Source organism: Mesoplodon densirostris, chromosome 16, assembly GCF_025265405.1.
Source record: "Mesoplodon densirostris isolate mMesDen1 chromosome 16, mMesDen1 primary haplotype, whole genome shotgun sequence".
NCBI classification, from domain to species: domain Eukaryota; kingdom Metazoa; phylum Chordata; class Mammalia; order Artiodactyla; family Ziphiidae; genus Mesoplodon; species Mesoplodon densirostris.
Window position 1 is genome coordinate 5,671,763 of NC_082676.1, and position 140,643 is coordinate 5,812,405.

General features: G+C 54.4%; 3 protein-coding genes across 4 annotated transcripts in view; 2 read left to right on the plus strand and 1 right to left on the minus strand.

Moving 5' to 3' along the window:
• Positions 1 to 21,991: 21,991 nt before the first annotated feature.
• On the plus strand, positions 21,992 to 80,913 carry PMEPA1 (prostate transmembrane protein, androgen induced 1). Of its 2 annotated transcripts, none has more exons than XM_060120640.1 (4): positions 21,992 to 22,181; positions 71,529 to 71,683; positions 76,215 to 76,268; positions 76,725 to 80,913. In XM_060120640.1, the coding sequence occupies exons 2-4, from the start codon at positions 71,573 to 71,575 to the stop codon at positions 77,271 to 77,273; spliced, it is 714 nt and encodes a 237-aa protein (XP_059976623.1). In that variant the 5' UTR covers positions 21,992 to 22,181; positions 71,529 to 71,572; the 3' UTR covers positions 77,274 to 80,913. The 2 variants fall into 2 exon arrangements, with proteins under 2 accessions (XP_059976623.1, XP_059976622.1); XM_060120639.1 differs by lacking the exon at positions 21,992 to 22,181 and adding an exon at positions 22,618 to 23,156.
• Positions 80,914 to 93,963: 13,050 nt separating this feature from the next.
• ZBP1 (Z-DNA binding protein 1) lies at positions 93,964 to 103,685 on the plus strand. The gene is given in 10 exon segments (XM_060078440.1): positions 93,964 to 93,997; positions 96,303 to 96,512; positions 97,097 to 97,159; positions 97,572 to 97,745; positions 98,927 to 99,088; positions 100,251 to 100,454; positions 101,507 to 101,540; positions 101,767 to 101,945; positions 103,533 to 103,666; positions 103,668 to 103,685. Coding segments are annotated over 10 exon segments (1,212 nt in total).
• A 34,452-nt stretch (positions 103,686 to 138,137) lies between these two features.
• The window catches only part of PCK1 (phosphoenolpyruvate carboxykinase 1), a 4,773-nt gene continuing 2,267 nt past the window's right edge, over positions 138,138 to 140,643 (minus strand). The window contains exons 6-10 of the mRNA XM_060077918.1: positions 140,429 to 140,591; positions 139,590 to 139,814; positions 139,365 to 139,496; positions 138,893 to 138,988; positions 138,138 to 138,594 (exon numbers count right to left, since the gene is read on the minus strand). Of these exons, the coding sequence (XP_059933901.1) occupies positions 138,140 to 138,594; positions 138,893 to 138,988; positions 139,365 to 139,496; positions 139,590 to 139,814; positions 140,429 to 140,591 (1,071 nt within the window). The 3' untranslated portion in view covers positions 138,138 to 138,139. The remainder of the gene's footprint in view (positions 138,595 to 138,892; positions 138,989 to 139,364; positions 139,497 to 139,589; positions 139,815 to 140,428; positions 140,592 to 140,643) is intronic.

Here is a 140,643-nt window from a genome sequence, read left to right on the forward strand (position 1 = left end):
AGGTAGGGACCAGTGTCATCTGCACTGTTAGCTTAGGGGGCAGAGGTCCCGAGAGGGGATGGCAGAATACACTTGGTCTTGCCCCCAAATGTATTCGGATCCCTGTATAACTTATTTTAATTTTTTTTAAACTGGTTGCTAAAATGTACATATCAGGACATTTCCCATAAAGATCAGGACTTGGGCTTCTCTCGAGTATTCAGACAGGACTCGTTAAGGGCACAGACTCGGGCAGAGGACCATCTGTGCTGGAAGCCCAGCCCTGTGAACTTGGACAAGCCACTTATCTCCTTGTGCTTTGGTTTCCTCTGAGTTCAAACAGTGATGCGAAGAGCACGGGTTCCCTCCTTCCTCTTGCTCCAGAACATGCCTCTCTAGTTTCTCAAACTCACCAAGGTCTTGTCCTTAACGGGCCAGACTGTTCCTTGCACCCCAGCCTCTTTCCAAAAAGAGCTGCTTCACGTCTGGTCTTTCTGGCCTCAGCACAGAGGCCTCAACCCCAAGGAAGCCCTCCCAGACCTGCAAATCCAAAGCAGGCCCCTCCCCTCCCCCCATTCCCTTCTCATCTCCCCAGGAGTGCCAGGATCTGCCATCACTTGGTGTCACTTGCTTGTTTGTTCCTTTGCTGTCTGTCTCCTCCCACCTCCATCACCCCCTAGCCACTCAGCACTCAGCCCCCGTAAAAAGGCAGAGTCGGAATTTGATCCCAGGCTCCTCTGACCACAGGGGTTCTTCCCTCTAACCCTCGCGCCCCCTCCAGCATTGTGATAAGAGATCCTCCGTGGTGGACATCGAGGCTCCAGAACCACACCACTGCTGAGTCTTGAGTCCCCCTCTCTGTCGTTCATCTTCCTCAACTGTAAATGGGAAACAGTGCCCAGCTCCCGGGCTCGTCTGGGCATTAGATGAGTCTGTAAGGGTTAGAACAGTGCCCTGTGTGGGGTATACACACAGTGTGAGCCATCACTATGTCATCATGATTCTCCACTTCTCAGCAGGTACCAAGGTCCCCAGAATCCCTTCCCACTAGCAAATCCAAGCTGTCCTGGCTTCCCCGAGGGGCCAGCCAACAGCAGTCCTAAGCACTTTCCAACTCATGGACCCCTCCCAGCAGCTCCAGGAGGTGCATTCAGTTCTAATTCCCATTTTACAGATGAGGAGACAGAGGCACCGAGAGGTTAAGGAACGTGTCCCAGATAAAACGGTTGGTGAAGGGAAGAGCCCAGATTCGCCCTCATGCTCCACTGATGGGAATTTATCCCAAGGCAAAAATCAGACAGTTACACAGAGGAGGATGCTCAGGGGTGCTCTCTGCAGCATCACGTACACTGTAATGAAAAACCAGAAACAACCTAAATGTCCATCCACCGGGGATTGCTCAAATCACAAATACTACACCCAAACCCGGATGTTCTGCCACCATGAAAGATGATGAGAAATCTATGTTCATTAGCATGGAAAGCTGTGACAGCTAAGTAGAAAAAAGCAAGCCACTCAACAGCACTCGTAGTGCAAGTCTATTTTTGCTTCAATATGTATTTAAATATATATATTAAATACATATATATCCCCATGTGTGCAAATATGCATAGAAATGAGATTGGAAGAAAATGCATCAAAATGTTAGAAGTAGTGTTTGTTTCTGGGCAGTAAGATTTTGGAATCTTTCCACTTTCTTTCTCCTTATAATTTTCTGTTTTCTCTATTTTTTGCCATGAGCATGTATTGCTTTTATAATTGGGGGCGGGTGGAGATGCAAAAACCGATTTAGCTCTTTTCATTTTGAAAAGTGTACAACTTGCTTTCTGTACTTCAAGATAAATCGTGGGCACCTCTCTAGACCCACAGATAGGAATCAAAGCCTTCTCTATGATCGCTGCCCTTGCTCTAGAGTCTGGAGGGACCACACGTATTCAACCATTCCCCCAGTGACACACAAGGGTGTGGGGTGTCACCCCTGTGATCACCTCATGGCACACGGCAAAGCTGACGGCGTGTCACTCCCACGCTTACATTATGCTGTAAGGACCGTCTTGCTGCCAGACTCCCTCTGGACGCTTGGCTTCCTCACTGCCTTTGAAGAAGCAAATGGCCGTGAGTCCTACAGCCACAAGGGAATCAATTCCACCAATAGCCTGAGGGAGTGTGGAAGCTGATTCTTTTCCAGCCTCACACCCTGACTTCAGGTGAGACCACAGCCCCAGTTAGTACCTTGATCTCAGCCAGATGAGATCCTGAAGCAGAGGCCAGCTAAGCCATGCCTGGTGTCCTGACCCACAGCAACCGTGAGATGATGAATGTGGATTGTTTTTTTAAGTATAGTTGATTTACAGTATTATATGAGTTTCAGGTGTACAGCACTGTGATTCAGTATTTTTACAGATTATACTCCACCAAAAGTTATTTCAAGCTAATGGCGGTCATTCCCTGTACTCTACAATATATCCTTGTTAGTTATCTATTTTATACATTACAGAGTGAATGTGGATTGTTTTACACTGTGAAGTTTATGGTGATTTCTTATGCAGTAATAGAGAACTAAAACATACTCGGTAATTCATTCACCCAACTCAGCTTTGCTAGATAGGGGCGTCTGATTTAGGAAATAAAATACATGATGCCCAGTCAAGTTTGGATTTCAGTGGAACAATGAATTTTGTAGTATAAGTATGTCCTCTGTAATATTTGGGGCATATTTATACTAATAAATTATTCATTGTTGAACGGAAATGTGAATTTACTGGATGTCCTTTCTTTTACCTGGTGCCCCTCCCGCGGACGTCATCGGTAGAGAGCTGGGCATATACCCGTACCTTCTGCTGGAAAGGCCTGCACAGCAAACCCAGGGACACCCTGCAAACAACCCTACAAGACCAGATAGGTGAAGACAAGGACCTAACCCCAAGTTCCTCTTTCGTAACCCCAGATGTTCTGCACCAAATCTCTGTCCCTAAATTGAAGTGCCCCACCCTGCATTTCAGCTCTCCTGGGTCAGAACACAGCCAGGACCCACCTCCAGGACTCCTGGCCCCAACAGCAAGGGTCGGTCCCTTCACACGTGATGCTCTCCCGTCCAGTGGAGACAGCCCACCCTCCGCATAGCATAGCCCAGGGTCTGCGACTCTTGGCACCAAGCTACAAAGGTAAGTAAGATATAGCCTCATCCCTCAAGTGGGTCATGGCCTAAGAGGCAGAGAGAAAGAGAGAAAAAAAGGGGGGAGGGAGGGAGGGAGGGAGGAAAGAGATTCAAACGTGCAAAACTGTCCGTAGATGCATTATTCATTATGGCCAAATACTGGAAACAGCTCCCGCGGGCCTCGCAAGAGAAGGGATAAACACACATCGGAGGGCTACTCAGCAACAGAAGAACAAACTGCCGACACAAGACAAGGACGACGTTTCAATCATAATGTTGAGTGAAGAAGCCAGATACACAGAAAAGAACATCTTGTATGATCCATTCACATGAAGCTCCAGAACCATCAGCTTAATCTATGTGTTAGAAACAGGCTGGGGGCCCCCTTTGATGGGAGGCAGGGACTCGAACGGGCACGGGGTTTCCGAGCTGCTGCTCTTGTCCTGCTTCTCTATCTGCATGTTAGTTGCAAGGGCGTGTCCACCATGAAAATTCACCCATCTGGTCACACAGGATTTGTGCACTTTTCTGTATGTATATTATACGTCAGTAAATAATCTCATTGTAAAAAAGAGGTAGGTTGATAGGCAGGTGAATGGAGCTGGGGTCTATCCACACAACGGAATACTACACAAAGATAAAAAGCAATGAACTATTGCTACACACTGCGACATGCCCAAATCTCAGGCTAATTATGTTGAGTGAAAAAAGCCAGACCCAAAAAAGCACATACTGTATGATTCCATTTATATAAAACTCTAGAAAATGCAAAGTAATCTATGGTGATAGAAGCAGATCAGTGGCTGCTTTGTGGGAGGGGGCGAGAGAGATGGCCGGGGGCACAGGGAAACTTCTGGGTAGTGACAGAGATGCTCGGTATCGTGATTGCGAGGATGGTTTCGTGGGTGTGTCCCTAGGTCAAAACTGGTCAACTCGCACATTTCAAATACGTGTAGTTTATTGTTTGTCAACAATGCCTCAATAAAGTTATTGTTTAAAACAGAGGTAACCCCCCAGGATCTGCCAATGGATGGGACGTGGGGGGCAAGGGAGAGAAGGGAGGTGTCAGAGGGATCCCAGACTCATGGATCAAGGAATGGGGAAGAGGTGGTGCGCCCCCCAGGACAGAGAGTTTTCTGGCCCCAAATGTCAATAGTGATAACACTGATATATCCTAGTCTAGAGGTAGACCTGCAGGGGTTGAAATTCTGGATCTGCCGCTGTGGGGTGAGAAGACCCCACAGCAGCAGAGGGAGACCTAGGCCAGCTTACGCCTCCCTTGGGAAGCTCACAAACGAGGAAGAGAGAGCACCAGCCCCCCCCCCACCCCAAAAGAACAGGCACATTGTCACATGCCCTGAACGCGTGTGTCTGACGGTCGAGTTTGTCAGGAGGATGTGTAAAATGATACACAGGGGTCTAAAAATAAATAAATAACTGGAGAGGCCCGAATTAGCCGTCTGATGGTTTTAGCATGGAGATTTGGTACAGCTTGCTCCAAGCATCCTGGTTTCCCTGGATACGTTGGCCACGCATTAGCTGTCTCAGGCCCAAAATAAAAGAATTGCAAGAAAGAAGCCACGGGACATTGTCGCTGCCACTGCTGCTGTCAGGATCGCTCGTCATTTTAAAAACCAGACACCCCAGGCTCCTGGGACAGACGAGTGCCTCACTCTCTCTTCATCCTGACGGCAGGACAGTGCAGTGCCTGACGAGGTGGACCCTGGAGCCAGACTGGTCTGAATTCAAATCCTGACCCTAGGACAGCTTGTAAACGTATCATTTGACCTCCCCCAGCCTCTGAGAAGTTGCCTTCTCTGTTCAGCAAAAGGGAAGATGTTCCCATCTCATAAGGCGGTCCGGGGTGTTGGCACAGAATGAGGCCCTAAATCTAGAAGCCACTTTCATCACTTCCAGAATAGCCGGCACAGGCGGCCAGCATGCAGCACGCGGAGAGGGGCCACCATTAGATGTGCTCTTGGCCAGCCGAGGAGGCGCATCCCTGAGCCGGCATCCCCCGGTGCCCACCCTGGCTGGAGCCCAGGGAGATGGCCCTCAGACAGGCCTGCCCTGCCCCCTGCCCCAGGGCTCAGGCTCTCCCTGGGGAGCTGGCCCTGGTCTTGCCTCGGCGTTCTGATTCTCTATGCATGTTCTGCGCTGTATCGACAGCAAAAAAGAGGAGTGGTAATTAACGGCCAGCACCTAAAGCAGTGCTCTCGGCCCTGGCTGCCCATCAGAACCCTCTGGGAGCTCTTAAACATCCCTATGCCCAGGCCACTCCCTGGACCAGTCGGGATCTGAGGCTGGGCCCTGGGCCTCAGCGTTATTAAAGTTCCCCCGGTGTTCAGTGGAAGTTGAGACCCAATGTCTAGACCAGGGGTCGGCAAACTTTTTTCTTAAAGGACCAGAGAGTAAATGTATTAGGTAGTGCAGGCCCTGAGGTTTGTCGCAACTACTTACCCCTGTCCTTGTAGCAGGAAAGCTGCCACAGATGACTTGTAAACGATGGGCATGTCTGTGTTCCAATAAAACTTTATCGATGGACACAGAGGCTTGAATTTCATAGAGTTTTCATGTGTCATAGAATATTTCTCTTTTTGTCTTTTAACCTTTTAAAAATGTAAATACCACTCTCAGCTCAAATACAGGCGGCAATCTGGATTTGGCCACGGGCTGTGTAGTTTGCCGCCCTGGTCTAGAGGAACCACAGTGAATTTTTAACTTGCGTTATTTCATTGAGCGTCTACGATGCGTCAGGCACTGGCATACACAGCCAGACTCTGGGATACAGCGAGAAACACAACAAAGTCTCTTATTTACAAATCAGGGGCACAGAGGGGACCACATTTTCACCTCTTAACGCCCCTAGGAGGGGAGGCCCCGCAGCTGCCAATCGAACTAGACCAGAACTCGGATTCTGTGAATTGACACCAGAAGCTGCCCTCCTCCTCCTCAGTGAGGGGCCCGTGTGCCCCCTGACCCCTGTGTGCCCCCGACCCCTGTGCAGGGTGCCAGGAAGGGCCACACAGGAAATGCGGTCCACTCCTTCCCCCCAGGGGAGGGGAACCAGCACTGAATCTCAGCCTCACACCTCTATATCCCAGGGAATCATTTTTATTTTCCCACCCATTTTACAGATGAGCTAACTGAGCCCAGAGAGGTGAAGCAATTTGCCCCAGGACCTTAGCCAGTTGGGTCCAGCTCTCAGGAAACCAGCCCCACGGAGGGGGTTGAGGTGATCCAGTTTCAGACAAGTGAAGCTGTGATAAGACCCAGGCACCCAGCAAGCTGCCCCCACCCCGGGGCTGGACTGACCACTTCAACCCCTCCCCATGGCTTCCCCCAGCCTGGTATTTCCCCAGAGCCCACCATGGTGCTCTGAATAAGAATAAATATTCTTATTTATTTCCAGCATGGGGACATTTCACCCAGTTATGCACATATATTGATATGTTTTTAAGGGGTTTTGTTTGTTTTTTAAACTGGAAATGTAAGCTCTCTCCTTCCACGTTTATCCCCACAGTCTCCACCCCACAGGCCTCCTTTAGGACAAACATACTTGCTTCTCCCCTCCCTCTGAGTTCCTCTTCCATGGGTCAATTTCAGCATCTCTAAACCTACCCTCAGGCACTTGGATCCTGAAATTGCACTAGCGTGAAGCCAGGAAATGGGATTTTTCCAAGCTCACCTCATCCCAGCTTCTCCATAACTCGCCAGGGTGGGTCCTTGCAATATCCCGTGCTCCTGATGAGGCCAAGAAAGGTGGGAAAGGTGTTTCTGGGCTAATGGGTGGCAGAGCCGTGTGGATCCACCCAGACCTGGGTACTTGGGTGGGGTGACCTGGAGAGGTGGGCTCCCCCATGGGCAGAACTCATGGGCTGGTATACTTTTTTAAAGGGCATGTGAGGAGACCACCATAGGTTAGTACCTTTTATTGTTTATTTATTTATTTGGGTGCAGGATCTTAGTTCCCCGACCAGGGATCAAACCCATACCCCTGCAATTGTAGTGCAGAGTCTTAACCAATGGACTGCCAGGGAAGTCCCTGCTTAGTAATTTTTAAATTGCCAACAAAGAACATTTTGCAAGTTACTTTCTGCGGTCAACATCATCTCATCGGAGAAAGAACTCTTTAATATCAACAAAATGGAAAGCAGACTTATCTCTGCAAAAAGTTCATACATCTCCCTGTTGGTCTCATTTCACAGTGGCCTGATGGAAATGTCATCCCAGACCAGAAGCAGTCCCTAGCCCTGAGAGGGACCACACTGGACAAATTCATTCCTCTGAGCCTCAGTTCTCTCATCTGCAAAATGGAGATAAAAATAACCGCCGCCCAGGGCTGTTGAGCAAGCTGGCAGGCTTATCTCTAACAGCACCCTGCACCTTGTGCTGTGCTGCCCGCGGGAAACTGCTGGAAGGCTGTAGAAAGGAGCTGCAGGCGGCTCTTCACACAGGGCTCGGCTCAGAGCCAGGCTCGTCAGTGGCCGCTACCCTGGCTGGGGCTGCAGCATCGTGGGTGTCACTATCTCTGCTGGAGTTGTTGCTGCCTTCATCATCCTCCCCCCGAGCCCAGGCCTAGCTTCTAACTCCAAATCTGAGTCCTTCCATTCATCAGATCCCGTGTCTGTAAAATGGGGACCCTACAGAGGCCCACGTCGCAGGATTCTTGTAAGGATCTTGTGAACTAATGCAGGTAGAGACCTGAGAATGGTGCTTAGCACGTCGCAGGGACCCAGACTGAATTCACTGTCATTACTGCTGTGGCTGTAAGCCAGCCGCCCAATGGCAGACCCCATGCTCTTTCCACAACGCCATCTGCCCTCCTCTCTCCCTCCCTCCCGAGTCCATTTGACTAAAGATGTCAGGACCCAAAGGCCAGAGTGCCAGGCTGTCCTTGGCCATGAACCCAGGGGCATTGAGGGGCCCTGCAGGCAGACGTAGTGTGGCTTCTACACTGACCCACTGAGACCTTCCCCAGAAGGAACCAGACCCTCCAGGAAAAGGAAGCCTGGGCCACCTGTCCTTGCAGAACGCAAAAAAGTCCCCCAAATGTCAAACCAAGAAAGCAGTTTGGCTGTTGGTTGGCTCCTGAACTAACAGGTGAGGCTGGTCCCTGCCGGAGGGGCCCATGCGGCCCTGCTGACCTCAGATAGGTGTTTCCCATCCCCCCAATCAGGCTGCCTCGGTCGCTTTGAACCCTGATACCTCACGAAAGCAGCCAAAGCAAACGGCAGCCTAAACGGGGCACCTGATGACCCACCCCACAGGAGAACGCAGCAGGCTCGGACACCTCTGAGGCCAGTTTGCCTCCTGGGAAGAAGGCCTGAGTTCATCTGACACATGTTCATTCAGCAGCTTGGCTGAGCTTTCTCTGTGCCAGGCAGGAAGCTGGGGTCATGCAGCAAACAAGCCAGACAGGCCCCTGTCTTCGCAGCGCTTATAGTCTGTGAGGCAAAGACACGAACAGCAAACAAGTACACACATTCGTACTCAGGGGTTCTTGCTAGGGGTCCAGGGGAAAGAAACAGGGCGATGGGGTAGGACACAGCTGGAGGCCAGGGGGAGGCTTCCAAGAGGAGGTGACACTTGAGTTGAGCCCTGAACGACAAGACGGAACTGGCCGTGAGAAGACCATTCTCAGCAGAGGGAACAGCAAGAGCAAAGGCCCTGGGCTGGGATGGGTCGGGAGGTGTCATGTCCAAGGTCATGCAGCTTTGGATATGGAGCAAGAAGCAGTGGGAGGAAACCAGGCAGGGCAGGTGACGGGGCAGGTCACGGGCAGCTTGAGTGCCACAGGCAGGGATGTGAAAATACAAGAGGAAGCGTCCAAAGATTGCAGCTGCCCCTGCCAGGTGGCTCTCCTCAGCCAGGGCTCCTGAAGGCCCTGGCTGGCAGGAGGCCTCATCTGTCCCAGAGATTCAACCTAAGGTGGGAGAAATGTGACCATCTCATCCAGGCGCAACGCGTTTGGAATCGGATTGCTTTGTCAGGCTTTGGGTGAGGAGAGAAGGGGTAAGAGTTGAAATCTGGTCCAGAATGGGCATTTGTGGTTTTGCCTGTTTCCCTGACAACATCTGCTCTCAGAGGCATGAGCAGAGTCAGGGGACTCAGGTGTCCTTTCTGATCGCTGGACCACAGGCTGCATGAGGTCAGAGACTGCGTCTCTTCTGCTCCGAACCAAATCAGCAGAGGCCCGAACATGGATGAACGAATGAGATGAAGGAACAGGGAAATTCTGGTAGGTGTTTTGGCCGTACCTGAGTTCTTCGAAGCAAACTTACAGAGGCTTTCCTAGGGAGCCATCAACACGCCGTGGATTCGAGCACACCTTTTCCAGGAAAGGGAGCCCTGAATGAAACATGCCTATCCACTGCAACTTATGTTCCGTTTCAGAAACCGAGGACTGGACCTCCTGGAGAACAGGGTGGTACCGGGTTGAATGGCAGCCCCAAAATTCGTGTTCACCTGGTCTCAGATGGTCTCAGAATGTGACCATATTTGGAAATAAGGCTGTTTCAGATCTCATTGGCTAAGATGAGGTCCTACCAGATTAGGGTGGGCCCTAAATCCAATGACTGCTGTCCTTCTAAGAAGGACAGAAGAGATTGGCGTGACATCTATAAACCAAGGATGCCAAGGGTTGCCGGCAGCCACCGGAAGCTGGAAGAGAGGCCCCTCAGAGCCCCTAGAAGGAACCAACACTACTGACATCCTGGTTTTGGACTTCTGGCCTGAAAAACCATGAGAAAATAAATTTCGGTCGTTTGCAGCCCCAAAAAGACAAGGACCCTTTTGCGTCTCCCTTACCGTTGCCCACAGCGGCTGATGACTGGGGAGCCGTGTGGTCCAGACATTGGAAAAACAGCATTCCAGACCTTCCACATTCAGTTCCTGGGGCTGCCCAAACAAATTATCACAAACTTGGTAGCTTCAAACAACAGAAATTCTTACTCTCACAGTTCTGGAGGCCAGAAGTCTGCAATCAGTATCACAGGGTCGAAATCAAAGGGTCTCAGGGCCACGCTCCCTCCAGAGCCTCCCGGCAAATGCATTCCTGCCTCTTCCAGCTTCTGGTGGCTGTCGCTGTGCCATGGCTTGTGTCCGAATCACTCCCATCTCTGCCTCTGAGGTCACATGCCTTATCTGTGTGTATCAACTCTCCCTCTGCCTCTTGTGATACCTGTGATTGCCTTGGGCCCACCTGAATAACCCTGGCTCATCGCCCTATCTCAAGATCCTTAATTTCATCACATCTGCAAAGAGTGGATGGTCAAGTGACATGATTTTCAACAAGGTGCATGGCTGGCTTTCCTAATCAAATGACCGTCCTGGAATGCCCCCCAGTCACATTCTAGAACAGATCCGTGAAAGGCCCTTCCTCAAAGGCCCGGAAAAGAAAGTGATTCCCAGGAGCTGGCAAAGGTCCCCTCGGAATAAAGGTCACTTCCATTTTCCATCAGTAGACCCGACAGGCAGGCTGTGGTGATGCTCTCAGGCCAGGCTGGGAAAGTGGGGAGTGGGGAAAATGAGGCAAGCTAGGCCTGAGGTCCTCAGCCCCAGGACACAGCACCCACTCAGCTCCCACCCCGTATGGTCTGATCTTTTGATTTATCAGAAATGTAGATTTGTTACGGTGACATTTCCTCATTAAGTCAGCAACGAATTTTAAACATTTAAAGTGCTCTGTAGATCAAGCAAGACACATCCAGTGGGTGGCCAGTTCCCAACGTCTGCTGTTGACTGGGGTCTATCAGAACCCAGCCAGCATTTAGGAAGGTCTTCTCTGGAGCAGTGTGGGAGGAGGGTCCACAGCTGAGGCTCTGGGGACAGACGGACTCGGGTTCAAATCCATCCTTCACCAGCTGTGGAACCGCAGGCAAGCTACAACTTCCAAGCCTCAGTTTTCCTATCTGTAAAATGGGGTGATAAAATCAACCTGCCCGGGATTCGGATTGACATACACACACTACTATATATAAAATAGATAACTAATAAGGAACTACTGTATAGCACAGGAAACTCTATTCAATACTCTGTAATGGCCTATATGGGGAAAGAATCTAAAAAAAGAGTGGATATATGTATATGTACAACTGATTCACTTTGCTGTACAGCAGAAACACACACAACATTGTAAATCAACTATACTCCAATAAAATTTTTTTTAATTTAAAAAATAAAAATTAAAAAACAATAAAATCGACCTCCCTGGGAAGTTCACATTGAGATGCTCCAGGCCCCCAGCACAGGGCCTCCCATAGTGAATGTGCTATAAGGGCTGGGCGTTATTATTATTGTTGTGTTTCTGAGATGCATCCTTTTGCGTATTTTAATCATTCACACATTTGGCTGCAACCTACAATCACTGTGTACAGTTAACATCTGTTCTGCCCCCTCTTCTCCCTTCCAAAGATGTTCTTAAATAGATTGTGTGACTTTAAAAAGATCGGATACCTTCCTGCTCAAGGTGTGGAAATGAAGTGCACCATGATCACGTCGGGAGAGATCAAAGACTCGAGACCCAGTTGGGGAGGGAGGTGTCCAGGAGGAAGCCGGGGCTCTCCCTGCACTGAGGTCTGTCCTGTTCAGAGTTTCATCAGTCACTTAGATGAAGTCCACGCTTGTGAAATTTGCAAGTGACCCCAAGGGGGAGGGGGAGCTCCAGGGCTGGTGTGTGAAAGTCCAGGGTTCAAGGTCTCGCCAGCGGTTAGGAAGGAACAGCAGGTGTGAGCCGTGGCACTCGGCTTCCTTAGGTCAGTCCCAAAAGTCAAGAGTGACATCACCAGAATAGCTGCAATTAAAACAGTGGCAATGGTGAGTGTCGGTGAGGCTGTGAAAGACCAGCAAGGCTCACAGGATTGCTGGCAGGAGTGCACACTGGTACCGCCGCCTCTGGAGACTTTGGCAATATCCACTAAAGCCAAACACAGGCTGACCTCTGACCCAAAGCCCCACTCCTGGCAGTGACCCCAGGATAATGAGTGCACGTGCACGGTGAGCACGCCGAGATAGTTCCAGAATGCCCGCGGCAGCCCTGCCTGCAACGGCCAACAGCTGGAAACAACCAAAATGAACAGGAGGATCCACAGGAGAATCGTGGTGCATCACGACTGCTCTACAGAGCAACGCAAAGGAACAAACCACGAGTAGAGCGACGAGGATGAGGCTCCCAGAGTTAACAGTGAGGGAAAAGGTCAGACACAAACAGCACGTACTGTAGGATCCTGTTTGTATAATGTTCAAGAACAGGAGAAGCAAATCCGCAGTCAAAGAAGCTAGAATGATGGCTACCTGCAACTGGGTGTGGTGGGTAGTAACCGGGAAGGGACTGGAGGGAACTTTCTAGACTGGTGGGTGGTGGTTACATAGGTGTATACGACATAAAACGTCATCCAGCTATAGATTTTGGACCTGTGCACTTTACTCGAGATATATGTTCACACTGACAGACAAAAAGTCGAGTGCAGAGAGTGCCAGCGGCTGTAGGGCAGGCGGCAGGGTAGGATCTGTGAACCAGGACTCCCGAGGAGGTGTAGACCATGGAGCAGGTGCCTTTCCCTGGGCCCAGCTGGAAACCCTCCTCATTCCGTCCTGGTCCAGGCAGACCTCTTCCAGCAACATGCGGTTCTAGAGGTCATTACAGGGCCAAAGACCACCCATGGGAGCAGGGCCCATCCATGGGGCGTGACATGGGCAGTCACATGGGACTCTGCCCTCAGAAGGGGCTCTGAACTCTGCTGGCACCACCTTGACATTCTTACTAAGTTTTGAACCAGGAGCCCTACATTTTTCGTTTGCACTGGGCTCCACAAATTATGCAGCCGGTCTTGAACGGGAAGCTGTGATGTGTAGCTGGGTCCTCAGTTTCTGAAGGGCAATTCTATGGAAACAGAAGCACATTTCTGGTGGCAAGGGCATGAAGTTATGGAAGTTATAGAGCAACTGGACCTCAGCTTGATGTAAGGAAGAGCTTCCTGCCAGTGCCAGTGCCTCCCAAAGAAAGATCAGCAGCCCGTTTGATGAGTGCCTGTGTGCCAAGCATCTTCCCTGCATCATCTGACTCTTTGAAATAACCCTGAGAGGAGGGACTATCGTTATCCCCATTCTGCAGAGGAGGAAATGGAAGCAAGTTTTTATGGTCGAGCATCACTCAGCTGGTTAGCAGTGAAGCTGGGATTTGAATCCAGGTTTAAATGAGTCAGAGTTGGCATCCACCACCAGAGTTTTCAGATATTCCAGCGAGGGCTGCACAACATCAGGGACCAGTGGAGGGGCTTTCAGCTTTGGGAGGTGCAGGACTTCAGGGCTCAAGGTGGAGATTCTGGGATTTTAAATGCAGACAGGAGGCAAGGTAAAGAATGCCAGAGCACTCACCTGGGTGCCACCCCTGAGGAGGCTGGTCTTCAGGTGCCTGGCCCCACCTGGGGGCTTCCTTCATGGTTAAACCAGGGGACAGAGACACTCAGGTGCTGGCAGGGACACGTGAGTAAAGGTAGGCATGTGTGATACAATAGGGAGGGGTGGGGACTGTGGCGACTTATGCTAAAAAGTTTAGAAACATTGTAAACATTAGGCAGGCAAAACCTAAAACACTTCCGCAGGCTGCCCACAGGTCACCAGTTAGTGGTTGCTGGTTTAGACTGCCAGCCCCATGAGGGCAGGGATGGATCTGTCATGCCCATCAATGTACCCCTGGCCCAGCCCAGCACAGGGCCTGGCACGCCCCAGTGGCAGCCTCTCTGTTCACCCCTCTTTGACCTCGGCTACCCAGCAGAGCTGGGCAATGTGGTGGGTGGCAGGACCCCAGCTCACCTGGCTGTGCCACACCCACCTGATTCCTCCCTTTTCTCTGGATTCCCAGGAGCACAGGGCTGATTTACGAGAATTTTCTTAGAAAAGAAAAACAAGTACTGAATAAATATTGGGATAAGGCAGTGGTTAAGACCAAGACCTCTTGAATCTAACCCCACCACCTCCTAGCTACAGGATCTTGGAAGAGTTACCTGGCCTCCCTCTGCCTCGGTTTCCACATCTGTGAAATGGGAATAACAATGGTACTTAACCTGCTTGTTGTAACTCTTAAATTAGGGAAGACTTGAATCTTGTGACTATTAAGTTCGATATGTCATCCTGTGACTATTAAATGAGGTAATACATGGCAAGTGCCCAGAGCGCCTTGCACACAATAGGCGTTTAATCAATACTAGCTATTGTTCTTTATTGCACAAACAGCTACCATTTATCAAACCTACTACCTGGCAAGCCCTGCGCTAAAAATCGGTCTTTGAAAAAATTATTCCACAAGTACATGTTGAACATGAACTATGGGGCAGACCTTTCACAAGGCACACGGTATCCCCGTCACTTACTCCCCTGGGAAACTCACATCTTGGGAGAGGAGAAGAGTTAGCGCTAGAGAGCCCAGCAGGGTGGCGGTAACGGTAAGACACTTGCTGGTCGTTACACAGGAGCGTGGATTCTCAGGGTATCTCTCGTGGGTTCTACCTTATCCCACCAGGCCCTGCTTGGCACACAGTAGAGGCTAGCAAACATCAGTCCGATGAACGAATGCCACTGGATACTCACAAGACCCTATACGGTAGTACCTGCTGATACAAACAGGTGCGGTGAGGCTGATCACCTGGCCCCAGGACGCAGGAGGCGTGGAAGAGGGCACCCACGCACACCCTCCAGGGGTGGGGACTCTCTCCCCAAAGGCGCAGCCGCCGCTGCTGCCCCGCCCTTCCGCCACCATGTGGATTTAAAACCCACGCTGCCGCCGGGCTCCTGCCCCTCTTCTGCCATTGGGCGAAGCCGCCCGCACTTGTGTCCAATCGAATGGCTGCTCCCAGAATGCAAACTTGGGATTGGCTCGTCCGCTGTGTCATTTTGGGCTGCTTCTGACGTCAGTGGTGTCTGGCACCCCCGCCTCTTCCGCGTCTTGACTGGCGTTAAAGGAGCCGCAGGGGAGAAGACGCGAGAGTTGCTTCAGAGACACCTTTAAGTAGCCTTTAATTTTTTTTTTTTATTAACGTTCATTGTAAAAGCTACAACAAACAGTATAAGAGAAATATACGTTTCATTTAATCCATTACACAAAACTAACCACTGTTAACATTTTGGCAGTTATCGTTTCATTTTTTTTCTAATAATATAATTGTATTTGTACAAAATTCGGATCAGTTCTGAAGCCTATTTAAACTTTACTTCATGAAGGACTTCTCTCTGTATCGTCAAATAATCTTTGAAAACATGTTTTTAAATAGTTGCATTATCTTTGACCTTCTTTATTCAAGCAATCCCCTATATTTTTCTTAATTTCATTGAATTTTGCTTTTCCAAATGAAAATAAATATTCTTGTCCTTAAAAATCAGTTCTCTGATTATTTCCTTAAAATATGTTGTAGAAATGGAACCAGAGGGTGAGGACACTCGTCCTTTAAGGCACATTGCAAAATTGTCTTGCATTCATTCATTCAGCAGGTACATACCGAGCAATTATACCTGCCAGTTGCTGCTAGGAGCTGTGGATACAGCAAAGAAGGAGACGTGTAGCCCACGCCTCTTTCAAAAATGCTGCGCCAGTTTCATCACCTCTGAAGCCAGCTCTGTGTTCCCGAACCACTTATCTGATCCCAGGGCTCTCTGTGCAAAGAGGAAGAGGTTGTACCTCCAGCTCCAGCACAGGGACTGCAGACAGAAGGCAGAGAGCGTATGCTGGGTGCCACACCCCTGGGGGGTGGGTACTGCTGGGGTACCATGATGCCCCATTCCTCTGGACTCCAACAGTTCCTGTCTGGCGTTCTGGAGGCCCTGGGGACATCTGAGCATCTGTTCCTGGGACCAAACACGGGACACGCAGGGCACAGTCCAGCAAGAGACACTGAACAAAGCAACTCACAAATTTATTTAAAAATTACAATTTGGGCTAACTTCTCCAAAGGGAAGGAGGGGATTTCTCGGGTTCATTTGTGTTTTGTGTGGAACAGGGAGCTCCTGCAGCACAGAGCGTGCAGTAATAACCATAAGGAACTCTTTTCAAGAGCTTCTTCCTAGCCAGGCCCTATGCTACCTGCCTTACAGGAGTTTTCTTATTTAATCCTCCCAATAGCACTCTAAGTTCCTTGATGATCTCCATTTTAAAGATGATGAAACTGAGGCCGGGAGTCATTAAGTAACTTTCCCAATCAAGGCCATGCAGTTAGAAGTGGTGGCCTATACTTGTGTGACCCCAGGTTTTGGCATGCAGAATTCAGCGTTTGGGAAACGAATCACTGAACGATTGAGCCCCCAGAGGGTAAACTCTACAAAGGCAGAGCCTGGCTTGCCACGGCTGCAGTGTGGAACAGTCTCTGTGTGCCAGGTATGGTGCCCGTCACTGGCCCAGCCCAGCCAGGCGGACGCAGCCCTCCCTGCACCCTCTGCGACTAGCCTGGCCTGTACCCTCATACCCACCTCCTTCTTCACCAGCCCCCCTAATCCCAGCAGCAGAGTGCCACTGCCCAGGCTGGCACAAGTGCCTTTTATGCCACCAAGTGTCACAGTTTTACATTATTACTCACTTCTGACAACAGTAAAATGTATCGTTCATGAGAACAGAGACACAGAACATTTCTGCCCCAGTATTTCTGGTCCATGAAATCAGCTTCAATGACAAACAGTTCTTTCTGGACGTGTTTCAGACATGAGCTGAACATCTGGAATCTTCCAAACCCCTCTCAGGCTCAGCCTGTGGCAGGAAAGTCTGCATCCTAAGCTACTTAAGGTAACCGAAGACCCTGCAGGGGCTGCACCGGGAGTCAGGAGCACGGTGCTGGCTCAGCTTGGTCTTCCTCCAGCAGCTTGACCTTGGCCAAGGCACGTCCCTGCCTGGGCCTCAGTTTACCCATCTGTCAGAAGACAGGATTTAGCTGAAATGTTTCCTTCCGTCCTTTCCTTCGGTCCACCCCCTCATCTCCCTGCCTTGGTCTCAAAGCCCTGTCTTCTCTGTAGAAACCAGTTCCCTGATGGAAATGAGAAACTACACAGGAGAGAAGGAGGTGACTCCCTGGTGGCATCTGTGACCAGTTTAGCAGGGCTCCTTTGCTTGTTGCTGAGAGCTCAACCATGTGACATCTGTCCAGGAGCTAAGCTCCTGCATCAGCACCCCTCTCCACAGCACGAGCATGTCTCAGGATACAGCCCGCACACGTGCAACACATATATGCACACACACATATACACACTCCTCGCATCTTTACGGTTACGACTTCTGGATCTGGTTCTGGTACGAGGCAAGCACTTGTGCTTGGTAGGCACTGCCCAGGTCTCTGGCTTCTGGATACTTAGAAGCTGGTCATTAGGAGAGCACATGGAGACCGGAAGTGAAGCGAGTGAGCCAGCCAGGAAGACAGGACTGTCAGCCAGGCAGGAAGGTGGCCCCAAGTGTGACTTATCTGTGTACGTGTGCGAGTGCCACTCATTTACTCCACGGAGGTTTTGCCAAGTGCCCGCTGCATGCCAGGCTCTGCTCAATGCACTCACCAGGGATGCATGGGGGACAAGCCAGACTGTCCGGCCCCGTGGGGTTACCACTCAAGTGGAGACAGACGGTGAACACGCAAACACGTGTCTGATGCTTCTGGTCACTGTGTTGAGGCCTTGAAACGCTCTCCCCACCCCACCCTATGAAATCCTGTTCCTGCCCCGCTGAGCAGTAGAGGAGATGTGGCTTCCGTGAGGTGAGGCAGCTGCCGAGGTCATCTACGGGGCAGCAGGTGCCCGGAGATGCCCCTGCAGAGGTCAGCTGCTCTTGGTCTTCGAAGGCGAGGTTTTACAGACAGAAATCACCAAGCAGTTGGGCAAATGGTGGAGCTGGGGAAGCCTCTGTGGAGCCCAGGACCAGTGGGAAAGGCAAGGCGGATCCAGGCAGAGACAGCGAGGATGGTGCAGGGGAGCGGAAACACTGTTTGCTGAGGTCAGCCCACGGGCTCTGGGGCTCTGCATTCATATCCTGCTCCACCTCGTTCATGGGTTCCGGAGCCTCAGTGTCCCCATCTGTCCAATGGACACACTATCAGCTTGTATCTCACAGGGCTGACGTGGGGATCCAATGAGCTGAGCCCTGGTTCCCTACAGGATCCCGATGCATATTTGTTGAATGATTAAATGTACAAATATGAAGTGGCTAGAACAGGGCCTGGCACACAGGCAGTGTCCAATAAACATTAGCTCTTACTAGTGTTTAAAAGCAAAACAAGACAAAAAATAATAAAAGCACAAAGTCCAAAGATGCTAACTTGGGAAGATCAACAGGCCCATGAAAGCACCAGTAGCACTGGGGGCTGGAGGAGCTGGGGGAAAAAGTGACTCAGCGGAAGAGGTTTCCAAAAGTGGTGAGTCGGGAGAAGAAGTGGTTAAACCACTTCAGGCCACCAGAGACTGTTTCTGAAAAGGCAGCTGTGTCCCACAGGCCTGGGGATGGCATGAGGTGAGGGGGCAGGGCTGGACCTCACAGGCCGGGGTCTGCTTTGTCCCCACTGGCCGCTGTCAAAGCAGGCCCCAGCGAGCACAGTCAGGACACGGCCAGCCACCCTCGACCACAACCAAAACCCACGCTGGTTTCCCTGGTCCCTGACTGGCTGCCGACGAGGGCCTGGAACCTGAGCAGGACCGTCTGCAGGATTTGCAGGGCCCACTGTTCAAAAACTATTAATTATGAAGAATTTCAAGATGGTAACAATAGAACATCAAACCAAGCAAGGGGCCCTTTGGAGCCTGGGGCCCTGGCGTCTGCCTGGGCTGCACACCCGTGAAGCCAGCCAGCAGTGCAGCCCAGACGGCAGGCACTGGCAGGGGCAAGGCCTCATTACGGGGCTGGACCACAACGTTTCTATCTAAAGATCCCCCTGTGGCAGATCCAACCCCTGCTCGGGGCAGACAGCAGCATGTGCTGTCTGGAGGCCCAGAAAGGCCTGTGCCAGCGGTCGTCTGGGGACACACACCCATTTCACAATCCCACGACCTGTAACCGGGTTGGGAAATGTATTCCAAGTCCCAGATTTCCTCTAGTTCCTCTTCCACCAAGGGCTCTGGCCTGGCCATGTGCTGCCCCCAGCCTGGGGCTCCTTCCCTGCCGTCCCACCTCCCCAGAGGGGCCACCTGACCCCTTGGGCTCCAGCTGCATCCAGGCCGGGTCCCTTTGTTTCTTTCCAACTCTTGTCCCTCTGAAACCACCGCTTGGACTTACATGTTTACACATCTGTTGTCTGTCTCCCCCGCGAGAATCCAAGCCTCAGGAGGGCCCTAGGAAGATGCTCGGTAAATATGAGTTGAATGAAACACCACCTCCTCGGAGTGGGCTGCCCTGATCAGCAACCCGACCTCTAGCTCATCATTATCGTGTCTGAAGTAACCTAGTTTAGCTACGGGTCTTCGGGCCTGTCTCTAGTCTCTCCTGACTCCCACGATGTCACAGGAGGGTAGGGAGTTTGTTTTGGTTGCTGCCCTGTGTGTAGTACCCAGAACAGAGCCTGGCACTGAATAGAGGCACAACATTTACTGAGCGAAGGAAGGAAATGTCTTTCCCTGACTTTCGATCTCCTTCCCACGGACTCAGGCTGGCCCAGCAGAGGTGGGCCACCTCCCCGTACCCGCACTGCCAACAGAGTGAGCTCTCCCGTCTCAGCCCATATCACCCCTTCCCATGCCCAGCCTGACAGCGCGCTCTTACCCCCCATCACTGCGTTCCCAGCACCACAGAGGGTCATGCCTGGCACACATAGGGTTGCCAGATTTAGCGAATAAAAACACAAGACATCAAGCTAAAATTAAATTTCAGGTAAGCAACACATAAATTTCCAGTATAAGTATGTCTCAAATACCGCACAAGATACACTTATACTAAAAATTGTTCATGGTTTATCTGACATTCACATGTATCTGGCAGCCCTAGGCACACGTGAAGCCTCCCATGAGTGTGGGTAGTCAAGTGTATGCTTCTTCCAAAGCATCTTTGTCCTTTCCTGCTACCCACTCAGCCAGGGGCCCTGTCACTGTGGGAAGGCTTTCCAATTGTCAATATCCTCGTCTGCAAAAGTGAAAACAACATAATGCCAGAGCCTCCCGGCCGGGGTTCCATGAAGATTAAATAGCATAACTGCTAATATACATTCAGCCCTCTTCTTATGCACTTTCAAGGCACTGCCCCCCTCACCCCCTCACAATCACCCCAGGCAAAGTCACCTTTAGCATCCCCACTTTGAAGAGGAGGAAACGGAGGTCAGAGAAGTGAAGATGCTCAGCAAGGTCACATGACTGTGTCCCTCTCGTCCTTGGAGGTGCCGTTGCCACCACCATACTGAGACCCTGCCTTAGGCTTCCAGGCAGAACTAACTTTGGAGCCAGGACGGAGACCACTAACTAGTCCCAGGTGTCACCATCAAAACAGTGGGGTCACATTGTAGGTGCTCATTAAATGTGACCAGTGCTGTTGTTCCAGACAGATGAACCAGAGGTCAATGTAGTGGGTTTGTTTTTTAATCCGCTGAATTAACTGGTTACTTTTGCCTGCTGGCAGTTTAACCTGAATTGTGTAAAATGTTGCCTCATTTCCAAAACAATCAACGGTGTGTGATTCTTGCTGCCAGACAGGCCAGATCAGCTGCAAGAGAATTCAGGAGCGCAGGGGCTGCCCCTGGCCTCACTGAGTTCCTGGCACTCAGGGCTAGCTAGAGCTCAGTGAAAGTCTGTTGATTGAATGAATGAAGGAATGGCTGAAATGAAGGGCAAGGCTGGTGGTCTCCTTTGGGGAATGAGCGGGATTCAAGGTCATCCCCAGGCCCTGATAACAATTTCAGGGACCCCCAAGGCATGTTCATGACTCTCCAGCTTTTCCTCCAAGCTGCTGAGGTCAAATTGCAGCCAGACCTCCCCCGTTCCTTCCTGGGACCTGCTGGTGAGATCGACCCCTCCTTAAGGTAGGGGCTGAGACTGCCCAGCCCATGGCAGGGGTGCCCTCCACCGTAGGCCCTGAGCGCTTCCCCCCTTCCTGGCCCCTGGGCTTGGCTCCCTCACCAGTCAATCACTCCTGAGCTTGAACCCTCTAGAAAAAGTTTCTGGGCCTGCCCTCCTAAGAAAGCAAGAGGCATCACTGTGCTCCGTTGGGGAAGAGGCCTCACCACTTTTTGGGCTGGCGGCTTTCAGTGAGTTCTGCAAGATACAGCTCTGGTTCCAGTCTATTAAAAGGAAATGCCAATAACTTTTAAAACCTACCCCACCCGAATGCAAAAGTTGTCTTTGCTCATTAGGAAAACTCCAGGCATTACAGGGATATGTAGATATTTAAAGAACTAAAAATATTTGGGCGGGGGCCAGGGTGGGGAACTGACCGGGGTTCAGCTTAGACTCTTCCATTGTGTGACCCTAAGCAAGTGACCCCCTTGGCCACTTTCCGTGTCCGTAAAATGGGAATAATAATATTCCTGCCCCTCAGAGTAGGCGTCAGATTGCGTTCATGTTGGTAAGTTTCTGGCGCACGGTAAATAAGTACTTGTTAAATAAATGGAGACTTCGGGCAGGGTCTAGGAGAGGACACACCGAATTGCTGAGAGGATGTGGAGATGGGCCAGGGAGGGGGGCCTCTTACGTAATATTTTAATATCTTTTTAATTCCAGGAGAATGTGTTCTTGCAGCACTTCTGTAATTAAAACTTGAAATAAAAGTACACCCCCGCACTTCCTCCCCCGTCTTTAGAACTCCCGAGCCGTGCCCCTTCCCCGCCCCCCCCCCCCCCCCACCCAGCCGGTGGCCCCTGGGGCAGCAGACTGTTGGGTGTGGATTTGCTCCGGGCCCCGCCGGCTGGGAAGTTACGAGTCCCGGACACGTATTTACATGACAAGGGCTCCCGGGCGTTTCTCGGAGCCGTCCGGGGCGTGCCTACGCGAGTTCCAGTTTTCCCCAGTCTACCTCCTCTCGGTCGGGTTAAAGTGCGCGGGGGGCGCAGTGGGCTTGGGGCCTCCTGGGGCTGAAGATCTGGAGTCGGGGAGCTTACTGCGAAATCAGGTAATGGGTAACCTGGAGGGCTCCCCTCTTCCCGTAATTTCCCCTGCCCCGAGTCCCAGGGACATCGTGCTTCTCTGGGGGGTGGGGGGCAAGCTTCCCCCGCAAAGCCTCGGTCAAGGACCCCGGGGGACGGGTTGGGAGGAACGCACCCGCAATGGCTGGGACCCAATCCCGCTGCCCCGGGCCTGGTCTGTGCCGGGCAGAGCTTCCTAACTGACCCCCGTAGGGGAGGGGACGCTGCGCCCTTCCTTCGCCGCGCGGGTCCTGGGTCTACGCGGGCCGCCTTGCTCTGGCCCTTTAAGAGCCCGCCCCCTTCCCCGTCACCCCGCCCCGCGGCCCGGGGAAGGGGTGCGGGGGAACCTCGGCGGGGATTGGCGCAGCGCGCGCCCCCTCCCCGGCCCCCGCGCGGTGGGAACCGGCAGCCCCGTCTAGCGCTGACGTCAGACCGTCTGCCTGCCTCCGACCGCGGTCTCGGAGCGAAACCCGATCTCCTTGGACTTGAATGAGGAGGAGGCGGCGGCGGCGGCGGCGGAGGCGCTCGGCTGGGGGAAGCCAGCAGCGGAGGCTCAGCCCCGGCGGCAGCGCGCGCCCCGGCTGCCAGCCCATTTCCCGGACGCCACCCGCGGGCACTGCCGACGCCCCCGGGGCTGCGGAGGGGCAGCCGGGGGGCGCAGGGGAGCGCGGCCCCGAGCACTGAGTCCCGCGGCGCCCCGGGAACTTGGCGGCGCCCCGAGCCCGGCGAGCCGGGGCGCGCCTTCCCCGCCGCGCGCCTCCTGCATGCGGGGCCCGAGCGCCGGGCGCCGGCCGGAGCCCCCCCCGGCCGCCCCCGAGCCCCCTGCGCCCTGCGCCGCGCCGCCGCGCCGTCCATGCACCGCTTGATGGGGGTCAACAGCACCGCCGCAGCCGCCGCTGGGCAGCCCAATGTCTCCTGCACGTGCAACTGCAAACGCTCTTTGTTCCAGAGCATGGAGATCAGTGAGTGACCCCGCGCCCCCCTCCCCGGAAGCCCCGTCAGGCTCGGACCCCGAGTCGAGGCGCAAATGCGGGCGGGGGCCTGGGCCGTGCGCGCCCCCTCGGGCCGTGCGCCCCGCGCCCCGGCTGCGCCCGCCGCGCCCGGGGCGCGCCCTCCCGGCTCGCGGCAGCTGGCGGCCGTCCCGGCTTTGTCCCGCGGCGCTGCGAGCCTGGCACGGCCCCCGCTGCCCGCGCCCCGCCCGCCAGGACTCGGACCCGGGGCCGAGCTGCACAGAGGGCGGCGGGGCGCCCGGCGCGGGAGGGCTGGGGCTGGTGGATCCGTGAAGTTTCCATTTTATTTCCCTAAAGGGCAGTCGCGATGGAGCAATTAGGCCGGCTCTTTATCAACTTTGGCTTGGGGGCAGGGGGGTGTCAGGCGTGTGAGACACTGTCTGGCCTGCGCGGTGCCTGGGGCTCCGGGTGTGTGTGTGGAGTGTGCGTGGCTCTGTGGGTCTCGGTCTGTGTGAGTGGGTTTCCGTACGTCTGTGGAGTGTGCGTGTCTGGGTGTCTCGGTCTAGGTCTCGGCGTCCCTCTCTCTATGTCTGTGTGTCTGGCTCGCGGGCTGCCCCAGGAGTGTGTGTGCCCGAGTCTTCTTGGGTCTCTGGGTCTCTCTGTGTCCGGGTCTGGGTGCCTCGCTTGAGTGTGTGCATCTCTCTGGGGGTCTGGGGACCATTTGTGTCCAGGTGTCTGAATCCAGGGCTCAGCGCTGGCGGGTCTGGCGAACGTGGATCCTGAGTGTGTGTCATTGTGTGATTGTCTGTGTCCCCGACGCACCTATAAATAGCCTCTGTCTGGACAGCTTGGCTCAGTCTGGCTGGGACGGTGGTTACAAATGAGTCAAAGTTTGGGGCTGTCTGTGTTTGGGACTGCCTTGCTCTGAAAGGGGGAGGTGGACCAAGGGTGGGGAAGGGAGTGTTTGAAGCTTGGCGCTGACTCGCCCTATGCTCGGAGAAGTTGAGACAAATACGCCTGGACATCCGTCACACATAGCCCACCCAGGTGAACACTGGGATGGATGGGCATTTGACTGGCACCCCACAGGGGACTGACTGCCTTCTAGCCTATACCCCCTCCCCCAGCCCACCCTTTGGAGACCTCTTGTCTCTCGGAGCTTCAGTGTCCCCATGGTCTCCCCTAATCTCCCCAGGCGAGGGTGGCACACAGCCCTTCCCTGCTGGGGCCAGCCTTCTTCCATCTGGGACCAGGAGTCCAGAGGCAGCCGCCACCGAGCGAGGGCAGTCACTGGGTGACTCATAAGCCAGTTTCCGCAGGCGGCTGCCACAGTTTTCGACCCCATAGCCTGTACAGTGAGGCGCAAGGGGTAAAAATAACCCATGACCGGCCCTGCTGGGGCAGGCTGGCTGGCGTTGGTGGTGGGTCCTTCCATCTGCCGCTCCCCACTCCCTCCAGTCCTGGAATTGAAAGCCTTGCTCTCCCTCACCCCCACCCCCACCCCCCCCGCAGCTGCCTCTTGCCAGGCCAGCGAGATGCCAGGAGAACCTGCCCAGAGCCAGCGTTTGCGGAATTGAGTTGCATTAAACCAGATTGCTTCCCAAAGGCCCTTTGTGAACTCGGGAGGCTAATGAAATGCAGGAGGATATTATTAAAATATGTTCGCACATGTTTGGAGAGTCTCGCTGGTGCTAAGTGGATTGGTGCTCAAGTACTGTTGGTGCCTCATTCTCCCTCTCCTGTAAAACTGCCTTAGGGAACTCCCCGCACCCCGGTCCACATCGTCAGGTTGAACTTATCCATTATGAGGGCTGCGCGTGGCCGGACATTCTGCTCTTCTTTCTTTGTGTTCAGGACTTTTTAAAAAATTCATTTTTATTTCTGTGCCTTCTTGGGCTAATCAGCCCTGACAATATTTTGACCGACACCAAGAGGCCGTTAAGTCCGATGCCTGTTTTGACCGGTGTGCTTCAGCATCTGAGTGGGACCCTTGAGGTTATTAGTGCCTGGAACCCTGGCCTGCTCCAGCTGGCCCTGAGGTGGCCCATTAGTCATCATGCTCAGTGTATTTTTTACACACGGCCCTCTACTTCCTGGAAGAAAGCCCAGGGCAGGGAGGGAAGCGGTCTTTAAAGCGCAGGTATAATATAACAGTTTGTTGCGAGTGCTAATCAGATTTCCCGGAAACAGTCTGATGAGGACGCTTTAAAGGCCTGGAGTTTCTTTATACAAAAATAAGGAAGGAAGGAGGGAAGGGAAAATGGAAGGAAGAAAAGAAATGGGCAGTGGTCGCTGTGCATTTCTCATGATCTGAGCTGGGGGTTCCAGTAGAACATTAAAAGTTGGATTTGGAGTTGGTCTGCAGGGCAGTGTCCAGGTGGAGTTGGTCTGCAGGGCAGTGTCCAGGTGGCTCCTCTTTTAGAAAAGAAGAGATTGCCCTTGGTAGGTCCGTTAAGCCCCCTGGGCCTCAGTTTCCTCATCTGAAAAACGAGACCGTGATGGTTGAAATAAAAAACTCTACCGTCTTTCAAGACGAGACCTCTGCTCTCCAAAGCCTGGCTGGAGGCATCAGTGCCGGAAATGGCTTCCTGCCCCTCGAATAGTGCTGGGTCCTTGGTGTGGTCTTCAGTGGCCCCAAATATCAGACCTGGGTGGACCGTTGGCAAACTCGGGGTTCATACCCTCGATTTATAGATGAGGGCAAGTGGCAGTGGAAAGCCTTGTCCCAGGTCCCCAAGCGATGCTTGACTCAGACCCAGGGTTATTTCTCATGGAACGCACACACCATCTTGAAAATGGAACAGGGGCCCCAGAGTAGGTCCACCTTGAACTTGGGGGCCGGAGGAAATCAGCAACATCTCCTTTGCACCTGGAAGAATGGGAACTGGGTTGGCCCTGAGGAAGCCAGATACCTGGGATGGTCTTCACTTTGACAAGACACTGCCAAGACTCTCTAGGGGCCCCCATGTTTCCTGAGGGTCGAGGGGTGTGGGCTGCTGTCAGATGGGACTTTGCTGTTCTCAGAACTCACCCCACGGAAAAATACACCATTCTGGAAAAGAGCCAGGGTTCTGGGAATGGAAAACAACCAGCTCAAGTGACAGCCCACCGGAGATGACAGCCAGGGAGTTCGATGTGGCAACTTTTGAGGAAAGGATTCCTCTTGGCACACACATGTGCATTTTTCTTGGCATTCTTTGACCTCTTTTCAGTTCTGCTGCATCTCTTAGAAATTACCCCCTGTCTTTCTCCTCCAGCTTCTGCTTGAGACTTTTGGGGGCAGACAGATGCTAACCGTGCTTTCTGGACAGACCGAATTGTAGGGCCAGACAGCTGTTAGCTCCTGTGGCAGCATTTCTGGAGGGTCCTGGGAGGTGCCCCTGCCCTGGCTGCGCCCTGCACCTCTGCAGACACTGTCTATGGTGGTGGCTTTGTTTTTTAACACAACCGGAGCCATTGAGCCTCGGATTCCTCTTCTCCGACCTCTCCTCCGATTCCAAACAAATATCCCCACGCGCTAGAGACTCAGAAACTCATAGGAACCCAATTTTCTGGTGGTTTGTCTGGCACATGTGCTGTGCATGTGTAACACTGGAATCCAGGGTATGTCACCCTTGGCACTAGGACGCCTGGGCCAGATAAGTCCCTGTTGGGAGGGAAGGGAAGGTTGTCTTGTGTGTTGGCTATTTAGCAGCATCCCCGCCTCTACCCTCTAGGTGTCAGGAAGAGGATTGTACTCCCCCCAGCAAGTTGCAACAACCAAAAATGTCTCCAGACTTTGCCAGATGCCCTCTGAGGGGCACATTGTCCCTGGCTGAGAACTACCGTTTTAATCAGTTACTGGTTTTTCCAAGGGGGTGGGAGGGGGCGGGAGGGCAGATCTCAGTGGAGAGAAGACGATCCTCCGTTCCTTTCCAAAATCTGTCCCTGTAAACGCCCAAGGTGACACCTGCCACTCATCCACTTAGCCTTTATTGAGCGCCTCTTGTGTGCCACGCAGGGAGGATTGGGGCTCCTTCTTGATGAAATTTCCGGGTTTCGCCTTGGATTTGCATTTATTAGGAGGAAAGACTCGGGCACCCTTGAGAGCTGATATTTCAGGTTTCCGGTTAAACGATGGACATCCAGCCGGCACCAGCGTTTACCCCCGTGGACCCTCTCAGCTGGGACTTTTAACCCACATGTTTTCTGACTGTCCGGGTTTTAGGTTGAGGTGCCGTAGGAGGCTGAGTTTTGACTGGATCTCAGGTCAGGCCGTTGGCCACAGCTTCCCAGGAAGTCTGGGTTAAGCCAGCTACACCGCCCAGCACGTCTTGCGGGCAGGGGTGAGCTTAGTGTTTGTCAAGACACAGAATAACTAATGGCTTTTGTGCACACACGCATACACAGGCACACACATGCGTGTGCACACACACCCATGCCAACACACATGCACACGTATGGGCTCACACACTCAGCTGCTACCCCTTTCTACCTTTCCGGCCAGCTTCTCTCGAGGTTGGGAATGGTTACAGCTTCTTCTGGGCATGTGAGACAAATACAAAGGAAAAAAGTACGCACACACATACTCTCTCCCCTATAAGTTGTGCAAATGTATGCACTCTCCCTTTGAAAGAGAGGAAGGGAGATGGAGCTGTGTGTGAGGCTGCCTGGGAGAGGAGGCTGGCGGGGCGGGATGGCGGGGGCTGCTTACCTTGGGGACAGTGAGATGCACTTGAGCCCCAGTAACCCCAGAGCGGCCAGCTCAGGTGTGCCCAGGTACCACCTCCACGTACCTGCCCCACCTTGTCTCAGGGTTTTTAAACATCCATGGTTTGGTCAGTTGTTAAAACATAAGGAAGTGTTGGAGAGGAGGGCACGGGTTGGGGGCCCCAAGCCAGAGGGCCCGCGTGGCCTCGTCTCCAGGTGTCATCACCCAGAGAGAAGTTGGCAGGCAGCTGGGCACCTGGGGTCCCGCGCAGAGAGAAAGAGCTCTGACGCACTGAGTCTTGGAGACTGTACTCCTGCCAGCCTTGGGCTCTTGTATGGCACACGTGCTGTGGGGAGATCAAGGCCGAGGACACGTTCTGTGCTTTTTAAAAGGTGTCGCGTGCGTACCTGCGTGTGTGCGTGTGAAGATGCTTGGTTAGGGGTGGGGCTGGGCGCCACAGGCGCCACGTACCCCCTCCTCTTTGTGTGCCTGAGGAGCGGAGAGGACGTACCCCACTGCTCCGGGCCTTCCAGAGGCCAGCAGAGCATGGTTCAGGGTGGCAAACTCAGTGTCCTCTGTTTTGGAGGAGGGGGCGATGCAGAGAATGGTGGATGGAAGTCCTGCCTAAAGGGACCACTGCCACTGGGCTTGCCGTTGTCACGTGGGCCCTGTGAGGCCAGACCGCTCAGTTTCAGGGACCTGGACAGCTAGGTTTTGTTGTAGAACTCCTGGATTTTAAGTACTGGCAGTTCCTTCTTTTCTCACCTGCTCGCAGGTCCTCTCTCCCGAGGGCTGAAGTGGGTTAAGAGTGTGACCCAGGGCCAGAGGGATGGAAGCTCTTCCCCACTCCCAGACTTGCTGGCTGTGTCACCTTTCACTGTCACTTGGCCCACCTGTAGGACAGCAGCTCTGGTGTGCTGGGGTGTCGGGAGGATTCAAAGATGATTCTCGGGGAGTGTGGCCTGGTGTGTGCACGGCTCTGCGTTCATGGGAGTTGGTGGTGACAGTGGGGTGGACTAGGCCCAATGACCCACTTGTCCCGTCCCCTAGCGGTCACACTCTGGCACTCTGCCTGTTGAGAAGGACTTCAGAAGAGGGTTCCTCCACCCTGGGGCTGGGGTGCTGGCACTGGTTGGGGATGTTGGAACGAACAGGCCCATGTGGGTACCATGACCTTGAAAGTGGAGGTCATTGAATATTTGTGTGAGTTTCCTTGTCCCTGGCTGGCAAACCTCCAGCACATCCACCCTTGGCCCAGGAAGGCCCAGACATCTCTTAGGGTCCCCCGCTGGGTCACTGGAATCCAGAGCCTGCTTTGGAGGCAGAGACTGGGCTCTGGGGGTGGAGGGTATGTGGCCGTGAAGAAGTCAGCACCACCCTGACACCAGATACCCCACTGGGTCCATTCCTAAGACGGTTGGGAGCACACAGCCCAGAAACTCCGAATGGTTTGAGGCTCTCACTTTGAAAATTCATTTCCATTTTTAACACGTGAGGGTACAAGGGTGGAGGGTGAGCCATCAAAAAGAGACCCTCATCTTTTTTCCCCGGTGGGTTTCCCTTCTCCACCTCTGAGCACCCGCATCTTCGCTCCTGCCCTTCCACCTCCCCAGGTGGGCTGGACCCTCCATGAAGTCACGTCGACTTCACTTCCCTTTGGGTGGCACCACAAAGGCAAACCCTGACATCGCGGGGTCTTGCCAGGGCCTTGTCAGGCACTGGTAGAGGTGTCTGTCACCAAGCCGGGAAAGGTCCCAGAATGGCTTGCCGAGAGGAGCAGGGGCTTCAGCACCCTGGGGTGGGCTAAGAAAGGTTTGGGGCATCCCCAGGCTTTCCAGGAGCCACAGAACAGCTTCTGTCTTCTGTTTCCAGGGTGACTGCTGGGTTTTTGTTTCCACTGCCTTTCCTAGTTGGATATGAAGAGCTTATTATGTGCCAGGCACTAGTGACGCATTTTTCTCAATCTTCAAAACAACTCTGTGAGAGAGCTGTTGCTATCACCAATTTGCAGATGCAAAAACGGGATCAGAGAGGGCAAGACACTTGCTCCGGGTCACACAGCCAGGAACTGATGCTCTGTTGGGACTCACACCTCCGCTCCCTGACCCCACAGCCCATGCTCCCGTGATTTCTTCCCCATGACACCACACCGACTCCCATTCATCAGGGAAAAGCACTAACAACTCTCAGAGCATGCAGTCGGACAGCACACTGGCTGACTTTCAGTGGAAAGGTCTCCCCCAGACATGTGTCCCCGCATCAGGCTGTCTCTGTCTCCTGCTCCTTCCTGTACCCCCAAACCGCCACCATCCGATCCTGGGGCAGGGGCTTGCTAAGTGGCCCAGGGCTGTTCCTGGAGGGACCATAGCTTAGCTTTCCTAGGATTTCCAGGCCGTCCGGGGTCTGAGCACTGCCAGCCTTCTGGCCAGGGTGAGATGATGAAGATCTGGACTTCATGGGGGACCTACGAGGGGCAGAGCATCCCCCAGGGGCTGAGTAATTCAGCACTTCATCCTGCACCGAGGGTGCTGTTCCAAGTGCTGTTCTGGGCACCGCAGAACATCAGGGGACAACTACATAGATAAACCTACCCTCCGAGGGCTGCCGTTGTAGTAAGGACGGGGACAAGAAAGTGAGTTCATTTCGGGGAGGAGGGCGGAGAGGAAACCGAAACAGGGGCGACCTCAAAGCCTCTTTCGGGGAGGCCCCCGGGCTCCCAGACTGGTCATTGTGTTTGGGCTCCAAGAGCACCCTGTGGGTCTCTTTCCAGACCTATCACGTGGCATTGAATATTGTGTAATGAGTTGTGTCGTCTCTCTTCCCTCTGGTCGCTGAGAGGTTGGGGTCCATTTTGTTCATTATATCCCCGAGCCTGGTTGGTACCTTGTGTATGAGGGGCAAGGAAGTGGGCAGGGCGGGCCGGCAGGCTCCTAGAAGACTCCAGGCAGGACAGGAGGTGGTCAGGATATAGACTTGGAAAACCATCCTTTCGGGGGTCCCTCCTGAGCTTCCCCGCTTGCCCCTCTGCAAAACAGAGAGGACATTAACACCTGCTGCATAGCTTGTCAAGACAATTGCCCAGCAATGAAGAGCACCTCGGGCACAAAACATTTTGAATGCTCCAGTGCCCTTTCCACTGTTTGGGGCAGGAAGCTGTGCCTCAGCCTCCTCCCCACCTCCCCCTCGGCGGCAGGTACCGAAACCCACGCAGAAAGGGGTCTCTCAGTGTCACTTTAGTGCCACCAAGAGCTTAGAAATGACACAGGTGCATCGCCGGGCCCGCCCCTCGCCCCCAAAAGGGGGATTTCTAGGGCGATTCTTTTCTTCACACAGTTGTTTCAGACTTGGAGTGTTTTTTGATTGCTCTGTCCATTTGTCACCCCCAGTGGAGCTGGCGTCTGCTCGGATGTGACAGTGAGACCCACAGTTTGCAAGGAGTTAGGCAGCTACTGTGACTCACCTTCCGAGGTAACCAGGTGGTGATCGGATCTTCCTGACGTTCCGCAAAGTCTGATATGTATTTGTTTTTCACTGGAGTGGGAGGGGGGAGGAAGGGGGTGGTCACTTGGCTTAGAATCGGTGCCTCTGCAATGCACTTGTAGGATGTTGAAAGCATTGGGAAATGTGGAGTCTGATTTTCTTTACCTTCAGATGTATTTTAACTATAGTCATTTATTATTGCATTCGGTGGTTTTGGGAAGTGGTTCTCCTGGCAGAAAAGAGGATTTTAATTATTTGGTAACAAGTGTAAAATCCCAGGGGCTCTGGGATCTGAATGTTGGGTAAAGTTCGCTTCTGGCTTCCTTGAGTCACAGCTCTTAAAGTTACACTGCCCTCTGGAAACGTCTCCTGGTGCCCCACGCCTGGCACCAGCGCTGGGCTCCCCGGGGCTGGACAGATACAACTTAAACCACTGAATAGTCATATGAGTTCAGGACACCAACTTGCCTTTGATGTTTGGAGAAACGGTCCCATATCTTCTATCCCTAATATGGACTTCGGTGGTGATGGGGCTGGGGGCAGCTGTGCCAGGTTCTACTTAGGATGCGTACAACTTTTGCAGGATCTTGGCACAGAGTAGATGTTCAGTAAACAATGAAGCAGTGAGTGAAAGAGTGGATTTATGGTGTTCCTTCATCACCCCCGTGGCTGCTGGGAGCATGCACTGAGGTCCTGTAACTGCTGGCATTTGATCTGTCACCTTCTATCATCGCTGTCACGCTTCAGGGATAGGAGGGTCTCTGTAGGTCCTTAAGGTCTGCAGGAGCTGATGTTTCCATCCCTGGCTTTGCGGTTGCGGGCAAAAGTGACAGATCCAGCTGCGGATCTGTGTGGGTGTCAGTGGTTAAGAATACAGAAATATGTGCTTTAATATGTAAAACCACATATCATTGGGTATAAAAAATACATACATATATAGACTTATATTTATAATATAAAATATGCAGAATAGTTTAAGACGTGTGCATTCCACCCAAGGCTAGGAGACCTCTCTGAGGTCCCCCGACTGGAGGCCACAGCGGGAACCACATCCCCATCCCCCTGCAGGTGTGCTTTGCCCCGGGCTCCCCCAGGGAGGTGAAATCAGGGTTCCCAGGCTCTGTCCTCAGAAGCAATAGAAACGAGCAGCTCAGTCAGTTTTCCTGCACATTTTGGGCAAAGCAAACTGCCCTTTCCCAGAAGAGGTTTTCTCAGCCCCGCTGGTCTTGGGTACCTGGTTGCTGACTGCTCATCTGAAGTAGCTTCCGCAAGACGGCCCCACCACCCACCTTGCCTCGCTTTGCCCGAGAGGGTCCAGGCAGCTGCTGGTAAGTGGGGCTGCCCTAGAGCGTCAGCCAGGCGCGAGCTCAGTTTTGTTCTCGCTTATGTCACTTTGCCCACCAGGGTCAGACATTCCTGACGGGGATGCTTTCAGACTGTGCTAAAGCTGCCCTATAATGTTCAAATGCCTGGCCAGCAAGCGTCAACCCAAGCCCTGTGGGGTGATTCGTCCCAGAGGCCACATTTCCATTGGGGAGGCTCAGAATTTGCACGTGGCCGTAGCAAGCGCTGTTTCTTCATCTGCCTAAGCTTTATAGCAGGTAGAGTGGCTTTGCTCTGATATCCCCCCAGTGGACGTCAGTTGAGAGATGGTGGAAGAGTCTGGTGGTTGTAGGTAATGTATTTCAAAATCCCGATCACAGAAGGGAGAATCTGTGTGGCCTATTATGGTTGCTGCACTTCAGGAATAAAGTATAAAAGTCAATACCAAGACGTTTAGTAAAACTAAGTGCGTACATGCTTACTTCCTTTACATAGCTCACGTGGCTACACAGAAAGACTTCATCAAGGTCTTAAGTAACCCTCGAAAAGGACGTAGAAAGTGAAGGAGGCAGGGAGGGTCCCTTCAGCCTGGGGAGCCCTGCAGGAATTTGGTATCTGCCCTTGCCCCAGTGTGCGAATTCCCAAGTCTGAGAATTCAGGCTGAGGTCCTGTAGCTGGTCACGGGTCTGATTGCCTTCCTGAAAATAATTTAGTTGGTAATAATTCTGTAAACCTATGAATCAACTTTGCGCAAACACCCTGAGTAATTTCTTTGTTCTTTTCTTTCTACTTTGTCAATTGGTGTCTGTAGAAGCCAAAGGTTTGGTCCTGGGGACGGCATGATTCATTTATTGGTGTCTCTACTGCCCGGTTATTGTCCAGTCATTTCAGGACCCAGTCGCGGTGAGCCAGGAATGATTCATACGGGGCTGAGGTGAGCAGCCGATGGGGGTCACAGCCACAGGGGAAACAATTTTTTCTAATCTGTTTATGGTATGGGAGAAAGAGGTGGCTGTATCGACATGATGGAAAGGGTGTCAGTGACATCGGTGAGTCTAACCGATGAAATAACACCGACCAGCCCTTTGAACACCCCTCCATTTGCTGCTGTCGGTCGTCCTGATGGACCACAGCTAAATGCACTCCTGTCTCGGGTGTATCTCTCCTGTGTTTGTGGATCCCAATCTCTGAGCAGGCTGACATGTAGGGACACCCCCAGTCAAACCTAGAGCAGAGTTTCAACCCAAAAGCCACAAATGCAGAGAACATTGCCTTTTAAAAAAGTCTATCCACTAGGCTCACCACGGGATAGTTCAAATATCCAGGCTTAAGGGTCAGGGATCACTCCCGTCCCCTCTCATTTCTCTTAGATGTTTGCAGTTGTCAAGTCTCTGCATTAATCTGTAGTGTGTGGGGACTTACACGTGGAGCTGCTAATTTTGTCTAATTTTATTAGTTACTTTTCGCCCTAAATAAAATTGTCACCGTCCTCCCATCTAGAGGGTAATTAGAGTCGCCTGCTACATGGCGCAGAGGTGTAATTATGAGCCCAGCTTCCAATCATCCACATAAATCTAGGCCCTGCCTGCAAGTGCATAATCCAGAAGTTGCTTATGTTTAGTTAAGGAATATTTCTTCCTGTGGCCATTTCCCTTCTGAAGTCTCCTAGTCTGGTTGACTCTCCATCTGTGTGACTTACTCCACTGTATCCTGTCCTCCACATCACTGAATAAGGTCCTGGCTCAGGTATCTGTGGATCCCCAGCTCCTGTAACTCTTTAGTTAGAGGAGAATTTAGCTGGTACTTATGGAGCCACTTTGTGACTTTCAAAGTGTGGATCAGGGATGAGTGCGTGGCATTTGGGCCAGCACTCCCCTTGCTGCCCGTGACAGACATTGCTAATCGATCCCAGCATGGGACAGTGGCAAGGGCTGCAGAACTCCTGGAGGGGGAGGGACTGCTCCTGCATGCAGCCACCGGGACTCCCCATCTGCTCGTCATGTCACATGGAGGCCCTTGGGCTGCCTGACAAGTCGGGGACAAGTCCCTACTATGAGTTCTAAGGCTGTGCCACCACTCTGATATGACCCAGGCCCCAGCTTCAGCTGTCAGGCCTGGGTCCCTCCCAATCCTCTGGGCTCATTCACGGTGAGATCTGGAGTAAGCCCCCTACCCATGTTACTCTCAGCCCCCCATTATTACTTCATTTGTCTTTCTTTAAAATCGGGGTCACCAACTCAAATGTCACAGAAGCCTCCATTTTTACCTGGGATGCATGTTGCGGCGTTCTTTTGCAGTCTAGTGAGAATGAGCTCTGAACCCTCTCCTGGAATAGACCCAGGTGAGTGGGGGTGGGCTTCAGGAAGAAGAGGAAGAAAGGGGAGAAGCTGGGCCGTCAGTATTCGGGCAGTGAGCCCCCAGTGTCCAGCAACTTTGTCTGTTTCCTTGATGATTGCCTTAGTGGCATCGTGGCTTTTCGAACCCCGGCCATTCCTGCCAGCAGTCACAGACGCTCACCAAGCACCGTGTACGCCCTCGGGGCAACCCCGTTGGCACAGGAGGAAGCAGAGCTAAGGCACATGCCAGGGGGCGGAGATCACCAGCCAGCAGCAGAGCAGGATTTGAACTTGGGCTGCGGGACTCCGAAGTCTGTGCTTTGCCCGCCGTCCCCCTGGCTTCAGAACCGCCTGTCACCCGTGTAAGGCGTGGCCGACTCCAGGCCTCTCCGCCTTTGCCCTCGGGCTTTCGCAGCTGGGCCTGCGTCCTGTTCAGCCCTCCTGCACACGCTCCCCTTGGAATGGTCACCGGCGACGATCCCGAGGCTCCGTGCCAGGGAGAGCAGGAATCCGTCCCGTGTCGGGTTGCAGCCGACGGGAGAAAAGGGTCATGGTGACCTATGGGGCGCTGGGCAGGGCCTGGGCTCCCCAAGAGGGGTGCCTCGGGAGACGGCGCAAGGAGAGGGTCCAGAGAGCATTAGGACTGAGGTGCCTCTCCAGCCTCCTTCTCAACAGCCTTTCTCCATCCTGCTAGACATGGAAGCCCCGGGGGGTCTGCAACCCTGACCCTCAGGCGCACCCCAAGGCAGGAGTGGGGCTTCTTAAAGCTCCCCGGCTAATCCCAGGGTGCGGCTGGGGTTAAGCCCCGCTGGGCTGGCCCCCACCCCATGCCTACAGATGGAGAAACTGAGATTCAGTCGAGAGAAAGGAGGAAATCCGGGCCAGTTTTCAGCCTGAAGCCTTTCTGTGGCTAATCAGAGCGCTGCCACCAATAACGTCGTCATCGTAAGGACAGCAGGCCGACGGGACTCCGTGCGAGCCAGGCCGGAGCTCACGCTTGCACGCGTCACTGTGCGCTGGGCAGCAGGACCGTGGGGCCCGTGAGCCCTGGCGTCGGCCTCATCTTCCAGCGCCCGCCCTGTCCTTCCAGGCCATGTGCTCGAGTGGCCGAGCGACCCTTGAGGCCTCTGCCAGCTGCGGTGCAGGGGGATGGCCTGGGGTCTGGTGGGTGGAGTGGCCGCCTGGGGCCTGTAAGTTACCGTCCAGTTCAGGGAATGGTAGGGGCACCCGGTTTCACCAGGATCAGGCTGGGCACCCAGCGTCCTGGCTTCCTCTTCTGCTCGCTGTGGCTGCCGGACACGCCTTAAACCCACCCTTCAGCTTGAGCTGCCCCTACCTTTGCCTTCTGGGTTCTTGGCTACCAACGTGTGGCTTTCTGCTTCACCAGGGGTGGCACGTCTCTTCTTGAAGGGTATCTTTCCCAGGGGCTGGAAGGGAGAATCACACAGAGGCGGGAATAGGGCACCGGTGGGCTTGCAGTTGAAGGCGGCATGTTCCAGACACAAGATTTTCTCATCACTGAAGCCCCCGATGAGCCCTGCTCCTACCTCTCCCCCTACCATTTCTTTCCTTCCCCTCCCTTCTTAATTTTTTTTTTTTTTTTTTTTTTTGGCGGTACGCGGGCCTCACTGCTGCGGCCTCTCCCGATGCGGAGCACAGGCTCCGGACGTGCAGGCTCAGCGGCCATGGCTCACGGGCCCAGCCGCTCCGCGGCATGTGGGATCTTCCCGGACCGGGGCACGAACCCGTGTCCCCTGCATCGGCAGGCAGACTCTCAACCACTGCGCCACCAGGGAGGCCCCTCCCTTCTTAATTCTGTTCTCTGTAAAGAGGGCTTAATTGAACCCTGAGGCCCTTGTGAGAAGGAAGGCCTGGCAAAGGCCCAGTCAGACCCCACCAGCTGTCCCTTCCCCTCCCTTCAGTCGTTAAACTTCCTCCTGGAACCTGCACTTCCCCTGCTGTGATGTGTCTATTGAGGTATAATTCATAGACAGAAAGTGCACAGACGTCAGGGTGCACTGTGATGAGTTTTGGCACGTGTCTGTGCATGTTACCAGTGCCCAGATAGAGGCGAGGGACCTTCCGTCTCAGCACCCGGCCCGCGGCCCCTCCCAGGCTGTACCTGCCCCACCCTGCCCCTCACCGAGGCAGTCACTGCAGATTCAATCACAGAATCTCAGAGACTGAAATTTAATCTCAAATTTAATCTCAGAGATTAAATTTTCTGAGTGGAGAACTTTGCATAAATGGAGTCACGCTGTATGTTCACTCTTTTTTTTTTTTTTTTTTTTTTTGCGGTACGCGGGCCTCTCACTGTTGTGGCCTCTCCCGTTGCGGAGCACAGGCTCCAGACGCGCAGGCTCAGCAGCCATGGCTCATGGGCCCAGCTGCTCCGCGGCAATGTGGGATCTTCCCGGACCGGGGCACGAACCCGTGTCCCCTGCATCGGCAAGCGGACTCTCAACCACTGTGCCACTAGGGAAGCCCCTGTATGTTCACTCTTTTTGTTTGGCTTCTTTCACTCAGCCTCCTGACTTTGAGATCCATCCGTGTTGTGTGTCTCAGTAGTGATTCCTTTTTATTTCTGAGCGGCATTCAGTTGTGTGGATGAACCACAGGGCTGCCATTCAAACAGGGAAAAGCCCCGTAAAAGGGGCAAGTGGACCCAGAGGAATGACTATCTTAAGGGTGGAATTCCAGACGCCTTCGTGGGGAAGAGGTTTTATAACCTGAATCTGAGCCCCATAAACGGGCACTTGGGGCCTGGGCATCTGTCCAGCCCTAGCCAGGGAGACTCAGGGTGGTGGCAGAGGCTTTGGAAACTCAGCAGGCTACACCTCTGCCGCCACCTGGCACGGCCCCGCCAGCTACTGATGCCAGCCCGCCAGCCCGCCTCACCTGGCCCGCATTCCTTTGCAGGGAATGAGGATGTGGGTGACCCCAGACAGGTATGAATCATGTCTGGGGGAGGTGGTTACTTAAGCAGAGAGCACCCAGGCTGAGTTCCTGCCAGCTGACGGATGGCTTGGACCTCGGGATGGAGCTGTATGTCCTGGGGCTTGGGGCATGCCTCACTGGAGAGTGTGGAGCTGGCAGACGGGGTGTCCGACACGGGGACTCGAGCATTCCCTGAAGAAGAAAAGGATACCCACAGAGTGGCTTCAGAGGCAGAGTGCCAGTTCAGAATCGTGGCTACGTCACTTAGCAGCTTTGTGGCCGCCAGGCCTCAGTTCTTCGTCTGTAAAATGGAGATGTTAGTAAGTGTTCTGAATTTTGGGGGCTGTGTGTGAGAACACGTAGCTCACTCCAGGTATTTAGTGAATGCCAGGCACCGCGCTACATGCAGTTTTGCAGGAGCTGCCGTCACTAGATCTGTTTTTCAGACGGGCAGACTGAGGCTCAGAGGACAGAAGTCACTTGCCCAACGGCACCCGCAGACAATTGGCCGAGCTGGATCTGGAACCCCTTGACACCACTTGGGTCCTAACCACCTGACCTTGTAAGTTCAAAGAAATCGACAGACCCAAAGCAAACTGGCAGCCCATGAGAAAAGTTTAGATGGCATGTGGACGGGTATTTCATATTTAATAGTTATATTCTTAGGTTAATGTATGTTAAATGTAAATAAGGAAGAACGGAATAAGCAAATACAGCACATCATTGATTTCATGAGTATTGTTTAAAACAAGGCTAAGTAGTAAAACTGAGTCGATTGAATTTTTTTTTTTGCGGTACGCGGGCCTCTCACTGTTGTGGCCTCTCCCGTTGCGGAGCACAGGCTCCGGACGCACAGGCTCAGCGGCCATGGCTCATGGGCCTAGCTGCTCCGCGGCATGTGGGATCTTCCCGGACTGGGGCACGAACCTGTCCCCTGCATCGGCAGGTGGACTCTCAACCACTGCGCCACCAGGGAAGCCCTGAATATTTATTTTTTAAAAATATCAAGGAATTTAAATTCCTTTAACAGGGTATTTGGAAATGGCAAAGGTCAGGAAGGCTGGTTGATGTGATGTTTAAGATGCGCGCCCCAAGGAGTCCTCGGGGGTCTTTAATAAGCAATTACAGACTCACGGCACCTCCTGCAGAGTAGAAGCACTTTGCTCTTTGCCCCTCTAAGGTCACCCGGCCGTTTGAAGGTCAGGGTCAACTCAGTTCTAATGAGATCTAGGTCACGGGGTCGTGTCATGGGCGGGAACCCGAGGGGAAGGTTCATGGGTAGAGAGTTATGGATGGAAGGGAAACTCTCATCCTTCCCCCAGACAGACAGCTCCGAGCAGCTTCCGGCAGGTGACGGGCTCCAGCTTTATCCTCAGGAAGGTGCTAGTGGGGAGAAGCAAACCCATTGCCCCACCAGATCTCAGGGCCACCACGTGGTTTGCAAAGGAGTGGCCTGGGGCCGGGGTGTCCACAACCCACCCCGCACAGCTGTGTGTCATCCGGATCTCGGTGTGTGTTTGAATCAAGATTTCTATGTTCTTTCTTTGTAATGGGAAAAATCTCCTTAACTTAATTGCCCTACGCTGCCTGAAATGATTTGATGTTTTGCAGAATAGATCTGTGATTTATTACGTAGCCTCCTAATGCACATTTTTGGCTCTGGGGAGAGGGAGACACAGCGGGAAGAAAGGGAAGTGCAGGGCCCGGTGGGTCCAGCTCCGGCCGGGGCCTCGTGGCGGGTGTGGGTTCCTGATGGGCCCCTGCCATCTGCTGGACACTCTGCCCTCTGGCTGAGACGCCCCCAGCATCACCTGGTCACTGCTGGGACACGTCCCATCGTTCGGGGAAGTTCTGCCACCTGTCTGGCTTGGGGTTTGGCAGCGCTGTGCTTATTTATTTCTACTATTTTCCAAAGAGTTTGCATGTGGAAATCCCCTAGCGGTCCAGTGGTTAAGACTCCGCGCTTCCACTGCAGGAGGCGTGGGTTCCATCCCTGGTCGGGGAACCAAGATCCCACCTTGCCACGTGTTGCGCGGCCAAAAAAAAAGAAAAAAACCAATCAATCAATCAGTGTTAAAAAAAGAAAAAAAAACAGTTTGCATGTGACAGACGGTGGCGGGGGCTGTTTGAAGACCCCACGTGAGACTAGAATTGAGCCTCTTAGTGGTGTCAAGGCTCCCTGGGGGCCCGACCCCGTGAGGCTGCTGTAGCTGGGGTGTGAGCTAGGCTGCTTCCCAGAGAGCCCCTGACTCAGAGACCTTCCCGCACCCGGACCCCAGGTCTCAGATCCTGGGCCTGGGTCTGGTCCTAAAGAACTGAGAGGAAGGGGCAAGCAGGTGGCCCCTTGAACCCACTGACCCGACCCGTGGAGCAGCGGAGAGCACATGGCCCTGGTCCCTGCCCTCCCTGCTCATCTGGGGCCCGCCTCGTCCCTGACTACCTGTCTAGGAATTTTTATTGCAGCCCACAGAGGCATTGCAGCTTGGCTGGAATGTGAAAGATCCTGGCGTGCAGCGGGCGGGCATCTGTACGTCCTGGCCCCTGGGCGGGAACGCAGGGGCGGAGGCACCCGGCCCGCTCACAGGTGAGCACGGCCGGCGTGGTACCGCTGCTTCGGGCCCCATCTGGCCTTTGTGCTGCCTCTTTGGGCCCTGATTCCCTTCTGGGTAGATGTTGCTTTGACCATTTCCCCCGAGACCTCAAACCACAGCAAGGACTAAATCAACAGTTGATTATGACCAAGCGTGAAAGCGGGAAACTAGTGCTAAGAGTTACAGCACTTAGGCAGCCGCACTGTGTCCCCAGGAACGCGGCCCGGGACTCTCCCTGTGATGTGGGATCCTCCCGGCGCCCCTGGCAGGCAGGAAGACGATCATTAGTCCCCGTGTACAGACGCACAGGTGCTGAGGTCGAGAGGGCACCGGGCTTCGGGCTTGTGGCTGCTGAGGGGCAGGGCCGGGACCTGAACCCCAGCAGCCTGGCTTCAGCTCCGCTTATTTATCCGTGTGGGCTACGGACTCGGCCAAGGGACAGTTATGGCCCCTTGTGGATCTCATCAGCCTTGCCGGTCAGCACTAGGAAGGAGGGATGGTGGCTTGGGGTGCCCAGAGCTCGACCTTTTCCCTCCACCCTGGAGAGTGTCCAGGTGAGGCGGCAGTGGACAGAGGGGCCCCAGACTCCAGGCTTCCGCAGGCCACCCTGCCAGTGGGTGCCGGGCTAGCGGTGCCAGCCGGCGTGGGAGAGCCGTCCTGCGTCTGCTGCATCTGGCAGCCTCAGCCCTCGAGGAATTCCTCCTGCGGCCAGGAGTGGCCATGTCATGCCCTGCCGGCCACAAGCCAGGTGGAGCCCGGGCTTCTCTGAGCGAGCAGAGGAGGGGGCTTCTGGGGGGCAGGCCCAGGCCCTTTCTCCTGGCCGCCCCGTGGTTATCCACCGCGCCCCCATGATTCCACGGGCACATCGGATCTGCCCTGAAGCGGCAGCAGAGCAGCATTTGGAGTCCTCGGTGAGGCCAGGCCCAGCATGCAGGGAGTGAGTGGTCACTGAGGACCCAGACCCAAGGAGCGGAAGGCATGGGTCTGACCGCCGCAGCGTAGGAGAGGGTCCTCGGGGCAGCTCCCGCTCTCGGAGCTTCTGCTTCCTCCTCTGCTCAGTGGGGGTGGTGAGAGTCACCCACGTTATGGGGTCGTGGTGAGGATTACAGGAGAGAAGACATGCTTAGCCGAGCGATGGGCGCCTCGTAGATGCTTCGGAAATGCAGCCTCTTCTGTGGTTTAAGACGTGGCCAGTATTGAGGGAGAGATGGCTACACCAGCCCCAGGACCTGCCTGTGAGAAGGGAGGGGAGAGTGACGTGGAAGCCCTTGGCTCCGGTGGGGAAAGTTAGACAGGACCTTGAGGCATGAGTAGGAGTTCTACCCAGGGAGAGGTTTCTCCCGTGAGGTACCAGCCCCTCCCAGGCACACTCAGGGTTGTGTTCACCCCATTCGCCAGAGGAAGGAGAGGCACAGTTGTCCGCGGCCGTGCAGTCGGGGCGGCACCAGCGAGGTGAGTCTGGGCCCCTGTGTTGTATGTGTGTCAGGACAAAACCTAGACCAGGAGACGTGGACCTGGCCCCAGCTTGCTCTGCAGCCTCAGGCCGGTTTCTTCCCTGCTCTGGGAGGGTGGAGGGTGTGGGCATCTGCCCATCTCCACTCTGACCTTGTAGTTTTCCACAGCAGAGGAGTGATTTCTTTGGGGGGAAAGTTCGCCCTTCCCCCACCCCTGAGGGGCCAGGAGAGGAGTTCTGGGGGATGGGAGGAGCTGTTGCCTTAAGGGGGGCCTCTCCAGACCCTGCCCGTGGGCCTGCCAGCCTGGGCTCCCCCAGTACCTCCTTCACCTTCGCGCCTACCAGCCCAGAGACCCTTGATGACTCAGCCCTGCAGCACCGCTGGGGACCTTGACCCTCCTGAATCCGCCCCTTCCCCTACAGAGCCTGCCCAGGGCTCCTGACCGGTGCCCCACTCAGGGCATCTGTGGGGCATCCATCTGTGGATGCAAGAGCCCTTGGCCCATCCTAGGGGTGCTGGAAGGCTGGATGGGGTGGGTGTGTCATCTGTAATTTCGTGCTCATTTAGAAACCTTACGGATGGGTAGTTTGCCTGAATATTTCATTCCTTCATTCGTGAATTCATTTGACACATTTACTGAGCACCTACTATATGTTGGGCCTAAAGCTCTGGAAGTTCACAGCCATGAAAAAGGCAGACTCACTTGAGTGGGGCAGACAGGAAGTAAGGAAACCAATGCAAGTGTAACAAAGTCCCACAGGAAAAGGGAGAGGTGGGCCGGGGGGCCGGGACCGTCTTTCTCTGTTTCCTCTGCTTTTCCATCAGCCTTGTAAACTGGGGTTATCCCGTGGGACCAGTGCAGCCCGTTTTATCACATGCATTTGTTCTTAACTCAGATACGGAGCTGAAAAAGAGGAACTTTGCGACTTTCCCTCTGGGGCACTGATCCAGAAACCTGGGGTGGGCCAGGAATCAGCATTTTTATAGGTTTTCTTGTAGGAGATACAGATTCAAGAACGCAGAGTCCTGGATTCTTATCAGCTGGGGCCCCAGCAATGCTGGCATCCAGGGCCCATCCCCAGGGGTTCTAGTGGGTCAGGGCTGGCCTTGAAGCCTTTGTCCCCTCTCTGAGGTTTCCTAGAACAGATAGATGCCAGGCAGTGGAGTCACAGGGCTAACCTGTGTGCTTGTTTTTCAAGCTTCTGCTCGTATTTCCAGAAGGACCCCCTCGGAACGCCCAGAGCAATGTATACCAGCCCTAAAGAGATAATGCTGATTTCACAGTGAAAATAGCCTGGTTCTTCTGATAGAAAAACGTGATATGTGCTCCTTATTTAAGAAAAATTCGAAGAATTTGATAAATGACAAAGACAAAAGTGTAAATGCCCGCAGCCCCATCACGTGGAGATGAGTTTACTCCGCAGGTCTGTTTCCAGGCATCTGCACTGCAGGCTGATGAGGGCAGGTAGCAGTGGTTGGAGGGATGGGTGCAGCCCCCTCCCCCGCAGCGGTTTTTGCGAGGGGGAGGGAGACATCCCCTCCAGCTTGCCTATGCCTCGTCTCCCCCCTGAGACATGGGGTCTGAGGCCCGCCTGGGGACCTCCTGCTGATGCTGGCTGCCTGGACAGCAGCCTGCACCTTCACCTCTGTAAAATGGGCTGATGGCCATTGGAGAGGCCGGGCCAGTGCCCAGTGGACCTTAGCTGCTATGGGAGATGCAGCCTCTCACCTCTGGGGCTCACATCGGCCAAACAGTGCTGCTTCTGTATCCATTCGATATCGCAAAGCTCCTGAGTCAGACTTTGATTGAACTGAAGGTCCTTGCTGGTGAAACGTGGTCTGAAAAACCACAGATCTTATTCGAGCCTCTTTTTACAGACAAGGTGTCTCAGAGGCCCAGAGAGGGTGAGCAGGAACCTGGAGTCACACAGCCAGTGTTCACCACCCAGGTGTCCAGGAACACGTCCCCTCTCCTACTCGGAGCAAGGCCTTCCAGATGCCGGAAGGTGCCAGGGTCCCTGCTGGGGACTCTCCACCCTGGTCCCCTCAGCCCAGAATACACATGAAGCTTCTAAACGGATCATGATAAACAACTGACATTTATGGCCACGCCTGGATTCAGGCACTGCTCCGAGGCCTTCCTGTGAATTAGCTCCTTGAGTGAATTAATTTTTTAGTGACAGGCTAAGGAATTCCCTGCATTTAGTTTGGAGATGGCGTGTCCAGCCTTGGCAGCCACCCAGGCTGGATCCTCGGGGCTGGGCTCTGGCCACATCTCCGTCCCAGGAGGGACAGGCAGCGAACGTAGGGGACCCGAGAGGTGTCGGGCCCTCCCCACGCCCCAACCTTTCCGCCTGGGAGGCCAGGCCTCCGTCCTGGTCATACAATGCCCCCTTCTCACATTCAGACTGGCGGTCTAGACGCTCACGCTCCCTTTTGTTCTGGAGGGTCAGGGGTTGGGGAGAGGCCCCAGAGAGTGGGATTTGGGCCGAGGCAGGCAGGAAGAAATCTTCCCCGAAAGAAGAAAGGGGTGGGGGTGGGTGAAGAGACACCCATTTCAAAGGAGGCAGCCCATTGTCTCCCCTGCTCGGCCAGTGACCAGCCTCCCAGCAAAACATGCACCGATTTATAATGATGGGGGCAGCTCCCGGGAGAGACGCACCACGAAACCCGATGGAGCTACGCCCACTTGGGCCTGTGCGCCTGAAGCTGCCCAGTGGACGCTGTCTAAATAAAGCCCTGTGGCCCATGCCAGGAGATCTGGGCCAGGCTGCCAGCCAGATCCCAAGGGCAGTGCTTGGCCCGGCCTGAGCCCAAGAAACCCCGTGGGAAGAGACACAGCCATACCACATCCCCCAGCCTCCAGCCGCCACCTGCTCGGGGTGCTCCTGATGTCTGGGTGCTTCGTCAAGGGTGGGGCCGACCAAAACATCACTAAGATGGGAGCCCAAAGCCACCTTGTCCTGTGGCCTTTGGTGACAGGAAGCTCGTTGCCTGGGAGCTGGCACTGGCTGAGGAGAGATGCAGAACCTCCAGTTTGAAGCTCAGGTTCTAGGCCTGGTTCTTGGCTAGCAAAGTCTGTAACCACTTAGAGCCTCGGTTGCCTCATCTGTGAAATGGGGCCACACGTGAGATTGTCCGCATTCCCTGCCTGGCACCAAGTGAGTGCCATCCCTCTTGCTGTTGGTGATTGTGACATTGTTGGAATGAGCCCCCTCCCCTGGGGAATTCAGAGGCAGGAGGCAGCCTGGGCGGAGGCCATCGCAGTTAGGAAGAGAAGCATCTTCCAGTGGAGGATGGCACTGGGAGGTAGGGGCAACCGTGGAGGCCCGGGGCTGGGGTGGGGGCGACATGCCCAGGATGGGAGTCAGGCCAGTGGGGCTTGGCTCGGGCCAGGACTTAGTGCTGTGTGATGTCGCCAGTCGCTTGCCCTCTCTGAATGGTGTGTTCTCACCAGGAGTCCCCTCCCAGCTCTCCTGTGCTGGGGAGAAGCCCCCAGAATCGGGGTGCCACATGGCGCTCATCACCCACTCAGGCCACAGTACCTGTTGGCCCAGCCTTGGGGAAGGAGAAGCAGTATTTCATCTCAGAGATGAAGATTTCCTGCTGAAGCCAGAAAAAGTGTGCAGTGCCTTTGGGACCTTCAAAGCCGCCATGGTGGCTGGAGCTGATGGGTGAAGGGGGGGCCGTTAGAGCTGGGAGGATGGGGTCTGATCTCGCCTGGTTCCAGGGGAGTTTGGGTACTGGGGAGCCCTGCAAGGGTTTAGAGCAGGGGAGGGGGGCGGGTAACAGGGTCCAGTGGACGCCCATCTCCAGCTGCAGAGTGGAGAACGGGCTTGAGGCAGGTGGGGGGCAGCGAGGGGCGGTCCTGCCGAGGTCCATGATACCAGGGATGACGGTCGGACCGGGTGTAAAGAGAGGGAGGATGGGCTCAAGTTCATGGTGAAGACAGAGGTTACAGAAGGACCTGGACCACTAGGCTGACCTCAAGGTGCTCAGAGCTGAGGGCAAGACAGAGGGACACAGGACCCGGGATGGTCAGGGACAGAGGCTGTCCCTGAGCCTGGTGAGGAGAACTTGGTTTCCGCCCCTGGACACTTTTCCTCCACTGGTGGAGAGAGCTGCTCCAGCCTCTCAGGAGCCTTCTAGGAGGCCCTGGGGGTCTGAGATGAGTTTGGGAAAGCAGAACAGGGTGGAGAGAGGCAGGAAGAGTAGAAGCCCGTGTGGGCAAAGGTGTGGAGAGAGGCTGGACATCTCTGTGGGTGTTTGTGATGATCCTGGGGGCCCAGCCCATCAGTGGTCCTCCCAGCTGCCCTGGACCTGGTCCTGCAGGAGGTCTCCTAGTTCCTGCCCGTATTTTATCATTTCCTTTCAGGTCAAAGACTCCCCATGACTGTGTTTGGAAAAGAGTTGGCAGAAAAGATTTCACTTACTTCCTGGGACACTGGGGACAGGAGGCTCCCAGAGGCCTGCACTGGGCTTGGGGAATGTGCAGTCATTGATTAGTAATGTCTGCTGTGGTTGCCAGATGAGAGTGGCAGCAGGTGTGTGTAGGAGGGACGCACCAGTGCAGAAGTATCTGGGTTCTTTCAGGTCCTGGCTGGGTCACCTGGGCAAGTTGCATCCCCAGTGGCCCTGGCCTTGGGGTCCAGCTGTTAAAATGGCCGGGCTGACCCAGCCGGCCTCTGCCATCCTTCCAGAGCTTCAGCCCTGTCCCAGGCACAAGAGACCATGGGCTCCCATTTCCCATTGTCTCGGTTGAACCCCTTGACCAAAGGGAATACCGTTCTAAACCCTGGCGTCATATCCCCCGCGGCAGTGGATGTCTTGCAGAACCTCCACATCCGTGTGTCTGGGTGAAACCAGAGATTCTGCCTACAGACGGCGGAGCCTGTGGGCTGTTCACTGTGGGAGAAGCAGCCTCTGGAAAAGCAGTTATTAAAAATGAGTCTGGAAAGCAAAACCAAAAAAGGGAGGAAACACTCCATTCATTAGTCCTCTGACATATAGCCCACAATCAATCCCCCGTTTATTTGAGTGGGTCGGGGTCCCTGTAAGGACCAGCGTGGGAGGCTGCTGAGGCTTTATGGCATCGGCACGCTGACCCCCCCAGTGGACAGTGTGGACAGCTTTCATTGGTGAGCCTCCCAATCCTGGCGGTGTTTTGTTTATGGACCGTGTGCCTTGTGTCCTCACTTTCTCCTCCTCCCAGCGTGTGAAGGAGGCCGGTACCCACTTCACATGTGAGGGCAGCGAAGCCCGCACCTGGGACTGGGCCTGCAGGATGCTGGGCCAGTGGCGGGGGCATTTAATCCTCACCACAGCCCTTCTGGGCAGGTGGCCAGGACCCCGCTGCCCAGGTGGGGAAACAGGCTCAGAGAGGCAATCTGCTTTGGGCCATGTAGCCTGAAAGCGGTGGAGCTGGGGTTTGCTCTGTGTCCGTCTGGCTCCTGGGTCTGGACTCCGCACGTTTGAGAGAGGGCACAGAAACCCAGCGCCCTGGCAGAGAAGGCAGTGAGGGTGGATGGAAAGAATGACCCCGCGCTGGGCACCAGTGGGCACCAGGCCTTCCTCTAGAAGTTGGCAAATCTGAATTGAAGGGACCGGAGACCCCATGTCGGGGACCCTCCCCGTCTGGCCGCCCCAGGTCCTGCACACGCCCTGGGCTGGAGCCCACGAGCTTGGGTGCGGTTTCTCCTCCTTCTGACCTGACCTGGCCGAGTAGAGGCACATCCTCTGGTTTTGGGGGCGTTTGGGGTACACCGAACGCGTCCAAAGGAGGCACCCCTGAGGCCGGCCCACCCCCGACACCGTCGTTGCCTGGAAAGGGAGGACATTTTGCCTGTTTTGCCGCGACTCTACAACAGGGGCAAGGGCCGCTCCTGCAAAATGCACGGTTGGAGGTGACACCAAATTCCTCCTCCCCATTTATTCTCGGTGTCTCCCCCGACCCAGAGGCAGGTGGAGACAAGTTCTCATCCCACCCACAGTCCCCGCCCATGCTTTTTAATGTAACCCTGCCCAGCCTGGGTGTTAGCAACATTTTAGCAGCCGGCTTCTTAGAACAGGAAGAGCGAGAATTATGTGCCGGTGGGCCACGTACCATCCTCTTCTCCAGGCAACCTGGAGGGCGGCCCAATCACAGATCATGTGTTTTCTATTTCTCCGGGGCGGCCCAAGCCCCTCCCCGCCCCGTCCACCGGCAGACCCCCAAACAGACCATTAACTTAGCATTTTCATTGAAGTCCATCTGACAAATGGTTTCGACGGAGAAAGCAATACTGCGTCTTTAAATGGCGACTTTGTCAGCGCGTCTCTGGGCCGCCGTAAAAAGTCCTTTGTTATCTGTGTCTAGACAGCACGCCAGCGGGATATTTGGTCTGCGTGAGGGAGAGAGATCTGACAAGGTTGAATTCATTTACCGGCTTATTTAAAGCAGAATTTCCAAACACTTGCTCATAAACTGTTTTCGGCCCAGACTGCCCCGGCCTCCCCCTCGCCCACGCTGGCTCTTCTTGTTTTTATAATTTTTCGCCGGTTTGGGCAGTGAGCGGGTTGCAGCCGGTGCCCTGGCGAGGGGAGGTGAGGGGTGACGGGGGCTTGCGGCTTTTTTCTTTCTTTAATTGTCCTCTTTATGACTGTCTAGACGCCCTGCAGATGTACGTTCACAGGGAAATGGCTTTTCCCTCTGGTTACGGGACACTGAGTAGCAAGGTTGCAGAGCTCCCCGCCCCCCACCATCTGACTGCCCTCCCCCTGCCCAGAACCTTCTCCCGCCATCTTCCCTCCCTTAACTTAAGGCACTTCGCCTTCTGGCAGCGTCTTTGTGTTTATAACACATTTACTTGACTGTGCTAATTTTATACCGCCACCAAAAAAAAAGAGAGAAAGTGACATCCAGGTTTTCTCCTCTCGGAAGGGTGGGCCGAGACCCCTCCCATCCCTTCCCCCAACTTCCCCCTCTTCTTATCACTCTTCGGCATTCCTTCCCCCGCCCCCGGGGCATAGACTAACAAAAGGAAACATATAGGCATAGACTAATAAAACGAAACACCAGAAGTTAGCTTTTTAAGGATGAAAATATCAGGGCAACTTGAATGGGGTCCTAGGTTTTAGTTATTGGAAATAGACGCATTCATTAACCTCCTTTACATAGCGACTAGGTGATTGTTGCCTCAGTGAACAGCCTGTGCGGCCGGAGGGTCCCCGGCCCCCAGACACCCATCGCCAGCCCTGCAGGACCTGAACCTGCAAACAGGCGTCGTCCTGCCAGGACGCGAGAGTGGGTGCTCTGGGCAGTTTCCCGACCCTGCAGTGCAAGTTGGGCTTGGAGGCGGGGCGCGGGGGTTGGTCCTTCTCGAACTCCCCTCCCCTTGGGGGCAGCCGCGAGGCCCTGGCGTTAGGAAGTCCGAGTTGCGTTGCAGTCCAGCTATACGTTAGGCTTCGGCCCGGAGGGAAGCAGACACCAGACCTCCCGTCTGGAGCGGGGGAATGTAGGACGGAGACGGGGCTGCGCTGCCTCCCTGCCTGCGCCCCCCGCCAAACGCCACAGCGTGCCCCCCAAAAAACGATTGTCATCGCTGTTGGCCTGGCTGCACAGCCATAAATTTCCACCCTCCGCCCCGCGGTCATCAGTCGGCCCTCTGGGTTTTACATGGTAGGGGGCACAAAAGGTGGGGAGGGGGTGGAGGCGTCCGGCTGACCAGATGCCTCCTGGGATCCCTGAACTGCATCTCATTTCTGCCAGGCCAAGCAAGTCCAGCATATCCATCTACTTCCTTGAGTGGTGGGGGGACTGGACATTTCATCCGCAGGAGATGGGAGATAAAGTACTCAAAACACTCCGGGCTTCTCGGCCCGATCCTTTCATTTCTTCCCCCAAACAGACAAAACCCACAGGCAGAGGGGCCTGCAACACTGCTACTCCCATTGTACCCCGGCGCTGGTTTATTACCGGCTTTGTGCGGGCAGCTGAACGACGGGCGAAGGAGAACTGGAGTACTGGGGGCTTCCAAGCCTGTCCTGGTCATCACCTTAGCCTGAAATTCTGTTAAGTCCAGATCTATCAGTTCTGATTTGTGACTGAATTGTAATATTTTGAGTTCCACAGTCATTGGGGTCTCTCCCCGCTCCCACATTACTAGAACGTACGTCTTGAAGGAGAAAAGTCCAAAGTGAAGGTCAGGGACCTTTTATAAAACGAAAAGAGAGAGCCCAGGACAGCGTCGCCAGGTTTGTACTGCGTGCAGATGCACTGCTGACCCTGCTCCCTGCTCCAAGCTCCAGAGCAGGAATGGTCCTTAAGAAGGATGGGCTATTAAATATCCTCAGGCTGGCAGACGTGTCTGTGCTGTAATTGGGTCTGTCTTGGAGTAATTAAAGGAAAATGATTATATTAACCCAGTCACCAAGCCATCGTGGCATAGAGAAACGTGTGCCACCCGTATTGATGTTCACTCCAAAAATTGGCCTTTTTCAGCACATCAAAAATGCACTCTTGGCTTGAGTTTGGGGGGACTTTTTTTTTTTTTTTTTTGCATTTTTTTTTATACTTGATCATATGTCTCCTGGTCGTCTTTTTCCTTTTAAAGAGCAGCGGGATCCCCATTCCCTCTAATACAAGCAGCTTCAGTTCACACAGGGAGATGTGAGCTTTGAAAGCCGAGCTTAAGGATGTGCGTGGCACAGATGCCCCAAGAGCCTGCAGCTTGAGAGATGAGATTGAAAAGAGTCTCGTGTCTCAGTCTCAAATCTGGGAGGCCTGGCCTTGTTTTTTTCTTCTTGGGGAAGCTGCAGTTTCAAGACGGCCTTGGTGTGCTGCCTTATTTAGGAGGCGATTTGCTGCTCATTTGTCAGGCAAAACAGATGTGGTAGGGAGACAACATCTATTTTCATAATTCGAAACAAATCTGGTGGCCGCCTTCCTTTTCAGTGGGGCCTGCTCATCCAGAGGGCCCAACTCCCCGGCAGCATTTAGCAGAAATATTTATAGCTCATCAATTGAACCTTTCTTCTTCCAGGAGAAGTTGGTTTCTGCTGGCGACTGGGAACACTGACTCTTGCAGGCAGTGGGTGCTTGGCAGGGATTTTTTTTAATGGAGGATTGGGGGTGCCAGCCAGTCGGAGCAGCTGTGCTTCACCCCATCAGCGGGTCTTCTCAGAGTGGGCTGTTCGCTAAGGAGCCCTGCTTTCCTGTCACTGTTTGCACCTCTTTGTCAGGAGGGGCAGTTGGAGGCTGGTCTTGGGGGACCCCTCTGGGCAGGCAGCTGGCACCCCAGACACTCCAGGAAGACCCAGGACCTGGGCCTCTATCAGTGGGGAGTTCGTGCTTAGGTTTGCAGGGTAACTTGGGTGTCGTTTCCCCATTTTATGGATGAGAACACTGAGGCTCAGAGAGAAACAGCTTGCCCAAGATCATGTGATGCATTGATGGTGGCGCTGGTCTCCTGGCTCAGGGGCAGGGTACAGAAATGACCCAGTTTGTTCAAATTCTGCTCAAGCATTCATTCCCAACTGCAGCCTTCCGGGTACCATAACCCCCAGCTGAACATAACCCGGTGTCTGCGTACATGCAGTTTATGGAAGGAAAGAGGGTGGCCCCAGGGTTTGGGGAATTGGCCGTTGCGTGTTCATCCATCAGATGGTTGAGCTCCTACTGTGTGCCACTGAGGCAGCTGGTGAGGGACAGTGGTGACCAAAAAGGGTCTGTGCCAGTCCTCGCGGAGCTCAGGCGCTCACGGGGGAGCAGACGGTAGTTTCAGGCGCTGGTAATGCCAGGGTCACGTGACTGTGCCTGGGGGCGTGTGCTGGGCGGGCTGAGATTTGAGGGATGAGACCCAGCCAGCAATGGGAAGATGTGGGGGGGCTTCCCTGGTGGCGCAGTGGTTGAGAGTCCGCCTGCCGATGCAGGGGACACGGGTTCGTGCCCCGGTCCGGGAGGATCCCACATGCCGCGGAGCGGCTGGGCCCGTGAGCCATGGCCGCTGAGCCTGCGCGTCCGGAGCCTGTGCTCCGCAACGGGAGAGGCCACAACAGTGAGAGGCCCGCGTACCACAAAAAAAAAAAATGTGGGGTCTGCTGGCCGTGCCACCTGGTGGAGGGAGAGATGGGGTTCAGTCCCCTCGCCTGAAAAACGAGCGTTGACCAAAAAGTGGGGAAGTTTCTGATTCACCTGGGAGAGCCACAAATGATGCATTTCTGCAGGATGGTAACCACTGGGGACACCTGGACGAAGGTGTAGGCAGATCTCTCTATAGTATGTGAATCTATAGTTATCTCAGAATAAAAATTGTGTTCTAAAAAGCGGAAGATCTGGCAGGACCCCTTCCCTTCTCGTTGCTGGGACCACCCTGGTGCGGCGGGTCCCTTAGTATTCTTACCATTGTAGCCCAGGAAGAGAAAACGTGGATAGCTTCTCTCTCGTGCTCACCTGCAAACTGTCGGGTGGGGGCTCTGGGCAGCTTGCACACTGCCCCTTGTTGCCCTGGCAGAAAGGAGGCCCATGCAAGGGTCAGGGTGACTTCTGGGCCTCACACAGGCAGCTGGTTTGGAGGGCATGGTGGAACCCAGTGAGGCAGGCTTTCTCGTAACCACCAGAAGTGGAAACACACACATCGCTTGTCTGTCCTGCCGGCACCTGGGGCAGACATCATTAATCACTCACAGCACGCTTTGCTGTGGGCCTGGACACAGCCTTACCCCTTTCGGTGGTAGAACCTGGGGTGGATGAGTAGGGTCTCGAGGCCCAGGAGAACTGGTCGTGAAGGTGGCCATGCACAGGGCCATCTTCCCAGCCAGTCAGAGGGCCCCGCTTTGCATCTGGAGGCTACCCCCCAGGTCACCCGGGACATTGCAGCTACCTGTAAAGACTGAGTGAAGACACTGTGTTTCTTGGAGGCCCCTAAGCTTATGGTCTTTGTGTTTGGGCAAAAGGGCTCTCAGATAGTGACTGCTGTTTGCACGAAACTCAGAAGCCAGAAGTTGTCACAGAACCCTGTTTTTCCTGCAGATCGACATCCCGTTCCAGAAATCCCCTTTATCACTGGTCTGGGCCCCGCCCATGGTTGGTTCCTTCTCCTTCCTGCAGAGAAGGGCCTGTAAACAACGCAGGGGCTGCTTTCCCTCATTTTCACTCATTTACTCCTTTCACAAGCATTTATGAAGCACCTACTGTGTGCCTGGGACAGGAGATGCATCTGTGACCAGGGACCTGCTGCAGCGCCAACCTTCAGAAAGTTACGATCCAAGTGTTCAGTGAACAAGTGCTTTTCCCTCATTGTCTGCTTTCACATCAGAGGTTTAGACTGGGCTGTTGATCCTCTTTAAAACAGCCGTGTGTAACTTAAGTCCTCGCCGCTGTCTCCGGCCTGAGCCTAATGAGGACTCTCGTGTTGCCTGACTGCTGTTTCGGGAGCAGGTTTTATGTACCAGGCACCGTGCTTGACATATTACCTATCGTCCAGAGTTTCTCAACCTCGGCACGAGTGGCACTGGAGCAGGATGATCCCTTTCTGTGGGCGCTGTCCTGTGTGTTGTAGGATGTTTAGCTGCATCCCTGGTCCCTTTACCCACTAGATGCTAGCAGGACCCCCTTCCAGGTGGGACGACCACAATGTCCGCAGGCATTACCAGGTGTCCCCCGGTGGACAAAATCGTCCCCAGGGAGAACCGCTACCTGTACCCTCAGGGCCTGCCCTTGAGGAGGCCGTGTGAGTGTGGTCAGGCTGGCAGTCCGTCTCTTCATCTGTCGGATTAGGCGCTGACAGGACATCCTGTCAGTGGCTGGTTGGGAGCCTTGAACGATAGAATGCACTTAGAGCTTGTAGCCCAGCCCAGCCAAGCCATCGTAACTGGTGTGTCTGATGGGCAGAAGTCATGCCTCCCGTTCACTCGTCCAACCAGGCTCCCTGGGGCTTTCGGTGACCGCGAGGCAGTCTCCACGCCACCTGGAAGAGACAGGCAGGGTCATGGTGCGTCGTGCTGACCCCCACCAGGTAATGCCGGTGTGGGCGGCTGGTATCCAAGGGATTGGGAGGCTGGCGCGGGCCCCTCTGGCCTTGCCCAGGTAGCTCTGTGACTCTGAGCAAGTGTCTTGCCCTCTCTGGTCCATCCTTTTTGTTTCTGACCCATGTTGGGGGTTTCCACGCTGCTGCCTTCCCCAGAGGCCCAGCCTCTCGCAGGCTTGTTTTCTGCCCAGCCTCGTTCCTGACCCCAGTCACTTCAGGGTTCTCTGAACCCCTCACGGTCCCAGGTGTCCACCCCTTCCTCTCCCTTTCACCTTAATTAGTTTAAATATTAGGCTCCGGCATTTGCTTTTACATCCGGGACTTGAGTGTAAGAGTTTATGTGAACAAGTGGATCCTCCACTAAAGGAGTGAAAAGCCTGATAGAGATCGACTAATCCACAGCAGGGTGATTGTAAAACACACCAAATCCTGCAGGTCCCTGAACGCAGCACTGGAAGATGCCAACTCCGTCGTGGACGTGGGGGCCCTGTGCTGCGTTTAAGGAGCTTCCACGGTGATTCTGATGTGTGACCGTGTTCGGAAAATCACGCTGGAAAGTGAATCGTTTCAAAACTCACACATTCTGTGCTGCTTCTGCTTGCACGCACACACCCAAGCACCCCAGAGAGTCTCGTGTACTTTGCCAGGCCCCAGAGCAGCTCACTCCACTTCATGCCCTCACTCCGTGGCCCAGAGGCATCAGTCTTCTTTCTTCCCCTTGAATGTGGCAGACGTTCCTGCCTCAGGGCATTTGCACTGGACATTCATTAAGCCAGGAGTGTTCTTCCCCCAGCTCTCCTCATCTTTCAGGTCTTGGCTTGAAGGCCACCTCCTCAGAGATGGGTCCCTGACTCCCCATCCAAGGAGCCCCACCTTCCTGGGCACTCCCCCCATCACCCTCTCGTGCTGTCTTCCTAAACACCCTTAGCGGTTGGTGCTTATCTGCATATTTATAGCTCAGCTTTGGTCCCTCCCCAGTCGACTTGAGCCCCGTGGGAGCAGGCATTGCTTCTCCTGAGCTAGCAACAGGGCTGGCCTGGACCCCCAGACGCGGAGGGACCAGCGCTCATCACAGGGCAATTCCGGTTCCGGTCAGGTTTCCTGAGAAGACAGGTGAGCGGTATTTGAGAGGACACTCAGGTGTCTCCCAAGACGCCCGTGTTGTTTGAAGATCCCTGCGGCTCCTGACTCTTCTGTGCCCTAGATGGAGACTGGCAGCAGTTTGCAGTCACTTCGTCATCGGCAACATGTTGATACTTAACAATGATGCTTTACCTTGGGGATACCTGACGCTTTGACCTGTCGTATTGGGGTTATTGGGTTGTATTGGGGATGTGGTGATACTTTGGGGAAACCAAGCTGCTCTCTCTCCCTCTGGGACAGATGTAGGTGGTGCTTTGCTCTCTGCTGCGGGGTGGGGGAAGACAATGATTAGAGATTACTTAAAATCTTCTTTCTTCATTTCTAAATTTTAAACGGCATGTTTAGAATTGAATCTTCAAACCTGGGAGCCAGACCTGCAAGTTGAGAGATGACAGCCGAGAGATGGTTTCGTTTGGCTGGCTGCAGCAGCCAGATGGCAGATGCTGTGAGCAGGAGACGGAGGGAGGCCGGGGCAGGGGGGCGGGGGGGGCTTCTGTTTCGGCTCTTACCCTCCCCCCGAAGTAAGCCATCCTCCCAGCACCAGACCTGGGCCGTGCGTGCCCCAGGGATCGCTTGAAGCAGCTGGCATTGCCCTCTGCCAGGGTGATGTAGGGCCCCAAGAGACAGGGCCCCCCCATACTCCTCACTTTTCTTCTTAAACTTTTTATTTTGAGATAATCATAGATTCGCATGCAGTTGTAAGAAATGATACAGGGAGAGCTCTTATACACGTCCCCCGGCTTCCCCCAGTGCTAACTAACATCTTCTATGGCGATGGCCCAGTATCCCAGCCAGGAATCGGCATTCAGGACCATCCATTGACCTTGCTCCCATTTTCCCCATTCTCACGCACTCATTTGAGTGAGTGTGTTTGTGCACGTGCGTTTGTGTGTACCTGTGTGCATGCTTAGTTCTATGCAATTTTATCAGATGAACCACTGGCAACCAGTAATCTGTTCATCTCTATAATTTTGTCATTTTGAGACTGTTAGATAAATGGAATCATACAGTATGTAACCTTTTGAGATTGGCTTTTTTTCACTTGACATGACTCCGAAGAGCCACCCAGGTCATTTTGTGTATCAGCAGTTCATTCCTTTCCGTTGTTTCTGTGCCACGGAGGTACCCCAGTTCGTTTGACCACTCACCTGCCGAAGAGCATCTGGGCTGCTTCCAGTTTGGGGCTGTTACAAATAAAGCCCCTGTGAACATTCACGCACAGGTTTTTGTGTGAACATAAGTTTTCGTTTCTCTGGGCTAAAAGCCCAGGAGCGTAATTGCTGGGTCGTATGGTAGTTGCATATTTCGTTTTGTGAAAGACCCTCCACTTTTCAGCAACACCCATCCATCCTCTGGCCTGTGGGGAGAGATGTGAGTCCCGGCAAGTGGACCTTGGACATGAATTCCTTCCTCCTTCAAATATTAATTGAAGGCAGTATATGGTGCCAAGCATGGTGTTACCCTCCAGGGATTCAGTGAGGGCAGGGTAAACAAGGGCCTTTGCATGGAGTTTTCTTGCTGCTGAGGTGAAATCAGCAATAAACAGCCATCAAATCAATAAAGAAGATAGTTACTCTTACATGGTGCTATGCTACATGCCAGGCACTCTCCAGGTACATTACAGTCCTCAAGCAGGCCAGTGAGAGGGGGCTATCCTTTGCAACGCCCCTCACTGCAGATGCAGATAAAGAAACAGAGCCACAGAGAGCCGTGGGACAGAGTGGATAATCCGGGCTCCTAACTGTGCACTACGTTGCCCCTCATGGCCAAGACAGGCCATCAGGAGATGCAGAGTGTGGTGGGAGGTGAGTGCATTGGGGATAGGATGACTGGGAGGCCTCCCTGAAGTGGGAACATGAAATATCCCAGGACAGAATTGCACATGCAAAGGTCCTGGGGTGAGAATAGGAAAAAGGCCAGCATGGCTGGAGTGTGGTGAGCACGGGAAGGAGACCAGAGGTTCAGAAATGAGGTTGAGTGGGCGTTGCGGGGCTTTAATCTGAGCGTGAGTCAGGGATTCAGTTGGTGTTTTTTAAAGATTGCTCTGGCTGCTGGGCACAGAGTAGACTGGGGAGGGGTGTCAGCGTGCAGTGGAGGAAGCAGGGAGATGAGAGAGAACCCAGAGGCAAACCCTTTGCTCTTGAGGGAGGACCCCTAAGTCTCCTCCAGCCTCAGCCTGGGAAGACCCCTGCAGGCTCCCCGTGAGGGTGGTCGGCTCTGTCTGGAGCACAGCGTAGGGCGGAGTCTCCCCGTGGCTGGATCTGCATCTGATGCGCCGTGAGGGCAGGAAGAGGACCCCCGGCGGCCACCCCCTCGAGCCTCTGGACCTGGGCCTTGGGCTCCCCTGGGGGTGCGTCTCCTGGTGACTTTCCTGCTTTCTCTGTCCTTCCTGCCTTTTGCTCTCCTCCCTCAGTCCACGCCCGTTGTTGTCCCACAACGTGAACTTGTCTGCTCAGCATCCGTCACTCCGGATCGCTGACGAGCATGTGCGGACGCTCTCGTGTCCCTCACACCTGGTCAGGTGGAGCTGCCTGCCTTTTAGTCTAATGACGGCCACCATTTAGTATGCACTTGCTGTGTACCGGTTCGTGTTGGGAGGGCCTGGCTCTGAATCCCCGGGGCCTGGTGCAGGGCCTGGCACATAGTAGGTCCACATCTACTAGCTCAGTTCATCCTCCACGATCCTGGGAGGTGATACTGTTACTGATCCATGCTTTACGATGGGAAACGGAGCGAAGGGGGCCACGTAGCCACCCAAGGCCACACCTACGGGAAGTGGTGGCTCCTGGACTCAAATCCAGAGCCGGGCCGCTTGTCTCCCACGGCTTTGCTATGTCCCCATCTCGGTCCCCATCGTGAGCTCTGCTTCCCTCAGAGAACAGCTGTTCGGAACCTTGGTCTTTCCATTGTTTGGGATTTTCTGCTGCTGGAAGATGTTCAGAAGGAAATGATACCAAGGGCTGGAATAGCCTCACCCGTGGGGTGGGGACCGGGAGAGGCAGCTGGCGTCTGGGAGGCTTGTAACTGCCCTCTGGGAACTTGCTTTGCTTGTCGCCTGAAAAGGAGAGAGGAAGGGACTCAGAAGAGTCGCAGGGAAAGACTGGACAGATTTAGACCCCAGACAGTCACACACACACACGTGCGCGTGCGTGAGACACCCAGAAAGACAAACAGCCCGAGAGAAGGCCCATACGAAAGCAGACAGTCAACGATGCGAGACAGACACACAGACGCCCTCAGACAGACCCAGACTCGCAGGCCCTCGGAGAGAGGCGGAGACAGACGCTGGGGCTCCCACCTGCTGGGGGAAGGGGGGTCCTGCCGTGGTGACGTCACTTCCCCCACCCGAGCTCTTCCTGGCCGTGGGCCCTGCCCAGCCAGGGAATCCATGCAGTGGCCGACCGTCAGTGTGTCCAGCCTTGTTTCCTAGAGCCCCCGCCCCCTGAAACCTGTAAATAAACTCCTGGGTCAGGGCTCTTCCTTGGGACCCGAGGCCCACATCGAGGTGATGCACCAGGCCAGGACGTTGGCACACGTGTCACCTTGCAGCCCAGTCTGGCTCCTGACGGACTCGACCTTTGCCGGCTGCCACTCTTTCTACGAGACGAGAGGAGGTGAGAGAGAGTGAGGGACCACTTCAGCCTGGGGCTGCCGGGAGGCGGCAGTGTGTGGTGTGGCTTTGTGTTGAGCTTCTTGTCGGGAGAAGGTGACGGTTAGGACACCAGTCCCTGCGTGGAAACCTGTGTGAGTGTGGGCATGTCCCTCCCTGAGCCTCAGATTCCCTGTCCCTGTAATAGGGGGACCATAAGACTAAGCCTGGAACTGCTGGGAAAGCTCCATGAGATGAAAACTCGGACCCAGGAAACACGGGGAGTGGGGGCCACACCTGTTGTATGCGTGTGTTGTTAGAACGGCCTTGGGAGAATCCAGACCATTGATTTCCTGTCCCAGAAATAAATCCACCCAGGTTTCTGAGGGCACAGGTTCGAATCCTTTCGCCACAGAGAGCAGGATTTACTTACCGCCCTGGATATCCTCAGCTCCCGGGGCCTGGCTCTGAATCCCCGGGGCCTGGCGCAGGGCCTGGCACATAGTAGGTGCACAGTGAACGTGCGCCCTGGCATGAACGAGTGGGACTGAAGAGTCCCTGGGGTTGGATGTAGATGACAGAAGAGAACGTCCCTCCTGGAAAATAAAATCCCACGCGCCCTGGGGGATTGCGGGCAGGCTGCTGGCTGTGCTTCTGTCCCCGTGGGTGCACTTGTGTCTCCATAGGCCCATCCCCACCTCCCCACCCAGGGCAGGTTCCCTGCCTCCACAGCTTGTAGTTGATTTCCCTACATCAGCTCCTACTATTCAAGGTGCCAGTGAATTGGGTTCTGGTGAGGGCTTCCTTCCTTGCTGGTAGACGGGCCACCTTCTTGCTGTGTCCTCACATGGCCTTTCCTTGGTGTGTGTGTGCAGACAGAGAAGGTGAGCTCTCTGGTATCTCTTTTTTTTTTTTGGCCACACTGCACGGCTTGCAGGATCCTAGTTCCCTGGCCAGGGATTGAACCAGGGCCCCGGCAGTGAAAGCTCCGAGTCCTAACCCCTGGACCATCAGGGAATCCCCACTGGTGTGTCTTATAAGAACCCTAATCCTATAGGACCAGGGCCCCACCCGTATGGTACCATTTATCCTTAATTGCTTTTTCGGAGGCCCCATCCCCAAATATAGCCACACTTGGGGGGTTAGGACTTTAACACAGTATTTTTGGGGAACACACATTCAGTCCGTAACACAAGGTACCCTTCTGCTCCAAGCAGAGGATTTGGGAAGGCAGGTGAGAACAGCCACTCCTTGTAAGTTGATCTATTAGCACCAGCCCCCATAGTAGCTATCACTATAGGGTTTGCTATGAGCCTCGTACATCCAGGTCTACACCTCAAGCCTCTGCACTGCTCTGGAGGTTCCAGTCTCCTTGCTTTTTGGCTATGTATTGACCAATACAAGTTTCTTTGCTGCCTGAGCACCGTGGTGGGCCAGACACCAGCGAGAGACCAGAAAAGGGGATTTCCTCTTCCTTGGAGCTGGGAATCCCACAGGGCAATGGCCTGGGCCTGGCACCATAATAGGATGTAAAAGTTGCTCTGGGACAACCACAGGTGGGCTTTGAGGGTTGAAGAGGAGTGTGCCCCCGCCCCAGACTGGGCAGAAAGGCTCCTGCTTGCCAGTCTTATGCTGGCTGTGAGGGAGCTGCAGGAAGTCATAGCGGATGTCCTGGTTGCTATTTACAAAATTAACCACCAGTGATATGGGAGAGCTTAAAACTGCCAGAGAAAGCCAGAGAAGGAAGGGACCGCGGGGGCTGGGGTAGTTGGAACTGGGCTCAGAAGCCGGATTAGGAGGAGGAGAGGGGGCATCCCAGGAAGGTGGACCACCCTGGGCAAAGGCCCAGCAGAAGGGAAGCGGAGATTCTGCTCATAGGGCAGCAGGGATGCTGTTGGCTGAGAGGATCTTGTAGGCAATCAGGAGGCAATTAGCAATGAAAGTAGGAGAGCCGAGCAAGTAGCCCTCGTGAATGACGACTGATGTTTATGGGCCACTTAACATGCTCTGGGCACTGGATACAGATTCAGCCACCCCATTCACCTGCATGGCTTAGGCTGGATGCTCCTGGTGCCCTGCTTCTCTAGATGAGGAAACTGAGGCACAGAAGATGAAATACGTCCTCAGGTCACATGTTTGGCCATAGGTAGAGCTGGGGTTTGGATCTAGGCAGGCCAGCTCCAGGGCTCCTGCTGATGCCACTCTAGGTGTCTGCTGAATCAAATTCAGTTCCTGGGAGCCCGAGGGTGCAGGGGAGCCTGTCCTGCTCTTATAGTTTCTCCAGCCTCTCCTGACGTCTGACCTTGGCCATCACCGCATCTCCTGCCGCTGCCCTGGTGGAGACCCAGAATGGCTGGGCCCTTCACGGTCCTAAAGGAAGGGGCACCCACGGCCAGCGCTGAGCTCCCTCCTGACGGAGCGGACCTCGCCGACCCCGAAGCCTCCAGCACGGGGTCGGGTTGATGGAGGAGCTATTGAGAAGCGGCTCAATACCGGCCGCATTGTGGGCTGATTCAAAGCTGAGCTCTTTGTCCGAGAGGCTTGGAAACGGAGCCGCATTCACTTCCCCTCTCCTGGCGCTGCCCTCCAAGCCCCTCGGAGCTCATGTTGGGAAACACCAGGCCCTTGAAAATTGGTAATTGAGAGAAACATCTGCTGGTTTCCAAGGAGCACACGGTGACTCCTGAGTGGTGAGGGCAAGCGTGCGTCGCGTTGTCACCGCATGCTGAAACTCACACACACACACACACACACACACACACAGGCACACACGCGCCTGAGTCTCTTTCGTATGTTAATTAAGATTGATTACATTAAATGCTTGTTATAAAGATACAAGCAATATAGGCATACAAAAAGTAAAAAGGATAGACTCCCTCTTTCAGAAGTAGCCATAGCGAACAATTTGATTTTTATCCTCATTTTTGCTATAAGAATGGGTCCATGTTATATATACTGTTCCAGCTTCATTATTTCTGCTCAGCAGTAATTGCAAGCAGCCAGCCACCATCTGACCTATAGATCAGCCGTTCTCAGCCAGGGGTGATTCTGCCCCCCGACCCAGGGGACATTGGGCTATGTCTGCAGACGTTTTGGTTGTCACAACTTGGCAGTGACGGTGCTACTCGTATCTAGTGGGTAGAGGCCACGGATGTGGCTAAATATCCTACAATGCACAGACCACACCACAGAGAATTATCCAGCTCAAAACGTCGGTAGTATCAAGGTTGGGAAACCCCACTATAGATTTATGTATCTTTCTAGTGGCCCCATTGTATTCGATAGTGAGATATATATGTATTTATATATTTATACACACACCAGTGTTTGTCTAGTGGGATTGGATGGTCTCTGGTTGTTCACGTTTACCAAAAACCCTGCAGAGGTGTCCTTATACGTATATGCTCTCAGGTCCTTCTGCACATTTTTCTGTTGGATACCATCCTGGAAGTTAAGATTGCTGGGTGGAAAGGTAGTATGCATTTCCGATTTGGTAGGCACTGCCATGGTGCCCTCCGAAGTGATTATGGCCTTTGACACTGGCACCACGGACAGCCCACTCACCCACGCCTCCTCCCCTCAATTAGCAAAACGCATTTCATTTATTTCAGATAACTTTCCACTGCACCTCCTTGTCCATTGACAGAAACGGCTCTCTCTCCGCAGCTTCACTCCATCCTGCCGATAACTCGCGAACGGTGATTGCTATTTTGCTGACAGTGAGTGTTTAAAGACGTTCGATATCAGTGACAATAGAAAAAAGCAAGTCCCATTAGTTCTTTCCATTTGGATAATAGCAAGAAAGGTAAAAGGCACTGCTTTGTCTCTTCTTATTGAAGGAGCATTTAATCATGAGGTTCTAAAATGATTATACAGGCCTTCTGCTCTCCCTGGAGTTGATTTCACCACCCCGTTCCCACACGCACTTTGAGACCCGGGGCTCACCCATCGCCCAGCTGCAGCCCCTTCCCAGACCACCTCCCAAAAGGTGACTTTGGGATGTGTGGGGTGAAGCCCCAGAAATGAGTGAGGCTCCGCCTGCTTCTGCCACTCGGGTACAAGAAGGCAGTTCGCCTGTAACCAGGACAAGGTGTCTTACTAGTTAAAAGGAGACGCACACATAAGCAGGATATGTGGGGCTAATGATTTACCATCAACACCCTTTAAACCTGGCCCTGTATTTATTGTCTAATTAACGAACCTTGACTGTAGGGTCCCCTGGGCTTCCGGATGCTTCCACCGCCACTGGGAGAGACTAGAGTGGGCCTTCTCTGTTAGGCTGCAGCTGTGAAGGGCTGTAGAGCTGCATCCGGTTCTCCCATCCCGTGATGCTCTAGACTAGAGGAGATGAGTGTAAGAGTTGAGAGACTGATGCCCACATGCTTGGGAGCTCGGTGGGGGGGGGTGTGGGGGGCAAGCCCAGCAGGGAGGTGCGTGTGTGTGTGTGTGTGTGTGTGTGTGTGCATGTTCATGCATGCACGTGTGCACAGGTGCAATCCAGGTGGGGAGAGGGAAGTGGGGGAAAGGGTCAGCTGGGCGAGGAAAGGCTGGAAGTGGTCGGGCAGAGGGTGTGGCTCAGGTGGGAGCGTGGACCATCCCCTGTCGTCCCATTAGCTCTACAACACCACACACTTTCATCCCTGGAGAGGCCGTCAGTCCAGCCAGTGTTGGGGAGAGACAGGGAGCCACAGTCTCACAGGGCAAGCTGCTCATTCATCCACGTGCATCTCCCCTCTCCAGGCGAGGGGAGGCCAGGCCCGGGGACTAGATGACCACCTGGCACCTGGGTATCACCTTGGGCTCCTCAGCCGGAGCCACCTGGAGGGGCCATCAGGCCCTTCCCTGCCCCACCAAGGGCAATCTCAGTGCAGCACCTACTCTCCCAGTAACAGTCAGAGGCTACCCGATGCCTGGGCTCCGCTGCCCTCAATCCCAGGCTGAGAGGCTTGACCCAGACCTGCTGCCAGACCCAGGATGACAGCACCTCTGCCAGGAGACACCTGGGAAGCCCCATTACGGGGAGCGGCTGCCTGTTTGGATACTGACAGATGCTTCTTACATCTTTTTCTCTTTTATTACGAATGTAATTACACATGCTCAACAGTGCTGAGTGTGCAGGAGTGTGTGTTACAAGGAAGGGGCCGTCCCCTCTCGGGCACCCACCAGGGTAACCACACCTGTCCCCTGGTCTGTGTAGACGCATGTAGTCATGGGCATATGTATTTATCGCAAGATTCTCTTTTGTTTTAAAATACACACGTTTGTGCTTTTCTAAACAAAGATGGGCTCTTCCTATCTGGTGGCTTCTCCTCTTTCTCATGGGGCATCTTTTCGTGTCAGTGCCCACAGATCTGCTGGCCGTGCCTTCCTGGTTGCGTCGACCCCTTGGAGGGATGTTTAAGTGATTCCCAGTGATTCTCCCTTCTCGTGCAAACCTGCAGTGGGCCTTCCTGACCCTCTTCTGTTTACCTGAGAGCACTGCGATCCTTTATTCCACACATTTATTGTGCGTCTGCTCTGGGAAAGGTGCTGGGGACACAGAATGCTCACAGGGTCACTGGACACTGGAATTCGAGGAGGGAGAGGCAGGAAATAAGCGGTTAGACAGGCCGCATGTGGCCTCTGATTAGAGCTGCAGAGAAGAGTGAAGCCGGCACGGGACACGAGGTCCTGGGGACTGGGGCAGGCACTGGTTCAGACAGGATGCTCAGGGATGCTTCCTGAGGAAGTGACATTGGAACAGAGACCAGAAGGCAAGGAGGGAGCGAGCACATGGATGTGGGGAAAGATCATTCCAGGCAGAGGGAGAGGCACATGCAAAGGCCCTCAGGTGGGCTGTGCTGGGACCTTTTACAGAACACAGAACAGAACTCTTATTAGAGCAGAGAGAGCGAAAGGGAGAGAGTCCCAGGAGAAATGCACGTGGAGATAAATACCCAGGAAGTGATTTGCTTGCTCAAAGGTTCTCTCTTGGAAGTTCTGAGAGATTGTAATTTTGCTCTGCGGAGATGCCCCCAGCTTGCACCGTCCATCAGGTACCGCACTGGCAGAGGGGCCCGCTTTGATGGGCCTTCTCCAGCTACTGTGGATTCCACAGCTCAGGTCTGCTAGGGGCAGGGGATAGGTGTGGCCCAGGGCCTGGAGTTCTTGGTTCCCCGTAATGAGGCTTCCCAGGTGGTCTTCCTGCAGAGGTGCTGTCATCCCGAGTCTGTGGCTCCAATTAACTCATGTAGTTCTCACCACAGCCACGTGAGTGGGGACTGGGTGATCCCTCTCCCCCACCACCACCAGATGAGGACACTAGTGATATACTGAAGGTCACAGTGTTAAGTGGTAAAGTTGGGATGCGGACCCAGGAATCTTGGGGGCAGACCTTGTGTTCTGAGTCTGTACCCTAAATTCTTCCATGAGCAGCAATGCGGGGAGCCCCAGGCCCCTGTGCAAGGCCGGGTGCCCCCCGCCCCAGCCAGCCTAGAACTTGTTTGCCCCTAACCCGCAACACCAGACAACAGCAGATAGTATCTCACGGTTATGTGTTCCGGTATCGGGTGCCCAGAGCCCGCCCGTGTGCTTGGCACAGAGTAGGTGCTGGGTAAGCGGTGTGGTCTGTCTTTAAAAAAGAGAAAACTGGCCTAGATTTGCTGCCCACCTCCCAAACCTTAAGAGAAGGATCCATTTTTTACTTACAGATGGTCTTACCCTAAGACATAAAGGTGCGTCAGGGGTGTTTGAAACGGCACCAGGAGCGATCAGAAAGTTATTCCTTTGACGTCTGGTTCAATTTTATTTGAAATTCCAGGGGGGGAAGGAGCTGGGTTCTTATTCAAATGCAGTGGTGGAGGAGGGGCCGCAAATGATGTGGCAGGAACCCCAGGCAGGCTAGGGCTCCTCTGAATGACAATGAGCCCTGCCCCGGCCCGTCGCATCCAGGCAGGCCTAACGAGATTAGATTTTCATAAATTTCAGACAGTGCCAATTCCTAATTCCTCGGCGTACGGCCGGGAGGCCAGACAGGGCTGCCTGCACGGGCTGCTTGTTAACCAGGAAGCACGCTGGCTGCCCCGCCGCCCGGAGCAGACGCGATGGGGGCAGGCGGCGGGGGAGGGGGGAGAGCCGTCTGGTCTGGAGACCTCCCGTGGGCTGGCAGGAGTTGGGTGGACTCTGGCCCAGCTCTCCAGCCAAGGAAGGAGAAAAGAGCTCCAGCACCGGGCTGCCGCCCCGATTATTAACTGGGAACCCAGTGACAGTCGTGCCCACATCACTTGGTGAATTCTCCACCAGCCCCACTTACAGCTGGGAAGTGGCCGGACGGGTTTGAACCAAGGCTCCTGCGTTTGGTTCACGTTGTGGCTCCACCACCAAGAACAGGGGACCGTCAGCTTGGATGCAAAAGAACTGCATCTTTACCTTAACCAGCCCGAACAGGAACATGGACACCAAACCACAGGGCATCAGCAGCACCTGCGATGTGGTCGCCAGTGGAAACCACAGGCTGCCTATCGCATCGAAACCTGCCGGGTTATATTTAATGTGATAGTATCCCCGGGTCACACGTGTGATCCTGTATATTCTTCCTATGTCACAAGTCTGGTTGAGAGTTTGAGGACTATTTTGATACAGTTGGCTTCCTTTCAAAGCCTGACTTGAGTTTTTATTCAGTTTAATTTTATTTTAAAAATCTCATTCTAAGAGCGCGTCCTGGCTCCCCCAGGTGCCGGAGGAGGAAGCCTCGGAGTCAGGACTGTTCTCTGACTCTTGGTCTGACCGACGATGCTGCCCCTTGGGGGTTTGTGGGAATGAAGAGGGAAGGGCCTGTCCTGGGCGGGTGCTTGGCACTCAGGTAGCAGCAGAGGAGAACGCAGCTGTATCTTTATGCAGTTTCGTGGGAGGTGCCCAGAGCCGCCCTGAGTGCCTGGCACGAGGTCCTTCTAACCATCCTGTGACTCTCCTCCATGCTGGTGGGGAGGTGGTGGTTACTGCTGGCCACGATACTGGCTTCGAGGACACATGACAAGTGATGCTCCAGCAGTCCTGATCCGGCCTGGCGACCAGGCCCACTCCACACAAGTGCCTGGCTTGAACCCACACTGTTCCCGACATTCTGGGGCCATGGCACTCAGGACCGCTGGGTGTGGGGCATCAGCCTAACCTGGCCCTGAAAGTATGGGCTTGGGGGTCTGGGCTCTCTTGGGCTGTGTGGCCTCTGACCAGTCACCTCCCCTCTCCCAGCCTCAGTTTCCCCATCTGTAAAGTTGACGGCGGGGGTCATGTTAGCATCTCCTTCACAGAATGCTGGTGAGGGTTCAGTACGATGATGCCCGTAGGTATTCGGGCTGTGCCTGGCCTTGAGGGGGCTCTCGGCAATGCTGCCTCTCTCACTAGTGTCGCAGGGGCTGGGAGAGGATCAGAGATGCCCGTGCACACGTCTCGACGTGACTGCGTCTGTCTCTGGAGGAGAAGACAAAAGGAGGGTCAGGCCGCTCCAATGAGGCAGACGAACCTGTTAATTTGAAATTATTCACGAGGAAAGAAGACACTCAAATTAGAATGACCTTACTTTGCATGTGGAAGATGGGCTTGGCCACCCCCAAGAGCCTGCCGCATCCATCACCCACCCCAAGGGGGAGATTATGAAGAAAAATGGCAGGACCTCTCCCCCACCCCCACGCCCCCAACAGCGCGCGGACTTGACGCCCAGAACAGAATGAGGGAAATGTGATGTTTCCTCCCCAAAGGCTCCTGTCCTCGGCGCAGGTCCTTGGAGCAGAGACCAGTGCCCAGAAGTCCAGCCGCCACCCTGGGTGATCTTTCTGGACTGACCCTGGGGCAGAGGCCCGTGAGGCGTGCTCAGTGTTTCCAGGGCATCGGCCTGGGTGAGGGGTGCCTGTTGTCCCCAAAGGCATGTTGGGAATTGTGACAGGATCACGTGCTGTTTTCTGCCCCGTCCTGAGCTCTTGACATCTATTATTTCATCCCCCCGGGACCTCACAGGGGTGCATATGCCCAGGGTCACACAGCTAGTAGCTGGCAGATGCAGGAAGACAGGACTGGGCATCCTCAGAGGTATTCCCAGTGTGGGAAGGGGAAACTAACAGGTGCTTTGGGAACGCTGGGAGAATTTAGCAGAGTTTCCCCTTCTCGCTCCCTGAGGGACCGGCCCTGCCCTTTGATCTAGAGCAATTTCTCCCTATGCCTCGGTTTGCCCATCTGCAAAATGGCAGTGGTGATGGCTGGCACCTCACAGACTTGGGGGAGGCAGGCTCCAAGGAGGGCTGTGCGTGTGTCGTACACATTAGCATCCTGACTGTCGTCCCAGTGAGTAGTCGCCACGGCAACCGGGAGCTTGGGCTGTGGACCAGCCCGCCATCTCCTCTTGCTCTAGTCTCCCTTTGTCTGTGACCAGGCTTTGCTGTGAGTCCCATGGTCACAGGAGACTTGAGCTGAGTGGGGGGCAGTGGTTGGACCCAAGCTTTCCACCACCGTGCTGGGCACTTGGCCGCACGTCCAGCAGGATCGGTGTGGCTCCACATCTTGGGGGCTCCTCTCTTGGCTGGAACTCCCGAAGCTGCCCGTCCTGCAGGCTTTGGCCTGCTCGGTACTTTCAGAACTCTAGAATGTGTTGCCGACGTTAAGGCCCAGGCAGTTCTGGGGAGATGGGGAGGTGTGACCGCACTGGGCCAGCCTGCCTGGGGGCTGTCCTGTTTGGCCCGCTGGGCTTTCAACTAGCAGTGCCTGTCTAGAGTGCCCTGTGGACCTGGTGAGGAGGAGCTCCTGCTCGATTAGTGATGCCTGCTGTAGGAGCAGGATGGAGGAGTTGGGTACGAATGCTGAAACCCAGGCTGCCCACAGGGGCCAGGCAGATGCTGTCAAGCAGAATGGGGGCCCAGGTGGAGCTTGGGGCCAAGTGGACAGCACAGCCTGTGTAGTGAGGGTGGCTGCCTGCAGCTCCGTTCCTTTGAGTGGGGGCAGGGGACTGTGCATGCAAGTGTCCTCAGGTCCCCAGTTTGCCACCGTTCCCAGCAGGTCCTTTCCAATGCACTTCCCGGAGAGGTGGATTCCTGTCACCCGAGGCAGTGTCCCCCGGAAGGAGCACCCTGAGAGTGCAAGTTCACTGTGGTGCTCCGGCGGGACCAGAGTCCCCTCACCCCATGGCCAAGGTCAAACACCCAGCCCAGGGTGTTCTCTGCCTCATGGGTTGAGGTGAATCACCTGCCAACCGGGGGGGCCTCTCCTGCACCCCTCAGTGCCCCCCCCCAAGTCTGTGTCTGCACGGCCCGGAATACCCAGCTCGGTCCTGCTCGACCCTCTCTATTCAGGTTTACGGGTTTGGGCCGTCCTTGTTTTGCCGTGGCTGGAGTGCTGCAGAGCCCCCCACTATCCGTGGTCACCTTGAGGGAGTGCTCCCCGCGTGCCGGGCATGTCACCCTCGCACCACCTCCTCCTCCACACAGGGAAGTTGGGATGGATTCAGCGAGTCAGGGTCCCAGAGCCAGCCTGGGGGTCCCCTTGGGGACCTGCCGAGGGGTCTCGGGAGCCCGCAGGAGTCTCCCTCCTCCTCTGGCCAAGACCCCAGGCCTTTGGCTTCCAGAATAGAGCCTAGAAATGATTCGTGGTTTCTCTTTTTCTGAGCGTTTCCCCCTCTCTTCTCCCAGGTGGATGTGCACAAGGCTGTGGCCCAGGGACCAGGGTGGTCACATTGGCGCTTTCGGCACCCTTGGCTCCTTCCTGGGGGTGACGCTTCACTCTGGGCCCCGGCCCCCAGAAATCAGGTCCTCCTGCCCTTTTGGGGTCAGGAGAGCTGTGAGGTTTGTTCACACCCGCTCAGCCTGCTGGGGCCTCATCCACGGCTCCCCTACCAGCCCTGTTGCCTCGGCCGCTGGGCAACACCGGGAGGAGGACAGAGGTCTGGCCAGGGCCCTGCAGGCCGCCAGGGCCGGGGACAGAGACAGAGGCAGCGCACACCTCCCTTCCTGCAGGCCCGGGCGGGCAGGGCGCCTGGAGATGGCAGGGGGAGGGGCAGAGAGGTGCCCCCCCAGGTCCCCGGCGGGGTGAAGAGTGCACGGCCTGGGGGGAGCGGGTGCAGGCCTCTCTGAGGGGGGCCGTGGGTGTTGCACAAAGCCAGCCTCTGTGTCTCCTGAATGGGCAGCTTTATCCCGGGCCCTAGCGGACGGGCCCTGGACCAGCCCGTCTGGGGAGGCGAGAGGTGTGGCCACAGTGATCGGGGCTGATGCCAGAGACCTGGCCTTTGCCCAACCCAGGCCCTGCCGTCCTCCTGGCAGGAAAGCGAAGGAGCCCCTCAGAGGGTTTGAGGCTTGTCCGATTCCCCGCTAGGTGGGGCACGGCCTTCTGGGGCCCGGGAAGGTCTCACCAAAGTCCCTGGCTACGGTATCCTCCTTCCTGGGCCCCCCAAGGCGAGGGAGGGATGCAGCTCCACACAGGCCGGAGCCAGGGCCCAGGCTCCAGATCGAATTCCCGGGTGCAGAGGCGGCCGTCCAGTGCGTGGTCGAGCAGGGGGAGCCACCAACGCTGGGCCCTGGGGCTACACGAGTCTGTCACTAGGCCTGAACCTGGGTCCCCTCACCTGCAAGACGGGATGATACAAAGTACCCGTGTGTACGCTCAGCCCCGAACAGAGGTCCTCAGCCCCGGCACACTCTTTGTCGCGGGGTGCCCTGTGCCCTGTAGGATATTAAGCAGCACCCTGGCCCCGCCCTCTCGGTTCCAAGAGCGCCCCCAGTTGTGACAAGCCACTAGTGTCCCCAGACATTGCCACGTGTCCCCTGGGGGTTAGACTAACCCGACTCACTGATGGCCTCAGGCAGACATTGGCACAGCTGGGCAAAGGCTTGACGTGGTGGAGGAAGGTGGGCGTCCTGCAGAGCCCAGGGGGAGAGAAGGGGTGGCCGGGGCGCCGGAGAGGACGTGCGGGCGGGCTGCGTGTGGAGGAGCTTCCGCGGCTGTACCAGCAGGGACGCCCACCGGGATGCACCGATCTCCCGCGGGACACCGAGGCTGGCGGCAGGAGGGCTGGCCCTCGCCGGGTTTGGCAGGGCCCCGCTTGAGCGACCCACGAGCGACACGGCCCGCCGCGCTCCGCCCGCCTTCCAGTCCCCACCTGCGGCCCGCCCCCGCCCCCCAGCTTCCTTGCGTCTCCCCGGGGGGGAAGAAGAGCTGAGTCAGTGGCCCTGAGCTTGAACCTGTGGCCCTGGGGAGCCCTCCGCTAATTGCTTGTTAGCGGGGGAGGGGGGCCTTCCGGATCGTCCGTGGGCGGCCTCAGGCTGGGGGAGGCCGGCTGCGCCCCCTCTGCCGCCCTGTCCCTGCCCAGGTCCCCGGCATCTCGCCCGCCGCTGCTGGGGACTCTGCTGGCACCGGGCACGGCCAGCTGCCGCGCCGCCCGACACGGACCCGCTCGAGTCAGCAGAAACCACCCGACTCCGGCAGGATCAAAATAACCTCCTTCCTTTTCCAGCACTTGAGGGTTTTTCCGCCTTCTGGGGGAAAAACAAAACAAACCCGAAAAAAAGAAATGAGAGCTGCAGTGTTTGCAGCCGCCCGGAATGTGGTTTTTCTGAGGCCTCTTCCCGGCGGTGGCCGGCACACACTCTGTCCCGTGGAGGGTGGTGTGTCTTTGTGCGTCTCATGTGTGTGATAGATGTGTCTGTACGTGGGTGTGTTATCTGTGTTCGTTTGTGTTGGGGTGTGTGGGGGTGTGTAGGGGTGCTGGGGGTTTTGTGTATCAGGTGTGCATGTGTGTGGGGGGGTGTGGACGCTCAGATGCCCTGAGCCTCTGCCTGCACTGGGGCCCCGAGGTCTCACGTGTCCCCTTGGTCTTGCAGCGGAGCTGGAGTTCGTGGAGATCACCATCATCGTGGTGGTGGTGATGGTGATGGTGGTGGTGATCACGTGTCTGCTGAGCCATTACAAACTGTCCGCTCGCTCCTTCATTGGCCGGCACAGCCAGGGCAGGAGGAGGGAAGACGCCCTGTCCTCGGTGAGTGTCTGCCCTCCCTGAGCTTCCGGGGGGCTCGCGGACGCCCCTGATCAGGTGCCCACAGTGTCAGGGTCCAGTGCTCACGGAAACGGATGGCAGGGAGACAGTCTGGGGGGAGGGGGGAGGGGAAGGGCTTCTAGGTATAGGCAGTGACCCAGATGGCAGGGAGCCCGTGGACCAGTCCATGCGGTGGGGCTTTGGTCCCCAGATCCATCCACCCATCCATCCATTGGACAGACATCTACTGAGCACCCTCTGTGTGTCTAGAACCCTCCCAGGCACTGGGGGGAGATAGCTTCGAGCAGGTCGCAGGGGGTTGCCGCCTGATGGGCTGGATGTAGACAGACAGGAGTGCTGGTTGCTCCGAAGGAAGCTGAAAGGAGTCACTGGGAATCCCAGAGTGGCTGGTTTACCCAGGACAGTCGAGGTGAGCCCCTGAGGCCGAGCTCTGAAGGGAGAAACAAGGGTGGGGTGCAGAGCGGGTGAGTGCAGAAGGGTGAGAACGACAGAGGCGGCACGGTCCTTGCTGTCCCTACAAAACTGCAGTTTGATGTGTTACTAGAATTGTGTGCCCTGTTGGCCATTCTGGAAACCCAGGAGTCTCCCCACAAAACTCCACAAACTGGGGCAGATGGAGCAGCTCCCAGCGGTTTGGGACCTCGCCCTCCTCCGGACCCGAGCACCCACGTTCCCCTCATTCACCTGCACCTTCCGTGCCACCCCTGCCCGCCGCTGCGTGTTCCTCAGCAGATGGACCAGGGGGCGGTGCAGAGTCCAGCACTAAACAGTTTCCATCTCCACGCCTGTGAGGTGTAATCTAACCACCTGGACAGGAGTAGCTGTCTGAGGGACGGGCTGCAGATGACATGGAGAGGGGGGCCCGTGGGCGGCCCCGGGGCTGTGCAGGGAGCACATCTCTGAGCCCGTGTTCACCGGGCGCTGGGGGGAAGCGGCAGCGGGCATGGCCTCCCGGCTCTGGGGGACGCCTGGGGCCGGCGCTGGTGCCCAGAGTCTGGGACTGAGCTGAGTCAGGCTGGCAGGCCTGTCCCTAGCAAATTTGGGCATCTCCGCTTGCGTCGGGCCTCAGTATGTCACCAGGTTGCCAGGGCAAGGAGCATCCGCTCTGGTCCCTGTAACGGGAACACTGGGTGCCCCAAATCCGAGGCCCGGTGTGTCCGGAGGACACTTGGCAGCTTCCTGCAGGGCTTACCTGCGTGTTTATTTGCTGTCGCTGTTGGCTGAGTGACAGTGCCACCAGCTGCACTGCCACATCCATGCTCAGTAATCCCTCCCACATTTTACAGAGGAGAAACGGGGGCTCAGAGAGGTGGGAACATTTGCCTAGGGCCACACAGCTTCTAAGAGACAGCTTGAAGAGCCCATGACCCGTTTTGTCCCACCTCGGATGCTGGGGCAAGCTTTGGACAAATGAGAAGACATCAGCCTGGTAGCCGTGCTCCAGGGTGGGGCATCCTACCCCCTCTGAGCCTCAGTGTGTGCATCTGTAAAATGGGTGGAGCGAGGCTTTCTCCTTCTTACCCTGCATGGTCACAGGGAGGGTGAAGTTAGCGGAGGGAGCTGGGGAGATGGCAGAGGTTCCAGCGTGAAGGACCCTTGCCACCATAGGGGGCACAGCCCTGTGGGCAGCACTGGGACTTCATGCCCAGATGAAGGTCAGGATTCGGGCTCTGGTTCCTGAACATCTGAGGTTAAAAGAAAGTCCCCCCTGCCCCCCTGCCCCCAGCCGACTTCTACCAGCCACCTGCACGGGCCCCCGAGGGTGCCCAGCTGGGTAAACATGGAGGCTTGTTAGACCTGAAGTACGTGTGGCGGCTCCCCTGGGGCCCCTGCCAGACAGGGCGTGTCTGAGGAGTCTCGGGGGCCCATGACCTCCCAGAGAGACCCAAACGCAGCAGCCGCCCTCTGCTTGGGGCTGGGCCCGCCCCTGGCATGGCTGTCCTGCCGTGGCCCCTTTTCAGGGAGAACCTCTGGGAGTTCATTTCCTCATCTGTCAGAGGGTGGGGCTCAGGTGCAGGTAAAGCCCTGTGGCCCTGGGACCTCACTTCCCCGCCTAATGCTGCTCCCAGAGAAGCTAGAAAATACTGCAGGGGTTCAGACTGTGGCTCGGCGTCTGCAGCTGAAGGCAGGGCGGGAGTCATCCAGGTCTAGATAGACCAGGGCTGGGTGCCCACTCTGTGAATCAGGTTTCTGGTCTCATTCCCATGGTCTCTTCCGTGGCTGCAGTTGCCCTGCAGCAGCCTTCTGGGTGGTGTCACGGACCGTCTGGCCCTTTATGGAGCCAGTTTGCATACCCCTGATCTAGATGGGGAAGCCATGGGCAGCTGGACGAACTCTCCAAGGAAGCTTTTAGAAAGAGAAGGAGGTGTCGGGGAGTGGAGCGGGGGTGAGAGAAGGAGCTGCCAGGAACAGCCCTGTGGGCACTGGCACCTGGAAAGGCGTCAGGGCCATTCACTGAATTAGAGAACAAGGTGAGTTAAGACAAGGCCTGTGGGCAGGTGCAGTGCAGCCAGCTGGAGTGCGGGCTCCTCACAGCAGGGCCAGGCTGATACAGGAGCTGAGATGCTGTGGGAGCCTGGGGAGGGGCATCCGGCAGGTGGGAGGGTCCTGGAGGCCTCCCTGGAGGAGGAGGTGACCTCCAGGTGCACAAGTTAGGGGTAGTCAGGTGACAAGGATGGAAGTGATTCTGGGGTCTACGGCGGGGCCTCCCAAGCAGTGACTGGTATTTTCCTAAGCACTGTGGGTGGAGACTCCCCGGGCTAGGGCTCGACGGAGGGCTGGGGGGTGGGCAGTGGTGGGAAGACGTTGTGGGGACCTCGAACAGAGGGCCTCCTAGGGGGGTTTTAGGCAGGGGCCCGTCTGGGTCACATGTATCCAAGCTGACCTTGGCTGCTTGCACCCCTCCCCAGGACTCCCGACTTGAATGGGGAGCAGGTGGATGTCCCCCCATCTGCTTCCAGGTGCTCACATGGACTGTGCCAGGGGCGCGACTGGGGGCCACAGAGCCTGCCAGGGTCGGCTTGAGCCCGAATGATTCTGGAGGCGGTGGGTGAGGTTTGGATCCCAGCACTGCCCCCTACCAGCTGGACCAGCTCGGCTTAGCCACCCGACCTCAGCCTTGCAGGTTTTGTCAGAAGAGTTGAATTAGTGCTTTAAAGAGCGTAGCACAGTGCCTGGCACCAAGGCGTTCCTAATATCAGTAACAGAATGGCCCTTGATGACCATTTTAACAGTAATAGTGTATGTCTGCCCGCTGTATCCCCACGCCTGGAATAAACTAGACCCCAGTGAGTCTTTGTGGGGTTAAGTGCTTTCCTGATGGAACAGTTTTGAGAGACACAGAGCTCCCCTAGTGACCATGTAGGAAATTACAGCCCTCCAGGCAATTCCTCCCCAGACTGCTGGTGAGAATCACCTTACAAGGGAACCCTCAAGAAAACATGTCCCCCAAAAAACTCTGGGGTGATAGATATGTTCATTATCTTGATTGTGGTGATGGACTCCTGCTATATACCTATGCCAAAACAACCAAATTGTATGCTTTGAATATGTACAGTTGATTATATGTCAGTTACATCTCAATAAAATTATAAAATTAAAGGAAGGAAGGCATCCCTCCCCATAGGCCCGGGCCTATCCATGCCTATCACTGGAACAGAAGTGGTGCTGCATGATTGCATGATTAACTCTCCTGTATTTCTTCATCTATAAACTGGGCCCCCAATAACGGGGGCAAGACAGACTATAGCAAGTGCTAAGTAAATACACGGACAAGGTGATTACAGATACGACAGATGCTTTGAAGGAAATAAGCAGATGACGGGATGTTTAATGGGAGAAGGCCCTTTAGATAATGGTGCTAGAGAAAGCCTGCGGTGGGCACAGGAATTGAAAAGCGAGGAGCCAGCTGTGCAGTGGGGCAGCCAGTGCAAAGGCCCTGTGGTACACAGTTAGCACTTCCATGCACTAAATTGCGGGTCAGCGTGACAGGAGGGAGAGTGGTGGTGGCACCCAGCACTGTCCTAGGCTCACCGAGGGTCGCGTGCACCCCAGGGGCTTTGCATGTTCGCCTCCTTCAGTTCTTCGACAGATACTGCAGTTATGCACGTTTTCAGATGCAGTAACTTGACCGAGGTCGCACAGCAAGTACCTAGGCTTTCTTAGGAGCCGGTTCACCAGTTCATCTGGATGTGTTCTAAGGCCCACGGAAGCCTGCTGGAGGGTTTTGAGAAGGAGGGACCCACGAATCAGATGTATGTTTTGGAAAGTGTGAGTTCGGAGGATGCATTTTCGGGGGACAGCCTCGGGAGCCGGGAGATCAGCGACTAGGCGATTGTGTCATGTCCGAGAGAAACGTCCAGGCCCGGGCTGGGGTCACTGCAGTGGGGCTGAAGAGGGGGATGGGTGCAGCATCTCATGCCGAGTGGAGGCTCTCAGAGTCCACGCCAGGCCTCCCCTCTGCTCTCCCACCTCTGCCCGTCCCGCTGACCCTGTCCTCTTCCTCCCCATACAGGAAGGATGCCTCTGGCCCTCGGAGAGCACGGTGTCAGGCAGTGGAATCCCGGAGGTGAGACCCAGCGCCACTTCCCCTCCACCACTACCCTCCCCCCACCCGCCTGCCCCAGCAAGGCTGCTGTAGTGGACGCCGAAGGCCCCCTGCCCAGTATCTCCCCTAATCCAGACCGGAGGCACCTCCCCTGCTAGTAGAGTGGCTACAGGAGGCCCACACCTTCCCTTCTCTGAAGAATCCTCCTTGGTTGCTGGGATCGTCCCTACTGGGACATCATACGCTCCCCACCCCCAGGGAGCAGCCCTCAGTATCTGCGACACCGAAGGACAAAGGCTGCCCTCTTCCAACTGTGTGACGATGTTCACACACCAGGGCTCGCCAGTCATCAGGGGGCTGAACCCTGGGCTTGGCTCCTTCCCCCCGCCACCCGGCGGCCGTCTCTCCCTTTCCCCAGAGAGCAGAGTCACAAGGGCCCTGCCGCTGGGGGACCCTCACTCTGCTCTTCCCCTCCAGCCGCAGGTCTACGCCCCGCCCCGGCCCACCGACCGCCTGGCCGTGCCCGCCTTCGCCCAGCGGGACCGCTTCCACCGCTTCCAGCCCACCTACCCATACCTGCAGCACGAGATCGACCTGCCGCCCACCATCTCGCTGTCGGACGGGGAGGAGCCCCCGCCCTACCAGGGCCCCTGCACGCTCCAGCTGCGGGACCCCGAGCAGCAGCTGGAGCTGAACCGGGAGTCGGTGCGCGCGCCCCCAAACAGAACCATCTTCGACAGCGACCTGATGGACAGTGCCATGCTGGGCGGCCCCTGCCCTCCCAGCAGTAACTCGGGCATCAGCGCCACGTGCTACGGGGGCGGTGGGCGCATGGAGGGGCCGCCCCCCACCTACAGCGAGGTCATCGGCCACTACCCCGGGGCCTCCACCTTCCAGCACCAGCAGAGCAGCGGGCCGGCCTCCTTGCTGGAGGGGACCCGGCTGCACCCCGCACACATCGCCCCCCTGGAGAGCACAGCGGCCTGGAGCAAAGAGAAGGATAAACAGAAGGGACACCCCCTCTAGGAGTCCCGGGGGGCCAGGGCCGGGGCCGCAGTAGGTAAAACAGCAAAACACTCCGCACTTCTTGAAAGAAAAGAGAGAGGAGGATGGGGCGACACACAGGAAACTGCGACGCATGACCATCCTCTCCCCACCTCTCTGTGTATAAATATTTACATGTTCTGTCTGGTCTGAATGCACAAGCTAAGAAAGCTTGCAAAAAAAACCATGTTTCTTTGTTGAGCTGTGTCTTGAAGGCAAAAGAGGAAAAAAAAATTCTACACTAGTCTTTTCTGTTTCTAGTTGAGCTGCGTGCGTGAATGCTTACTTTCTTTTGTTTGTTTATGATGATTTCACTTAACTTTAAAGACATATTTGCACAAAACCTTTGTTTAAAGATCTGCAATATTATATAAATATAAATATATATAAAATAAGAGAAACTGTATGTGCGAGGGCAGGAGTATTTTTGTATTAGAAGAGGCCTATTACAAAAAAAAAAGTTGTTTTCTGAACTAGAAGAGAAAAAAAAATGGCCATTTTTGAGTGCCAACTCAGAAAGTGTGTTATTACCTTGTAAAGAAAAAAAACTACAAAGCAGGGGTTTAGAGTTATTTATATAAATGTTGAGCTTTTGCACTATTTTTTAATATAAATATGTCAGTGCTTGTTTGATGGAAACTTCTATCAACGTCTGTCGAGACTTTTAAGGGAGAAATGTTGGAATTTCACGGTGGACGTCAGGCAGAGGGTGGGCTCCATGCTGAGTCTGGAGAGAGGCTCCCAGAGGGGCTGATTTCCTGCAGAGTGGAAGCTTCTGTCTAGTGATAGGTTATTACCTCGTTATACATTCCCTCCCGAAGGAGACGCATTTTTTCCCCTCTGGGCCAGGACAGCCTTTGGATCGCAAAGAAAATAGGAAAGTTACTCGAGGCCCCAGGTTCCAGGAGGTGGGCTTTGCTCTTCCCAAAATGAAGATAAACTGTTACTGAAGGAATCTTAGTATTTTCTCCTCTTTTCTGAACCACGAAGGTCCCTGTAGGAAGGGGCTCGCTAAGGTGCTCCCTGCCCCCTGCCTGCCTTGCCAGGGCCACGCCAGAGGCGGTTAGGTGGCTCGTGCGTGCAGGATGCTTTGGTGATTCAGCTGGCTCCAGGCTCTACCGGCTGAGGTGGGTGCAGCCCACTGGCATATAGGAAAGGCCCAAAGGACTAGCAGTGTGACCTCATCCCTGTCTTTATGTATTGATTCTCACGTAACAGGCCCATAACCAGAAGACCAGAGATGAAAAAGTGACATGCCCAGGTTTCTCCCAGGACACTGCAAAAGGGTTAAAACAAGAAAGACAGTCAAACCAACGCGAACTCGAGCTTTAGGTTGTAGAAGCAGAATTCTTTCCCTTCTCCTCTCTTTCGCATTTCATTCCCTTCCCCGTGGAAACCATCGTTTTTGATGTGTTTATGTATCTGTGTTTTCATAAGCGTCTTCATCAGACACAACTCTTGTTTACCAGGGTTTTACTGAGTAGATGTCGGCGGGACCCCTTGCTGGTGGCGTGTGTGTGTGCAAGTAGAGAAGGCGGGGAGAGAGTGGAGTCGGAGTCCTCCCTCCCACCAAGGGTGGGCTAATACTCCATGGGGTGATGCCCTTAGCAGGAGAGCAGGCCACCCTGCCCCCTGCATCCCACGGAGGTGTCTTTTCATCTTCGGCAGAATGCCAACTAGCCGGTTAACATAAGAGAAAGGTATAAGAGGCAATAAGTATTGATTTTAAACAACTTTTTTATTACTTGAAAAAAACTCGAGAACAGTTTTGAAGTTCTGATCATTTGAACTCTATTTCTATACGTACCTTTTAAGACCATGGTGACCAATAGATGACCGAGGTGTCTGAGTGTCCGCTCACCAGCCTGGCAGGAAGTTCTGGTACCTTGACAATAAAACCTGCCTCTCCGTGGGGTCTTCAGCCTAACCTTTGCCTAACCTTTGCTTCTCTCTCAAAGATCCTTTGAAAAGGTCATTCATGCAGAGACATCCATAGAGTTTGTCCTGAAAGGTACAGGGACACATTTATAGATAAAGTTTAAAAAAAAAAAAAAAAAGTTCATTCCTTTATGTGAAGCGTCTCCCTAGTGCCTTACTGAGAAAGTGGTTGACCCCTTTTGTCCCCCGGCAGCGGCGTTCCTGGACAGCGCCCTGCTCACCCGGGCCCGGCCTTCCCGCTCGTGGTGGACAGAGGGCTACTGCTTCTTTAAAAACATCCCCATCGCCTCGTGCCGTGTCCCGCCCACCGCCCTCCACCCTGGATGTGCCTCCCTTGGGTCAGGCCACCCCTCCTGCCCCTCCAGCCTCTTGTCAGTACTCGTTTATCTCCCACCTGAGTCACAAACCTAGACGTGGACCTTGTTTGTGTGAGTAGCGTAGCAGCAGACGAAAGCCAGGCCGAAGTGTTCCCGGGGTCCTCGAACCAAACCTTGAGTCTCATTGCTGGGTGGTGCGGTCTGCCGTTGTCATATGAGCAGCGAGGTAGAAGAAGGAAGCAGGTGAGGGGGTTACTGACCTCAGCTGGCTTGAGGGCAGAGCACGCTCCCCACGCCCCCATTACGCCCCAGGGTGGCAGTCCAGGCCTCAAGGCCGCCGCATCGTCCCTGCGTTCCTTGCCTAGCGGATGACAGTTGCAGAAGTCCATGGTGGAGCAGCTCGTCAAGGCCAGGGCACCTCCCAGGAAAACCATGGGGTGTGTTTCTGCAAAGCTCTTGGTTTCTCTGCTGGACCCAGAGCCCTGAGGGTACACTCCTTCCTCTAGGTGTTGGCTGTCGTGTCCTTACCTTCGAAAAGCCTTTGAGCATCCCTCGGGAGGCCCCCTTTCTTCAGTAGAAAGTTGGTTGGTGGGGGCGGCCCTTGGCAGTGGCTGGTTGGAGGGGGACCAGGCTGGGCTCAGAGGAGGTGGCAGAGCTTGGCTTCCTCGAAGCCTCTCATTGTTCCCCTGCTTGTCCATCATCACATTTCCTCCGGAGGAAAACTCCTTCCCCTGCCAAGCCCAGGTCTACACAGGCGGACTTAGTAAAGTGCCCTAAGAGCCGTCCACGTCCCCGTGTTTTGGCCAGGAGCTGAGAGCGACACCTCCCCACGGCTAGCAAACACCGGGGCAGGGCGAGGACCGAACCATTCCCAGTCCTTGTCTGTCTGCTCTGTGAATTGTACTTTTCAGAGAATTTTCTTTTCGACATGCAACACCAAGCTTCCAGATCCATAAAACATCCTGATGACAAAGGAGAGAAAATGTTTCGTTTTGTTTGGTTTTCCGGAAACTGCGCTTCAAATTCTGCTGTACTATAGAGCTCAGAAGGACCTGCTGCGTTCTCGTTTGCCTGCCTGGTTCCATGGTGGTTGTGCTGATGGTGACGCTTTCACGTTGCTCCCTTGGCGTTGGAACCGCTCTCTTTCGCAGCCCTGTTTCCCAAGTTTTGTTCAAGTTACACGTATGTAAACTCTCCGTGGCACGCTGGGTGCGGCGCCCGCGTTGCTGCTGCATAAGACTCTGTATTTGGATGCCAATCCACAGGCCTGATGAAATCGCTTGTTGTGTATCAATAATCATTAGTGGCAATGATGACATTCTGAAAAGCTGCAATACTTATACAATAAATTTTACAATTCTTTGGAACGAGGCTCTTTCGCTTTCTTGGGCTGCATTGCTTTCCCCCTACCACCCCATCGCCCTCAGCACCAACACTTGGATGCCTTTAGTGGGAAGGAAGCAATCCCTCGGAGCTGCTGTGTGGCTTTGAGCAATTCCATCAACCTCTCTGTTTTAATTCAGGCAGCATTCAGGGAGCCCAGTGAAAACACTTGCACAGGCAGGGGGTGCATTGGGTGACATTGGGGTAAAAGAGTTTGCAAAATACTGCATACTTTTCCCCCCACTTGGGATATCATCCACCGTGGCATGATGAAAGCTCTGGTAAGGGCTGCAAGAAAGAAACTGTCTTAAATGGGGCTCTTCCAGAGACGTGGACTTGTGTGAAGGGATGTATCAAAGTTCTGCTCCCAGGGGAGACAGTGAAGGGAGCTGGGAAAAGGACAGAGGAGGAGAAGTGCGAGGGGGACTGTTTTAGGCCAAGTCCCAGCCTCAGGCTGATCCGCAGGGAGTCTGTGGGAAGCTCTGGGATGCAGATTGCACCCGGGAGAGGCAGGCTCTCAGATGTTCCTGGCTCTTCCTGCCTGAGAGTGGGGCAGAGAGGGGTTCCCCAGGCCCCAGGGTGTCCCTCTGAAAACATCCCCAGATGCCAGCCCTTAGCAGTGACCCACATGGAAGCAGGGAACGGGATCCCGAGGGTCTGGGTGGGACACTCACAGTGCCCGCTACAGAAATTCTTGTTTATTTCTCTAAATTGAACCATTTTTCATGTCTGGTCAAGGATTTTTTTTTTTTTTTTCAAATCAGCCAAAACAGAGCTGATGCCCAGGGATGAACACTGTTTGGCCTCATTCCTGGGTCTTGTAAGCTTCTGGACCACAGAGCCCTGTGATTGGGGCAGAACCCGACACACGTCTGCCTTACCTGCTCCCCTCTCTGGTGAAAAGGTTACAGAGAACTGGGGAGACACCAGAAGAGCTCATTGCTCTTGGCTGGTGAGAGCAGGGACCGTGGTGTTCTGCCCTGGCCTGGCTCCAGGACCTGAGTGCCTCTTACTGGCGGTCACTCCCCTTGCTGACCCTCAGTCACCTGGTCTGTAGAATGGGTTGACAGCAGTGCCTGTGAGGTGGTGTCTGATTCAATAATGCCAAAGGGTGCCTGGCAGACACAAATATTAGCCACTCTCATTAGTAATAGGCTCCCTGGGACAGTTTCCATATAATTGAATGTCCCTCGAAGATTCTGGATGAGTTTGCAGGTCCTGGGCTGAGCACACAGACTACACCACCTCCCCAGGTGGTGGGGTCAGTCGGAACAGAGCTTTTCCCCACTGGAGAGGGGAGTTGCAGTTCTCACCAAAAAGATGACACCCCTGCCCCACTTTGAGTTTAGCTCAAGCAGAAATCGCCATATGGGTCCAGAATAACAACTGACATCGCTACAGCTAATACTTATTGAGCATCTACTAGGTTCCAAGCACAATGCTAAATTCTGAATGAAGGTGGCATCTCCTTTCAGGAGGCCTCACTTTGCACTCACTCCCCCGACATTTTCTGAGCCTTGCTGAGGGATGCTGGCACCTCAGACCCAACCCTGACCTCAAAGAACTCATCTTCTGGTTCTAGAGACAGACTCGCAGCCTGGGACCACAGCCCAGTATGGTGAGAGCAAGGAGAGTGTGCTGTCAGGAGCTGGGAGAGGTTTGTGAAGGCTGGATTTGGAGCTCAAGGTTGTGAGGAAGGAAGGCGAGGACAGCAGAGACCGAACCAGGCGCTTGCGTGAGCAGAGGCCGCGAGGGCGCTCGGCAGGGCACCTGCGCAGCCTGGCAAAACCATGCCCTGGAGGGGAGGTTGAGCCCCTGGCTGGGGGGGAGTGGGGGCACGGAGAAGCCCAGCGCGGTTAGAAACACCAGGAAGATAATCATGTGACCAAGAGAAGGGCGTAAGTTTCCTTTAGAGCCGATCTGATGAGCAGGTATTTCACATCCTCTGTACGCCCGTGTCAGGGACACAGGATGACAGGAAAGACCCCGTCCTCCCTCCGCAGCCTCCAGGCTGGTGTGTGCTGCAGGTGATGGGAAGAGCCCCTGACTGGCCTCCCGCAGGTCTGACATTGAGATGGAGTAGCGGGGGGCAGCCTTAGGTAGCTCTTTGTGAGCCCAGGGCCCCAGCAGTTACCTAAAACTCAACAGGCCAACTGGTCTTCCCCGTCATCCCCATCAGCCAGAGCCAGTGCCTCCCCTACTCTCCTAGGACCCATGGACCAAATCCCCAGCTGTCTGGTTTTGTAAATAAAGTTTTATTGGCACAGAGCCCCACCAGCTTAGTTACACATCATCTACGGCTACTTTTGTGCAATAACGATAAAGTTGAGCAGTTGCGACAGAGACCAAATGGTCCACGAAGCCTAAAATATTTACTATTTGGCCCATTACAGAAAAGTTTTCTGATCTCTGCTTTAGAACCCCACGTGGCTGCAAGATGGCTGCTGCAGCTCCAGGCATCACACTCAAAGATAAAAAAGAATCCCATTCTTCTTTGTATCTTTTTTTAAAAAAAATAAACCTTAAAAAATAAGCTTTAGTTTTAGAATATTTTTATGTTTATGGAAAAATTGAGAAAATAGTGGGCTTTCCATCCACCCAGTTTCACCCATTATTAACATCTTATACCAGTGTGATATATTTGTTACAATTAATTAATCAATGTTGATATATTATCATTAACTAAAGTCTAAACTTTATTCAGATTTCCTTAGCTTTTCCCTAACATCCTTTTCCTGGTCCAGGACCCCATCCAGGACACCACATGACATTTAGTCATCACAACTCCTGAGGCTTCTCTGGGCTCTGACAGTTCCTCAGACTTTCCTTGTTTTTGATGACCTTGACAGTTGGGCGTCCTAGTCAGGTATTTATTTTGTAAGATGTCCCTGTATTGGAATTTGTCTGAGGTTTTTCTCATAGTTTAGACTGGGGTGATGGGTTTTGGGGAGAAGAACCCAGAGGTAAAGTGCCCTTCTCATCACATCATATCAAGGGTCATATATTTCCAAAGATATTTAGGTCAGCACCCTTTCCCCCAACCCCTTTCCCTGAGGCAGTGACACACGTTTGTAAGACAGTTACAGTGTCTTGTCACATTCTACCTTCCATCCTGGGATCCTCTGACCTCCTAAATGTTTTTTAATTTACATACACCAAGGTTCATCCTTTGTGTTGTAAAGTTTTGACAAATGCATAGTGTCATGTATCCACCATTACAGTGTCATACACAAGAGATTCATTGTCCTGAAAAACTCCCCTGGGCTTCACCTGTTCCATCTCCCCTCCCTTCAAGGTCCTGCAAACATGGATTGTTTTACCAACCTGAGTCCTGGTTTCTTCCGGGAAACAGGCCTGGGAGGTGAGTCCTGCCCCATGGTTCTTGCTGAGAGGCCCACTAAGATCAGCAGGACGCTGTCCCTCATAGTCTGTAACAGGCTGGGATGTGGTTGTTTTTTTGTTTTTTTGTTTTTTTATTGTGTATATTTTACATTCTTATCAAAGTAAAACAGCAGGTCCAAAGCAACAGCCTCCTGCCCCGTCTTTTCCAAACCCACAGCCCAGTCCTTGGAGGCAACAACCATTCTTATACCTCTTCCTTCTGAGAATGACTACTTCATCTCCAAAACAATAATCTTCTACCTCTAGCCTGCGGTTTCCCAAAGTCAAGATGTTACCTACTGACTTCCTGCTTTGACAGACAAGGATTTAGCACATTGACACACCTCCCTACTTCCCAATAAAGAAATGTTCTTACTTGGGTTCCTTTTATGATTGTCTTTATGACTTCAAGTACTGTTATCTACACCTCTGTTTTGTGTTCCCTCTATGGGGACAGTGTTTCTGGACTCCCCACCTGGCAAGTTGAGGAGACTGTACCCCTGGCCTGGCTGGTCTTCAGCCCACCCCCTCTTCCCAACCTCCTTTCACTTCCTTTCTACCTGTGTTCTCTCCGTTTTTACTTCCAACTTATCAAGGTGAGTGACATTTCTATTCTGCCCATAGCATAATTCAGTCCTCTGTGCTTTATCTGTGAGTTGATCCTAAAACTGAAATTCAGTAAATGCTGTTTACATTGTTGTGACTATGTGGATATTGTTCATTGCATGCAAAGTCCCATTCAATATAAAGAACTGAGTTTTGTTATTATTTTTTATTACACTGTGCTATGGACTGAATTGTGTCCCCCAAATTCATATGTTGAATCTCTAACCCCCAATGTGTTGGTATTTGGAGATGGGGCCTTTGAGAGGTAATTAAGTTTAGGTGAGATCATGAGGGTGCAGCCCCCATGATGGGATTAGTGCCCTTAGAAGAAGAGATACCAGAGAACTCTCCCAAGCCCCCACCCCATGCTCTCTCTCCCTCTTTCTCTCTCTCTTTCTCTCTCTCAACCATCAGAGGACACAGTTGAAAATCAGCCATGTGTAAGTCAAGAAGAGAGTTCCCACCAGAACCCAACCAGGTTGGTATACTGATCTCAGACTTCCAGCCTCCAGAACTGTGACAAAATTAGTTTCTGTTCTTTAAGCCCCCAGCCCCCTGTCTTCTGTGGTATTTTGTTATGGCAGCCCCATCAGACAAGATACACAGGTAATCTACATTTATTGTAGAAAATGTAGAAAATTATAGAATACAAGTTATACAAATTACATTGTAGAAAATATAGAATACAAATCACCTATGTATTGCTAAGAGATAATCCATACTCTCTCTAGGCATTTTTCTATGTTATAGGTAATCACATATGTTTAAAAATGGAATGATCCTCTAGCTTTATAAACATCTTTCCTTAATATACTATAAACACTTTTCTTTATCCATAAATACAGTTCTATATGGCATTTTTTTTCATAGCTTCAGAGAATTCTATTGTACAGATTTCCTAATTTACTTAACTGGTCCCCTTTGGTTGGACATCTAGGTTGTTTATAATTCCTTCACCTTTATAAACTATCTTGTGATGAACAGCTCAGGCATACGTCTCAGTACACAGGTGATATTATTTCATCAGGATAAAAGAAAGAAGCTCCTAACATTAATGTTTTTACAGAACACAGTGGTTCAAACTGAGGGTGAAAAAACAGAGGCCACATGCCAAGCACATGGCAAAAGGATTCTCTCCCTCTCTATCCTCCTCAAAAATGCTTTCCATTCCTAGATGTCCACCAAGTAGCCTTGAATCAATTCATCCAGTATTTTAGTCTTTTGTCTGATAAAAGCGTATGTTCTTGTTAATTCTTTATATAATAAATGACCCAAACCAACTGAGACTCACTTCAGCAGAAAAGGGAATCATTGACTCTTGTAACTGGTTGGGAGCTGGGCTAGATCACATGCCCTCCAGGTCCAGATGTGCACACCATGATGTTAGGAAGGTGTCTGTCTCCATCAAACTGCTCATCTCTACTGACTTCCCTTTCAAGCAGATCCTCCTCTCCCGCCACCTTTTCTCCAGGTTCATTTCCTGACAGCTCTAAGTCAAGTGGGAAGAAATCAGCTCTCAATCTTCTATCACAAGTCCCAGAATAGAATCCCTTTGGCTGGCTCAGGTCAGGTGCCCATCCCTGAGCCAATCACTACGGCCAAAAGAAGAGAGTGCTCTGATTGGCCTGGTTTGAGTCTCATGCCCTGCTCTGGACCTAGAGGTGGGGTCAGCTTCCTCCCATCCATGTGGATTGAGAAGAGGGTGAGGTGGCTCACCAAAGGAAAATTGGAGTGATTGTGCCAGGAGAAGGGGGCTGGGTGCTGGACAGCCAAAACCAGAAGGTGCCAATACACTGGACAATAAAGGCATTAATAATGAAAACAGAAAGCTTTTTATAAACACAGCAACACTTTTGCCACGTGTAGTCTACGCCGCCTCCTTTGCACCAAGCTGGGGAAGGCCGTGGTGCCTGAACCAGCCCTGCCATTTTGACTACTTTAAGTTGGTTTAAAGTTGATATTTGTTGAAATTATTTCAGCATGTGTGTCTGGCTTCCTGTCTCAGTTGCGGGCATAGATGGAACGTTCAGAGTGAGGAAGGATGTGTGAGCCAAACGGGGGAGACAGAACACACAGGAAGTCTGTGCCAAATCAGCATCGCATTTTCTTTAACACGTTGTACAGTTGTCTCGAAGTAAAAGAACTGTTTCTAAAAATAAAACAAAATATTATAAAATCTTCACAATTAAACGATTTGGAATAAATGATGGGTTTAAATGTGCAAATAAAAGTTTAAAATAAATATCCACCCATGCATGTGTGTGTGTGAGTATGTGTGTGTTCATGCCCATGTGTGGGGGCTGGCATAATTTGCCCCTCCCCCTGCCGCACGCCCCCCACCCCCACTCTCCCTTCCCCTTTGTGGCCCCTCCTTGCCATGACTGATAACCCTGAAAGCAAAACACTGAAACCATGATGTTCAGCTTATTAAAAGGCTTTTATTGAGCTCAAAATAATTAAATTTGCCTTTAAAAGCATCTAACTTGATTGAGTGAGCAAATGTAAAACTGAATTTTTAAAATTCATGGAGTTAGACTCCTGCCTGCTCTTTACAGGTGTGGGCAAATGCAGGGGAAGCTGCAAAGGATGGACTCAGGGCCCAGCTCTGTGATCATTTGATCTGGATTCAAATCCACCCCTTGTCCCTCTCCAGCTAGTTAACCCTTGGGCCTCAGTCCCAAGAGAAGTTACTTGTGCAGAAAACTGTAGCAAATGCCATCGCTATCCCCATCACATCTCCTTGGCCTTTTCCATTTCTTTCATGTGGGTCCAGCTGCCCACCGTGCTGCAGGCCAGAGAGGCTGGGGGATTGACACAGTTGGGAACAGCCTCCTTCAGTGATGGGAGTGGAGGGTAAGCACCCCAGCTCCCTCAGCCTCGGTAGGGAGCCCTGAGAAGATGTTCCCCATGCTCCCAGCATTCCGAGCGCTCCCTGCGGCACTGAACCCCAGGTGCCGCCAGGGGGCTTGCTTGATGGCGAAGCCCTCGATTAGCCCATCCTTCCCCTGTCCCAGGTCCCCACCCCACCCCAGGGTTTCCTAGCATCACCTCCCAAATAACTACTTGCACTCAACTCTGTGCCTCAGAGTGTGCTTCTGGGGCACCCAGCCAAACAAACTCTAAAGTGGTGGTGGGTGAAGTGAGAGATCAGAGCACCTTGGAGAGAAGAGCTCCCTGTGAGGAAGGCATGGAGGGGCTCCTGTGTGTCTGCTCAGGTGTGGACATACAGTCACCAAGTCTGTTTTTAACTCAATATAGCCAAAATATAATTTCAATCAATATAAAAATTGTTAATGAGAACAAAAATCTTAAACATTGGACTCTTTTCTACTAACTTAGGTTTCTGTGTCTCAGAGGACTTAGGACAGGGCTCTGCTCATATGGACACTGTTAGGAGCTGAATATTTGGGTCCCCCCGCCAGCAAATTCAGTGTTGAAACCCTACCCCACAATGAGACGGTGTTAGGAGGTGGGGCCTTTGGGAGGTGATTAGGATTAAATGAGGTCGTGAGGGTGGAGCCACCGTGATGGGATTAGTGCCCTTATAAGAGTCATGAGAGAACTCGCTCCCCCTCACCCCCACCATCTGAGGACACAGAGAGAAGACAGGCATCTAAGAACCAGGAGGTGGATCTCACCAGACACCAAATCTTCCAATGACCTTGGACTTCCAGCCTCCAGAACTGAGAGATACATATTTGTTGTTTAAGCCACTTGGTCTATGGTATTTTGTTACAGCAGCTAAGCTGACTAAGACAGGCACACTCAGTCAAAGAAACTTTAGAAAAAAGAATAAAATATCAACCTTTTTCCTGCTAGATCTGATATGTCACAGCAGGCAGCACTAAGTTGTCCAGCATAGAAAGCGCTGCTCCTTATCCTGTGGCAGGATGACAACATACCTGTTCATAACAATAGAAATAATTGCTAAGAGCTTGGCTTCTAGAGCTTGATAGCGTGGGTTTCAACTCCATCAATTTCACCCACTGGCTCCATGATCTTGCCCAGTTTACTTAGTAATCTTTCTGTACCTCAGTTTTCTTCAGATTTAATATTAAAATGTAGATTTAATATTACTCGTCGGATTGTTGGAAGAATTGAATAAAATAATGTAAAGCACTGGAATTAGGGTCCATAGTAAGCTCTAAATAAAACAGTTGCTATCCAGTTGATAAGTCTTTTAAGAAACATCTTCGGGTCAAATTTTAGAGGACATTACCCATTTAAAATTAAAAGAAATCACGAATTAACTCATAAAAGTATTCTGCTGGTGCCCCATCTTCTACCCCATACTTGACAACACCCTGGCCACAACTCACCTTGGGCCACGATCCCCAAAAGACCAGGAATCCTGCCCTCGCAATCTGTCTCTCTTCCTTTCCCCATTTTATCTTCTAGGTGTAGATAGTCTTAGCACCTCAGGCCTACAGATGCTTCAAGAGCTTTTGAAAATGAACTCCAAACTATGGGGGAAAAACCTTGCAAAATCAGAATCCAAAAATGTTTAATTAAACATCTAGAAGACATAACATTATGTCAAGTTCATTAACTGTTCCATTTAGTCGTCAAAATTTTTTCGTTATACTTCATTATATTTGAAACAAATTTATAGGTGAGATCTCTTCATTGTGCAAGAATTCCCAAGAATACTGGACCCTCGGTGGAGGAATTGTGGCCAATTGTAATTAAATGAATTTCTTGTAGGCAAAGAATTTTGGAAGCAGCATTATCAAAAAATCTTTTGATTATAAAAATAAAAGTTAGTTGTGAATTCATTTCCATCTATTTTGGGGGATGTGGGGAAGGACTTCTAAAAAGAGTTAGTGGGGGAAGGAAGGGTGTGAAAGCAGCCTGATGCTGGCCACAGGTCCCTCCCCTGGACTCCACACAGCCTCCTTGTGGCCACAGCCCCTCTCCCCCGTCAACCTCCTGCCAACGCTCTCTGGCACCCCTGGTGACCTCTCCCAGTCCCCAACCCACCTTGGGTGAAAATCTTCCAGGAACTCTTCCTTTGCCCCGAGGGAAGATCACAAGTTTCAATCACGGCCTTCGATGCCCTGGCCCCTGCCCAACTCCCTGACTCATGTGACCCCTGCCCAGCTCCTCTTTACCAGCCAGCACTGCTGGGAGTTGGGGGAGGGGACCCAGGACTTGGCCTGAGTCACCCGTCAATCCCTCGACTGGGTAGTGTGGCCTTTTCTGCAGCCGACAGAAAAGGAACTAGCGGGGGGTCGAGGCTTTCTCCCCCCAGCGCCCTCACCCCACCCCGCCCCCCCACTGGCTCCAGCACTTCGCCTGGGATAAAGGAGCACAAGGAATGAGTTAGTGCAAGACCAGATGAGTGAATGGGACTGCTTGTCACTCAGAGAGGGGCAGGTGGGTCACACCATGAAGATACGAGAGCTCCTGTTTATTGAGCACATGCTACGTGCGCGGTGCTCTGCTGGGACCTTCCGGAGCAAGATCTCGGATTAGCTTTGCCACAAACCCAGGGTGGAGCTGCTGTGATCCCCTTTTACAAAAAGAGAAAGGGAGGCTCAGAAAGAGTAGTGACCGGCTCAAGGCTCAGAGGTACGAGATCGGGGCCCAGGGATCAGAACCCCAGGTCTATCCGACGTGATGACCCAAGGAGGCTCACTGAGCTCTGCCTTGGTCAGTGAACGGAGCCCAAGCAGATGCCTTTGGGGGCTGCGCTGAGAACCCGCTGCCCACTGCAGCCCCTGGTTGGGTCTTTGCCCCTCGCCCTCCGCTGGTAGCTCTTGTGATCTTGTGCAGCCCCTGTCTCTGGCCACCTGTGGTTCTCTGCCCTTTGCCCCTGGCCAAAGACACATTATTGTCCCCATTTGGTGCCTTCAGACCTTTCCACTCCCTCCCCCCGAGGTGAATTCACAGAGGAACCGTAATCATAACATCCAGGCTGCCGGGTAGAAAGGAGACTGGGTTTTGCCAACACAATGTGCAATAAAAATATCTCTCTTTTAAAAGAGAGAGAGAGAGAAATTTAAAGACTAGAGATCAGTAACGTGTAATTATCATCTGGTTTGGGCGGAGAGTTCTAATAGTTTCCAGAAAAACACAAGCCATGAAAAAGGAGTGTGCTTTCCAAGGCAAAAAGGGATCTGAGCCCCAGCAGGCAGTAGCGCCATCTTGGAACTCCTGTGGGCTTTGAGGTCCTTCCCAGGCAGAGTCGGGGGTCACCAGAGTCCCTGTCTCCCTTCCTCTCCCCTTTTGTCTTGCATGCTGGACGGGAGTCTCTGAGAGTGTGGGAACTATCTTTGAACTCAGCCCCGGACCTGCTCAATACATAAGCTCCAGAGAACAGATATAATTCAAGGCATAGAGGAGGTTTCCTTGTTCCATTCTTGGGGGGAAAACAGAGCCTTGCAATGGCAGGGACAGCTACGTATCCTCTGATATCTGTTGTCACCTATTTGGAAGTTAATTGATCCCCTAATTTTAGCTCGGTGCATGGTGGCCCAGAATAAAGATCTTTCCTAGCCTCCCTTGCTGGGCCATGGGACTGATGGATGTCAGGGAATGTCTGTGCAACTTGTGAGTATTCTTAAAGGAGAGGTACTTACTCTTCTTCCCTTGCCTCCTTCCTGCTGTAAGGAATGCAGTTGTGATGGCTGGAGCTTGAGCAGCCATCTTAGAACGTAAGGCCACAAATGGCAGAGCAACAAGATAGAAGGGGCCTGGGTCTCCACACTGTGGTGTGCCACACCACACCTGGACTGCCTACCAGACTGTTTTAGGAGAGAGGCACACGTTTCTGTATCATTTAAGCCACTGATATTACAGTTAAAGACAAACCTCATGGTCAGAATTATCTTGAAAGTCTGTTAAATTGAGAAGAGGAAATACAAGCTAATTAAAACTTTAAAAGTGAGAACCCCACTCAGTGTGGTGAGATGCTTGCTCACAGCAGGTTCATGGCTTCCATGAATTCCAAATGTGCCACAGAATGCTATGGAAGATGGAGCCCACCCACATTAAATTGTTTTTTCTTTCTCTTTCTCTCTTGCTTTTTTTTCCCCCCCTAATGTCTAAAAGTTATATTATGGAGTTATGGAGATCCATCACATCACATTTTGTAAATGTTGCAAATTTTGTGAACACCAACTAAACGTCAGATAAACATGCTTTTTCTTATGTATTATCTTTGTTTTATAATTAAAGAAACCAAGGCTCAGGGAGGTAGTGACACACAGCTAGGGAGGGGGTGATGGGGACAGAGGGGCACCGGAAAGGGCCATCCAAACATGTCCAGACAGACACGGGCCAGAAGCAAAGTTGACCCTCAGATCAAGCTTGAGTTCCTCAGCCGGACCTGCAAGCCCACCAGGCACCCAAGTCAAGGCCTAGGTCGGGGTGTCCATACTAAGACGTCAGCAGCACGCAGGAAAGGAGCCAAGGAGCCTGTGTAGGAGAGGCACGGGGAATGAGGAGAAGCTGGGGTACAGCCAGATGGAGTTGGGTTTTTTCTAGGGTGGGGGACGGGTGAAAGGCCCCCCTAAATCAGAGGGACCGGACGAGGGAAGCCGGGACGCAGGCTGGTGAGCGGGCGCCACCTAGTGGCTAGTCCAGGCACGGCGCCTCCCAGCCTCCCGCAGGGGCTCCGCAAGAGCCCGGAGGGCGCCCCACAATCTCCCTCAACACAGCCAATTACTTCGCATTTAAAATTAAGACCGTCAGTTTACATAGAGATACACGTTTCTTTGGTTTTACATTTAAAAAGGAACAAAAGCATCATCGTAGCTTCCTGTTTTTATTGAGTCGTCCAACGCTCCCCCTTTGGTTGGGATGAAATCACCTGGGACTCTCGGCCCTGCCCCCCGAGATTGGGGTTTAAGTGGTCTGCGTGTGGACTGGGCATCAGGATTTTTCCTGCTTGCTCTGCAAGGACAGCTTTGAGTCAAGTCTCCGGGGCCCTTTCCATGGCTATACTTGTTCCTGAGCTCCTCACTTTGCAGAAATGCTAGGGATGGGGTCCCCCTGGGAGCCTGGGCCTGGCACCCCCTCCCCAGCTTCTGCAGCTGGGACCCCAGGCCCAGGGGCTTCTAGGGTTGAGATCTTGACACTCTGGGCTGCCTCACACAAAGCCGTTCACCTCTGTAGACCTCAGTGTACCGTTCTATTACCTGGACCAGAACAGTGGCTCTGAACTGCTTGGGGCAGGGGGGGTGTCAATGGCCCCTTTGAGAATTTACAAAAGTGATGCATCCTTCTTCCAGAAACAGGTAAATGGGTGTCCAGCTGTGCTCATGGCTGTAGAAGGCATGAATTAACCCTTTTAGTCCTCTCTACCACCTCCTGAGGTTGCTACTTGTATTAGCCCATTTCATAGATGAGAAAACTGAGGCATAACTAGGTTAAATTACTTGCTCAAGGCGCCACAGACAGTAAATGGTGGGGCTGAGTTAGAACCCAAGCATCTCTGTGGCCTTGGACATGTGACCTCACTGACCCAAGCTTCAGTTTCCTAAGAAAAGAGGCCAGTACTAACCCCTACCCTGGAGATGATTCAGGGGCACACGAGATTGGAGAGCACATAGTAAGTACTCATTAAAGAGGGTTGTTGTTTTGATCATCACAAACGCAGGCACCCACCCATCCACCCACCCAGGTGTCTTGGCCTGAGTGTGGGGCTCAGGGCGGGCAGCGGTGGGAAGTCCCCTGGCCCCAGAGCAAGCAGTGGTCTTGCCCAGCTCAGCCGTTCCCTGCTAACATCTAGCTGGAGGCCTAACTGGATCTTGCTTACCAATTCCGTTTTCGATTTCGTTTCCTTCAAAAGCCACACACAGAAGTTTCATTTTCTTTTTCTCCAGAATCTGATCAGCTTGGGCTGAATAGGCATCTGTTTCCTGTGGGTGTGAACAGCTGACAGCCGGCTGGGTGAACCTGGAATATCTCCACAGCTGCCAGAAGCACCGCCAGGACCACGAAAGCACACCCAGCCTCGACCGGGCCCACCTTCTCCAGGCCACGGGGTCGGGGAGCCTGCCGCTGCCCTCAAGTCACCTGGGCTCCCAGCAGCTGCTCCCAGCATGGCTGAGGCCCCTGCCAACCCAGGAGACGCAGGTACGTTCTTCCTTCTAAGGAACAGTGGGAGTGCCCGGGTGGGACTTGCACCTTTTTTCTGGTTCTTTTTCTTGGTCCAGATTACAGCCACGAGAGGACAGTATCTGAAAGCACAACAGTAGTAAGAAGGAAGGAGAGAGGGCATTGCATCAGGTTCAGAGCCTTGCTCAGTCCAGGCATCTTGCAACATGCTTCGTGTGCATTTTGCAATAACCCGCAGGTGCAAGCCCGATGAGGTTTCCATCTTACGTGTGAGATCACTGAGGCTTGCAGGTGAAATGACTCAGGGGACCACGGCAGAGCCTGGGGCCTTAACACCCGTCTTCACACTCATTTTGAGGAAGAACAGAAGTTGTCTGCTAAGAGGGGCAAGTGCATGTATGTGGTTTTCCTCCTGCTGCATTCGTTCCTCGCATAGCACTCTGTTCCTGGAAGCACATGATGCAAGTTAACTGTTATTGAGCAGTGCTCTTTTCTAGGGTCCCCACTGAAAGCATGAGGGCTGTGGGCTGGGACGCTTTTTGTTTGTCTTTGTTTTGTGATTGTGAGCTAGTTAATCCTCACCACAATCTCTGAAGTAGCTACTATTATCACCATTTCAGAGATTGAGAAACTGAGGCCCAGAGAGGTCACATAGCTAGTAGGTGGCAGAGCTGGGGCTCAAAACCAGGAAAATAGGGTGTGCTGGGGAGGGGTGCCGACTGGGTGTGACCCAGGACCCCAGGCTGGTTCCCAAGCTCTTGTTGTACTTCCCCAGTGAGACATGTCAGGGGCACTCGGTAACTGAATTTAACTTGCCCCCCGGCAGATTTTCCTTTTAACCGACATGTCACTTACATCTCATCCGTTTCACAACTTCCAGTTCACCAGCCTGAAGACTCAGCAGGTGACGCCAGCCCCGCCTTCACTGCATGGACCCCATTTCCCCTTTGGGGTCAGGGCACTGGAGGAGGAGGAAGAGGCTCCCCCTGGGGCAGGTTTTTTAAGAATCAAAACTCTTTTTAAAACTAGGCAAAGCCACAGTGGGTTGGACGGGTATCCCGGTTGAGGGGTAGTTTGGTGGGTGAAGGGGTGGGTGACCCCACGTGTTCTAATTGCACATCACCTGCGCCCAGAAGGATGCAAACATTCCGACCACAAGGGCAAGGCCACAGTGCCCAGCGCAGAGTTGGCAAATGGGTTGTCCCTTCCCCACCTAGTGCCGCCCACTAGGAATCCAGGAAAAACCCAGAAGGTAAAGGATTGGGTTGCTGCCCCGGAAGGGCACCTAGGTCTTCCCAAGAAGGGCCCTGCTTTGCATTTCCCTCAGGGTTCTTGGGGCAGACATTTCCTCTCCCCAGCTCCTGGCGCTGCAGGCCCTGTGTCTGACCAGTTCTCTCACTCCCCGCAGGGCAGCTGGCTTGGGTTTATGGGAGCCTGTCTGGGAGGAGTAGGGGCCGTTTGGAAAGTTCCTCGTTGAGCCTTGAGGCATCCTGCTTAGGACCATTAACTCAGGGGGGACCATTAACTCACTGAGGTGAAGTATCCGTTGACAGGTGGAGGGAGGGAATATTGCTCCTAACAGAGGGAAGAGCATGTGCAAAGGCCCAGGGGTGAGTGCCTCTGAAGGGAATGCAGACAGGTTGGCCCTTGAAGGGAAGCTGAGGGTGGGTGAAGATGAGGCTGGCAGAACCGGGGGTTGGTGGCGTTGCTGTCATCCGGGAGATGGTGGTGACAAGGATTAGGAGGTAGAGGCAGCGAAAGGAGAAGAGAGGATTCGAGACAGCCAGGGACAGTGTTGCTAGGACTCCGGGATTGGGCATCAGGGTGAAAAATCCGTTTCTGAGCGGATGTTGGGTTTCTGCTGGGGATGAATAGTGACATCGCCCAAGTGGATTGTGAGCCCAAGAGGAGGGGCAGATTCCACCGGGAGGAGGAGGATGGGGGATGGAGAACACCGGGGTGGGTCTCACTCCTCACCCCTCCCCTCCCTCCTGTGCTCTGCGCACCGCCCCCCCAGCATCCTGCCGCCTCCACTCCCCTCTCTCTGAGGATGTCTGAGAGCTGAGTGTTCCCACCTGCCCTCCAGCACTCACTCAGGTGGGGGACACTCGGAAGGCTTGGCACCGCCTCTGGCCACCAGGCTGTCCAGCCAAGGTCATTTCTGAGCAGCCCACGTGCCCCTCCCTGAACAGAGATGCTGGTGGATGTCTGCTCAGACCTCAGTCCCTGCCTCTGCCCAGGATCCCTCTCCTGGGGGGCCGCCAGCCTGGGCTGGGTAGTTGGGGGACGCAGTTCTCTCTCTGTCCCTGTCTCCCTCCCCCAGACCTTGAGCAGAGGATTTTGGAGGTGCTGAGGGACTCTGGCTCCCCTGTGAAGACTGCCCAGCTGGTAAAGAAATGCCAAGTGCCCAAGAAGAAACTCAACCAGGTCCTCCACAAGATGAAGAAGGAATCAAAGAGAGTCCTGCCCGTAGGCCCCGCGACGTGGTGCTTGGCCGATGGTGGGACCAAAGACGTGCTTCCCGCAGAGCTGGGTAACCTGCCATCCCGGGACAGAGGCAGTTGGAGGGGGCAGGTGTTGGACCCAGCACGAGCAGTCCTGGCAACGGCCTAGCCCAGATTTGGGCCTGGGTTCAAATATAGGCTCTGCCCTTGGGGACACATGATGTATCCTCACTGCATCTTGATTTCTTTTTCTGGCCAGTGGAGGTAACAGTAGGGCTGCTGTGTAGGGTTGCGAGAGGATTTGATGCAAAGGGCTGAGCCTGGTGCCAGTATGTAGTAGGTGCTCAGCAAAACATTAATAATGATGAGGATGGCAGTAACGATATGATAATAATAGAAGAGCCGTAGCATCACACGAGATCCGCTTTTCTAGTTCTGCTGCGGTGCCTGGGGGTCCCCTAGCCCGCACACAACCCCAGAGGGAGCAGATGGTCTTCCCCACAACCCCAAGCCACACAGCTGGAAGGGAGCAGGGCGGGCTTTGAAGCTAAGTTCCTTCCGAGTTTGGAGCGTCCATGCACTAGGGCCTTCTACGGAGCAGCCCACCTCTGTCTGGTAGGGTCCCCATCCCCTCTCCCGCTCGGCTGACCCCGACCGTCTTTCTTCCCAGCAGAGAGGCCCCAGAAAGATGCAGTTACGATTCCCCGGAAGCCTGGCCCTGAGCTCAGTCAGCGGCGTAAGCATCTTGTTTCCTTTCAGCTCCTGTTCCCTCTGACCCCAAACTCTCCTTGGCCACTCGAGAAGTTACAATTGTTCAGGGGCCATGGGCCACCCACTAACAGGTCCCCACAAAGTGTTCGGGGGCAAGACCCTGTCTTTCGGTGAAAGAAGCTAAACGGCTGAGAAACCATTTGATGGGTAGTTGGCCATCACTGTGCACCTAGCATGTGCCAGACACTGTTCAGAGCCCTTGACGAACATCCCCAACCCCCAGAACAACCTCTGTGGTCCATTATAATTATGCCCATTTTACAGATGAGGAAAATGGGCACAGAGGCTGCGTCTGTCCCGGGTCACACAGCTGGTAAGCAGGGGAGCAGATTCAGCCTCCGGGGTCCTCCTTAACTACTTGCTGTCCTGCCTCCCAGAGGAAGAGATCTTCCAGTTTCTGGAAGCCCATGGGCCCCATAGAGCCCTGATCATTGCCCAGGCCCTGGGCATGAAGACGGCGAAGGAAGTCAACCCAGACTTGTACACGATGAGGAACAAGCACCTCCTGGACTTAGACCAGAAATCAAACTCTTGGGCTATTTATCGACCAGGTAGGCCCTTTACCTGCTGCCCACACCTGGACAGGGCAGAGGGCAGAGCTGTGAAGAGAAAGCATAACACCCAACACCGGGTCCTTGCTGGGCTCCCGCTAAGCTCTTTGCCTGCCCCACCTCGTCAGAAGCTTGCTGTGGTCTTGCTGACCCGTCCCCAGAAGAGGGCTCCAGGAGGGAGGGGCGTGCTGGCAGGAGTAACCAGGGAGGGCTTCTTGGAGGTGTGGCCCACCCCTGACTGTAGCAGTCCTGGGGCGCAGGTCTCAGCCTGAGTTTGCTGACAGTCTTCTGTAAGCACTTTGCCCGACTTGGAGTTTTAAGGCTGCTGAAGGGGTGGGCCAGGCTGAGCCCAGATACCCACAGGGTAGCGTCCCAGAACCGACGTACCCATTACATGCAGCAGGTACCGGGCCTAGAGCCCAAGGTGCTGGGGGTCACAAAAATGCTCTAGTTTCTCTTAAAATCAGAAGAAAAAAATGAGTATTATAGTAACAATGAATAGCTAATCATGACTCTAGCCGAGATTATATTTGTCTGTATCCCAACGCAGTCATAAAATGTAATTTTAAATATTTTTTATGGATGTAGGGGCTCACAAAGGCCCAAGAGCCAAGGGCTCACAAAGGTGGGAATGTGGACCCGTGTGTGGAGCCCACGTGGGGCTGACACGCCTGCTTATGGTACCCAAGGAGGGTCTCAGCATCCTAGGCTGGATGTTAAACACTGGTGACAAATCCAAATTCTTAAAAAAGCCTTGTGAGTCGAGCAAAGCTTATCCCATGGCCAGAAACAGCCTGTGGACGGCCACCTTGCATCCTTCCCTAAAGGAAGAGAGGACCCTGAAGCAATGGTTAGGGCTGTGGGTTCCTCGCAGTGAGAGGTACAGAGGGTGGGCAAGCAGCAAGGCACCTGCCATCCTCCCAGGGTGGCAGAGGACACAGGGGTAGGGTGGCCTGCGGGACAAAGTCCAAGCAAGGCTTGTCTATGATACCTGCAGTGTTTGGTAAACACTCCACTTCCTGGGGCCAACCTTGGACCTACTGACTCAGAACCCCAGGGTGGGCCCCTGGGAATCTGTATTTTAACCAGCTCCCCAGGAGATTTTGATGCTGCCAAGTAGAATTTGGAACTTCTGACTCCTAGAGAGATACAAAGGGATTGAGTGGAATGCTATTTTGCAGAAGGTTCTGGAAATCCGTCCACCCCAGTTATTTACCAGCAAAATCCAATCAACATGATCAGTCAGAATGGACCAAACAGCCACATTTCCATTGAGAATTCCAAAGGCGTCCAGATTGGACACCTGAATGTCATGATGAGACAAATGGCATCTGGGGAAAATGGTGAGTCCTCTGAAATGTCCAGGAGAAGGGACCTGTCAGGACATCTGCTCCATCTGGGTGGGGGCAGGGAGTGGGGGGCATTCAACCTTCCAGGAAGAAAGGGCAGCTTTCAGATCTCCAAGGTCCTTTCTGGCTTTCTCAGGAATAAGGATGTCCCTCCCTGTGCCTGGATCAAACCTCTCCTGCTTTCCCTTCCTGCCGACATCCTTTGCCTCATTTTCATGGGGACCCAATATTTTCCCACAAGAAAAAACTCAGTTCACTCTTCCTCACTAGGATGTCACAAGGGGTCGTTGTAGCATTCTGTTTGTCCCGAGACACTCTTTTTTCCCATGTGTTAACATCTCAGAAACTGGGATGCATCGTATGGGTGCATCCGAGCTTTGGTGAAATACAGTAAGCAAATGGGTGGCTGCTCTGTGGCGGGCACTGTGGGGAGAGGGCACAGGGTCACCCATCAGTCCAGCCATGGGGCGTGAGTGAGAACACTGGCCCCAAAGTTGGAAGGCTCCCTGTGACCTCGAGAGAGCCCTTCCCTGCTCCAGGCCTCAGTTTCCCCAACTGTGAAATGAGGAACTTCATTCTAGAATCTAGATCAACCTTTCCCCAGCTTTAATCCTCTGAGCTCCACCTCCCTAATTTTGGCCACGCCCATGGCTGATTCTTTACGCCATGTTGTTAGATGGTTTACTTTTTATTCTACTCAAATTAACTTTAAAGTAAACTTTTACAGCATTACCTTGAAAACTATGAAGGTTACCATAAAAATAAATGCTGAGAAAATAAAACAATGTCAGAAGCTCTGAGGGCTCCATGTCAACAGCAAGTTAACCCCAAAGGAGATCTTCTCCTGATGGGCCCAGAGGATTGAGAACAGCTAGGAAGCAGAGGATGTGCTCATTGTCTGGGTTTTCAATGCCCCAGTGACACCCCAAGCACCAGTGGTAAAAACCCTGGAACCCCATGCTACCTGTTCTGCCGGTCCACCTGCTCTCCAATCCAGACCCTGAAGTAATCACCCCAAGTCTGATGGTGTCCAGAAAGAATCCAGAAGCCTGTCTTCTCTGTCCAGCCAGGACTTAGTGTGTGGGGGTGGGGGGGTAGGAGGTGGGGTGGGTCAGAGGATGGGGGTCAGGGGTCATATTTCTGTGTCCCCTGCCAGGCTCCACGGCTCCCCTCTACCTCCCTCCAATGGCACCCACTGATCCCTCAACTCAGGGTCCCCTGGCTGGATCCTGGGGGCCCCAGGACATCCGGATGGAGAATTCTGTGCGCAGACATGTACAGATGGGACACGGCAACGAGATGAGTCTTCACGGCAACCCAGCCAAGGGCCCTGCCCACAGCGCCTGGGGCAGCCCCCCAGGTAACTGGAGAACAGGCTGCCACCCCACCCCCACCCCACTGCATTCAGCTCCTCGCTATAGATGGAACTTGAGCCAGTCCTTGTGGGGAACGAGGCATGATGGGAAATTCTTTCCCTCCCACCAGGAGGCTCTAGAGCAGGGGGCTCTTTTAGAGTTAGCACCTGGGTTCCCATTCCCTACTACCCCCTTCAGGAAACCTCAGTTTCCTCATCTGTACAATGGGCAGGGATCATTTCCTGGGCCAGCTGAAACGGGAACAAAGGAGATGACTGGACTGGAACTGGACAGGCATCTAAGGAGCCACCTAGGTGCTGTCACCAGTGACCAGAGCTCCCAGGCCGCGTCTTCCCTGGCACTGGTCATCGAGAGACAGGCTGGGGGGTAGGATCACAGCAGAGAGGCCTGAGAGAGAGGAGGAGAAGCAGGGACGCCAGGGGACGGGTTTCCAGAGGAGGCGAGGCTGGTGAGATCAAGGGAGGGCTGCAGGGTCCAGCAACAAGGGGTCAGTGGTGACCTAAGGGGACAGAAGGGGCACGGGGAATGGAAGGAGGGGGACGGAGTGCGGGCATTTCTTTCCTGACGTTTGGCCGGGAGAGGCAGGGGCCAGGCAGCTGCGGCTGGGGGCCGGGCTGGGGGCCACAGGGAGATTCTAACCAAAGGTGGAGAGGGTGTTCCAGAGCTGCCAGGAAGCAGGCAGCAGAGAGGCGGGAAGCGGGAGGCAGTGGGGGGAGGGGCTGAGTCCCAGGGGAGGCCCAGAGGACCAGGTCAGCTGGGCTGGGCTGCAGGAGGAGGGGCACCCAAGCTGGCAGAGCCGGGGGCCGAGGGAGCCGGCGGCCCCAGCAGGTGAAAGGCACGTGCAGAGACGCCGTGTGAGGCCACGCGTCCGCCGGCGACAGAGCACGGCACGGGCCACTGAGGGGAGGTTCCAGGGGGACAGTCAGCCATGGAGGACCTGAGAACCAGGCTGGGGGCCAGACCCACCGTCCAGCTGCTCTCACTGTCCACCTCCCCCCCCCGCCCCCCCCGGCATCTCTCTTTGGCTGACCTGCAGTCTCTGTCCTGGGTACCGGCCCGGAAGCTTCCATCAAAATTCAAACCCCCGGGCCTCCCTGGTGGCGCAGTGGTTGAGAGTCCGCCTGCCGATGCAGGGGATACGGGTTCGTGCCCCGGTCTGGGAGGATCCCATATGCCGCGGAGCGGCTGGGCCCGTGAGCCATGGCCGCTGGGCCTGCGCGTCCGGAGCCTGTGCTCCGCAACGGGAGAGGCCACAACAGTGAGAGGCCCGCATACCGCAAAAAGAAAAAAAAAAAAAAAAATTCAAATCCCCGAACCAGGACCTCACTCCGAAGGGAGCACGGCCCAGAGAGTCCACATTCGCTCGTGCTTCCTGGAGGACACCACCGTAGGCAACAACAACAAGATGACTGTCAACCCAGGGGCGGCTGATCCCACAGGAGTCGCAAGGGCTGGCGAGCCAGGAGGGAGCGCAGGTGAGCCTGGGACACCCCTGTGTGTCCTCTTTCCCTCCCTCGTTCATTCATTTATTCAACAGTCATGAGCCTCCCATTTCTGGAGTCTGGGAGACAGGAGAGGGTCGTAGCAGGAGCGGGGGCTCTAGGGTAGAACGTGTGGGGTCCTCCTAACCTTTCACTCAGCTTGGAGCCTCTGTTTCCCCGTTTGTAAAATGAGGGTGATTAGACTAGCCTGTGGCTCCCAAGTTGGAGTGAGGCTTGGATGCGCTCCCCTCACTGCTGGGACACCTGGACCGGACCAGTGACGTGACTTGTGGTGCCCAGTGCAACCAGAAAAAGCAAGGCTCCTTGTTCAAAACTTAGTAAGAATTTCAAGACAAAGACAGCAGAGCAGTGAACTGAGCACAGGCCCCTCAGAACGGGCCTGTGTGACTGCCCAGGCCACATGCCCGTGAAGCTGGGCCTCTCTGGAAACTTCTGGAACATGATCCCTCCTCGATTCTCAGTCACCCGCTTCACTGATTCTTTCCCCCAAATAATGCTGTAGGGCTTCCCTGGTGGCGCAGTGGTTGAGAGTCCGCCTGCCGATGCAGGGGACAGGGGTTCGTGACCCGGTCCGGGAAGATCCCACATGCCGCGGAGCGGCTGGGCCCGTGAGCCATGGCCGCTGAGCCTGCGCGTCCGGAGCCTGTGCTCCGCAATGGGAGAGGCCACAACAGTGAGAGGCCCGCATACCGCCAAAAAAAAAAAAAAAAAAGAATAATGCTGTAGCCACCTTACATTTCTTCCCCGTTTCAATTATTAGGAAGAAGTTGTTCATTCATTCATGCACCCACTCAGGCCCCACTCCCGCCCTCAAACGCTCCCTCCCCCGGAGATACAGCTAAGAGCACAGACAGACAAATACTCCCCACTCACAGGGGCCAGAGTCCAGTATAGAGACTAGAGACAGTGACAAACCAAGCCTTTTGAGGCTTTTAAGACCAACACTATAAAAAACTATAAAACCTGGGGCGGTGGCTGGGCAGTGCCGTGACGGAGAGGAGCTGCCTTAGCCAGGCCGCCAGAGAAGCTCCAGGAGAGGAGGTGACATCTAAGCCCAGACCTGTGGGGAAGGAGAAGCCGGCCAAGCACAGATGTAGGAACAGCATTGCCAGAGGAGGGAACAGCAAGTGCAAAGGCCCCGCGGTGGGAAGAAGGGTGACGTCCAGAATCACACACACACGAGCCCAGGGAGCGGAAGGGAGTAGGTCCGGTGGGCAAGGCCGGGTCTCTCTGTGCCGGGAAGCCCAGAAGAAAGGTCTGGATCTTATCTGAAGTGACCTGGCGAGGCCTGGAGGGTTCAACCAGGGGCAACTTCATGTGGGGCACGATTTAAAGGTCTGGCTGAAGACAATCGGGGGAAAGCAAAGGGGGCTGAGGAAGCGGGAGCAACGGTCCAGGGGAGAAAGGACGGGGCCTTGGAGATGGGGACACAAGGTCACCCACCGGGGAAGCCTGCGTCCGGGGCAGCAGCCTCAGTCCCGGTGAAGCAAATCGCCTTGGCTATTCGGTAATTCGAGGGGAGGCGGCTCACATGTTCCTGGGGCCCCATCTCTTCCCTAGACCCTTCCTCCGGAGCTGCACGATCCAGAAGCGAGGTCCCTCCCGGCAGCAGTCAGGCTGCGCCCGTCAATGCTGAGACGCTCATCTCAGAAGAGCTAGCGGCTATGACGCTCGAAAAGCAGGGGTCCCAGAAGCGCAGAAGACACCTGCTGAGCGACGGCATCGCAGAGCCAGTGTCCCTGGAGGGTGGGACTCAGAACCTGTAGGGGGACTCAGAACCTGTAGGCGGACTCGCGCAGGAAGGGCCTGGGAGCCAGGGAGCTCTCTGCTGCCTGCAGGGTCGTTTGTGACCTTCTCGCCTCCTGACACGTGGCCAGCGTGCATCCGCATTTGGGCTGGGCCCGGCGTGGGGCCAGGGCAGGGCTGCTGGTGGCAGGAGCTGCCTGCCAGGGGGTCACCTTCCCGGGCCCACCGTCTATCAGGGCCACCCATTCCCTGCCCGTCACTCAGGACCTGACTTCCTCAAGGCCCATCTTGGCCACCTGACCACTTTACCACCTGACCTTTCTATAACCTTCCTACCTCGGCCTGGAGGGCTAGGGATGGGTCATTCTCTAAAGTTGCCAGAAAAGGGATACCACCAGACAGGTAAGAACCTCAGAAGTCGGCTGCATCTCCCCAAGCACTGGCCAGTGAATTCACTAGGCACAGAGGCCCTGTCCTTTCACTCTTGAACCTCCAGTGTACGCTGGACCGGCCCCTCCACTGACCACCTCCTGAGTACCATGTCCTTGAGGAGCGGTTCAGTCAGCGGGAGAGGTGGCCTGGGATGTGGGCAGTGAGTCCTGAGCAGGAATGATCACGGGGAATTAAAGGAGTGCAGAACAGCAACGCAGACACTGTCCTGAGGGCCCAGGAGGCTCCCCGGGGAAGGAGAAAGCTCTTGAGCTCATTCTTCAACATCTGGCAGAGGGAGGAGGTTGGACTGGGAATGGTGTTCTAGGCAGGGGCTCCGCCTGGCCAAAGGCATGATGGTCAGAACAAGAGGACTTATAGCAGCACAGCAGTTTGGGTGTTGCTAGAAAGCCCAATGCAAAGAAAATGCAAGTGGGAGTTTGGCTGGCGAGGAGTTTGGACTTGATGCTGAGCTCTGGACAAGCACGGCTCCACCTGCGCAAATATTCCAGGAGGAACTGGGCAAGTCCATGCAACAAGGAAGTTGGGTTCATTACAGAGAAGGAAGGGTTTTGTCCAATGGGCTGGAATGGCCCAGCCTACAGGGGGCAAAGTTATCTCGGCCACCACCGTGACCTGGGGCCCCCAAATCCCTCCTGCCTGGGATATCCAGTTCGCAGACATGCCACACGGTGTAAGGGGCTTGAAATCAGGTTTGACTCCTTGCTTCTGGCATTGTCTGCCCTCTGGGGTGAGCTGAAAACTAACGGCTTGCCTCAAAGTTTGCCCGAGGTCTGTGGTTAACCAGGCCCATATCAGTGGGCCATCAAAATGCATCTCAGAACTCAGCCTCAGCTCCCACCTGCAGCCCAAGCCAGAACACTCAATTTTCCTGTGAGATTTCCCCTCTCTGTATAATTAATTTGTCATAAACACGCTGACAAAGCATTGCTGGCAGTTAATAGGGGCTGGAGGTGAAGGTCAAATCTGGTCTCTTCAGGAAGGAAATTAACTAGCTACCATTAAAAGCAAAGAATGATTAAGTCCATCCATCCCCCCAATATTTTGCTCTCACTAGCTCATCCACCGTCCCCCCTTTCTGCACTGATACCTGTGCACACAGAACTTGCCATCCCTGGAGTTGGATGGGGTCGGGGTGGGGATGGGGGAGGAGGAATTTGCTATATGAGTTGGAAGTGATTTTCCAAAAGCACCATGACCTGCTCACAAATGCAATTCTATTTTCTTTTTCTTTTTTAAAAAATTTTTATTGGAGTATAGTTGATTTACAATGTTGTGTTAGTTTCAGGTATACATCAAAATGAATCAGTTTATATATGTACATATATATCTCCACTCTTTTTTAGATTCTTTTCCCATATAGGCCATTAAAGAATATTGAGTAGAGTTCCCTGTGCTGTACAGTAGGTCCTTATTAGTTATGTATTTTATATATAGTAGTGTGTATATGTCAATCCCAATCTCCCAGTTTATCCATTCCCCCCTCTTACCCCCTGGAAACCACAAGTTTGTTTTCTACACCTGTAACTCTATTTCTGTTTTGTAGATAAGTTCATTTGTACCCTTTTTTTAGATTCCACATATAAGCAATATCATATGATATTTGTCTTTCTCTGTCTGACTTACTTCACTCTACGACAATCTCTAGATTCATCCATGTTGCTGTAAATGGTGTTATTTCAGTTTTTTTTAATGGCTGAGTAATAGTCCATTGTATATATGTACCACATCTTCTTTATCCATTCCTTTGTTGATGGACATTTAAGTTGTTTCCAAGTCCTGGCTATTGTAAATAGTGCTGCAATGAACATTGGGGTGCATGTATCTTTTTGAATTATGGTTTTCTCCAGGTATATACCCAGGAGTGGGTTTGCTGGATCATATGGTAGCTCTATGTTTAGTTTCTTAAGGAACCTCCATACTGTTCTCCATAGTGCCTGTACCAATTTACATTCCCACCAACAGTGCAAGAGGGTTCCTTTTCTCCACATCCTGCAATTCTATTTTCTTATCCCAGCTTCTCTACTCCTCTCAGAGTAAGCTTAGACAGGACTCCTCACCTGTGGGGCTTTAGCAGACAGCCAAGGTTAGAGGCTTAGAGCAAGAAAAAGAGTCTAGGGAGAAATCCAGGAGCATTTGGGCTGCAAATGACAGAAACCTAAAAGGGGAATCTATTTACTCATGCAACTGGCAAATCAAGAGATAACTAGCTTCAGGAATGGCTGGATCCAGGGGCTCAAGCAGTATTTTCAGGCCTCTTCTCTCCATATCTCTGAGAGACTCTTTCCAGATGGCTACCAGCCACCCAAGACTTATAGCCTGTCAGCTTAGCAACCCCAGCAGAAAGAGAATTCTTCAAGCTAAACACAACAGGTAGAATGTCCCAGGGGGGATTCTGATTGGTTGCGCATGGATCACATGCAGATCCTTGAACCAATCAGGGAGAATGGAGTGCTCTGATTGGCTAATGTGGAGTCAAATGTGCTCACCTCCATGGTGGGGGAGGTGAAGGCATCCGGGCTCTCACTGCCTGGCCCACGTGTTTTGACCCACTTGCACATTCTCTTTCCCACCCCAACCTGAGACCCTATGGCCTTTGCCTCCTTCATCTGAGTCTCCACCAGCTGCTGGAGAAGTGGCCCAGCTGGGAAAAGGCCACAAAGCCCAGAGATCAGGGATGACAGACAGTGGGCGTGAGGGCTGGGCTGCCCCTTACCTGGGCTGCAGAGCCCCCCGAAAGCCCTGGCATCACCTCGGGGAGACAGACCCAGCTCCGCCCACTGGTGGGAGGCATGAGGGTGCAGGGACACAGAGTCTGGGAAGGAGGCTGCGAGATTCTAAAGGGGAATCCGTTTCACTGTCCTATCTGTGTGACCCCCATCCGTCACTGCCCATTTAAAGGCTCTGACCCTCAGCCATTTCATCTGCAGAATGGGCCAGGGAGGCGATTAAGGGCACACAGCTCAGGTGTGCGAGAGTGGTAGACGGTATGGGGGCCTCTGAAGGCTGGGCCACACGTGGGAAGAACTCAGTAAAGAATAAGTAGTTCAGTGGTTCCCCACTGAGGCCCATTCTACCCACATCCTCCCATCCTGGAGACAAGTGGCATGTCTGGAGACTTGGTTGTTACCAGGCAGGGGAAGTAGTCTCCTGTTGCTGCTGTAACAAATTGCTGCACATGAGTGGTTTAAAACAACATAAACTTAGCATCTTCCAGTCCTGGAGGTCAGAAGTCCCACACGACCTCAGCAGGCTAAAACCAAGGTGTGGTCAGAGCTGGTTCCTCCGGAGGTGCAGCAGAGAATTGCTCCCTTGCCTTTGCCAGCTTCCAGAGGCACCTGATTTCCCAGCTCGTGGCCCCTTCCTCTGTCCCCAGACTGTGCAGCATCACATCTTCCAATCTCCCCTCCACCCCCGTCCTCTTTCCTCCCTCTTCTAAGAACGCTTGTGATTACTCTCCGCCTACCCAGCCAATCTAGGATAATCTCCCCTCAAATTCGTAATCACGACCACAAAGCCTGGTTCACTATGAAAGGTGACATCCTCATAGCTTCTGGGGATTAGGGCTTGGACATCATTGTGGGGTGGGGGTGGGACTGTATTCTGCCTCCCCCTCCGCTAGGCAGCACCGCCCCACAGCAAAGAATTGTCAGGACCCCAATGTCAGCGGTGCCAGGTTGAGAAAGCCTGCATCGGTGATGAGTGAGGCTTAGCATTGCAGCTCTGGGTGTAACCTGAGCGTAACCTCAGGTAAGTCCCATCACCCCTGAGCCTCAGTTTCCTCCTCTGTGAGATGGGCAGAGATAAGGACAGCACCCTCTCCATGAAGTTCCTCGGGAGGATGAAAGGGTATCTCGCACAGTGATTCTCAGCCCTCAGAGCGTCTGACAAATGCTAAGTCCTGGTCCAGCCCAGATCGATTGATGACAGTCTCTGGGAGAGGGGCCCGGGGAAGCGGTACTTTTTAAAGCTCCTCCATGATCCCAAGGAGCCCCCTGGGGGCTGAGATGTCCCTGCCTGGCTCCAGGTGGGCACACCCAGGACACCAATGGACCACAGCCATAGCTGGGACCCCAGAAACCCCCCACCCAGCACCACCTTCTGGCTGGTCTCTGTGGCAGGAGAGCGTCTGTGGGGAGAGGAGCCCCAAGCCCGTTCCCAGCCAGGTCCCAGGTCCCAGGTTCCAGCCGACCTCAGCCTGTGAGCCTGCAGTGGAGGATTCGGGGCTCAGCCTGTCACAGCTTTGGTCCGAGCGCCACCTGCTGGCTGGATATAGCCCTTCACCAGGCAGGGCTTGTGAACTTCCAGGGTCCCAGTCTGGGGCCAGGCAGGATGGGACCATTCCCTCCCACCAAAGTGGCCAGACCTACGGCATTTCCCTCAGGGTTCTGGGGCTCTTCACTGAACCCTAAGCCTGTCCACAGACCCCAGGTCAAGTCCCTGCACTGCCCTCCCTTCCCACGGATGCCAGCACCCCAAAGTCAGAAACCCAGTGTCCACAAGAGCTGATTTTCTTCCCTCAAGAGGAACACCCCCTGTAAGCTGGGACCCACCCCCAGAAGACCCCAGACCAGCTCCTGCAGGAGTCCCAGGGACCTTGCCTGCAGCATTGCAGCCCTGAGCCCTGATGTTTGTGGAACTCCCACTTGTACTAAGTCACTTCATCCTTCCATCCAGCCTGTGAAGAAAGGGATTCTCAACCCACTTCACATGGTGAAAATACTGAGGCACAGAGAGGTTAAGCTACTTGCCTAAGGTCATACAGCCAGGATTGAATCCAGGGGACAAAATGGGATAAGATAATCCCTTTGGATGTAAAAGAAAACCTTCATGCGTGGAAGGCCCACATCATGTTTGGGCAATGTCTTGGTCTGGGAGGGTGTATGGGGTTGGGGGCCCCAGATGGCTAGTGGAACAGGACCCCATCTGAGCGCAGTCAGACCCCCTGTCCTCACGCAAGCCCCATGCAGGTGGATGCCCCCCGGGTCTCTGCGACAGTGTAGGGCTGAAGAGAACAAGCTCAGGGCCGCCCCAGTTCGAAGTTCAGTCCCACAATTTCCTGCTGTGTGACCTTGGGCAGATACCTAGTCTGCCTGTGCCTCAGTTTCCACACGTGTAAAATGGGATAATCATAGTTCCCCGCTCTCAAGATGGTTTGCAGGATGAAATCAGTGTCTGCCTCATAGGAGCCAGGAGTCCCTGTGTCAGTGCCGTTGGTAACGGTGCCCTTTGCCACACGGCCTCCTGAGCTGCCCACATCTCAGAGACCGCCCCCCTGCCATGTTGCCCCCCCAGACCCCATCTTCCCTCTCTGCCTCCCTAGTTTTAATCTGACATCAGTTTGGATAGGATGGTCAGAAGCTGAACCGCCCCTACTGAGTCCTGCTCAGGCCCAGCAGGCAGCGGCTTCACCCTCTGGGCTGTGACCTCAGCAGCCTGACCCTCCAGTGCACACACAGCTCAGTGTCCAGGACAGAGGGGGGATCTCCTGACAGGGCAGCCCCCGCCCACCATCACACACACACACATATACACATCACACACACACATCACACACACACATCACACACACACATCACACACACACATCACACACACACATCACACACACACATCACACCTCGGGGCCACTGGGCAGCATCACCTCCTCCTGCCCAGCGAGGGGCAGCCAGGCCTGGGCCCCCTCAGGGCTCAGACTCTCACCAGAGGCTTGGCCCTGGAACTGTTGTGCAGGCTCCCTGAGCCTCGTTTCCCCATCTGCAAAGCAGGGGGTTAACAGAGAATCCGTGGCAGCGCCTAGCACGCAGTGAGCATTCTGGGGACATCCGTGGAAGTGGCTGCTGTCATCCCTGTGCTCACGGTTCCCCACAAGGCCACGGCCACAGTGACGGCAAACAGTGAGTCTAACCTGCTGTGACTTAATGACATCTGTCACTCAGGGGTAGGAGGTATCCGACCCTTCTGCAGAGGGAGAGGACAGGCCGGGCTGTCTCAGAGTTTGCCCAACCCACAGCCCATGAATCTACATTTGAACACAGGCCTAGGAACTGTTCCTCCACACAGACGAAGGCTGTTTAACACTCACAACAGCTCTATGAAATGGACAAACTGAGATTTTGCCCATTGCACAGATGAGGAAACTGAGGTCCAGGAAAACAAGATCAAATCCAGGTCTGACTGGCCCAGACTGGTCCTATTGTGCGTCAGGACCCTCCAACTCTGCGAGGAGCCTGGGGTGGGTCATGAGGTAACTCGGAGTGACGCTGGGAGGCTGGGTGGGCCTGTTCCCCAGAGCCATGAGGTTTGTATCCGAATGTGGATTTGTCAAAACCCCCTTCTCATCACAGAGCCGAGGGCTTTGAAGTTTCAATCTTCCTCAAGGGAAGCAACAACAAAACCAAAAAACTCTGGAAAACTCACTTTGCTCCAATAAATCCAACCTGCAGTGCTCAGCCAGCCTGAGTCATGCCCTGGCCACACCCAGAGGGTGTGTACAGCAGCTCAAGTTATGTTGTGAAAGAACCTTCAGTGACATGGAAAGAGATCCAGCATCTAGTGGTGCATAGGGACAATCCCAGCAGGTCCCAGAGCTCTGTGTGGGGTGTGATGCACTTTTTGGATTAAAAAAATGTCTGGATGCATGGGAAAGAGATTGAAGGAAGTCAGTGTACATGTGAAGAAAGGCTCTCTCTGGCTGAAATCCCAGGTGGTCAGTTTCTTTTGACTTTGTCTGGGTCTTTGACTTTACCTGCAGGGCACGTGCATTAATTGCGTAACTATAAACATCTGTCATAGAGACTCCTGGGCCCCCGGACACTGTAGGCCCTGACGCGGGCCATGGCCATGGCTCTGGCCACCAGGTGGCACCCCCGATCTTTTTTCTGCAAAATGAGCCCAAGTTTGGAATTAACTGGGCAGTGAGACGGGGGTCATGGGATCCACTTCTCTGCCTCAACTAAGCTGGGACGCCTAGGGTGAGGACTGGTTCCTGAGGTCCAGAGCTCAGACTCTAAGATCGCCACCTCATCTCTGTGGACCCGCCACCCCCAAGTTGGGCAGTTCTTCTGCAGAGCAAGGGTGACAACCCTGCACATCTATCCCATCCGCCCAGAGGTGTGTGTCTTCAAAGTGACCTTCGGGTGCCTTTGTGTTCAGTTCCTGCGGGGGGCCCCATCTGCTCTGGCCCCTTCCCAGCCCTCTCCGACCCTCTCATTCTTGTAGGTATCATATCGTATGCGCGCCTAGAGCCCTAAGAGCTCTTGTCTCTCTCTGCCCGTCTCTCTCTGTATCCTTCTGATCTCCTCTCTGTCTCTGTGTCTCTGTCTCCCGCTCACCATCCCCTCCTACCACATGACATCTTATGGTCCAGCAAAGTCCATGTGTCTGCACAGGTAGCCTCCCAGCCCCCCACCTATGAGAATTTAGGCCAGCAGGTCTGGGTGGGGCCCCGGAATCTGGCCCTGCCTGCCCCTTGGCTTCAACTCCTGACGTCCTCCTGTCTCCCTCCCTAGCCCCAATCTCACCAGCCTCGAATTAACTGCAATCCTCCTGCCTCAGGAACTTTGCACACACACTCCCTCTGGCTTCCTTTCACTGTCTCTTCTGGCTGACTCATCTTCCAGGTCTTAGAGGGTCCCCTCTTCAGAGAGGCCCCCTCCCTGTCACCCAGGCCCTCTCTGTCACACCCACTGAGCAATTTCCATTTAAGCACCCAGAGTAATCGGCCATCATTTTACTTCCCTGTTCCTTTCATTTCAGTCTCTCTCCCTGGACAACTCTTTCACTCCACCAGGGCAGAGATCTCGTCTGTCAGTTTGTCCGCTGTTCCCTCAGTTTCAAGAACTATGTCTGGCTTTCGAATAGGGATACAATGTGTATGTATTTCATCAATGAATGAATGAACTCCTGCAGGTGACTGATGTCCAGTGCGGCTGGAAACCTGGCGGATTAGCCTGCCCTTCAGGGCCTCTCAAGATATGGCCTCACCACTAGGCTTCACTCCCTACACCGCCTCCCTCATGGGCTCCCCAGACCTGATTACTCCAGTGTAGGGTCACCCTTTCCAGCTGCCGAGGCTTTGCCTGGGCAGTGCCTTCCACCTGGATGCCCTCCTTCAACTCTGCCCACTAAACTCAACTGTTAAGGTCCCACCCAACCTCCAACTCCACCAGGAAGCCTTCCTGGGTTGTTCCCTGAGTCAATATTTATTTCTCTGTCTTATAAACTCCGCCCCACACTTTATGGGTTTCTAGGGGTTTCGCCCAAGGCATTTGCTGTTTTCTCCAGGGGCAGCCCCACCGGGGGCCCGGGCTGTATCGACCATCCTCAGACCCCAGTGTGGACTCCACAGAAGTGCCGGCCCCGGAGCCCCCAACCAAGAGGCGTAGGGTGAGTGTGGCCCCGGGAATCAGCATTCAGCAGCCTCCTCCCTGGGAGCTGACGCGAGCTGTGGTTGGCTGGACTCGGTGACTCGCGTCTTACTAAGCCAGGGGCCCAGAACCCAGAATAAGCAGCTCCTACCCTCTGCCCTCTGCCTTCTGCAGGACCCAGGGCAGCAGGATAAATGGAGGCCTCCTTCTCCACCTTGACCCAAGGGCAGGGGCTTGGCCCCGGAGCTGCCTCAGCGGTTCGAACTCACTCCCAGGCTGGGCAGCTGTGGGCAAGCGCACAGCCTCTCTGTGTCTGGTTTCCCGCCTGCACCAGCCTCGCAGGCTGTTGTGTGGGTCCAGGGATCCCAGACACCTGATGTGCCCGAACAGGCCTGACACAGAGAAGTGAGAGCTGTTTGTTTATGGAAGAAGGAAAAGTCAGTCCAGAAGCAGAGAGCAGGCTGCTCCTCGAGGCCCTGTATGACGCATAAGGCAGAGCGGCGAGTGTGCCGGTGACCCTCCGAGGCGCTTCCCTCGCCTGTAACAGGGTCCCTCATCCATCCGACCTCCCCCCTGGATGGAAGAGAGGGACTCAGCTCAGCACCTGCTCCCTCCACTGGACAGTGAGCTCCTAAAGCCCACGGCCCCGTCACTGTGCGTGGTCCCAGATGGTCCTGCCCCCTCCCGCATCCCTGTCCATGTCCCCAGACGGTCCTGTGCCCTCACCCCTGTGAAGGGAGTCTGTGACCCCCCCGATGAGGCCATCACAGCGGCGCTGTACCTCGGATTCCTTGGGGGCCCCGGTCAGGCTCCAGGAAGATCGGGTGCCCTGGGAACCCCACAGTCTGTGCGCCCACTTTCCTTCGGGCTCCAGCTGCCAAGCAGCCACACGCAGAGTCAGGCGTGTGGGGCTGAATCCCATGGCGGGCTGGAACTTTGGGCTGGGACTTCGCTCCTGGCTGGGGTAGTTACGGAGACCCAGGGCTCGCTCCCAGCACTGACGTCGTGGCCGATGTCCCCGTCAGAGTCCCCGGCTTAAGCATTGATGTTTCTGGCTGATTCTGGCTTTGGACGGGGGACATCTAAGGGAACTGCCAGGGGCTGGACATGGTGAAAACGGTCCAGAGATTTTCCACGTGAGGCGGGGGCCACCCCTCGCACTCCTAACCCAGCCTCTCCTTTGCTGGCATTCAAGGCCCAGACCAAGCCCCTCCTCTCTGCCCTCGGCCCCAAACCGCCATCCCAGCCCCCCACCTGCACCGCACTCCTCTCCTCTGCCCAACTGTGTCCCCCCTCCAGGCTGCCCTTCCCCCATGAGGGATGGAGAAGGGTGGGGCTGAGCCACGCCTTCCTGGCCCTTCCAGCAGCTCTGAGGTTGTTCCGCCTCCTCCTGGGTGAGACAGAAGTCCTCGGAGGGACAGGCCCCGGCACCCTGGGTCTCGGCCCTCCCAGCACCCCAGGAGTAGGCAAGGGCCTGGCCAGGGGGCTCTGGGCGTCCCCAACCCTGCGCATCATGTCCCCCCCAGGACCCCGCAGATCTTCTCCCTTGAGAAGTCTCCCTGTGGAGGGTCCTGACAACACTCACTCGTTAGAGCCCTCAAACCCACCAGAATCTCCACTTCCAAAGCCACTCTGGCTGGGACCGTCTTTCTAGGGACACTGCAGGACCAGGACTCTTCTAGAGACACTGCAGGAGCCCCCCCACTGCCCTCCCCTCTCACCCCTCCGCCCATTCTCCACGCAGCATCCGAGAGACTTGGAAAATGCCGCTCCAGTTCTGCTGCTCCCTCGCTACAACCCTCCATGGCTCCCCACTGCCCCCTTGAACTTGGCCCTTGGGTCGGCCAGACCCTCCACCCCCTCCACCTCTTCTCCCTGCTCCCCGCCCCTCCCCCAGCGGCTGCATCTGGTTCCCCACGCGTGTGGGCCTCAGTCTGGCCTCGGAGCCTCCGCACAAGGCCATTCCCTCTCACGGGATGCCCTTCCTCCTTCTTCACATGGCTCAACTTAGGTGTCCCTTTTCCAGGCAGGAGGTTCCTGTCACTGTCCCCACAGAGGTGCCGCCTTGGTGCCGCGGGGGCCCTGGGATTGGCACTCAGCCGCGGGTCTCCATTGGACACAGCTGTGTTGGGCTGACGTGGGCCTGGGGTGACACAGGCTGTGGATGCTCCCAGACACAGCAGAGTGGGGAGGGAGGTCCAGCTCCCTGCCCGGCCCTCATGGGGCACATTCCACCCGCTACTCGGGTCCCCTCCCGGCGGAGCCCCTTACTGTTCCCTCCGGCTGATGTTAGTGGGTCTCGGTCCTGCCCTCAGGATCTGTGTGAGTCCCCAGCGGTGCCTCCCACCGGGCCACCTCACAGGGAACTGGCCACTGGCCTGGGGTCCCCAAGGGGGAAGTGTCTCTCTCCATCTCCATCCCAGGCCTGTCCCACACCTGGCTCACAGGTGGCCAAGGGGCTCAGAGCTCACCTGCTCTACCGTTTCCCACGTGGGACCCTGGGTAGGGGGCTGACCCCGCTGAGCCTCAGCGGCGCCCCCCTTCCCCCATGTGGAGCTAAGATAATTTCCCCACCCAGCGGGGCTGGTGTGAGTCAGGCAGACGTTGAGCGCCCAGAACCATGCCTGGTGTGTCGTAAAAGCTCAATAAATGTGAGCATTTCCTTTTCAATCGCATCATCCTTTTACCAAGATTTTATTTTCATATTCATGTCCACATCTGGAGTCTCATGCCACCAGGTGCTCCGTCGGTGTTTAGTGAATAAGCAGTGGTCCCCAGGGCTCCAAGAAGACCCCGCCCCTCTTTATAGGCTGTGACGGGAAGGGGGTGTCTCTGGAGCTGCCCAGCTCCTGTGCATCAGCCCCCGTTTCTCTTCTGATCTCATCCCACTGCATCTTGGCTCTGGAAGGACCGTGAGGTGGTGTGACCCCAGCCACGGAAGCTCAGGCCTTCCCCACAGATCCCAAACCTCCCCCTTTCTCGGGTGCTCACAAAACACCACACTGGAACGATCGTGGCCGGGCATGATTCCAGGGCCTGGAAAATCCAGCCAAGGGGGCTCTCTGATGGACAGGGAATGCTTCACAGAGCCGGCTCGGGCCGGATCTCTGGCTGGAAACTCCTGAGCTCTCAGAGACATTTGTTTGGGTTCACTGCCCCCACTGCTCAGGACTTTGGTAACAAAAAGCCAGGCCCTGCCAAGCCCTGTCCTAGCAGGGCAGGGCGCAGTGCAGGGGACACCGGTTGGACTACCCCCCACCTGCCAGGAAAGCAGAACTCCCCAGAGCTGGTGGCATCCAAGGGGGGAAGAGGGGGACTGGTGACCTCAAGTGCACGAAGCAGCTCTGTCCTGGTTTGCTCCTTCACTGGTTTTGAACTTGGAGGCATTCCTGGGGAGGGGGCTGCTCACTCGCAGGCTGCGAGCCCAGGCCCACCCGAAGGCCGGCGGGGGACTCATGCAGGGCAGCTCCCCCAGCCCAGCCCTCTGCCCGGGGCAGCCCTCCTCTGAGCTGCAGCTCTCCGCCCAGGGCCCCAGCCCCAGCCCAGAATGCAGCCGTGCAGGGTCGGGATGGACCAGGCCTGTTGTGTGCCAAGCTGGGCAAGGAGCGGTGTGAGAGTTGCCTCAGTTCCTCCTCCCAGCAGCCCCAGGGGTAGGACAGGGCGGTGGGCAGGAGCCAGGGCAGACTGGGAGCCTCACTGGCTGGGCTCAACCCCAGCTGTGCCATGGTTTTGTTTTCTGCAAAATGGGCACAGGAATCCAACTCAGAGAGCTGAGCTCAGAGTGGGTAGGTCACTGACCACGGGTCACACAGCAGGAGAGCAGCCCTGCAGGATTTGAGTCCAGGACTCCCCCGGCCACCACCGGCAGCCCTGCCCCTCCTGCAGATGCTGCCTGCGCTACAGCCACCTCCAGGCGTGTCACAGGGTATCAGTGTAAAGGGTGCTGACTTAGGGTGGAGCCAGCCTTTGCTGCCCATGAGGAGGAAGCAGTAGGGAAGTACTGTGTGGTTGTTAATTACTGGAGCTCTGCTCTTTGAGAGGCTTGAGTTCAAATCCTGCCTCCCTGTGTGGCCTCAGGCAGGTCTAGTCTCCCTGGTCATAGTGTCCCCATCTGTAATGAGGACAACGATAGCCCTTCTTAATGGGGGGGTGCTCAGAAAGCACCTCTGGGGCCCGCCCCCAGAATCATCCTCATTTTCATCATTCATGTCCTTGACCTGATTCCTTGAAATGTCTGGGTTAGTGTACAGGGTTAATATCCAGGGTTCAGCCCAGGGCTCAGGAGGATTGATCATAAATCACTTAGGCTTTCCGGCCTCAGTGTCCTCATCTGTTAAATGGGACTAATAGCAGTCTGCGCTTCTCAAGCACTTAGAAGGTACCAGGCCCCATGAGTACAGGTGTGGGGAGGGTGGCCCACACCTCCCCAGGCTGCTAAGAAGAGCACATGGGCTAGTCCTTCTAAGAGTCTGGAACACTCCTGGCATACAGGGAGTGCCGAGCATGGGCGGCTTTGTCACTCTTCCCAAGGTGCAATCATATGCTTCGCTTAACTGCTCCCCAGCCCCGGCACCCCCCAGGATATGCCAGCATCCGTAGAGCCAGCCCAAGGGTCCAAGCCCACCGGGGTAGGTGCCCTTCTCTCCTTCTTGCTTCTTCTTACTCCCTGCGGAATGTGGAGTGACACCAGGGATGCTGCAGTCTAAACCCTAGAAGCCTCCTTGGAAGGCCAGGTCTGTTTCAGGCACCGGGTCAGGTAAACAAGGGCGGAGCCACCCACATCAGGATAGCAGGATATAAGGCGGAACATCTGGGCTCATTCAGGGTCGTTTTTAATCACTGGAGTGTTTTCTGGGACGTAGACTCAAAGCCCTTGAGGACCCAGAGGGGGCTCGTGGCTGCTGGCACTGTTGGGCATAGCTATTCTGTAGCTGCTTGGGAGAGAGGAGGGAGTTCCCCATCCCTGGAAGAAACCAAGCTGGGATGTGCATCCTGTTGTCCGTGGTCCTGAGGTGGCTCGCCTGGGTGGGAGGGTGAACCGGACAGTTCCCTAAGGCAGCAGTTTGACAATGAGGGTGGGTGGGTAAATGAGTTAAGACCTGGTCAAGCATTTAGCACAGTGTCTGGCTCACAGCGCCCTCCATGTGCTGGTTATTCGTTGAAGATCCCTTCCCGTCCTACACTGCATGAGTCTGTGGCTTTGTGTATATGCCCCAGCGCATAGCATGAAGAAAGGACACCAAGCGAGAAAATGCTGCAGGATTAAGGATTAAGTTAGAAACCAATTAAGGAGCGAGCGAGTCTGGAAGCATCTCTGAGCCCCGGCTGCCTGAGTGCTAGAACATCCGTGGAAACGTGACCAACTGGAGAAATTCATATTTATTAGAGCCCCTCTCAGAGAGAGCGTGTTTGTGATTGCAAGAAACCTCAGGACAGACTAACTGGTCTGGGGATGAAACCTCTTTTCCAAAGATGTGCTTGGACCATAGAAGTGCCCTTAACAGCTCCTTCTAAGGAGGTGCAGCCGTGCTCCAGAGGCCTCGTGTTCAGCGGAGCACACTGGGGCTGGAGCAGAACTGCTCGGGCCAAAAATGGAGGTTAAATCCTGACTGTCACCTTCTACACTCTGAACACAGGACACAGGCACGAGGACACCCAAGGGGGAGGTGGCCTGGGGACCTTCTGTCCTCTGCCTGCCCAAGAGTCAGTCCCACATTGAGAAGCCTCTTTCTGGATGGAGAAAGATGGGAGACAAACAGGCTCCTTATGGCAGCAAGAAGGTGTGTCTCCCCCTTCCAGAAGGAACCACAAGGTGGACCGTTCAGTCCCCTTTGCTTGAGATGCACCCCAGCTGCCCTAGAGGACAGAAGAGGCCCCTGATGCGCCCTCAACCTGCTCCCAGGGAGTCATTTCTCAACGATGACCTTGTACGATGACCCCTGGGCCGCCCCACCAGAGCATGTGCTCCATGGGGACAGGGCCACATCTGTCTGGTTCTCCACTGTGTCTTCACATGTGCAAAGTTCCTGCACATGGTGGGTGCTCAATTAGTATGTGTTGGATCAGATGACATACAATGAAACCTCTTCCAGAGACAAGCATCTGTTTTCATTCTCTACTTGCCATTGCTGAGTTCCTACGTTCAGTGAACCCGTATGTCCCTCCCCAGCCTGACAGGCTTCTCCCCGGCCCATCCCCGGGCATCTTCTCCGGAGCTCAGGGAGCCGGCTGGCCAGCTGGTCCCCAAACACGGTCCTTCCCACCTCTGCTCCTTCCTCTGCCATCGGTCTGTCCTCACAGCTCTGCGCTTCGTCCCAGATTTCTGTAAGTCCTAAACACGTTCCTTTCTCCCCACCTCTCCATCTTGCACGAGCAGCCTTGGGCCATATCAAACATCGCTTTCCTGAGCATCCAAATACCACGTGTAAACAATGGAATTATTTTTCAATGCTTTTAAAAAGTGATCATCTGGTTTCTAAGTTGGTTCTGGTGTGGGGATAGCTCTGTCCTCCGACGTGGAAATGCACGGTGAGCCCACTGGTGTCCCAGCCAAAGCCCCTTTCGTACCTTAGTACTGCCGGGGTGTGGCCATCCTTGGCGGGCTCCGTGTTTGGCTGGACAACCATTCTTTTAAAGCTTTGAATGCAACTGTGGAACACAGCTATTGATCTTTTCTTTCCTGAGTGGGGCACAGCCAGGTTCACCCCCAGTGTTCTCCACCCTGGCACCTATACCCACTCCCCAGCTGAAGCCAGAAACCCAGGGGGCATCCTTGGCTCTTCTTGCCCGCGCCCCCCACCAGCCCATCCATCTCCAGGTCTGTGGCTCAGCCCTAAATGCAGCCTGACTCTGACGCGTTCTCTCCACCCTCCTCTCTCCCCTGAAGACTCTCCGCCCTAGGATGCAAACCCTTCTGCTGCTTCCCACCTTTCTCCCACATGGCAGCCAGAGGAAACTTTTCAAACTGCATGTCAGGTCACATCTACCCCGCTGTCTACGCTGGTGGATCTCAAAGGTGAGTGAGTGTGGGCCAGAGTCTCCTGGGGGGAGATCCTGGCCCCCCCAACCCCGCCGAGTTTCTGATCCAGCAGATTAGGAGTGGGGCTCCCAAGTCAGCCTCGGTAATGAGTTCCCGAGGGCCACTGCTGCTGCTGCGGGTGCTGAGAGACCCCAGGAGGAGAACGGTGGTCGGCTCGGGGCCTTATCCTGCCTTCAGACCTAAATCAGAACCACACGTCCACTACGCCACAGGGCAGGGTGTTAACTCACAGACTGTCTGGTGTCAAGTCCTGGCTCTGCTGCTCCCTGTGTGTCCTTGATCAAACGACTTAACTTCTCTGTGCTTCGGTTCAGTTTTCTTCTCTGCAAAATGGGAGCAATAACAGTATCTTCTTTCCAGGGCTGTTGTGAGGATTGAATGAGCTAATACTGTGTCGGGGTTGGGTTCTCCCAAGGGCAGACTGGAGACAAGGATGAGCGTGATCCCGGAAGCCCTGAAGGAGGGGTGGGGACAGGACACCCGGACGCAGGAGGCGGGCAGTGTAGGGGCCTGGACGGGGTGGGTTATCCCCGTGGGCAGCTTGGACCCGGCCCTCCAGGGGAGCCCTGGGAGCCAGTGCAGGACACGCCCATTGGTAACCTTGAGATCGAGGCTGTTCCCTCTGGGAGGTGAGGGACATGGAGTGTTTATCCAACAACGGGGAGCAGCCTCGAGTTGACAGCTGCCCCCAGTGTGGGTGTGAGGCAGTGTGAACAGCCTGCCCCACAGATGGAAGAGCGACTCCAGTGGTCCCAGAAAGCCCCCTGCCCACTGAGTCATGCTCACCACTGGGAGAGAACCAGGGGCATGTGGGGACCTCCCGAAAATACCAGCAAGGCAGGCGGAGCACTGCGGAAGAGCTGGTGGAGTTCCAGCTCCTTTCCTAACTCCCCACCATGACCTGAGCCCCATCTGAATCGCCTTCAAGGCTGGCTGGCCCATGCCAGCCCCCCAGCCGGTTTCCTGCTCCCCTGACACTCCCAGTCCGAAAGCCCTCGCGCTGGCTGTGCCCTCTGCCCAGAGCATCATTCTCAGCTCTCACAGGCCTCTCTTCCCACTTCCTCGTGTGTCAACACCATCCCTGCTCGGGGAGCGCTTTCCTGTCTCTCCTGTAAAGCCAACACCACCACCCACCCGGTCCCTCTCAATTCCTCCTCCCCTTTCGCTCCCAGCCTAGCACACCTACTCCAGAATCTCCTCGTCCAGTTCCCTGCTTACTGGTTCACAATCTGTCTCCCCCAACTAGTCTATTTCACCCTGGGTTCCAGAAGCAGTAGTGTTTACCATCCTGTCCCCAGACTCTAGCAAACACAGAATGGCCTTCACTGAACAAGTGAATGAATGAATGAATGAATGAGTAGAAGTACTCGGCTGAGAGTCAGAGAACCAGCAATGTCATCTAAGGAACATGGCTTCCTGAGCTGGTGCTGCAAGGCTTGAATCCCAGCCCATTTCTCACTCCTGCATCTTCCCTCTGACCCTCGTGCTTCACTTCTCTTGTGGGACCACTAACACCCCTCTCACCTTGGCAGCTGGGAGCACTGACCTTGACAGTGTAGGTGGGACTCCTTCTAGCTGAAGGGACCCATGAGCCCCATAGGTCTGAGAACTACCTGGACAACCTGGACAGAATGAACAGCAACATCTGCTTCCTCCTCTGTCCTAGGCACTCCCCAAAGCCCAGAGCGTGGGTTAGGATTCAGTGTGGTACATAGAACAAAGAAACCAAGGTAAGAGTAACTTAAATGCAACAGATTATCTACCCTCATGTAGAAGAAGCTCAGAGGAAGAACGTCTGGAGTGGGTAAGGTAACTTGCAGAAGTCAACAAAGCCCAGGTCCTTTCTGCCTTGTTGCCCCTCCATCCTCAACACAGAGCTTTTACCTCATAGTCCAAGATGGCTGCTTATGCTCCAGCCATCATGTCTGCATTCTAGCCATCAGTTAAAAGAAAGAGGTGAGGAAGATCTTGCTTGCTCCTAATACAAACACCTCCCAGAATGCCACACATAAGACCTCCACTTATAACTCATTGGCCAGCACTTGGTTGCACAAGCAAGTGCCCAGCAGTTCTGCCATTCTGTTATTCTTTGATTCATCTAGTATGTGTTGATGGAACAGCAGGGGACAACATGAAGAAAGCCCTGCTTGCTGACTGATGGGACCCACATTCCAGAGCAGGGGGACAGAAGAGAATCAGGTCAACACACACATGAACTGGTGGCTATGGGCAAAGCCCTATGAAGAGAATGGGGAATGGGGAGAGAGGAGGTGAAAGAGAAAGAGCAGTGGGGAGAGAGGGGGTGAAAACCTGCCCGAGCCGAGGGACACAGAGTGAGCCTTTCTGGGGAGGAGACATTTGGATGGAGCTACCGACCATTCCAAGAAGCAGGAGATGGCTTACATGCCTCCGCTCGGCCACGTGCCCGCTGTGCACCCCTGGGCAAGTCCCAGTACCTCTCTGAGCCTGTTCTCTCTCCTCTGCAAAGTGAACAGTAGCCACTCTCTCACTGGTTTGTGGGGTGGAATCTTACTCACACAATGGTGGTCTCTATGAAGAAATGGAGGCTTACAGAGACTGAAGAACCTGGCTCTAGACCAATAGTTCTCAGCTGGGTGGGAGGGTGGGTTTTGCAACCCAGGGGACATGTGTCAATGTCTGGAGACGTTTCTGATGGTCACAACGGGGGAGGGGGCTGCTGCGAATGCCATCCAGTGGATGGAGCCCAGAGATGCTGCCAGAAACATCCTGCAATGCCCAGAACAGTCCCCAGGACAGAGAATCATAGACCCCAAAAGTCAACAGTGCCGAGCCTGAGAAACCCCGCCTTCTGCAGTCGCCCAGCCGGAAGGAGCAGAATCAGGGTTTAAACGCAGGGTCACTTCACCCAAAGCCCACTCTCTGTCTTCTCCAAATGCGTTTCAGAATCCCCACCCCAGACCCCTTCCGTGTCCCCCAGACAATGGGGTTCAAACGTCTGCTTCCTTACAAACGCCCACGATGACTCTGATATTCACGGAAGTTTAAGGAGAGCTCAACTTTGTGCTTATAAAGTGCCAGGCACGTAGTCGCCACCCCCATACACACCAAAATCCATTACAAATTTAAAGTACAGCTATTATTTTTACAGCATTGCTTAGAAATGGCTTGCAATCTCTAATTTGCTAAATTGATGTGTATATTGACTAAATAAATATTCGGCACGAAGCCCGAGTCCCCCCTCCACACTTATTAATCCTCAGGAAATGGAAACACAAGACACGAAATGAGCTTTTGCTCAGAGCTGCCGACAGGAATACATTATGTTGTTTTTCAAGCGTTTGGGGACTTGACGCGCTGCAGCAGGGGCGGCCGAATCGGCAGCCTCCGAGTTTTCCATGACGCACTTGTCTGCCAGCAGACGTGACTGTGCTGCTGAGGCTCCTTCTCGGACTTTGAGAGTCTAGGACAAGAAACCTTTATCTCCATGGGGGAAATCTGGGGTGACTGCCTTTTGGGGGAGTTGATTTGAGGGGTTGATGGATGGCACTGATAACAGTAAATAGAAATCACAGCTGCTGCAGGATCCTCCAGAGATAACCTGGGGACAGTTTCTTTTCTTTCTTTTTTTTTTTTTTTTCTGGTGTTTGTTTATTTGTTTTGGCCACACCGAAAAACATGCGGAACTTCCCCAACCAGGGACAGAACCTGTGCCCTCTGCATTGGAAGCGCGCAGTCTTAACCACGGGACCGCCAGGGATGTCCCAGTTCCCTTTCTTTAAGGACTAGGGCTGTTAGGGCTCTCAGCTCGGGGAGACAAGACAGAGCTAACTGGGGCGGGACAATTTCCGTGGACAAAGCTTGCTTTGAGTTTCCCCACTCCTGGAGGCTCTCATCCGGGGTGTTGATGAATCCTGGGAGCTGGCCTTATACCAGGGTGACCAGGGTGGGCCCAGACATGTGGGGATGAGCCTGGGGGTGGAGGAGGTCTTTCAGGTATTAACATGTAAAGGTTCCCAATCCATAGCACATTCACCTATGGTGCTGGCTGATACCAATGAAGAAATACAGCCCAGAGTTAGGAGAGAAGTTCATCTCATGAGAATTGGGAGGTGGGGAAATGGCCTCCAGAGAGAAAAGGCGAGAGTTTTCCTTTTGCCCTACTGGGAGGCCGTGAATCCCAAGGGGGAAGCATTTCATCAAGTCTAGTCTGCCCAAAGCCAGCCAGACTGCTCAGGTCTCCTCCCCAAGGAAAGCCAGATTCCATGGGCTAGAGACAGAGCGGGGCGTGGGCACCATGGAGACCTCAGTTTCCTGGTCTGTCAGATGGGGTTGCTCATGATGGCACCACCCGCAGTGACCTTGCCCGCAGCAAGCAAGCTCCCCGCTGCAGAAGACGGTGGCGACTTCTCCCTGGACACATGTTTACTGGCAGATGGGGCTGGCAGATGGGAGGGCAGCAGGGGCCTCTCTGCAGTCTCTGCACCCTCAGGGCTGCCCCCCCTCCCCGCCCCGAGGGAGCCTGTGGGACCCCAGGATGGGGCAGCTACAGAGGACGCAGGGGTGAGAGAGGAGAAAACACAGACGTCTCCAAGGGAGGCCCCTCGTCCCTACCATTCTCCAGGCTGAAGGAGCAGCCAATGAAAAGGCCCTGGGTGGGACTGGACCTGCTTAACAGGTGGGACAGTGGCCTGAGATGTTGCCCTCCTGTAGAACCAGCAGAGACTTTGTGGATTAAACAAAGGGGAGTCCCACGCCAGATGCCACCGCACATCTAGGGGAGGTGATAGAAACGGCAGACCACACCGAGTGCTGGCCAGGGTGCCGAGGCAGTGCTCGGACCGCTCGTCCACTTGGAAGTCTGCTTGATGGTTCCTTAAAAAGTTAACTGTGCATCCGCTTTACCCAAGAGAAAGTGCCCAGAAAGACCAGGTCAGGCGTTCACAGCAGCCTTATCCTAAACAGGCAGAACCAGAAACAGACCAGGCAGCCATGCCGAGGGGAATGGCTCAACCAGCTGTGGTCATCGCTTCCAGCAGAGAAGAGCCACACAGCTGAGTAGAAGGGTGACCTGCTGGTAGTGCAGCCCCTTGAGGATGCTGGGCAAAACAGGCAGAACACAGAACGGCACTCAGAGGATGAAGCCAGGTCCACCCCGGTCTCTGTCTACCACGGATGAGGCGAACCCTGTCTCTAGTGATAGAAGGATCAGTGGTTCCCTGGGGCTTGGGGAGGTGAGGGTTAATAGGAAAGGGCACTAGGGAACTTTTGGGGGTGAAAATGGAATGTTCTACATCTTGATCCGGGTGGTGGTTACACCCAGGGGTCCAAACTCATCCCACTTCCCCTTAAGACTGGGTTTTGCTGCATGTAAAACATGCTTGAGTGAAAAGTATCCATGAAAAGGGGTCTGCAGTTGGGTCTGGGATCCATGACCCCCCTCCTCTCTCTTTCAAGCTGCCCAAGTTTCCCAGACGGAAGCAGAAGTTCTGTGCAGGTGGAAAGTGCCTCATTCCGGCACCGAGGGCTCCTGAGGCCACCGCGCCTGCCTTCCTGCTTTCATCGTGTTATTGCCAGAGCCCGAGAATTGCTCCCGAGGCGGAATCTTGAATATTCATCTGATTTACGGCCTGCCGCCGCTGACAGCTTTATGAATCCGCCCACCAATACCTGCAGCCGGTCATCAATCTTCCCCCGAGATTGTGCTTCTGCCAGTAACTCATGAATTAAAGAGGCCCCCGGCGGCCCTCCCGCCTCCCTCCCCTCGCGTGGCGCATCGTGATGGGAGAGGGACCTGACCAGAAGTCAAAACACTGCTGCCGTCTTGCCGCGGCAGCTCGGGCGACCTTGGATGACTCTCTCAGCCTGTCTGCAGAGAGGAAGGGAAACTCAGGTGCCCTCTCATCAGCCCCATCCCAGCTCCCAGCCTCAGTTTCCCCATCTGCAGAGACAGACAGGGGCTGGGCATCACCTCTGTCTGCTCACCTGGGAGGGGGCAGACAGGCTGAGGCAGGTGGGTGGGTGAGCTCAGGGGAATGCAGGATGCTTGCCATTATTTGACTTGGAGATGCTCACAGAACAGGAGAGGTGGTGGTCCTCACAGCAAACTCCCCTCGTTTTTCTCGTAAACAGACTGGGACTCAAGGCAGCGTTTCCCTCCAGGACTTTCGGGGGGCTCCAGGTGGAACACCCAGCCCCTGTCCATAGGGAGTAGATGTGATGATTTTTTTCCAGGAAGGAGGAGCAAAGGTCACAGGCTTAGCCCTGGTTCAGGAAGCAGCCCCCAGGTGTTTGCAGAGCTGGCTCCTGGTCGGGACCCCTGGCCATGAAGCTGCTACCCAATGCCTTAGCCAGTCTGGCTCGCCCGGGACACCCAGCACCTGCCATGGGGATAACACTCGGCAAATGTTCCCGGGGTTGAGCGAAACTTCGCCAAACAGTAAGACACTGGTAATATCTGCAAAAGCATTGGAATAAACCCGTGCCTGGCTCCATCCTGGTCCTCAGATGGCTGCGAGGCAGAGTGGTGGACACAGCCCCCCTCGACCCAGACACATCAGGGTTCAAAGCCACTCTGCCCCTCAGCATCCGGTGACCTTGGTAAGTTGCCTGGCACCAGCCCCCCAGCCCCGAAAGCCGGACATTGGGGTCATGGTTCCCTCAGAGGGTTGGCTAGGGGCTCGGAGAAGCCACCTGTGGCCAGTGCGTCCACTGTCCTCCCGACACCTGGCAGCGTGCTGGGCACCGAGCTGGGTGCCCTGCTCCTCAGTGGGTCACTCAACAAACACTCGTTTCCCTTTGGATCCCCAAAAGCTCGTGATATCTGTGCCTGAGGACACACTGCGGGCGCCCCTCCCCAAGTGCCAGCTCCAGCAGTCTCTGTGATGAGGCCACTTCTCTGGGGGCTGTGACCTGCTGCCCACAGAGGACCGCCAGCCCTTCCAGTGCCCTGCTGGGGTCTCCCCAAGGCTTGGGTTCTCCGGGCTTCTGTTTAGTCCCACATCGAGGTGGCGGAGGGTTAACTAAGAGGGACCGGGAGCCCCCAGCACAGTGCTGGGCTGGGGGGCCGCTTGACAAGCGTGCCCTCCCCTCCCCCTTCCTCTGCTCTGGACCAGAACCCCCCTCTCCGTGTGTCAAGAGTCAGGTGGTTGAGGAGTCCACCAAGTACCAAACTGTTTCTGGAGACGGAGTACCTTGGAAGGAGGGAAGGAGGGAAAAAGGGAGGCAGAAGCCAAAGCTGAGGGTACCAGTTTGCCTACTGGGCATTCCCTGAAAGGGGGCAAAGCTCACTGGGGGAAAGGTCTCAGCTACTGGGAACACTTCCCAGGGGGCTTGGCATCAGCTGCTAAGGTTTCTGACCCCTGGACTTTTCACCTTGGCACCAGCTGCCTGACCACGCTGGCAGTATTGACCCTGCGGGAAGGGAAATGGCCAGAAATGGGGGGCAAGTGTGTGTATGCCCACCCCCTGGGCAAGGGGTCAGAGCCAGGACAGCTGGACCTGGGACCCTGAGAGCCTCTGGCCCCTGAAGCTTTGGACGTAGTTTTTGTCCTGATGCCTTCATCCTCTCTGTCCCCATCCTCCTTCAAGTCCTGCTCTTAGGGCTGAAACACGGGTGGATGGATGATGCCACACCCACAGCCCCCCTCTCTGGGGATTTGCTCCCAGGGTGGAGAGAAGAGTTAAAATTCAACTCCCACCCTTGTTAGCCATAAGAACGCTTCTAGTGCCTCATCTATAGAATGGGGATAATGATAACTCCCAAGCCTCAGCACCGAGCAGAGGATCGAAAGGAAGAATGCCTGGCAAGTGCCTGGCACGCTGTACGCGCTCAGTACGGAGAAGCTATTGTTATGGGACCACGAGTGCTCAGTAAATGTTTACTAACTAGATGGGTGGGTGGATGAGAGGATGAATGGATGGATGGGTGAGATGGATGGATGGATGGATGGATGGATGGGTGAATGTATAAGCAAGTGGATCCCTAGAGAGGTAAATAGAGGTAGATGGATAGGAGAGTGGATATGCACTCATTCACTATCCAGCCTTGCATTCATCCATCCATCCATCCATATATCCATGCATTTATCCATCCAACTCTGTGTGTGTGTGTGTGTGTGTGTGTGTGTGTGTGTGTGTGTGTGGTGGTGGTGGTGGTGAGGGAGGCCTAGGTGAACAGAAAGTGGATGGACAGGTAGACAGATAGATGGATAGGTAGAAGAATAAATACAAGGGCGGATGGCTGGCTTGATGGGAGGATGGATGTTCCGATGGAAAATTAGATGAATGAACAGATGGAGAGAGAGATGAATGGGCAGGTGAATTGCTGGATGGCTGGGACCACAGACAAAACCCTAAATGGCCTCCCTGCGGAAGGTGGAGGTAACAATTACTTCAGCTCCTGGCTGGCACCACACACGTGGACACAGCCACAGGGGCCGGAACACTGCAGCCTTCACAATCTGCTCATTAACTGACTCATGAAGCTTTTCACCTATTCGATGCCAACAGGGGAGCAGCATGACATTTCAGATTTCCTTTCAGCAATCGCTTGCTTGGCCTTTCACAGAACACAGCACGCAGCTGTTCGCTGGCTTGCATTCTCTTCCAGAGGTGCCTTCAAGCCCCCAGGCTGGTAATGGGTCCAGCTTCCCCAGGGCCACGGCGGGGGGGGGGGGTGCCCTAAAATGTTGGGGGCCCCTTCTCCCCAACTGCCTTGCCATATCCTCTGTCTGCAGCAGTACCACCAATCACCTTAATTACCCTTCAGTTAGGGGCTTTAATTTATAACGTGAAGTATCGGAGAAGGAGTTTCCCTGGCAACCAAGTTTTTAAACCCAAGATCCTCCGGGTTTTAAAAAAGCCCCTTGGCGTCTAATTCCCCCCCTTGAAAATTAGCTTGGAGCTTTTCAGATGCTGAAATTTTTAGCATAACAGCAGGCTAGCACTTGTGTCAGAAACAATAAAAGATGTAGATTCCTCCCCTGCCAGAGGCAAGACCCTGGAACGTTGCTCAGTTTCTTCTGCCACTTTCTTCTTGGTGGAAAAGCAGGGACTGCAAAGGCCATTACGATATGCCCACAGAGGTGTCATTTTCGGAGCTTTAGGCAGCCAGGCTCCTGAGAGCAGCCTGTTTTCTAGCTCAGGTCGTTCCAAATCCCTGTTGAGTTCCGCCATGAGTGGTGGATGGAGAGGCCCCCGCCCCAGGCGCGGCTGGGTGGCCTGGGGCTGCACTCACTGACAACCTGGGCCCATCTCCCCAGGTTGAGAAGGATCGTGCCCAGCAGCACCTCCAAAGGGGACGGTGCGCGACTCCAGAGTCTACCCTTGGTTCAGGTTTCTCTCACCGGATGCTCCCCATCACCAGCAGGCTTCCTATCTCCCTGTGCCAACAAACTGAACCCCAGCTGGTGCCACGGCCTGGATTTCTGTGGTGTGCACCGGCATGGGGGCCTGCTCTTCCTTTCCCACCCTCCACTACCCACACCCTTCACTTTGCCCAAAGCCGCACTCCATCCATCCAACCTCCAGCCGCCTACACAGCATCCCCCCCTCTTCACCCTCCACTGGTCCGCAAACACCCTCCACGCTCCATCCACCCTGATCCTGGCTCACGTCCCTTGCTCCACCTGGAATTCCTTTACTTTGCTGTGTAGATCTTGGCTTTCTAAGTCTGACAGCAGTTTATGAACACTGTTCAAGGGCTGCTTCCTCTCAACAGCCTTCCTGACCCCCCTCCCCTTTTCTCTGAACCTTTGTAGCAACCTGTCTCCGCCTCGGAGAACACTCAGCTCTTCAGCTCTGTCCAGCTGAGCAGTTAGTGTGTCCTGGAGGCACATCTTATAGGGGAACATCAGGCCGGGCTGCTTCAGATTCTGGCTCTCCCAGCTTGGTAGCTGTGTGACCTTGGTGAGAAGACAGAGGGTGGCTTGGGGGGGAATGCAGAGTTTACGGCTGATTGACCCCATGGAGGTTAGATGAGCACCTGAGTGAATGGTCCATCGGATGGGTGTGTGGATGGAAGATGTGTGGAGACAGAGATGGAGGATACAGGAGTGGATAATTAAATGGAAGTTGGGGGGGGAGGGGCATCCAGCTGTCCAGACAGAATTACAAAGTCTGGGGGGTGGACCAGGAGGCTGATCACCCAGAAATCCTGAATGGGAGCAGAAAGTGAACCTGTAAATTCCTTTCCACAGAAAATAATGCTCCTGATAACTTGAGGCTTGAAGTTTTCCAGTGACCCTGGGAAAAGGACAAGGCCTCCTGCGGGACGAATTCATCAGGAAGGACAGTCCTGATCAGCTCATCTAAGCGCTTGGGCCGACTCTAAGTGCCAGGCAGTCAGAGGGCGTTCAATAACTATTCATGGGAAGGTGACGGGTTGATCTTGGAGACCTGCCATTCGAGGGAGGCACGGCTGGCTGGCGACAGCACTTTTGTGTCACCCGTCAGCGCCCGTTCCCTCACTCTCAGCAGCAGGAAAAGTTGGTCCTGTTGCAACCAGCCCAGACCCCAGGGTTCAGGCGTTGCCCCCGCGCTTGTGCAGTGACTGTAACCCACGCGTCAGAGGGGCCCTGGGGCACATGCCTCCTGACGAGAACCAACATGCGTGGTTCCAGGAGAATGAACCTCTGACTGTCTGGGTTCAGTCATGAAGGACCCGAGGTTGCATCAGATCAGTTCAAGGCCACTAGAGTTATAACCTGTTCTCAGGGGTCGATCGGTCTGTGAAGCCAGGAAGACCCTGTAGGTAAAGGGCCACCCCGTGGAGTTGTCGGGGGAGCAGGGGCAGTGGGGTCGAGTGCCAGCAGGCCTCTCCCATACCTAATAAGGACCTCTTTTCCAGGGAGGATAAACCTCAATAGATGTTCATCACAGATGCACTCAGAGGCCCAGGAATGTGCAGACACCTGTTTACCCACCGAGGCTTCATCCCAGCCTGCAAGGTCTGTTCTGACTTGGGACAGTCTTGCAGACGCTCACCTGGGCGCCTGGGACAAAGTCACACTGCACAACCCGAGGGGGGGGGCCCTTCGCAGTGGCCAGGAGGCAGGGTGGTGGGTTTCAGTGTGCTCCATTGTTGGAGGGGGTCTTCGGGCCTCTGGTCCCGAGTAGAGCATGTGAAAAACAAACAAAACTTCCTAACAGAAGTCACTGAGCTTTGTGTTGTTCATAAAACTGTCTCTTTACTTCTTCCCTCAGACTCCCTCCCCACTAGGAAATAAAGAAAGGGGTGTGGGGGGGCTGGAGGGGGACAAATTCACTTCTGCCTTATCTCTAAAGTGTTCAGCTAAGTGCCAGGCTCATAATAAGAGCTCAATAAATAACCATTATTAGGAGAGGAAGAGATGGAGGAAATCGGACAGGTCAGAATTTAATTCCGCTGCGCAGATTTATTGTGTTTCTGCCCAAAAGGAAAAAGAGAGAAAGATTATCTCAACTTCCCCCATCTCCTTCTCTCTCCCAGGCTGACTTTGCAGCAGGCCGTGTCCTCTTGTCACCTTTTGCCTGCAGCCTGTTGAAAAAAATAAAAGGAAGCAGCTAGTCTGGCACGCTTGGCTGGGCCCCTACCTCTCCAGCCCACAGCGCCCTCCGACTTTATGTTTAATTTCCCTGGGTCGAGAGGAAGCAATCTGATGATCCGAGTTAATTCAAAATGTAAATTTCATCTCCTATCGGCTAACGGCTCTGAGCTCCGCTTTACATAACGGGGAGCAGCTGCCACATGAGTCACCCGGGCCTCTGGCTCCCTGGTCTCTGCTCTTAATGGTGATGAAGCCCTCGCCCAGGCTTCAGACGGCTGAAGCCTCCGTGCCCACTGAGGCCAGACCGGAGTTGACCTTGGAGGGCAGAGTGTTGTATTAACTGGGGGGGGGGACCATGGGACAGGGGGATAATGTCAACCCCAGGGGCTCTGCTCAGTCCAGGATGCCCCAACTGGGCCAAACCAGTCTCCTGGAGTGCCCACTCACCCACATTCAAGAGCCTCAGCCCTGGCAGAGAATTTCACCACGAGCCGGGGGTCCCCACTGGGTACAGGGAGCTGTCTTCACCCAGATCCGAAAAGTAGCCTTGAACCCTCCAGGGTCTGGCACTTAAGTGACAGCCAGGGTCTTCCAGATGCTGGCTCTCCTGTGGCTGATATGGTCCCGAAACTGCCCCTGGGCCACAGAGTGTGTCCCCTCCCTCGCCAGCAGATGCTAAGGGCTGAATACCCCACCGTCTAAGCTTCGTGCCCTGAAGACAAAACCAGCAGCAGGATGTCAGTTTCTGTCTCTCCTCTGTGGCCTGCGGGGGAGCCAGGCTTTGAGCCAGGATGGAGGGGCCAGGGGACTGGGGGTGCGCCCATGAGTTTGAGCCTCCTGTTCCCCACTGTCTTCCCTGGGTCCTGGCATTGGAAGAATGGAGCAACACGTGAGGGGCAGTGGGATAGACAGGGAGCGGGGGGCGCCCAGGGGTGGGATTGCAGGCATGCTGCATGAGCTCAGGAGAACTATTTGTGGGTAGAACGTGCCTTCCTGTCCATGAAGTCACGCTCTCCACCTTGTCCCTCTCCCCACACCTGGACCTGGGCTCACTCAATCCCACTTCTAAGGGTCCCGCCAAAAAGGCCCACGGCTCTGACATCAGGGTAGCTTGGAGGGGGAGAGACTTCCCCGGGGCAAGGCTGGGGAAACCGAGGCTCGGGGAGAAAGCTGTCGCCTGGCTGCCCAGGATCCTCGTTTCCTAGCCTGGAGTCCATTCCACAGGCTTCTGCTACCAGGGAGGGGAGAGGGCCCTCCTGCCGTGGCTGGAGCCTCTGGGTCCCAGGCACCTGCGCCTCGACCCTCCCCTGTGAGGTGACGTGAACCCTCTCTTCCCCTGTGCAAATTTCCTGATCCACTGTCAGAGCTGGGTTGGGGCCCATGGCCTCCTGACTCTGGGATCTTTCCCTCTGCTGAAGACCCCTGGACCCCTGGAATCTGAGGTCTCAGCTCTGCCGCCTGCTGGTCTCCAGGACTTCTGCAGGCTTCTGGCCTGTTCCTCCTCTTCCCGTGGCAGAGATGATTTTTCCAGTGCTCAGGATCACTGGAAGAGGGTCACAGGCCGGGCATTAAATGGCATTGAACGCCATAATGAATAAGTCCGTCCCTTTGCCATTGTCTCTGGGTCTTCCTGATGCTCCCCGGGGGGCGTCCCAGTGAGCTGCCGCCACCCTGCCGTCTCCCTCTTCCCCTCCTCTCCCTTTGTTTTTATTTTACGGTACGCGGGCCTCTCACTGCTGTGGCCTCTCCCGTTGCGGAGCACAGGCTCCGGACGCGCAGGCTCAGCGGCCATGGCTCACGGGCCCAGCCGCTCCGCGGCATGTGGGATCTTCCCGGACCAGGGCACGAACCCGCGTCCCCTGCATCGGCAGGCGGACTCTCAACCACTGCGCCACCAGGGAAGCCCTCATCTCCCTTTTTGACAAGGTGAACGCAGCCCTCCAACCCAGAGCCTTTGGCAGACAACCGGTTTCTAATGCGAGTGAGGAAAGACTTTTGTTTTTATTGTATTTATTCTTTTTTCACATCACTCAATGGAGCTTTAATTCACATGCCATAAAATTCACCCACTTAACGACATACAATTTAGTGGCTTTGAATACATTCACAGGATTGTTCAACCTTCACCACAATCTAATTTTAGAACATTTTCATCAGCCCCAAAAGAAACTCTGCACCCATTAGCAATCTCTCCCTAATGCCTCTGACCCCTGACCCCCAGAAACCACAAATGTACTTTCTATCTCTGTGGATTTGTCTATTCTGGACATTTCATATCGCTGGGACCACACAGTGCATGTGTCTTTTGTGGCAGGCTTCTTCCACTTAGGGTTGTATTTCTGTGGTTCCCGTAGTGAGGAATGCTGCGTTTAATTAATGATTGAGATGCAACCTTTTCTTCTTCATTCAGTCTAGTACGTTTCCCCCATTTCAGTGTACTGATTGTTTGCTCAAGTGACCAGTTACCCAGGGAAGGTGGGATGTGCCTTAGAACGTTTGGAACACACAGTGCAAATGCCGTCTGAGAGGCGGGGTCCCTTTGCTGTGGGTTCTCTGAGTTGGGGAATTTTCCTCTCCCTCCTCTCTCCAGCAGCCACCAAGCCCCTTCCTCCAACCTCCCTGACTTTTCTCAAAACCCTCATTGCTCGGAGGAAAGACAGGGACCAGGGCAAAGTCTCTGCAAACGAGCAGTTCCTCCCTCTTATTCAGCAAACGCAGAGGGACAGCTGTGGTCTCAACTTCTCCCCAGTCGTTCTGTCTGGAAGCAGCATCTACATCGAGTTTACTTATGCAGTTAAAGTCATTTTCCTGGGCTGAACAGATATTCACAGCATATATTGCTGAAAATTTCTTCGCCTGGAGAAAGGTTCTGCCTTTGGGGCTGGCGTGTCTGGTGTGCATTCACACATTGACAGACCCCGCTACCAGGGGGCCGCCTGGCGCCAGCAGGTGGCAGACAAGCAAAACCCCCCGGGAACGAGCATCAGCGTAAAGATGTGGCAGGTGTCAGCCAGGCACGTGTGCTCTGGGCCCCGCCCCGGATGTGACTGTGGACCAGTGACGTCTGTTGTTTCTCCGTAGCAGCCCTGAATCCCGGCTCTGTGGCATCAAAGAAACCTCTGGGCTCTGGGGTGGAGGAGGGGGGGTGTGCAGACGGTAGAGAGAACATCGTGCGTGGGAGCAGCTCTGTAATAATCAGAACTGCAGCCACCCTGCCTGCGTCACTGTCCTTGTCACCTGTGCTGTGGTTCCGGGAGGTGATACTTAACAATAACAAGAGCCCGTGTGGAGCATCTCCCAAGGGTCCCACTCTGTTCAGCTTTCTGTGCAAGAAGACTCAAGGAAAACTTCAGAAAAGCAGGAAAAAGTCACATTGTTAATATCACTCCCTCTGAAACTTGTCTCCATCTCAGGGCCCCGGTTTTGCCCCTGGAGGAAGCTTGATCTCAGTCCATTGCAGGGAGGTCAGAGGACTCAGGGTTTTCTCAGTTAGAGGGTTTCCTCTCCACCGGCCAAGCTCCATGGTTTGCAGCAAAGTTCTGAGCTGGGGGATTTGTGTAGCCTCAAAGCATCGAGGCGGGGCTAGGACAGGAGTGAAGTTCAAAAATATTTAAAAACCAGTGGGAACAATGACCACCCGGAGGGGATCCTGAGCCCGGATTTGGGAGCCCCTCAGCTGTGTGCGGAGGTCTGGGGGTCCTGAGGGAAGACTTGGGATGGGTGAGCCGGGGCGGTCGGAGTGCTGGGGCAGCAGCTGTCCATCCGCCTGCGTGGGGTGATTTCAGCTTCTCACCTCCAACCCCGCCATATCGAATGTCAGCCCTGATTGGAGTGGAGGCCATTTTACAGTTGAGGAAACTGAGGCTCAGAGTTTTGTGCAGTCACCTGAGGGTACACTGCTATGAAGAGGTAGAGTGGGAACTCACATCCAGACCCTCTGGGCCCCAGGACCTGTGCTGCGTTGGGCTATTTCATTTTCTACTCCTTGGACTCCAGCAGAGGTATTATTGTCACGGCACAGATCAGGGTGTCATGTCAGGTAGCACTGCTGACCAAAGGCAGAGCTGGGATGTGTCCAAGGTCACCAGTATTTACTACCCCTGAGGAAAGGAAGGAGGGCAGGAGGGAGGGATGAGACAGCCAGCCCTTTCCCATAGATGATGGAACCCGGTCCCTTGTTGCTGCAACTGCTGGCAGGGAGGACAACGAAGAGGTCACCGCTCTGGCAGGGGAGCAGGTCCGGGAGCCTCCAGGGCCCCTGCCTGTGGCTGTAAAGCTCGGGAAGGAACATGCTGTGTCGCACCCGGAGGGGCGAGAGCAGGGGCAGCCTGGGGGCTCTGGGCTAGGGTGGGCCAAAGGAGAGAGGGCCCTGCAATTCCCGACTCCCAGAGCCCCCAGCCCCGCCCCCTCACCTGCCCGGCTCCCCTGGATTCTCCCCCAGAACCTCGGGTGAACATAGGGACAGGTTTGTTGTCCTGGTTCAATACGTGCTATGTACCTACTGTGTTCTGGTCTTTAACCCAGACCCCAGCAGGGAACCCATGGAGGTCAGGGGGCAGCTTCTACACTGGATCCCAGTAGAGAACGTCAGTCCCTGTGTTGATTTGGACTCATGTGTACTGTGGGGAGGGCTGACCAGGACCTGGGAGGCTGAGTTTTCATTCTCACCCCCATCCCACCCTGACCAATGGGCCACTCTCAGGGCCTCAGCCTGACCACCTGCAAACGGCCTTGGCCTTACCTGCCTTCCTGCCTTGCTCGGGCTCAGGCACAACACTATAATGTCAGCCATCAAGGTCATAGTGTCCTGATGATTGTGGCCACAGGGCCCAGCACAGAAACTAGGACTTGGAGGTAGAACCCAGTGGGCATGATTTTCGGAAACTGACTTAGGCGCCAATGGCGAGTGCTGAGTCCTTTTGGTTCCCTGAAAACTCTTATTCTGTTTAAGGCAGCTCCTCCAGGCTGTCCTCCAGGCTTCCTGGGCCAGGTGGCAACATGGTCATATAAGAGTCTGCTGGCTGGGTGAGCGATGCTGTGCACTGGGAATTCTGAGATGGCTGGCTTTGCTCGAAAAGGGATGAAGCCTACCGGGGGCCTAGAGCAGGAAGCCGGGGCCAGGGGCATGCATTTTAAAAATGGTGCCCACGCTCTATCCTGGAAGTGCCTCTCAGGGGTCCAAGGAACTACCTCAGGGGGTGGAAAAAAGGAAGCCAGGGGGCCTGGGTCCCAACACCTGCCCAGCCTCCTGTTGTGTCTCCCTTAGCTGCTGGGTTTCTGAGTCAGAGCACATGTCAAGCAAGTGTTCTGCAGCCAAAAGGAAAAACAAGTCTGAAAGCCACTGATTGAAATTAATACAGCAGATAGCGTTTAATTGAGTTAAATGGTTTTTCCCCTCAGTGGTTTTGCTATCAGAACTTGACACTTTGTGGGCAGAGCCCCGTCAGCTCTCAACGCCTTAAAGGAGAAGGAAACTCTGGCTGCTGTTTCCCAGCCCCGACGGACCCATCTAACCTCGGTTTCCCCACCTATAAAATAGGGGGGATCTCAGCTTGACCTTCCACATGGTGCCTGGAAGGCACAGAGGACTTTTGGGGAACCAGAGAGTCTGTGAGCTGTGGCAGCGAGCAAAGCCAAGGCGTCCTGACCCCCCTGAGAACACGCACGGCTGGGGTGTGCTGAGTGGGAGAGCCGGCCCAGAGAGCAGAACGGCAACCAGAGAAGGCCCTGTGTATCCACAGAATGCGTGGGCCCCGTCCAGTGTGTGGTTCGTTTGGATTGCCCGGAGGATCCAATAAACAAACATCGGGAACAGAGGGACCAGCGGAGGGCTGGAGGCAGCCCATTGTGAGCCCACCAATGGCACGACACTCTGTATACAGAAGGCGCTCCATTAATGCCTGGAGAGCCCTTTCGCTGTTTCTTCTGAAGGACATTTTTCTCTCTACTCTCTTCCTCTATGGATGACAGTGGAGAAAAGCATTGCTCAAAAAAAGTATTTATTGACAAAAACCTGTGAAGTTAGCCACGATATAATTCTTGTGGAAAGCCGAGCCCCCAGACCCAAAGTTTTGTCAAAAAGCACATTTTAAATGCTCCTGTTCCAGTTACACAGGATCCACCATTTAAAGGTTTGTGGAATTGTTCAAAGACACTAACTAGTAGCTTCTAGGCACTAACCAGTGGTTAACTCAGAAAATCCAAAGTGTGGCGCCGTGTCACCTCTGGGTGACATTCTCTCTGCTCACACCTCCCCACCTGGCTCTGTCCTGCCCCCTCCAACCCCACCTAACCCCTCCGTCAGGGGGGTCCTACCCGTCCTGCGTTCTTTGCAGGGGATTCCATCACAAAGGGCTTCATCAGAGTTTGCTGTTTTTGGTGGTTCAAATAAGAAAAACAAAGCAAACAAATCCATCTTTTCTATAAAAGTTTATTTTGTGATTTTTTTTCCAAGAAGTGTTAAGGGAATATGTTGAAATTATGTAGAGGTGAGGAACTATGGTGTATAAAAATAATTTAAACACACATATTAATAACAAAGCAACATCTCTTTCTAGCAACAACTAGTAGGTAATCTTGCCCAAGATTTTTCCAGAGTTATTAAATGTGCTTTAGACAACAGTACACAGACACACACACACACACACACACACACACACACATATATACAGCTCAAGTATCTTCTTCTGTGCATTCCGGCTAACTGATACAGCTAAAGAGAAAGAACAAAAAAGACTCTGAGTCTGAGCGTCCCTATGTTGAACAAAGGTGCATTGCATAGTGAACTTTGTAGCCTGCTGAGATTTCCCTCCACAGCCTCATTAGTGACTAGCCTTATTCTGCTGTGGTCTTATCAGAAAAATTAAGGGGTGTCTTTCGATCGGCCGGTGGGTGCGGTCATTGTGGTGCTGCAGGCAGTGAGAACTCAGGAAGCCCCCTCCCTCCCTCCCTCCCTCCCTCTCTCTCTCTCTCTCTCTCTCTCTCTCTCTCTCTCTCTCTCCCTCGCTTGCACTGTATGGACTGGAGGCAGAGGACCAGGTGAGGTCTGGGGTGTGATTACATTTGGCTGATTCTTTGCTTCAGGGCCAGGATCTCGCTCTCGATCTCGTGGGGGAGGTCGGCGTTCACCTGCTCCTCCAGGTACTTCTGGATGTCTTCCACCTCCTCCTCCCAGAACTCCTTGGAGATGTGGAAGAGCTCCTTCACGTTGACGTCCCCCAGGCCCCGGAGGTCCAGGGCGTCCTTGTCGGGGATGTAGCCGATGGGCGTGAGCTGGGCGCCCCCTTCCCCACCGACGCGGGTGAACATCCACTCCAGCACCCTGGAGTTCTCGCCGAAGCCCGGCCAGAGGAACCTGCCGGCCTTGTCCTTCCGGAACCAGTTGACGTGGAAGATCTTCGGCAGCTTGGCCCCGGGGCGCTGGGCCATGCCGAGCCAGTGCGCCAGGTACTGGCCGAAGTTGTAGCCAAAGAAGGGCCGCATGGCGAAGGGGTCGTGCATGATGACTTTGCCTGTTAACAGGTAAACGATGCCTCAGAGGACGCTGTCGGCACATTTACTGTTGACATGGCCACTTGGCTTTCTCCGCCTCTCTACACAGAGAGAGACACAGGGAGACAGAGACAGAGAAACAGAGCCAGAGAGAGACAGAGACATGCAGAGACAGAGAGGCACAGAGAGAGAGAGACAGACACAGAGGCAAAGAGGCATAGAGAGACAGAGAGACAGAGACAGAGACACAGAGACAGAGAGCCACAGAGACAGAGTCCATCTCCCCTCTCGGCGGCTCCAGATTCTGGCCGGACTCACCCTTGTGTTCTGCCGCTGCCGTGGCCTCCGATCTCATGGCCGCACCCACAAACACACCATGCTGCCAGCTGAGAGCCTCATAGACCAGAGGGACGCCTTTAGCAGGAGAAAGAAACGTTCTTTACAGGCCTTGACACCCAGACCCCTCGGCCGGCGATGCCGTCTCACAAATGGAAGGACGCGGCTGTGTGTTGTCTTTCTAACTGAGCTAATTCTGCATCCCCAGAGCTAAGGGCACGTCAAGTTACAACAGGAGGCCACACAGCCAAAGTCAATCTGGGGGCGGCATCACGGGACCAAGGATCCAGAAGTCCTAGGTGGCCAGAGAGTACGTTCTACGCTGGAGCATGCTCATTACCCTGCCGTTTTGGAAAGGAAGCTCTGCATCCCTGACACCCTCCGACAAGGTCACGGCAAAGGGGAGAGTGGGCCACGTCCTCCGGTCCCCAGCCCGAATGCAGGGGAGCCTCACCAACAGGTCGGCGCCCTCCGAAGATGATGGCCTCGATGGGCACGCCGTCCGGAGACTCCCAGTCAGGGTCAATGATGGGGCACTGGCTGGCAGGGGTGCAGAACCGCGAGTTGGGGTGGGCGCAAGGCTCCCCTACAGCAGCAAGAGAGGAGAGACCCTGAGTGTCTGGCCCGATACACACGCCCGTGGGCTGGGGCCCCGGGCCTCCCGGGGTGGGCGACTTACCATCCTTGGGGTCCCACTCCTTGCCCTTCCAGGAAATGAGCTTGATGCCCGAGGCCAGTGGCTGGTCAATGCCTTCCCAGTAAACGCCCCCATCGCTGGTCTCGGCCACGTTGGTGAAGATGGTATTCTTCTGGATGGTCTTGATGGCATTGGGGTTTGTCTTCACAGAGGTTCCAGGAGCGACACCAAAAAACCCGTTCTCTGGGTTGATGGCCCGCAAGTTACCTGGAAAGTTTTAAACCAGGTAGTAGAAGTAAATACCAAGCAAAGCATAACGTATATTCTTATATCTTGCCAGGCTAATTTCTGTACCAAATTCTCAAGTCTTTTATTTTTATCCTCCTCCCTAGAATCTATTTCTCTTTTCTCATCCCAGCATTATCAGTCAACTCTGACTCTTTCTTCCTCACCAGTTTCCCACCAAGCTATTTCTTTTTTTAGTCTTTATTGAATTTGTTACAATATTGCTTCTGTTTTATATTTTGGGTTTTTGGCCCGAAGGCATATGGGATCTTGGCTCTCCAACCAGGGAACGAACCTGTACCCCTTGCACTGGAATGTGAAGTCTTAACCATTGGACCGCCAGGGAAGTCCCCCACCAAGCTATTTTAATCAATTTATTATACAAACAAACAGCAATATAGGGTCCCATTTCAATCCAGATTTGATATGAGATTAAAGAATGCTGATGGAATACATATGTCTGAGCTTTTGCAAGAACTGAAATAACTGAATTAAAAACGAAACACTGTGGATTTAAGAGAATTGGTACTTTCTGAAAGCCACAACTTCACTTAGGTTCAATTATTATCATCAACACTTGGGCCTAAAAGAGTCACCTTGTTGGTCAAATTTCATCCAGGCGATGTCATCCCCCACACACTCTACTTTCCACCCTGGGAGGGTGGGGTTCATCATGGCCAGGTTGGTCTTCCCGCAGGCGCTGGGAAAGGCAGCCGCGAAGTACTTCTTCTGGCCCTTGGGGTTGGTTATGCCCAGAATCTGTTGGAGGCAAGATTTCTCCTTAAGCACTTCCTTCCTTTCTGCCCCAGAG

Coding starts and splice junctions, on each gene's coding strand:
- PMEPA1 (XM_060120639.1), top strand. CDS start 23,048: ATGCACCGCTTGATGGGGGTCAACAGCACCGCCGCAGCCGCCGCTGGG. Junction 23,157..71,528: donor GTTCCAGAGCATGGAGATCA/GTGAGTGACCCC, acceptor TTGGTCTTGCAG/CGGAGCTGGAGTTCGTGGAG. Junction 76,269..76,724: donor CAGGCAGTGGAATCCCGGAG/GTGAGACCCAGC, acceptor CTTCCCCTCCAG/CCGCAGGTCTACGCCCCGCC.